The 144,179-nt window shown below is 45.7% G+C and overlaps 3 protein-coding genes across 3 annotated transcripts in view; all 3 read left to right on the top strand.

Moving 5' to 3' along the window:
- The window catches only part of LOC144612186 (histone-lysine N-methyltransferase PRDM9-like), a 32,147-nt gene extending 9,876 nt beyond the window's left edge, over window positions 1-22,271 (top strand). The window contains exons 2-6 of the mRNA XM_078431743.1: window positions 2,484-2,674; window positions 11,471-11,742; window positions 12,518-12,585; window positions 17,313-17,503; window positions 20,587-22,271. Coding sequence (XP_078287869.1) covers window positions 2,484-2,674; window positions 11,471-11,742; window positions 12,518-12,585; window positions 17,313-17,503; window positions 20,587-21,323 — 1,459 coding nt within the window. The 3' untranslated portion in view covers window positions 21,324-22,271. The remainder of the gene's footprint in view (window positions 1-2,483; window positions 2,675-11,470; window positions 11,743-12,517; window positions 12,586-17,312; window positions 17,504-20,586) is intronic.
- A 24,656-nt stretch (window positions 22,272-46,927) lies between these two features.
- On the top strand, window positions 46,928-59,614 carry LOC144612158 (uncharacterized). The gene is made up of 4 exons (XM_078431719.1): window positions 46,928-46,945; window positions 47,676-47,743; window positions 54,419-54,609; window positions 57,852-59,614. The coding sequence occupies exons 1-4, from the start codon at window positions 46,928-46,930 to the stop codon at window positions 58,778-58,780; spliced, it is 1,206 nt and encodes a 401-aa protein (XP_078287845.1). The 3' UTR covers window positions 58,781-59,614.
- Window positions 59,165-90,917, top strand: LOC144612157 (uncharacterized). The gene is made up of 5 exons (XM_078431718.1): window positions 59,165-59,407; window positions 78,539-78,646; window positions 81,440-81,533; window positions 81,754-81,873; window positions 89,312-90,917. The coding sequence occupies exons 1-5, from the start codon at window positions 59,165-59,167 to the stop codon at window positions 90,211-90,213; spliced, it is 1,467 nt and encodes a 488-aa protein (XP_078287844.1). The 3' UTR covers window positions 90,214-90,917.
- The last annotated feature ends 53,262 nt before the right edge of the window (window positions 90,918-144,179 follow it).

Here is a 144,179-nt window from a genome sequence, read left to right as displayed (position 1 = left end):
CCTCTTTAATAATTGACTCCAGTATCTTCCCCACCACCGATGTCAGGCTAACTGGTCTCTAATTCCCCATTTTTTCTCTCGCTCCTTTCTTGAAAAGTGGGATGACATTAGCTATCCTCCAATCCACAGGAACTGATCATGAATCTATTGAACATTGGGAAATGATCACCAATGCGTCCATGATTTCTAGAGCCACCTCCTTGAGTTCCCTGGGTTGCAGACCACCAGGCACTGGGGATTTATCAGCTTTCAATCCCATCAGTCCACCCAATACTATTTCTTGTCGAATGCAAATTACTTTCAGTTCCTCTGTCTCCCAAATCCTCTGTCCTCATGTACATCTGGGAGATTGTTTGGCTTCCTTATTGAAGACAGATCCGAAGTACCAGTTCAACACTTCTGCCATTTCCTTGTTACCCACAATAATTTCACCCGTTTCTGCCTTCAAGGGACCCACAGTTTGTCTTTGCTAATCTTTTTCTCTTAACATACCTAAAGAAGCTTTTACTTTCCTTCTTTATATTCCTGGCCAGCTTCCCCTCGTACTTCATCTTTTCAGCCTGTATTGCCCTTTTTGTTACCTTCTGTTGTCCTTTGAAAGTTCCCCAATCCTCTGGCTTCCTGCTACTCTTTGCTATGTTTTACATCTTTTCTTTTAGTTTTATTTCATCCCTAACTTCCCATGTTGCCTCTTACTCCCCGAGAATCTTTCTTCCTCTTTGGAATGAAATGATCCTGCATCTTCTAGATTATGCCCAGAAATTCCTGCCATTGCTGTTCCACCGACATTCCTGCATGGATCCTTTTCCAGTCGACGTTGGACAGCTTCTCTCTCATGCCTTCATAGTCTCCTTTGTTTAACTGCAACACTGACACTTCTTATTTAAACTTCTCCCTCTCAAATTGCAGATTAAAACTAATCATATTATGGTCACTACTTCCAAGCGGTTCCTTTACCTCGAGTTTCCTTATTAAATCTGGTTCATTGGACAACACTAAATCGAGAATTGCCTTCTCTCTGGTAGGCTCCGTTGAAGCTGCTCTAAGAATCCATCTCGGAGACACTCTACAAACTCCCTTTTTTGGGGTCCAGAACCAACCTGATTTACCCAGTCTACCTGCATATTGAAACCCCCATAACCACAATGGCATTACATTTGTTACATGCCAGTTTTAACTGCTGTTGCAATTTACACCCTACATCCAGGCTACTGTTTGGGGGCCTGCAGATAACTCCCATTAGTGTCTTCTTACCTTTACAATTCCTCAACTCTATCCACAGTGACTCTACATTGTCAGTCCCTATGTCACCCCTCGCAAGGGCCTGAATTTCATCCCTGACGAACAGAGTTACCCCACCTCCTCTGCCCACCTGCCTGTCCTTTCTATAGGACCCGTAAACCCTGAATATTCAGTTCCCAGTCCCGATCCTTCTGTGGCCATGTCTCTGTAATCCCCACAATGACATATCTACCAATCTCTTACTGAACCTCAAGCTCATCCACTTTATTTCTTATACTGGGCATTCATATATAATACTTTTAATCCATTACTCATCTCACCTTTCACACCGATTCCTATTACACTTGGCCATTCTCTCCTATCCCTTTGTGAGCTTTCTGTCCTGTTAATTCTGGTGTCTTAACTTTTCCTATACTCTCTTTCCCTTCAAATCCATCTTTGTCTATCCCATTTGACTCCCCCCACTATTTAGTTTAAAAGAGGGGTAAATGGGAAATACGGGACTCGGAGAAGGGAAATGTTCCATTTTACTCATTAATCCAGAAAGAATCAGCATTCTGTCTGGGCGATGCTTTCCTTGCCTAAACCAGCCTTTCTCCTTGGATCACTCCATGACCCACAACTCCTATCTCAAGCCTCGTGCTCTTGGAATGTCACCTGATGCTGCAAAACTTTGCATCAAATATTCAGCCCGTCATGTCTTGATCTGTGACTGGGAGACTGATGCCACAGTTTAAAATCAGGTATTGATGTTAAAATCTGTGGTATCTCCGTGAAGCCAATATTCCACGAGAAGAATAACTCAATTCACGCCACGCTGCATCACAGCTGCTCTGTCTTTGCCTCCCTGTAAATAACACAGCCAGGGTCAACAGTGTTTAATTGTTCCACAATGAAATTCTAACTTCCTGCAGCTTAACAAGTCTGTTAACGCAATAACATGCAGATAAATAGAAAGTAATCAACAATACAATGACAACAACAGTAATACAAGGTAAACATAAAAACACAAAGTACTGGAAATACTGCTCAGGTCAGGCCGCATCTGTGGGAAGAGAAACAAAGTTCAAGTTTCCTTCAGCAGTGTGCTGACAAAGGGTGTACAATATTTCAGGTTGAATTTGGGCCATGGCTGGGGACATCTCCCATTCAACAGAATTTGCTGATACACTTTACGTTCTGTGTTCACTTATAATTTTAAGTGACTGTTGTACCTTCTATCTGTGCTTGTTGTGTTGCAGATTTGTGAACTGTGCCAGAAAGGAGGAGGAACAGAACCTTGTTGCCTTCCAGCACTGGGGCAACATTTACTACAGGACTTGCAAGCCGGTTCCTCCTCACTGCGAGTTGCTGGTCTGGTACGGTGATGACTATGCCAAGGAGCTGAGAATCACATGGACCACAATGTGGATGTCAAACCAAGACCCAAAACGTGAGGATTCTGCACAAATCGGGGAACTGCAGGCCAACTTTAAATGTGTGGGAAGGAACTGATAGACACAAAATGCTGGAGTAACTCAGCGGGACAGGCAGCATCTCTGGAGAGAAGGAATGGGTGACATTTTGGGTCAAGACGGTTCTTCAGACTAGTTAGGGAAAAGGGAAACAAGAGATATGGAAGGTGATGTAGAGAAAAAGAACAATGAATGAAAGATATGCAAAAAAGTTACGATAATAAAGGAAGCAGGCCTCTGTTATCTGTTTGTTGGGTGAAAATGAGAAGCTGGTGCGACTTGGGTGGGGGAGGGATAGAGAGACAGGGAATGTCGGGGTTACTTGAAGTTAGAGAAATCAATATTCATACCAGTGGGGTTTAAGGTGCCCAAGCGAAATATGAGATGCTGTTCCTCCAATTTGCGTTTAACGTCACTCTGACAATGGAGGAGACCTAGGACAGAAAGGTCAGTGTGGGAATGGGAAGGAGAATTCAAGTGTTTAGCAAACAGGAGATCAGGTAGGTTCAGGCAGACTGCATGAAGGTGTTCAGTAAACTGATCGCCCAGTCTAGGTTTGGTCTCGCCGATGTATACAAGTCCACATCTTGATACAGGAAATATTGCAAAAGACTCTCGAATAAATGGGAAGGAAAGTTCAAGATGGGATAAGAGAGTAAGGTCAGGGCCAATGGTGATCGGTGTGAGAGGGGAGGTGAATACCAAAGTTAAAGTGTATTTGAAGTATAAAAAATAAAGTGGATGAGCTAGAGGCTCAGTTAGACATTGGCAAGTATGATGTTGTGGGAATTACAGAGACATGGCCTCCAGAGGACCAGGGCTGGGAGCTGAATATTCAGGGGTACACGACCTATCGAAAAGACTGACAGGTGGGCAGAGGGGGTGGGGTCGCTCTGTTGGTAGGGAATGATATTCAGTCCCTTGCAATGGGTGACATTGAATCAGGAGATGTAGAATCAGTATGGATAGAACTGAGGAATTGTAAGGGTAAAAAGACCCTAATGGGAGTTACATACAGGCCCCCAAACAGTAGCCTCGACATAGGGTGCAAGTTGAATCAAGATTTAAAATTGGCATGTCACAAATGTAATGCTACGGTGGTTATGGGAGATTTCAACATGCACGTAGACTGGGAAAATCAGGTTGGTACTGGACCCCAGGAAAGGGAGTTTGTGGAGTGCCTCCGAGATGGATTCTTAGAACAGCTTGTACTGGAGCCTACTAGGCAGAAGGCAATTCTGGATTTAGTGTTGTGTAATGAACCTGATCTGATAAGGAGACTCGAGGTAAAAGAGCCATTAGATGGCAGTGATCACAATATGATAAGTTTTAATCTACAAATTAAGAGGGAGAAGGGAAAATCAAAAGTGTCAATATTACAGTATAGCAAAGGGGATTATAGAGGCATGAGGCAGGAGCTGGCCAGATTTGACTGGAAGGAGACCCTAGCAGGGAAGACGGTGGAACAAGAATGGCAGGTATTCCTGGGAATAATGCAGAAGTTGCAGGATCAATTCATCCCAATGAGGCGGAAAGATTCTAAGGGGAGTAAGAGGCACCCATGGCTGACAAGGGAAGTCAAGGACAGCATAAAAAATAAAAGAGAAGTATAACATAGCAAAGAAGAGCGGGAAGCCAGAGGATTGGGACTCTTTTAAAGAGCAACAGAAGATAACTACAAAGGCAATACGGGGAGAAAAGATGAGGTACGAAGGTAAGCTAGCCAATAATATAAAGGAGGATAGTAAAAGCTTCTGAAGAAGGGTCTCGACCCGAAACGTCACCCATTCCTTCTCTCCCGAGATGCTGCCCGACCTGTTGAGTTACTCCAGCACTTTGTGAATAAATACCTTCGATTTTGTACCAGCATCTGCAGTTATTTTCTTATAGTAAAAGCTTCCTTAGGTACGTGAAGAGGAAAAAATAGTTAAGAAAAATGTGGGTCCCTTGAAGGCAGAAGCAGGTGAATTTATTATGGGGAACAAGGAAATGGCAGACGAGTTGAACTGGTACTTTGGATCTGTCTTCACTAAAGAAGATACAAACAATCTCCCAGACGTTCTAGTGGTCAGAGATCTTAGGCTGACGGAGGATCTGAAGGATATTCACATTAGGCAGGAAATGGTGTTGGGTAGACTGATGGGACTGAAGGCTGATAAATCCCCAGGGCCTGATGGTCTGCATCCCAGGGTACATAAGGAGGTGGCTCTAGAAATCGTGGACGCAATGGTGATCATTTTCCAATGTTCTTTAGATTCAGGGTTAGTTCCTGTGGATTGGAGGGTAGCTAATGTTATCCCACTTTTTAAGAAAGGAGGGAGAGAGAAAATAGGAAATTATAGGCCAGGTAGTCTGACATCAGTGGTGGGGAAGATGCTGGAGTCAAATACAAAAGACGAAATTGCGGAGCATTTGGGTAGCAGTAACAGGATCGTTCTGAGTCAGCATGGATTTACGAAGGGGAAGTAATGCTTGACTAATCTTCTGGAATTGTTTGAGGATGTAACTAGAAAAATGGACAAGGGAGAGCCGGTGGATGTAGTGTACCTTGACTTTCAGAAAGCCTTCGACGAGGTCCCACATAGGAGATTAGTGGGCAAAATTAGAGCACATGGTATTGGGGGTAGGGTACTGACATGGGTAGAAAATTGGTTGGCAGACAGAAAGCAAAGAGTGGGGATAAATGGGTCCCTTTCAGAATGGCAGACAGTGACTAGTGGGGTACCGCAAGGCTCGGTGCTGGGACTGCAGCTATTTACAATATACATTCATGACTTGGATGAAGGGATTAAAAGTAAAATTATCAAATTTGCAGATGACACAAAGCTGGGTGGCAGTGTGAACTGTGAGAAGGATGCTATGAGGATGCAGGGTGACATGCACAGGTTGTGTGAGTGGGCAGATGCATGGCAGATGCAGTTTAATTTGGACAAATGTGAGGTTATCCACAAGAGGAGTTGAGTATAGGAGCGAAGAGGTCCTTCTGCAGTTGTACAGGGCTCTAGTGAGACCACACCTGGAGTACTGTGTGCAGTTTTGGCCTGCAACCACAACAACCTGGCCGCGTGAGAAGACGGCAGGAGAAGGGAAAGACATTGTGGCCTTCCATCACAGTGAGGAGAGGACTGGAGGAGACTCACTGTGATGGATGTTTCTTTGATGGATGTTTCTTTTTTTGTGTGTTTTTGGGGTTGTGTAATTTTAATGCCTATTTAATGCTTTTATTGTTGGACTGTGGGTGACTGAATTTCGTCCAATATTGGATGACAAATAAAGCTATCTTGAATCTTGGTGGTAAGAATAGGAAGGCAGATTATTATCTGAATGGTGTCAAGTTAGGAAAAGGGGACGTACAACGAGATCTGGGTGTCCTAGTGTATCAGTCACTGAAAGGAAGCATGCAGGTACAGCAGGCAGTGAAGAAAGCCAATGGAATGTTGGCCTTCATAAGAAGAGGAGTTGAGTATAGGAGCAAAGAGGTCCTTCTGCAGTTGTACAGGGCTCTAGTGAGACCACACCTGGAGTACTGTGTGCAGTTTTGGTCTCCAAATTTGAGGAAGGATATTCTTGCTATTGAGGGCGTGCAGCATAGGTTCACTAGGTCAATTGCCGGAATGGCGGGACTATTATATGTTGAAAGACTGGAGTGACTAGGCCTGTATACACTAGAATTTAGAAGGATGAGAGGGGATCTTATTGAAACATACAAGATTATTAAAGGATTGGACACATTAGAGGCAGGAAATAGGTTCCCAATGTTGGGGGAGTCCAGAACCAGGGGCCACAGTTTAAGAATAAGGGGTAGGCCATTTGGAACGGAAATGAGCAAAGACTTTTTAAGTTAGAGAGGTGTAAATCTGTGGAATTATCTGCATCAGAAGGCAGTGGAGGCCAATTCTCTGGATGTTTTCAAGAGAGAGCTAGATAGAGATCTTCAAGATAGCGGAGTCAGGGGGTATGGGGAGAGGGCAGGAACGGGGTACTGTTTGAGAATGATCAGCCGTGAACACATTGAATGGTGGTGCTGGTTCGAAGGGCCGAATGGCCTACTGCACCTATTGTCTATAGTCTATTGAACAAAGAATACAGTAGATGAGGTTGGAGGAGGTGCAAGTGAACCTCTGCCTAACCTGAACGGACTGTTGGGGTGCCTGAGAGATTCGAGGAAGGAGGTATTGGGGCAGATGTTGCATTTTCTGCAAGGTAAGGTAACTGGGGAGGGGGTGGTTTGGGTGGGAAGGGACCAGTTAACCAGGTAGTTGCGGAGGGATCATTTTCTGCAGAAGGAGGAAAGGGGTGTAGATGGGAAGATGTGACTAGTGGTGGGATACCGTTGGAGGTGGCGAAAATGTTGGAGGATTATGTGTTGTATGCGAGGGGTGATGCGGTGAAAGGAAAGGAAGAGCGGGACTCTGTCTCTTGCGATTAGGGAGAGGGGAGGAAGGGCAGAGCTGTGGGGTACCGAAGAAACACGAGTGAGGGCCTCATCCATGATGGGAGAGGGGAACTCTCATTCCCTGAAGAATGAGTACACCTCAGATGTCCTGGTAGGGAACCCCTCATCTTGGGCGCAGATGCGGCGTAGACGGAGGAATTAGGAGTAGGAAATGGAGTCTTTGCAGGAAGCAGGGTGGGAAGAAGTGTAAACAAAGTAGTTGTGGGAGTCAGTGGGTTTGTAATAGAGGTCAGCCTGTGATGGAGACTGCTGAATGATGTCACAGGTGTCAGAAGCACAAAAACTGTGATGCACTGATTTTACTCAAAACATCCTTGGAGAACCTCACGCTGAATCACTGAGCATTTACAAAGATGCAGTCAGCCCCTTTGCCCTGCTGTCGTCCTCAGCAACTCCCAGCTCATCATGTTATTTGACATCTGCACTTTGGTTTTCATTTGCCCATTTTAACAAACCAGTTATCACACTGGGTTAGAAGAATTCTTAAAAACTTATTGATGTGTTAAAACTTACTGACTTGCTGGGATTACCAGCATTCATCTTGGATAGAACGTTTCCAGACTCATTTCAGTTTCAAATTAATTTTCCCGCTAATTCAGCATTTTTTTCCTTTCTATATGAAGATTGAATTTGACAACACAAATATTTGATTTCCCTTTTGTGAAATGCTCTCTTTTTTTGACATTTTTGATTAACCTTCTCTCTTATTCCACTACATGATTCCCTGAGCCAAATCTGTTCATCACAGTTGCACTCATGTAAAATTATATTAGTCCGGCCAACTCAACCTTGTCTTGCATTTGGTAAAATGCAGTTTAGATACAAACCATGCATTTACTTTTCTACATTGTATACTTTATTAAATCTCTTTTCTTTTTGCATAGTTATAGGGTGCAAGTTGCATCAGGAGTTAAAATTGGCAAGTAATAAAGGTACAGTAGCCTGGATATAGGGTGCAAGTTGCATCAGGAGTTAATATTTGCATGTAACAAAGGTAATGCTAGGGTGGTTAAAGAGATTTCAATATGCAGGCAGACTGGGAAAATCAGTATGATACAGGACCCCAAGAAAGGGAGTTTGTAGATTGCCTCCAAGATGGATTCTTTGAACAGCTTGTATTGGAGCTTACCAGGGAGAAGGCAATTCTGGATTTCGTGTTGACCATTGAACCAGATTTAATAAGGGAACTCAAGGTAAAGGAACCGCTTGGAGGTAGTGACTGTAATATAATTAGTTTTAATATGCAATTTGAGTGGGAGAAGGTTAAATCAGAAGTGTCAGTGTTGCAGTTGAACAAACGGGACTATGAAGGCATGAGAGAAGAGCTGGCCAAGGTGAAATAGAAAGGGATCCTAGCAGGAATGACGGTGGAACAGCAATGGCAGGTATTTCTGGGCATAATCCAGAAGATGCAGGATCATTTCATTCCAAAGGCGAAGATAGATTCTAACGGGAGTAGGAGGCAACCGTAGCTGACAAGGGAAGTTAGAGATGGAATAAAATGAAAAGAAAAGATGTATAAGATAGCAAAGAGTAGCGGGAAGCCAGAGGAGTGGGCAACTTTCAAAGGACAACAGAAGACTGCAAAAAGGGCAATACGGGCTGAAAAGATGAGGTAGGAAGTGAAGCTGGCCAAGAATATAAAGAAGGATAGTAAAAGCTTCTTTAGGTATGTTAAGAGAAAAAGATTAGTAAAGGCAAATGTGGGTCCCTTGAAGGCAGAAACGGGTGAAATGATTATGGGTAACAAGGAAATGGCGGAAGATTTGAACAGGTACTTTGGACCTGTCTTCACTAATGAAGGCACTAACAATCTTCCAGATGCACTAGTGGACAGAGTATCAAGGGAGTCATAGGAACTAAAAGAAATTTGCATTAGGCGAGAAATAGGATTGGGTAGACTGGTGGGACTGAAGGCTGATAAATCCCCAGGGCCTGATGGTCTGCATCCCAGGGTACTCAAGGAGGTGACTCTAGAAATCATGAATGCATTAGTGATTATTTTCCAATGTTCAATATATTCAGGATCAGTTCCTGTGGATTGGAGGGTAGCTAATGTTATCCCACTTTTCAAGAAAGTAGCGAGAGAGGAAACGGGGAATTATAGACCAGTTAACCTGACATCGGTGGCAGGGAAGATGCTGGAGTCAATTATTAAATAGGTAATAACGGCACATCTGGATAGTGCTAAAAGGATTGGTCCAAGTCAGCATGGATTTATGAAGGGGAAATCCTGCTTGACTAATCATCTGGAATTTTTTGAGGATGTGACAAGTAAAATGGATGAAGGAGAGCAAGTGGATGTAGTGTTTCTAAACTTTCAGAAAGCCGTTGTTTGATTAGGTACCACACGGGAGGTTGGTGAGCAAAATTAAATCACATGGCATTGGGGGTAGGGTATGGACATGGATAGAGAATTGGTTGGCAGACAGGAAGCAAAGAGTAGGAATAAACGGGTCCTTTTCAGAATGGCAGGCAGTGGAGAGTGGAGTGCCGCAAGGCTCAGTGCTGGGGCCGCAACTATTTACGATATAAGTGATTTGGATGATGGAAGTAGAAGTAACACTAGCACGTTTGCAGATGACACAAAGCTGGGTGGCAGTGGGAACTGTGAGGATAATGTTAGGAGGTTGCTAGGTGAATTGGACAGGTTGAGTGAGTGGGCAGATGCATGGCAGATGCAGTATAATGTAGATAACTGTGAGGTTATCCACTTTGGCGGCAAAAATAAGGAAGCAGATTATTATATCAATGGTGTCAGATTAGGTAAAGGGGAATTGCAACGAGACCTTGGTATCTTTGTACACCAGTCACTGAAAGTAAGCGTGCAGGTACAGCAGACTGTGGCCTTCATAACAACAGGATTTGAGTATAAGAGTAAAGAGGTCTTTATGCAGTTGTATAGGGCCCTGGTGAGACCACATTTGGAGTATTGTGTGCCGTTTTTGTCTCCTAATTTGAGGTAGGACGTCCTTCCTATTTAGGCAGTGCAGTGTAGGTTCACGAGGTTAATCCCTGGGATGGAGGGACTGTCATATGAGGAAAGATTGGAAAGACTATGGTTACATTCACTGGAGTTTAGAATGATGAGAGGGGATCTTATAGAGACATAAAATTATAAAGGGACTGGACAAGGCAGATGCAGGAAAAATGTTCCCAATCTTGGGGGAGTCCAGAACCAGGGGACACATTCTAAGAATAAAGGGGAGGCCATTTAAAACTGAGGTGAGAAGAAACTTTTTCACCCAGAGAGTTGTGAATTTGTAGAATTCTCTGCCACAGCAGGCAATGGAGGCCAATTCACTGAATGAATTTAAGAGTTCGGTAGAGCTCTTGGAGCTGGTGGATTCCAGAGATATGGGGAGAAGGCAGGTACAGGTTACTGATTGTGGATGATCAGCCATGAGCACTGTGAAGGGCCAAATGGCCTCCTCCTGCACCTATTTTAGATGTTTCTATGATGTTGGGAGAGTCCAAAACCAGGGACCACAGTTTAAGAATAAGGGGTAGGCCATTTAGAACCGAGATGAGGATAAACATTTTCACCCAGAGAGTTGTGAATTTGTGGAATTCTCTGCCTCAGAAGGCAGTGGAGGCCAATTCACTGGCTGCATTCAAAAGAGAGTTAGATAGAGCTCTTGGGGCTAGCGGAATCGAGGGATATGGGGAGAAGGCAGGAACAGGGAACTGATTGTGGATGATTAGCCATGATCACATTGAATGGTGGTGCTGGCTCGAAGGGCCGAATGGCTTACTCCTGCACCTATGTCAATGGTCTTAATTCATCTGCCTTGTTACAAATGCTTCATAAGTTCACATAATAGACTGTTACTTTTATCCTTCAAAACACTTCTCTTGGAGTTGACTCCATGCACTGCAGCACTGTTACCGTTAAACATACTCTGCATTACATCATGCTTGTTATTACTAAATGCAAAATTATATTCCATGGTCATGATTTTTCTCTTGATGTTTATAAATATCCATACAGTTCAACACGGCAGCCATTTTGAATTTAATAGCGGCATCTTACCCCGAAGATATTCATGGGGGACAAACATCACAAAGGGATTCTTCACAAATCGGCCACTATTAATCTCTCACATTTTCAATGCTTCCTCAGAAGAGTAATTTTGGAAAGAGTAATTTTTCCAAGATCTTCTGCACAACATCTACATCATGGTCGTATTATATTCTGAAATACTTTTAATAAGATAACATCTTTTGTGGATCAACAAGCATTTTCAGTACCAAGTGCAGCCATTTTCAATAACGCCAACACCCTGATCAGTTCTTAATTTTATATTTTCCGTTTTAGTTTGTGAAGCCTGTGAGACATTTTTTATTGAAGAATGCCCTGTGCATGGCCCACCAATCTTAATGAAGGACACTGTCATTGATTGCAATCGCCCCGATAGAGCTCATTTTACTCTACCAGAGGGCCTCAGCATTGCCACGTCCAAAATTCGTAAAGCCGATCTTGGCGTCTGGAATGAAGGGAAGGTTATTCCCAGGGGCATTTATTTTGGACCCTATGGAGGAGAAGTTTCAAATGAAGAAGAAGCTGCTATCAGTGGTTATTCATGGGCGGTAAGTGGTTCCAATAGTTCATCATGGAAAATGCTCAGCAGGTTTGATAACATTTGTTGAAGAAAGATCATCATCCTGAAATCTGAGCTGTGTTTTATCCTCCACGAATGCTGCCTGCCTTGCTGGGTATCTCCTGAATTCTCTGTTTTTATTACAATTTTTTTGTAGCTGAATTATTTTATATTCTAATCAAAGTCTTCAAGTTTCTTACCAATAAAGAAACAGTTTGAAGCTAACTGAAAATAATTTCTGTAACTTAGATTCTTAATTACATGTTTCCATTTTAATTTGGTTGTCAATGTGAATAGAGACTGAAGGGTCTGTGCTCTTTGTCTTTCTCTTCTGTTCCAGTGATTCCACTTCACTGCTCAGACTGGCATCCCTCTGCCTCACCCAATCTCTGAGCTGACTCAGTGCCCCATCTCCTTCCTGCTCTGCTGCCCCTCTTTCACCCTGATGTCCGACCTCCTTGTTTGAGAATACATTGAACGTTTCTGACTAATCAGAAATCATTAGCACAGTGACATTACCAAAATTAAAGAATCTATTACAACCCGACAAAGCTCCTTGAAATTGTGCAAAATGTTTATTATATTCTTGGGGTTTCTTTGCCATGTGATTTAATTCACAGGAATTTTCGAGTGCTCTGATATAAAAGTGTAATCAAGTAAAATAGGTGAAGTGGTAGTTAGTTGAAGGGAACTGGGAACTGTAAGCTTCACGTTTGTTTTCTTTATCAATGTGTTTTTTTTTTAACCAAATATCTCTTTTATAGATCAGTAAGGCAAACAATGACACTGAATACATTGATGCACAGGATGAATCTAAATCGAACTGGATGAGGTAAGGAAAGACAAATGCTTATAATAATAAGCAATAACTGGGTTATTTAAGAATGGAGACACAAGAGACTGCAGATGCTGGATTCTTGGAGTAAAAGCAAAGTGTGAGAGGAACTCTGGGTCAGGCAGCATCTGTGCAGGGAATCGACAGACAACGTTTCGGGTGGGACTGTTTTCAGACTGATGGAGTACAAGGGAATAAAGCTGGAAAAGAGAAGTGGGGTGGGACAAAGGTGGGCAAGTGAGGGGAAAGAAACATAGAAAATAGGTGCAGGAGGAGGCCATTTGGCCCTTTGAGCCGGCACCGCCATGCACTGTGATCATGGCTGATCATCCACAATCAGTAACCTGTGCCTGCCTTCTCCCCATATCCCTTGATTCCACTAGCCCCAAGAGCTCTATCTGACTCTTTTAAATCCATCCAGTGAATTGGCATCCACTGCCTTCTGTGTCGGAGAATTCCACAGATTCACAACTCTCAGGGTGAAAATGCTTCTTCTCACCTCAGTTTTAAATGGCCTCTCCTTTATTCTTAGATTGTAGTCCCTGGTTCTGGACATCCCCAACATTGGGAACATTTTTCCTGTATCTAACTTGTGCAGTCCTTTTATAATTTTATACGTCTCTATAAGATCCCCTCTCGTCTTTCTAAACTCCAGTGAATACAGGTCCAATCTTTCCAATCTTTCCTCATATGACAGTCCCGCCATCCCAGGGATTAACCTGGTGAATCTACGCTGCGCTGCCTCAATAGCAAGGACGTCCTTCCTCAAATTAGGAGACCAAAACTGCACATAATACTCCAGATGTGGTTTTACCAGGGCCCTACACAACTGCAGAAGGACCTCTTTGCTCCTATACTTAAATCTTCTCGTTATGAAGACCAACATGCCATTGGCTTTCTTCACTGCTTGCTGTACCTGCACACTTATGTTCAGTGCCTGGTGTACAACGACAACCAGGTCTCGCTGCACTTCCCCTTTACCTAGTCTGACACCATTGAGATAATAATCTGCCGCCTTGTTTTTGCCACCAAAGTGGATAACCTCATGCTTTGTGTCATCTGTAAACTTGCTAGTGTTACTTGTAATTCCATCATCCAAACCATTAATTTATATGGTGAATAGTTGCGGCCCCAACACTGAGCCTTGCGGCACTCCACTCGCAACTGCCTGCCATTCCGAAAAGGACCCGTTTATTCCTACTCTTTGCTTCCTGTCTGCCTTCCAATTCTCTATCCATGTCAGTACCCTACCCCCAATACTGTGTGCTCTAATTTTGCTCACCAACCTCCCGTGTGGGACCTTATCAAAAGCTTTCTGAAAGTCTACATCCACTGGCTCTCCTTCATCCATTTTACTTGTCACATCAAAGAATTCCAGAAGATTAGTCAAGCAAGATTTCCCCTTCATAAATCCATGCTGACTTGGACTTATCCTTTTACTGCCATTATTGTCAAATGTGCCGTTATTGCCTCTTTAATAATTGACTCAAGCATTTTCCCCACCACCGATGTCAGGCTAACTGGTCTACAATTCCCCGTTTTCTCTCCCGCTCCTTTCTTGAAAAGTGGGATAACATTAGCGACCCTCCAATCCACAGGAACTGATCGTGAATCTATTGAACATTGGAAAATGATCACCAATACGTCCACAATTTCTCGAGCCACCTCCTTGAATACCCTGGGATGCAGACCATCATGCCCTGGGGATTTATCAACCTTCAGTCCCATCAGTCTACGCAATACTATTTCTCGCCTAATGCAAATTTCTTTCAGTTCCTCTGTCTCCCTAAATCCTCTGTCCTCTAGTACATGTGGGAGATTGTTTACGTCTTCCTTAGTGAAGACAGATCTGAAGTACCTGTTCAACTCCTCCACCATCTCCTTGTTACCCACAATAATTTCACCCGTTTCTGCCTTCATCGGACCCACATTTGTCCCAACTAATCTCTTTCTCTTAACATACTGAAAGAAGCTTTTACTGTCCTTCTTTATATTCATGGCCAGCTTCCCCTCGTACTTCATCTTTTCAGCCCGTATTGCCCTTTTTGTTACCTTCTGTTATCCTTTGAAAGTTCCCCAAACCTTTGGCTTACTCCCCTTAGAATCTTTCTTCCTCTTTGGAAAGAAATGATCCTGCATCTTCTGGATTATGCCCAGAAATTCCTGCCATTGCTGTTCCACCGACATTCCTGCTAGGATCCTTTTCCATTCGACCTTGGCCAGCTCCTCTATCATGCCTTCATAGTCCCCGTTGTTCAACTGCAACACTGACATTTCTGATTTAACCTTCTCCCTCTCAAATTGCAGATTAAAACTATTCATATTATGGTCACTACCTCCAAGCGGTTCCTTTTCCTCGAGTTCCCTTATTAAATCTGGTTTGTTGGACAACACTGAATCCAGAATTGCCATCTCTCTGGTAGGCTGGAGTACAAACTGCTCTAAGAATCCATCTCGAAGGCACACTGCAAACTCCATTTCTTGGGGTCCAGAACCAACCTGATTTTCCCTGTCTCCCTGTGAACTGTGAACTGTGAGGAAGGTGCCATGAGGTTGCAGGGTGACTTGGACAGGTTGTGTGAGTGGGTGGATGCATGGCAGATGTAGTTTAATGTGGATAAGTGTGAGGTTATCCACGTTGGTGGTAAGAATAGGAAGGCAGAGTATTATCTGAATGGTGTCAAGTTAGGAAAAGGGGACGTACAACGAGATCTGGGTGGCCTAGTGCATCAGTCACTGAAAGGAAGCATGCAGGTACAGCAGGCAGTGAAGAAAGCCAATGGAATGTTGGCCTTCATAACAAGAGGAGTTGAGTATAGGAGCAAAGAGGTCCTTCTGCAGTTGTACAGGGCCCTAGTGAGACCGCACCTGGAGTACTGTGTGCAGTTTTGGTCTCCAAATTTGAGGAAGGATATTATTGCTATTTAATTGCTAGGTTAATTCCCGGAATGGCGGGACTGTCGTATGTTGAAAGACTGGATCGACTAGGCTTGTATACACGGGAATTTAGAAGGATGAGAGGAGGTCTTATCGAAACGTATAAGATTATTAAGGGGTTGGACACGTTAAAGGCAGGAAACATGGTCCCAATGTTGGGGGAGTCCAGAACAAGAGGCCACAGTTTAAGAATAAGGGGTAGGCCATTTAGAACTGAGATGAGGAAAAACATTTTCAGTCAGAGAGTTGTAAATCTGTGCAATTCTCTGCCTCAGAAGGCAGTGGAGGCCAATGCTCTGAATGCATTCAAGAGAGAGCTCGATAGAGCTCTTAAGGATAGCAGAGTCAGGGGGTATGGGGAGAAGGCAGGAACGGGGTACTGATTGAGAATAATCAGCCATGATCACATTGAATGGCGGTGCTGGCTCGAAGGGCCGAAAGACCTCATCCTGCACCTATTGTCTATTGTCTGCCTGCCTATTGAAATCTCCCATAACCACAAACCTTTGTTACATGCCAGTTTTAACACTTGCTGCAACTTAAACCCTATATCTACGCTATTGTTTGGGGGTCTGTAGATAACTCCCATTAGTGTCTTCTTACCTTTACAATTCCTCAACTCTATCCACAGTGACTCTATATCGTCAGACCCTATGTCATCTCTCACAAAGGACTCAATTTCATCCCTTCCCAACAGAGCAACCCCACCTCCTCTGCCCACCTGCCTGTCCTTTCTATAGGACGTATAACCCTGAATATTCAGTTCCCAGTCGCGATCCTACTGCAGCCATGTCTCTGTAATCCCCACAATATCATATCTACCAATCTCTAACTGAGCCTCAAGCTCATCCTCTTTACTTCTTATACTTTGCACATTCATATATAACACTTTTAATCCATTACTCATCTCACCTTTCACATCGATTCCTATTACACTTGGCCATTCTTTCCTATACTCTCTTTCCCTTCAACTCCATCTTTGTTTATCCCATTTGACATCCCCCTCCCCCCACTATTTAGTTTAAAAGAGGGGATGAATGGGAAATACATGACTCGGGGAAGGAAAATGGTCCATTTTACTCATTAATCCAGAAAGAATCAGCATTCTGTCTGGGCGATGCCTTCCTTGCCTAAACCAGCCTTTCTCCTTGGATCACTCCATGACCCACAACTCCTATCTCAAGCCTCGTGCTTTTGGAATGTCACCTGATGCTGCAAAACTTTGCATCAAATATTCAGCCTGTCATGTCTTGATCTGTGACTGGGAGACTGATGCCACAGTTTAAAATCAGGTCTTGATGTTAAAATCTGGGGTATCTCCGTGAAACCAATATTCCAAGAGAAGAATAACTCAATTCACACCACGCTGCATCACAGCTGCTCTGTCTTTGCCTCCCTGTAAATAACACAGCCAGGGTCAACAGTGTTTAATTGTTCCACAATGAAATTCTAACTTCCTGCAGCTTAACAAGTCTGTTAACGCAATAACATGCAGATAAATAAAAAGTAATCAATACAATACCAACAACAGTAATACCAGGTAGACATAAAAACAGAAAAGACTGGAAATACTGCGTAGGTCAGGCCGCATCTGTGGGAAGGGAAACAAAGTTCAAGTTTCCTTCAGCAGTGTGCTGACAAAGGGTGTACAATATTTCAGGTTGAATTTGGACCATGGCTGGGGACATCTCCCATTCAACAGACTTTGCTGATATACTTTACGTTCTGTGTTCACTTATAATTTTAAGTGACTGTTGTACCTTCTATCTGTGCTTGTTGTGTTGCAGATTTGTGAACTGTGCCAGAAAGGAGGAGGAACGGAACCTTGTTGCCTGCCAGCACCGGGGCAACATTTACTACAGGACCTGCAAGCCGGTTCCTCCTCACTGCGAGTTGCTGGTCTGGTACGGTGATGACTATGCCAAGGATCTGGGAATCACATGGACCACAATGTGGATGTCAAACCAAGACCCAAAACGTGAGGATTCTGCACAAATCGGGGAACTGCAGGCAACTTTAATTGTGTGGGAAGGAACTGCAGATGCTGCAGATAGACACAAAATGCTGGATTTACTCAGCGGTACAGGCAGCATCTCGTGAGAGAAGGGATGGGTGATGTTTTGGGTCGAGACCCTTCCGATTAGTTAGGGAAGAGGGAAACGAGAGATATTAAACAACGATGTAGAGAGATAAAGAACAATGAATGAAAGATATGTAAAAAAGTAAAAATAATAAAGGAAACCTACCATTTCTGGACTATCTCCGACATCTCCCTACCGTTTCTAGACCTCACCATCTCCATCACAGGAGACAGACTAGTGACTGACATCTACTATAAACCCACTGACTCGCACAGCTATCTGGACTACACTTCATCCCACCCTGTCTCCTGCAAAAAGTCTATCCCCTACTCCCAATTCCTCCGTCTACGCTGCATCTGCGCCCGGGATGAGGTGTTTCACACTAGGACATCAGAGATGTCCCACCCCATCAGCCAGAGTATCCAACAAATCATCCTCCAACATTTCCGTCACCTCCAACGGGACCCCACTACTGGTCACATCTTCCCATCCCCTCCCCTCTCTGCGTTCCACAGAGACCGTTCCCTCCGTAACTCCCTGGTCCACTCGTCCCTTCCTACCCAAACCACCCCTTCCCCAGGCATTTTCCCCTGCAACCGCAGGAGATGCAACACCTGTCCCTTTACCTCCCCCCTCAACTCCATCCAAGGACCGAAACAGTCTTTCCAGGTGAGACAGAGGTTCACCTGCACTTCCTCCAACCTCATCCATTGCATCCGCTGCTCGAAATGTCAATTTCTTTACATCGGCGAAACCGAACGCAGGCTCGGCGATCGTTTCGTTCAACACCTTCACTCAGTCCGCCTTAACCAACCTGATCTCCCGGTGGCTGAGCACTTCAACTTCCCCTTCCACTTCCAGTATGACCTTTCTGTCATGGGCCTCCTCCAGTGCCATAGTGAGGCCCACCGGAAATTGGAGGAACAGGACCTCATATTTGGCTTGAGCAGCTTGCAGCCCAGTGGAATGAACATTGACCTCAACTTTAGATAATTCCTCTGTCCCTCTCTTCCCCTTCCCCTTCCCAGTTCTTCCTCTATCTTCCTGTCTCCACTTATATCCTTCCTTTGTCCAGCCCCCCCTGACATCAGTCTGAAGATGGGTCTCGACCCGAAACGTCACCCATTCCTTCTCTCCTGAGATGCTGCCTAACCTGCTGAGTTACTTCAGAATTTTGTGAATAAGGGAAACAGGCCTTTGTTATCTGTTTGTTTATGTGAAAATAAGAAGCTGGTGCGACTTGGGTGGGGGAGGGATAGAGAAAAAGGGAATACCGGGGTTACTTGCAGTTAGAGAAATCAATATTCATACCACTGGGCTGCAAGCTGCCCAAGCAAAATATGAGATGATGTTCCTCCAATTTGCGTTTAACCTCACTCTGACAATGGCGGAGACCTAGGACAGAAAGGTCAGTGTGGGAATGGGTAGGAGAATTAAAGTGTTTAGCAACCAGGAGATCAGGTAGGTTCAGGCGGACTGCGTGAAGGTGTTCAGCAAAACGATGTTTGGTCTTGCCGATGTGTAAGAGTCCACATCTTGAACACAGTAGATGAGGTTGGAGGAGGTGCAAGTGAACCTCTGCCCAACCTGAAAGGACTTGGGGTGCCCGGACAGATTTGAAGGAGGAGGTATTGGGGCAGATGTTGCGTCTCCTGCAGGGGAAGGTACCTGGGGAGGGGGTGGTTTGGGTGGGAAGGGCCCAATTAACCAGGGAGTTGCGGAGGGAATGGTTTCTGTGGAAGGCGGAAAGGGGTGGAGATGGGAAGATGTGACTAGTGGTGGGATACCGTTGGAGGTGGCGAAAATGTCGGAGGATTATGTGTTGTATGTGAGGGCTGATGGGTTGAAAGGTAAGGACTAGCGGGACTCTGTCTCTGTTACGAATAGGGAGAGGGGGAGGAAGGCAGAGCTGTGGGGTACCGAGGAAACAGGAGTGAGGCCTCATCTCTGATGGGAGAGGGGAACCTCCATTCCCTAAAGAATGAGGACATGTCAGATGTCCTGGTAGGGAACCCCTCATCTTGATGTGGCGTAGACGGAGGAATTAGGAGTAGGGGATGGAGTCTTTGCAGGAAGCAGGGTGGGAAGAAGTGTAGACAAGGTAGTTGTGGACTGTCAGTGGGTTTGTAATAGATGTCAGCCTGTGATGGAGACTGAGATCAAGAAAGGCGAGGGTGGTGTCAAAGATGGTCCAAGTGAATTTGAGTGCAGGATGGAAATTGGTGGTGAAGTTAATGAAGTCCATGAGTTCTGGATGGGTGCAGGAGGTAGCACCGATGCACTTGTCAATGTGACGGAGATACAGGTCAGGGATAGGGCCAGTGTTAGCCTGGAACAGGGATTGTTCAACACAATCAAACTTTAACTAATTTACTGTAAAATAATTACGGATGTTTAAAGTGGCACGTCAGAAACTATGATCAAAAACAAAGCAGCAGTTGTGGTAAGGATGAGAAATTTGCAGAATAGTGAAGTGCAGAGAATTGTGCTGAATGATGTCGCAGGTGTCAGAAGCACAAAAACTTTGTGGATGCACTGATTTTATTCAAAACATCCTTGGAGCAACTTATGCTGAATCACTGAGCATTTACAAAGATGCAGTCAGCCCCTTTGCCCTGCTGTCGTCCTCAGCAACTCCCAGCTCATGATGTTATTTGACATCTGCACTTTGCTTTTCACTTGCCCATTTTAACAAACCAGTTATCACACTGGGTTAGAAGAATTCTTAAAAACTTACTGACGTGTACCTTGTTCCTTGGGGGATATCAAAGACAGAATCCATCCCCCTCGAGTCTTTATCAGAATCATCTGGTGATTGATAAATCCCTCCTCCCCACAATCTTTCACTAGTCACGCCTGTAAATTATTTCAATTAACATCTCCCAGCAGCTCCATTAACACTGAAGCATTTACTAATCTGTCTTCGAAATCAGAGCATGGATTTTTTGCTGAATGTGATCATTTCTGTTTCCTTCTCCAGCGGTAGACGGCGTGACCCAAGGAGACTGTCATCCCTGCCCTCACTGCACTCTAGCATTCACCACGGCGGAGAACCTTACAAGGCACTTAAGAAGGCATCCTGAAGCCTCCATACCAACGCCAGCTGGTCAACCTTCTACTCCCAGAGTGCACACAGATCCACAAAGTAAACGTGAGCAGAGTCCGTTCACACCATCTGACGGAAGGGCAATAGGGAAGTCAGGTGATATTCCAGGACAAATAACGGAGAGACAGCATGAATGTGCTGAATGTGGGAAGTGTTTCACGCGGGCAGGGAACCTCCACGAACACCAGCTGACCCACACCAGAGAGTGGCCGTACACATGTTCTGTCTGTGGGAAGGGCTTTGCATGGGCAGGGCACCTCCACCGACACCAGCGGACCCACACCGGAGAGAGGCCGTACACATGTTCTGTCTGTGGGAAGGGCTTTGCACACTCAGGGGACCTCCACCGACACCAGCGGACCCACACCGGAGAGAGGCCATTCACATGTTCTGTTTGTGGGAAGAGCTTTGTAAACTCAGGGCACCTCCACCGACACCAGCGGACCCACACCGGAGAGAGGCCATACACATGTTCTGACTGTGGGAAGAGCTTTTTTTATCTCTCTCAGCAGAAAGCTCACACCTGCCGTGAAACGTGCCCCGTGTGTGGGAATGTTTTTAAGGACACAGCTGCTTTCACTGTTCACTTGCGAGCCTGTGTTGAACGGTAAAAGTTCACCAATTGTCAGTGTTATAATTTCCTTTATATTATTTAATTTCTTTTATTTCAATTATTTCCTTTTGAACTACGTTAAGTAATTATGTTTTCAAACAGTATCAATATTGGTACTTGCTGTATTTCCCTCTTTTTGGTGATACTTTGTGTGGAGAAGTCTGGGGTAGAAGGGATGGGTCCGTGGTTCCCACTCCCTGTGTGAATTGGGGACCAGGGATGGGTATCATTGCCGCATGTCCGACCCTCTCTCGACTGCATCTTCCGACTGGGATAGACTGCCCCCACTGGGATAGGCAATAGACAATAGGTGCAGGAGTAGGCCATTCGGCCCTTCGAGCCAGCACCACCATTCAATGTGATCATGGCTGATCATTCTCAATCAGTACCCCGTTCGTGCCTTCTCCCCATACCCCCTGACTCCGCTATCCTTAAGAGCTCTATCTTAATTAGATTGTTATTGTGACTGTGGGATCGCTCGGATCGGGGCTGTCGTGATGCAGTCTGGTTATCGCACTGAGTTCATCAACACTGCGATTAATAAATTAACCACTTTTATTGTTGCCGCAAGTCAGGAGAACCGTTCTGTGCCGTGGGCTCATTGCTCCGGTTACTTTGATCAAACTGTTGGTCCCTGCAGGTTTCACTTTATTCCTGTGAGATTTCTTGAAGTGGTGATCACTAAAATGCTGACACTGGAGTTTGCAACGTTTGAAGTGTTGTTCGAAGTATAAGCAGAAGGTTAGTTTGTAAATTGAATCGTTAGATGCTGATTGATGTAATTTATTTAACGAATGTTTGAGACCTGAAATGTGTTTTAATTTGTTTCATTTTGCATTGTATTTAAAATATTTCTGTGTGAGGCGATTGACCAGCACCCGCGTTGTCCCGGATAAATCTGTTCATGTTATTGTCATGTTATTAAAGTAATTGTGTTGTGAATCAATGTGATTGAAGAGTATTTTTAATGGCGATGGTATCAACTCCTGGGAGCTCCGTGCATCATGTTCCCTGTTGTTGCTGATGGGAAGTGCAGCGGCTCAGTGGACGCACGGAGCTGGTCACTGTGTAATCCCCTCCTGCCTCATCACCAAACCTGCCCAGCGCTCGGCTCTCCACCCCTGCCGCTGCAGCGCCTGCACACATGCGCCGTCCAGTATTTATGCTCTTTGTTCAGCCAGCCGGCTTCACCCTCTGCAGCGCTGCATCAATACACACGCGGCTCATGCAAGCTGTTTCCCCAGTCTGTGTCCGATGCGCTTGTGACGTGGTCCCTGCTCCTCCGGCCGCCGTGAGGTTCACGCGGTGGGCGACGAGTGCGTGTGTGTGTGGGACCCTGGTGAGTGCGGGCGGGAGGGAGGGCGAGGGCAGCGTCAGGAAATGGAGGGGAGACTCAAGAAACTGCAGATGCTGGATTACAAATAAAATACACAGCGCCGGAGTAACTCAGCGGGTCAGGCAGCATCTGTGGGGGACATGGATAGGCGATGTTTCGGGTCGGGACCCGTCTTCCGACTCTAATGGAGGGGATTGGATTCAGCTGCCGTCAAGCTGACAAAGGTCATAAGTGATAGGAGCAGAATTAGGCCATTCAGCCCACGGATGTGTGGAACAAGCTGCCAGAGGAGGTAGTTGAGGCAGGGACTATCCCAACATTTAAACAGTTTAGTCTTGCACAGATAGGAAACTTCACTGGAATTAACTATTCTTTATTTTAGGCTTCAGAGATGGAGCGTGGAAACAGGCCCTTTGTCTCAACGAGTCCACGCTGACCAGCGATCACCATGTATCACCCCACACACAAGCACTATCCTACACCATGAGGGGCAATTTACTGCAGCCAATTAACCTACAAACCTGCACATTTTTGGAGTGTGGGAGGAAACCGGAGCACCCGGAGAAAACCCACGCGGTCACGGAGATAGCGCATAAACCCCGTACAGACAGCATCCGTAGTCAGGATCAAACCCGGGTCTCTTTTTTAAAATATATACAAAAGCTTTTATTCAGAAAACAAAACAAACATACAAAAGGGTAACACGATCAAAGGCTGCCGATATTGGCAGTTTACAAACAAACAAACATCAAACTAATACATTGCCAACTTTATCAATAATACACTCGACGTCCCGCGGCGACCAGCGTTCACGGAAGGCCTCCAGCGTCCCCGTGGACACCACGTGTTCCCTCTCAGGGACACGCGGGCACGGACGTTGGCCCGGAAGAGGGGCAGGCAGCCGACCCCGGTGCGGCCGTCGACTACCCGCTGCCTGGACCCGCAAATGGCCATCTTGGCCAGGCCCAGGAGCAGACCGACAGGGAGACCCCACCGTCCCTCCCGACCCTCCCCCCCTCTGTACCGGGTGCCCAAAAATCAGGAGCACAGGACTAAAATGGAGCCAAAACTTGGGGAGCAGCCCCTATAGAGACTCGAACACGGGCTGCAACCTCTCACACTGTAAGTACAAATGGTACACGGTCTCTTCCTCACCGCAGAAGTAAACCGTGAGGCAGCAACTCTACCGCCGAGCCACCGTGCCGCTCTATTCCCACAGTACCGTGCTGCCCATGTTCATTACAAAACACAACAGGTCAGTTCTTCCCACAATAACAGTACAGGAGGAAAGGGGGAGTGAGTAACATTACACAGAGAGAGGGGTAGTGAAAGTAACAGAAGGGGGAGTTCTGCAGTTGTACAGGGCCCTAGTGAGACCGCACCTGGAGTACTGTGTGCAGTTTTGGTCTCCAAATTTGAGGAAGGCCATTCTTGCTATTGAGGGCGTGCAGCGTAGGTTCACCAGGTTAATCCCCTGGAATGGCGGGACTGTCGTATGTTGAAAGACTAGGCTTGTATACTCTGGAATTTAGAAGGATGAGAGGGATCTTATTGAAACATATAAGATCGTTAAGGGATTAGTATGGCGAGTCTGGAGGCTTGTACTTTGTTAAAGAAGTTTATTGCGGCAGCAATATTCAATTACAAAGGATAACAAACGAGATTACAGACAACCATTAACTCAAACTGTTCACATCGAAGTTCTCTTCCCACTGCCACCACCTGACCTTGCTGGCCAATCAGCGGGTTCGACTCTCAGGACCAATCCCTATGGTCGCACCACCATGTGACCTTGCTGGCCAATCCGAGGGTTCGACTCTCAGGACCAATCCCTATGGTCACTACAATAGGCAGGAAGTTGTCATAAACAGGAAGTGCAGGTCAGAAAGGGAAGCCTCATGGTGTAGACAGTGTGATTCATCTGTGTGTAATCTGCTGCCATCCTTCGTCACAGAGTTTGTTAGACGCAATGTCTGTAAGTAATTATGTTTAGTGACATCATCTTTGTATGTTCCTATACTAAACGTATAATGTAACTAAACCCTATGTTATTTCTTTTTGTGCCAAACGTTACAGTTTCACATTTGAATTCAGTAAAGTATCAAACGACAGCTCGTCTCTACTGGTCTTTATTGGGTCAATTGTTTAGCTTGCTAGATAGCCGGATAGGGACATTCGGTGAGTCCAGTATAAAACCCCTTGCCTCGACTAAACCCCTCGCCTCAACTAAACCCCTCGCCTCGACTAAACCCCTCGCCTCGACTAAACCCCTCCTCGACTGTGAGATGTAAATGTGAGTGCTCACAATCACGATGCCAGAGACAAAGTCGTGGAAACAAGACAAGTTTATTCACGAGTCTGCAGAGCCGGGTGCCTCTCCAAACTGAGACACACCGAGACAAAGACAGTGCCTTCTCTTTATACAGTACAACTTCGTTGAATCTCCCTCCCTTTTGCTGAATCCCCCTCCCCTTCGGGCTCCTTCCAATCAGAGCGCTGAGGTGCACAATCTTCTGTACCGCCCCGGGTACCCCCCCCCCCCAGATCATACATTGTATGTGCATGGCAATTGGCAGTTCCCCGATCAGGGGCGTATTTGCAATATTCATTTACCTCATTGAGCAAGCGCAGTAGTTATCCACATGACCCTTAGTTACCTTCATGACCCATTTCAACCCATCCCTGCTGCTTAGACACTCTCCTAAATTTACGGCCCTTTGTCCAGCCTGCCTCTATCCCTGTACCACATTATCAGTGCCCCAACGAACTCGGTGGTAGTTCAATCACCCTGTCCCTGACGGTTTAATAGCCCTGTCCCTGGTTGAGTGGTAGTTCAACCATCCTGTCCCTGACGGTTTAATAGCCCTGTCCTTTTTTTAACGCTGCTATGGACAGGCTTTGCACTACTGTTCATTTTTTTTTTTTTATTGTAATATATTCATCTTCATCTTTTTTTCATTGAAGTGACTATATTTTATATTGATTGTTGTTTGCTGTGCCTTTTTAATTTTAACTTAATTTAATGCACTTTATTCCTCGGGATTGTGGGAAACGGTATTTCGATTTTCTGTCTGTGTAAACTAACTGAAAATTGACAATAATTTGACTTTGACTTTGACTTGACCTTGGTTGAGTGGTAGTTCAATCATCCTGTCCCTGGCGGTTTAATAGCCCTGTCCCTGGTAGAGTGGTAGTTCAATCGTCCTGTCCCTGGTGGTTTAATCATCCTGTTTCTCACAATCCATCCTTCTTCTTTTGCTACGCATTCCCTGATTAAACCCCATTTTCAAACTCCTTTGTCTCCAATTGATGTAGCATTCTCCTAATTTCCTTACTCTGGGAATCCAGAACCTTCCCTGGCTGCATTATCATGATTCTCTGCACCTCCCCTCTTGTCCCCATTGGCACTGCTACAGCCTGCATCTGACTTATGCTCCTAGTTATGAGCTCCCTAAGACAAGGTACACAACAGGGAATAAAGATCAGCCCAGCCAGTGCACATAAGATCACCTGTGCCACCGTTCTCCACCATGACCCTCCCAGGAGGGAATCCCACCATCCAATGCCCATAATTGAGTTCCAGTTTTGCACTGGAACATGCGCCAATTTCCGGATTCCTTCGGATATGTCCATTACTGCCTGTCCGTTATTGTCAATATTCAGGCAACAATTAGAGAGGTTGAATTTCCCACATACCCCTCCTTCTTCGGCTAGGAGGTAGTCTAGGGCCAATCGATTTTGGTATATTGCTGTTCTCATCTGCGTTTGCTGCTTTGCCAACATCTCTAGTGCGGCAGCCGTTCGATTAGTGATCACCTCCAATACAGCCTGTAAGCGTATTATCCGGTTTAGCATGTACACCGGGGTACGATATCCCCAGGAACCATCCTGAGCCCAGGTGGCTGGCCCATAATATGAAATGATTCAGGCCGGAGGCCACTCATCATCCTCCCAGGTTCCTATCTCCAACTCTCTTTTTTCCCTTTGTACATTATCAAACACTGGAGTGCCCAGCATTCGTCCTCCCCCGGCTGGCAATAAAAAGAATCCCGGCTGCACTAACCCAATGAAACACGCTCCACTCCATTTTCCCGGAAGTATTGAGTAGGCCTTATGTTCACAGATCCAGAGTAATCCCTCTGGAGCAGGTCCACTGACTGTGTCCCTCTCCCAGAGGTCCCGTAAAACTGGTAACCCCTGATATGGGTTGTTCCCTGTGCAGTTCCAGACTCGGCTTTCGTTGCCTGTTTTATCTCGGACTGGGGTAATGTTTGTACAATTTCCCCAGTCTTCTTTGGCCAGATACCATTTAGGTTCCTCAGGCCACCAGGTCCGTGTCTGGTTCACCCACAAGGTTAAGATGCATTGACAAGGACTAATGCCTACTTCTTCTCTCCCCTGAGTCTTTGGTCGAGCTATACATTCCGTCCCTATTGGAGCGTCAGTCAATAGCCATTCCTGGGGCCCCCGATCTCTCCCTTTCGTGATGTTCCACCCAAATAGGTCCCCCACTTCGATAGTTGATCCCCTCCAAGGCCATTGAGAACTCATAAGAGGTCCTCCACAAACCCAGCAGTCCTTGACATTTAGTGTCTGAGCAATCCTGGTAGCCAGGTCCACAAAGAGATTCCCTCCCAATTCATGAATTTCTGTATCTCTTCGTGCAAGGATACATGTACTTGAGGTCCCTTAGTTGGGGCTGGTGGGGCTGGTCGGGTTGTCCCTTTTGCTCGTAGCCAGTTTATTAGGATTTCCTTTTGCCTGTCTAGATGTTCCTTCCCCAACCGGGACCCCATCCCCCATTGTCCGGCTTTCCATAAGCAAAACCATCTCTCTCCTTTGGGGCAGATGCTACCTATCCTTGCCCCTGAGTATCCCAAATTCTGCACTAGGTAGTATTCTACCCCCCCCCTCCTTACAGCTGGTCTTGGCCCTAAAGGTATAACATGTGTCAGGTGCATCGGAATAATAGGTAAAAGACCTTATGATTTGCCCGCCATACCTGATGGGGCGGTAACATTTATCACAGCTGTCCATGCATTTACTTACAGTGGCAACCATCATGAGCACCAGTGCCACGCACTGCATTGTAATCTTCCAGTTCAATCGTTCTTTCTCAAAGATCAGAGTCAGTGGTTTCCTCCCTTGCCTTACTGTCCAGTCCTCCTCAGCTGGAGGTTCCACTGGTCCCTTTAATCGCGCTGCGTGTGTCCACCCTTTCTCTTTCGTCCGCACTGCCGTCTCCGTGGTCAACAATACCAAATACGGACCAGTCCAACGGGGTTGCAACTTCTCCTCCTTCCACGATTTCACAAGAACCCAGTCTCCCGCCTTCACAGAATGGATTGGAAAGTCGAGAGGGGGACTCTGTGCCAGCAGCCCCTTGGTTTTTAATTCTGTAATAGAACGAGATACTGCCAATAGATAGTTCCTTAAGAAAACATCACTTCCCTCTAAGGTGGGTATTCCTTCTATCTTTCCCAAATAAGGTAACCCAAACAACATTTTGTAGGGGGATACTGCTATATCCTTTCGAGGGGCGGTTCGAATTCTAAGCAAGGCTATCGGCAAGCACATAGTCCAAGGTAGTCTCCTCCATTAGTTTGGTAATTTGTGTCTTTAGGGTGCCATTCATCCTCTCCACCATTCCCGAACTCTGCGGGTGCCAGGGAGTATGCAACTTCCATTTTATCCCCAGGGCATCACAAATGAGCAAATGGGCTTTTGATGCGAAATGGGTTCCTCGATCTGAATCGAGAGATTCGATGATTCCATACCGCGGGATTATTTGTTCCAATAGAATTTTGGCTACCACCTGTGAAGTGGCATTTACTGTGGGAAATGCTTCCACCCAACGAGTAAAGTGATCCACTACCACTAGGAGGTATTTCCATTTCTGCACCCTAGGTAGTTCAGTAAAATCTACCTGTACTCTCTGGAATGGTCTGATGGCTAACTGTTGACCTCCTCCCGGTATTGCCCTCATCACTTTCTTATTTATCTTCTGACAGATGACACAGCTTGAGACTGCTTGTTTAGCCAGAGTATATATTCCCCTACAAGCATACGTACGTAAAAGGGTATCACATAATGCCTGAGCCCCCCAGTGTGGCTGGGAATGTAATCTCCCCAATAATTCTCTGATAATCTCCTTATTTAGCAGTTGCTTCCCATCCGGCGTCCACCACCGTCCATCTTTTGCTATTTTTGCTCCCAACTCATTCATCCTACCTATCTCGAATTCGGAAAACACGGGTATCTTCTCCATCCCTTCCCTGAGAGGTATCGGAGACATCATCTTTGCTGTCCCCTATAAAGCCTCCCATTTTGCCATTTCGTCCGCGGCTCTGTTTCCCCGGGCCTCTAGAGAATTTCCCTTCTGGTGTCCCGCCACATGTACTACTGCTATTTGCTCTGGCTTTGCTAATGATTCCAAGGTTTTTTCAATCAACTGTTCATGTGCTAACTCCTTTCCTCTCGCTGTTATCTTTCCCCTTTCCTTCCAAATCTTTCCAAAGGTATGCACCACCCCAAAAGCATATTTCGAATCATAGAAACATAGAAAATAGGTGCAGGAGTAGGCCATTCGGCCCTTCGAGCCTGCACCGCCATTCAATATGATCATGGCTGATCATCCAACTCAGTATCCCGTACCTGCCTTCTCTCCATACCCCCCTGATCCCTTTAGCTACAAGGGCCACATCTAACTCCCTCTTAAATATAGCCAATGAACTGGCCTCAACTACCTTCTGTGGCAGAGAATTCCACAGATTCTCCACTCGCTGTGTGAAAAAAAACGTTCTCATCTCGGTCCTAAAAGACTTCCCCCTTATCAGTATATATGGTGCCTTCTTGGACTTCGAGTAACTTCAATGCCCGCATCAGGGCATAGAGCTCACAGGACTGGGCTGACCAGCTCCCAGGTAATCGTCCAGCCTCTATTTCACTTAATGTATTCCCATCAATTATGGCGTATCCACTGTGTCTTTTCCCATCTATGCACCAAGATGACCCATCTATAAACCATCGACCTCCCTCAGCCAGAGGCTGCTCCCCCAGGTCCTCCCTACTCTTGGTCTCTAATTCTATTATTTCGCTACAATCATGTTCTGGATTTTCTGTCTCTTTTTCTTTTTCTTCGGGCGGGTACAAAAACTGAGATGGGTTGAAGTTTGTGTCCGTAATTAGGGTCAAATCATCCTTTTCCATCAGGATAGCTTCATACTTTAATATCCTTGAGTCTGTCAACCACCTCTGAGACTTCTGTGCCAATATTGTTCTCACCGTATGTGGGGTGGAGACCACCAAAACCCCCCCAAAGGTCAATTTCCTGCTCTCCTCTACTAGGACCGCTGTGGCTGCCACTGCCTGTATACATTCAGGCCATCCTCGTGACACTGGGTCCAATATTTTTGATACGAATGCCACAGGCTGCCGGCTTCCCCCCCTCCTCTGAGTCAATACCCCGAGGGCTATCCCATCCTCCACATTTACAAACAGATGGTAGGGCTGGCCTATTGATGGCAGGGCTAAAACAGGAGCGGTTATCAAGCTATTCTTTAGCTGATGGAAATCCTGTTGTTCTTTCGGGTCCCATTCCACCTTATCTTTCTCATCTCCTAGCTTGTTATACAAGAACCGGACTTGTCTGGCATAGTCATCGATCCAGAGTCTACAGTACCCAATTAGCCCCAGAAATTTTCTGATTTCCTTTTTATTCCGAGGCATCGGCAAGCCTGTGATTCCTGTGATTCTTTCAGGATTTATTCTTCGCTTTCCCCCACTAATTAGGTGGCCCAGGTACTTCACCTCTTGTTCCACAAACTGGAGTTTATTCCTCGATACCCTTAGTCCCTTCTCTCCCAGGAAATTTAGTAATATTATAGTGGTATCCCGCACCTCCCCTTCTCCCTCTCCAGAGATCAGGAGGTCATCCACATACTGCAGGAGCTGGATCCGGGGGACAGACGGGTATTCCTCTAACACCTGTTCCAAGATTTGACCGAACAGGTTTGGAGATTCAGTAAATCCCTGAGGAAGTACTTTCCAGCGATACTGTTGCTTTCTACCCGTTTCTGGGTTTTCCCATTCAAAAGCGAACAAGTCTCGGCTCCCCTCATCCAAGGGACAACTCCAGAATGCATCTTTTAGATCCACTACACTGAACCAATTGTGACTGGGGGGTATCCGTCCCATAATCGTGTTTGGGTTAGGGACCACCGGATACCTAGTCCGGACCACCTTATTTAGTTCTCGGAGGTCCTGTACAAGCTGGAATGTTCCGTCTGTCTTTCGTACGGGTAAGATAGGGGTATTATAAGGGGACATGCAACTTTCCAATATTCCCTCCTTCAATAGATTTTCAATGATTGGCTGGAGTCCCTTTCGGCCCTCGATGGAGATAGGGTATTGCCTGACTCGCACCACGTCATACCCTTAACCGGAGGGATATCCGGAGGGGTGGTATCCTCAGCCCCCCTCTATTTCCTTCCCTAGCCCAGACCTGATCATTGATCCTCTGTCCATCTTCTTCTTTTAGTTTATATAATTGGACCACTATCCGCCCTTCCACAGGTGCCGTTCCTATTGCCAACTGGATCTGCAGATCCCGTCCCATTAAGTTTACTCCAGCCTGTGGAACTAGAATCAAATCTTCCACCGCCTCCCTATTTTCGTATTTGACTTTTACTCCTTCTATCTCCGGGGCAGCCATCACTTTCCCTCCTACTCCAGAAATCTGCACATGCCCTTTCCCGGTCGCCATCCCTTCAGGCATTCTGGTCACACTTGATCTTTCAGCCCCCGAATCTACCATAAACACTGTGTCTTCTCCTTGGGGTCCGAGTTTTAAATTTACTAGGGGTTCCCGTTTGTGTCCTGTTAACCCCAAGGAGGGGAACCCCTGACCCCCCTATTCCTCTTCCATCAGGGCATACGACTGAACCTCTCTCCTTAGTTTAGGGCACTCTCTTTTGAAATGTCCTTCCCCATTGCAGTGATAATACCTAGAAGGTCCTGTTCTCTATGCCCCATCGCGTCCTATATCTCTTCTCTCGCTTCCCATTCTTCCCTTTATTCCTCTTCCTCTTCCTCTTCCCCTATAGGTCTCTTTCCGTCTTTCCCCTTCTCGGTCCTGCTCAACCACTTGCTTTACCGCCTGCATCATCATTTTGGCTTTCCCCTTCTGCCTTTCATATCATATCATATCATATATATACAGCGCGGAAACAGGCCTTTTCGGCCCACCAAGTCCGCGCCGCCCAGCGATCCCCGTACATTAACACTATCCTACACCCACTAGGGACAATTTTTTACATTTACCCAGCCAATTAACCTTCAAACCTCATCCCGCCGCACATATACTTTCTGTGCCTCTGTTAATAATAGATTTAATGGTTTCTCATTCCAATCCTCTATTTTTTCTAATTTCTTCCGGACATCGGGCAGGATTTGGTTACAAAATTCGCCCTCAAGAGTTGTTGCCCGGCGTCTGACTCCGGGTCAATCCCTGAATATTGCTGCATGTTCTTTCTTAACCTTCGTAGGAAGGTAGTGGGGGCCTCGTCCTTTGCCTGCTGGTTCTCAAATGCTCGCTCAAAATTTTGTCCCTTAGGCACGGCCTCCCTTATTCCTTTTATTATTATTTCCCGGAGTTCTCTCATGCTTTTCCGACCCTCTTCGGACTGCTTGTCCCAATTGGGCGAGGCAATCAGGTACTTCACGTTCCCCGCAACGGCTGGATGATGCCCGGATCACTCCCAAATTTTAATTCCAGCCTGTCTCATCATTTATCTTTCTGCAGAGTCGAACAGATTTCCCATAATGGACATCAGTTCGTCCCAGGTATATATATTTGGGCCCAAAAACTGGTCGAGTTGCTCTGCTAACCCCAAGGGATCTTCCAGCAAACCCTTCATATCCTTTTTTTAATTCCTAACCTCCGTACTGGTCAGGGGAAAGTTTACAAATACGAATCCCCCTCCTTGTCCGCCCATGGGGACCTCCCTCAAGGGATATGCAGTTGAAGTTTCACCCTTCCTTTCCTCTATTCGACGGGATCTACGGAGTTCTAGGGAAGGCAGATTCTCTGCCGCTCCCTGTCCTCCTCCACCTGACGTCTCCCCTCCGTCTTCCCTTGGTTGTTCGGGTATAGACCCGGAAAGGGGAGGCGGTGGGACCATGTATGGTGGTGGCAAATGTTCCAAGGGATCCCATTTGGGAACATTTGGTTCTTGTTTACCTGCCAATTCTAGTAAACGTACCTGAGGAACCCAACAGCCTACATAACAACTTTCCTCCAGATTGGGGAAAGCTTTTGAATTGACAAACACGTTTAATGCCTGCCGTACCCAATCCTCATCGGAGCCCAGTCGTGGCCACCAGACTGAACTCCCTTTTATTGGTTCCTTTGGCCAATCAAAATAACAGAATTTAATCATAGTCTCCTTATTTTTACACCCTGTGCCTCCTTCTCCCCAGAGTTGTAACATTCGCCCTAACGGACTATCGGGTGGAATGTGGGGACCCTCTTCCCTTGGTCCCTTTTCCTTGGCACATTTTTTATCCCCTGGGTCATTATTCTTAACACAAGAATTACCCATCCTCCCTGTCCGACCTCTCCCTTCCGACAGAACCCAATCGCCCGAATAATATTTAATAGTCAATTTTCTTACCCGGGTCCTGTGCACAGAAATTGCTCGATTGATCCCTTCCTTTCTCCGGATTCCCTCTTGTTTCCACGAGTCTCTTGTCCGGATATCACTCGCTCAAACCGCTGATGGCAAGCAAGGAGATCAGGGACTGCTGAAATCAGCAGGGTGCACCTTCCCTTCCTTCCACGCCTCCGCCAAGCGGCCGAAGTGGCGATCCCGGACGAGCCCCCAAGCTTGTGAGATGTAAACGTGAGTGCTCACAACCACAATCACTACTGGTCTTCATTGGGTCAATTGTTTAGCTTGCTAGATAGCCGTATAGGGACATTCGGCGAGTCCAGTATAAAACCCCTTGCCTCGACTAAACCCCTCCTCGACTGTGAGATGTAAATGTGAGTGCTCACAATCACGATGCCAGAGACAAAGTGGTGGAAATAAGACAAGTTTATTCACGAGTCTGCAGAGCCGGGTGCCTCTCCAAACCGAGACACACCGAGACAAAGACAGTGCCTTCTCTTTATACAGTACAACTTCGTTGAATCTCCCTCCCTTTTGCTGAATCCCCCTCCCCTTCGGGCTCCTTCCAATCAGAGCGCTGAGGTGCACAATCTTCTGTACCGCCCCGGGTACCCCCCCCCCCCCCCCCAGATCATACATTGTATGTGCATGGCAATTGGCAGTTCCCCGATCAGGGGCGTATTTGCAATATTCATTTACCTCATTGAGCAAGCGCAGTAGTTACCCACGTGACCCTTAGTTACCTTCATGACCCATTTCAACCCATCCCTGCTGCTTAGACACTCTCCTAAATTTACGGCCCTTTGCCCAGCCTGCCTCTATCCCTGTACCACATTATCAGTGCCCCAACGAATTCGGTGGTAGTTCAATCACCCTGTCCCTGACGGTTTAATTGCCCTGTCCCTGGTAGAGTGGTAGTTCAACCATCCTGTCCCTGATGGTTTAATAGCCCTGTCCTTGGTTGAGTGGTAGTTCAATCGTCCTGTCCCTGGCGGTTTAATAGCCCTGTCCCTGGTAGAGTGGTAGTTCAATCGTCCTGTCCCTGGTGGTTTAATCATCCTGTGTCTCACATCGACCAAGCCCCTCGCCTCGACCAAGCCCCTCGCCTCGACCAAACCCCTCGCCTCGACTAAACCCCACACCTCGACTAAACCCAGCCTCAACTAAACGTCACCTCACACCCAATCCTAGCCTCCACTAAACTTTACCTCAACCAAAGATACTAGAGGAACAAGGTTGACCAATCGACCATAAAAACCGTAGTACGTCATGACGCCATTTTAGTGGGCAGAAACTTGCAGAAATCATTTAAAAAGAAAAATAACAAAAATCTGTGAATTGATAGATGAGATATATTCTGCATTTTAATGGTATCATCACACACACACACACACTGTTCCCCCACAACACTGATTACACTGCGAGAGGCAGAGCGAGCGGGGGGGGGGGGGGGGGATAGCAGGAGCAGCAGCATTTTCCCCGTTCCCAGGCTCCCGAGAGGACATTTATCCGGCATCTTCTGCCCACTCTCCATGTCAAAGCTCCCTGGGATAAATAGCGGGAGAGAGGCGGCGATTAGGTGTGAGGTGGAGTTTAGTGGTGAGGTGGAGTTTAGTGGTGAGGTGGAGTTTAGTGGTGAGGTGGGAGGTTTAGTTGAGGTAAAGTTTAGTCTTGCTCAGTTTAGTGAGGTGAGATTCAGTGAGTTTTGCGCATTAATGAAATTTAGTTAATTGAGATTTAGTTGAGGTAAGGTTTAGACGAGGTGAGGTTTAGTTGAGGTAAATTTTAGTCGTGAGGTGGGAGGTTTAGTTGAGGTGAGGTGGGGTTTAGCCAAGGCGGTTTAGTGAGGTGAGGTTTAGTGAGGTAAAGTTTAGTGGAGGTGAGGGTTTTGTTGAGGTGTGGGGTTGAGTCAATGTGAGGTTTGGGTTGAGGTGAGGTTTAGTTGAGGTAAAGTTTAGTCTTGTGCAGTTTAGTGAGATGAGATTCAGTGAGTTTTGAGGTTTAGTGAAATTTAGTTAATTGAGATTTAGTTGAGGCGAGGTTTAGACGAGGTGAGGTTTAGTTGAGTTGAGGTGGGGTTTAGCCAAGGCGGTTTAGTGAGGTAGGGTTTAGTGAGGTTTGAGTTAAAGTTTAGTCGAGGGAAAAGTTTAGTCGAGGTGAGGTTTAGTCGAGGCGAGGTTTAAGAGTGAGAAGAAGATTAGTCGTGAGGTGTGAGGTTTAGTGGAGGTGAGGGGTTTAGGTGTGAGGTGAAATATAGTAGAGGATTTAGTCGAGGTGTCAGGTTTAGCCGAGGTGGGGTTTCGTCGAGGTGGGGTTTCGTCGAGGTGGGGTGTTGCCGAGGTGAGATTTAGTCGAGGTGAGGTGTGAAGTGAGTGGCTGAGCTCAGGAAGGGAGACCGAGGAGACAAGACCATGTCTGGGATGCAGGGCTCAGAGGTGAGACTCCAGGGAGCTTTGACTTGGAGAGTGGGCAGAAGATGCCAGATAAATGTCCTCTCGGGAGCTTGGGAATGGGGAAAATGCTGCTCCATCACAGATCATCACCACCCCCAGGAATTGGTGTCAATGAGGAATGGATGAGCTCCATGGTCTCTGAAGTGGATCACTGACATTAATATTGATCTGGGAGGCCATTCAGACCATCTCCCTCATCCTTCTAGTTGTCTGTCTCCATCTGGCAACTTTCCCCAGCTGTGAGGAAAAAATATTAACCTGAAATATTCACTCCGTTTCTACCTCCACAGATGCTGCCTGGCTTGCTGATTATTATCTCGGGCAATTTTTTTTTTTTACAATAGTGTTTTTGCAGGAGCCGCTGTGTGCTTCTCCTGACTTCAGTGTGGGGGAAGTCCATGATTGTCACTGTCTTCATTGCCAGAAATGTAGACACTGATGTCTGTTGGCTGGAAGCTGCAATCTTGAATCTTGACAGGCAACATTTTGGGTCTGGACCTTTCAGGCAGATCATGCCAGACCTGCACTATAAATGCAGTTTCCTCTCTTACTGTGATATGGTTTATTACTTCTTGGAATCAATAATGTGTTGATCTTCCTGGAATGTAATTAACAGCTGATTTCTTTCAACCGTAGAAAAAAAACTCACTATATTCTGAGTGAAGAAATATCGAATTTCTATCCTGAAGAAGTTACCCTTTAATTTTAAGTTGTGATTCTTTATCCTGGAATTGTCCTGTATTAAATTTTTTAAATGATATTTTCAAATCTGTTTTGGAATTAATATCTGATGATTACAGATTATGCACCAAAGTGAATCAGATACAATGTTTGTTTTTCCAGGATGCTGACAAGTTCAAAGACATTGCTGGCTATTTTTCCAAGGAAGAGTTTGAACAAATAAGTGACTGGGAGAAGCTCCGTTATAAGAACGTGAAGCGGAATTATGAAGCCATGCTTGCTGTTGGTTTGTACAAAATTTTGTCCACTTTTTTTTCCCTTTTTGCCCTTTTCTAATGATGCATGCTGACATGAATTTTTTTTCCCCACATGAAAACTAAATAGATCTGTGGTTTCTGAGACCAGGTCCTTGGTGAGATCCTTCCTTTTCACCATTTCACTCCACAGGTATACTTTGACAATATGTCTGAGGATATTGAACATTCCTGTTCTTTGATAACATAATTGCTGTTGGCTCTTCCTTGTGATCTTGGTCTCTGAAGTCATTGGCAGATTTTCCTTCAAGAAAGTGAGTTCACTTCAAGCATCCAGTCCAGACAGTGTTCATGGCTGAGTACGAAAAATCTGTGTCGAGTAACTACTTTGAGAATTCAGGAATATCCTCAACCTCTTGCATCTGTGGTCAAGGTTCCCACCTGATCCAACATTGGATCTATCGTTCCCATGTTTAAGAAGGCCACTGTGATCTACCTCACTGACTTCCTTCTGGTAGCACTCAGATTCACGGTAATAAAGTGCCTACAGAGGTTGGCTAGGGTGCAAATCCACTCTTGCCTCACAAATGTTAAACAGAGCTCTAGGGGATAGTGGAATCAAGGGATATGGGGAGAAGGCGGGCACAGGTTACTGATTGTAGATGATCAGCCATGATCACAATGAATGGCGGTGCTGGCTCGAAGGGCCAAATGGCCTCCTCCTGCATCTATTTTCTATGTTCTATGACTTGGATCCACTTCAGTTTGTGAACTGTCAAAGCTGGTCAAAAGTAGATGCCATCTCACTAGCTCTGCACTCTGCTGTAGACCACCGAGAATACATGTCAGGCAGCTATTCATCAACTACGGCTTGGCATTCAACACTATCATCCCCTCCAAATTACCAGTAAGGCCTAGTACCTGGTTCTCTGTGCCTTCCTTTGCAACTGGATGTGAGAGAGAGGGAAATTGGTTGAGTGGTGCTGCAACAATAACCTCTAGCTGAACTCTTAACAAACTTGTGCAGATGTACTGTAGAAAGTATCCTGACTGGTTGCATCATGGCCTGCTAAGGCAATCCAATGCAGAGGAATGCAAGAGGCTGCATGGTGTGGTGGACTCGACCCAGTCCATCACAGGCACACACCTCCCCACCATCAATAGCATCTACATGAGAACCCACCTCAAGAAGGCGGCATCGGTCATCAAGGTTCCCATTCATCCGGGCTGTTCTCTCATCTTGCTGCTACAATCAGGTAGGAGATACTGAAGCCTGAAGTCTCACCACCAGGATCAGGATCTGCTACTTTCTGACAACTGTATTCTTGAAACCATATGTGCAATCCTAATGCAACCGTGATTCTTATTGCACAACCATAGACTTTTCATAACAACGTAATTTGACTGATGTCTTGTAGAGTTGCACAGTCTTCTCGCAGCAGTCTTACATAATTTCTACATAATTAGTTTTATGTATATCCGTCTCTAAACCTGTTATGCTTCTACAAAGTAGCCTTTCATTGTATCTACATCGTACATGCATACAACAATAAACTTGACATAATTTGGAAAAATTGGGATCGGGATCAAACAAACCTGTGTCATCACTTGTGCATGCCAGAGACTGAGTTATTCCAACACTTTATCCTTGAAGTTCCTCTCTTAACATGTCACTGCTCCCTCAAGTACAGCACACTCCTGCAAAACATTTCCATAATGAGCCTTGGAAAATGGGAATATATTTCCATATGTCTGGAAAAACCCATTGGAGGAAAACACAGGCAGTGATTTCTGTTGTGTGAAGGAATGAGTAATTGAAGATACAGACTCCAATCTGAGACTAACTGTTTGGTCCACTGTGCAACAGTAATTCCTGCTCTCCTTAATGTCTCAGAGACAGGTACTACTTGCAACAGGCTCCACAAGTTTGTAGATGCTTAATCAAATGTGTCATTAATGACGCATCTATAAGTTTGCAGATGACACCGCTGTCTGGTCATGAACAATGAGGAGACAGAGTACAGGAAGGAGAAAGAGTACCTTGTAACTTAGTGTCAAATTAACAACATCCCCTTCAATGTCACAAGATGAAAAGCTAGTTCTCGACTTCAGGATAGAATACATGCCCCAATCATCATCAATAGTGCCAAAGTTCAAAGGATTCTTGGGCATAAGATTACCAACAATTCTTTGTGGACCAATCTCATTGAAACAACAGCCACTGTTCCCCACAGTTAACAGACTACTGAATGGTCTTTCGATAAGCTAGATACAGTCCCGATTCTCCAACCTCGTTCATTTTCTCTGGAACTGTTGCATGACAATACTGAGAAATATATTTTGCAGTCTGCCATCTTTCCCTTCACTCTACCTTTTCTACTTGTGATGTATTATGTGATTTGATTGGATAGCATGCAAGTTAAAGCTTTTCCCAGTATTGCAAACACGTGACAACAATAAACATAAATCAACTGCTCTCTTTGTAAAATTCTGCAAATTAATTGACAGGATTACGTAAACCATAGGCATTGGTTTCTCCCAGATGAACAAAGTGGCATCAAGGCTCCAGATCTTGCAGAATGCAGAAAATGCTTTATGGTTGCCCTTTGTGAAAATGTAACAGCATAATTAATTTGTGGGAATCCTTGATATGTGGCTGTTCAAGATGGAGGAGGACAACCTGGAAGGCCTTTTGACCTCTTCAGGAAATCAAAGAGTCTCAAAAATATCATGATCCCAACCTCATAAGCCATTCACTCATATAGACACCAGCAGCAGAATCTTTAGCTTACTCAAAGACCTAAAGAATCAGTTCTCTCAAAACTGACAGAGCTGGAATGGGAGTAGTGATCCTCTACACCAAGGGATTGCCAATAAACAAGGGATATCAATGTGGACATTGAAATATATCTCAACATCCCTGGAAGAGATCATCCACAACACCCAAGAAGCCTGGCACTCTTCATTCCAAAGTACACTGGTTTCTCCAACCTGAAATGCACTGTTTACTATCTCCATAATGCACTGGAGTCTTTGTGGTAAGACTTCTATAACAACATGTCCCAAACCTGCAGCCTCTACATCATAAAGGTTGAGGGCAATGGGTGCTTGGGAGCACCACAACCTCCACATTCTGCAGCATGTCACACACGGGGCACTTTAGAAAGAACAAGAAATGCCAGCTCTGCCTGTGATGCCCTCAATCTTTCAATTAATAAACAAATGTCTGAAAGATAATGTTTAGAATTAAATGTTGCGGTATCTGTTCCTGCCCTCATTTTTATGTGCACACACACTTTTTTAGTTAGTTTTTGAGATACAGTGCGGAAACAGGCCCTTTCGGCCCACTGGGTCCGCTCCGACCAGCGATCCCCGCATTAACACTATCCTATACACTTCTAGGAACAATTTATTTTTACATTTACCAAGCCAGTTAACCTACATACCTGTACATCTTTGGAGTGTGGGAGGAAACTGAAGATCTTGGAGAAAACCTACGCAGGTCACGGGGAGAACGTACAAATTCCGTACAGACACCACCTGTAGTCGGGATCGAACCCGAGTCTCCGGCGCTGCATTCGCTGTAAGGCAGCAACTTAACCGCTGTGCGCACTGGTCATTGGAAAATTTGAAAGGTCCCAAGGGAGCAACTCCTGCATGATACATTAATGCCTTGCAAATTTATTGACTTTGCAAGGCATTAATATATCAGGCAGGAGTTAATAATAATATATCAGGCAGGTTACGTGTGTCAAACCGTAAGATTTGTCTTATAATTTTTGATGAAATGAGTACACCCAGCAGACTTGTGATTAGTCCCAGATTATTGGCAGCAGGATATGTACAGTTTTGCTTTTAATGACTATTTCCTCCAGGAGAGATTCCTTACCAACATTCAAAAATTCCATCAGTGATTTCAAATTGAACTAACTTTACAATCAATACCAAAGCTTTATGTCATTCAGAAGATGGTGACCATGGATAGCACAACTCCAAAAACATTGGGGCACAGTTATGCTTTTTGATGTTGCAACTTGTCACAGTCCTGAAATCAGAAATTGGACAAAGGTCAATGTTCCCATTAATGAAGAGGTGGGTTGCCCTAGTTGTTCATTATTCAATCCATTTACTCAACCATGGCACAAAGTGTCACTGTGAGTACTGGCAGCTAGAATAAGCCATTACTTTAAACCTGGAGGAATGGAAAGAAGAATTCTGATTGATTTCACTTACCACAGGGACGAGTGGTCATTGCGATTTCTGACCTGGAAATATACACATTCTCATCCGTCATACTCTTCATGCTGGTTGATTTTTCTTTAACTGAAAAATAATTGTAAGGTTGTTTGCTGTCTTTGTCAAATAGACGTGACAATTGAATAATAGCATGAATACTCTGGAGGAAATAATGATAACATTGCAAAGTGATATTTCCACAGATATTTGCACTGTTAAGTTCAGTGAAGATAAATACTTGAAGTTGGCCATAACAGATGATGAGCATTTTTATTTTTCACAGGATTGGATGTACCAAAGCCAGAATTCTTGACAAATCGGAGGAGAAGACGTCAAACCCAAGTCTACGAATCTAGCGAATCAGATGAGGATTCGACACCTAAACTTCTGACAAAAAATGCAAAACGTAATTTAAATCTGTTTGAAATATTAAATGCAGTTTTTCAACTATAATTGATTCTAATCAATTTGGCCATTAGCCTATGGAATCTGGTGCAAGGGTGATTTTATTCTTATCTTTGGAGTGGTAGGATACTTGTTAAATTGGAAAAAAAATTCCCAATGTGTTATTTATGAAATGTAAATTTACTTTTCCTAATTTTTAATTTTGTGATATGTTGCTTACATTAATAACTCTAAAACATTAGATATATCCAGAATTGCCAAACTATTGAGATACAGTCTGTGCTTTTCCAAAGCAGCACTGATGTGGCACTTTTTTTCCTAAGGAGTCAGAATCTTTAGGCATCCTTTTAAGAATGCAAAAGGCAAGAATGCGAAAAGAAAGCCCGTCGTAAAGGTAAGAACAGAAATTATTCCCAGGATAAAGGACATGTGAGAATTAACAGAGTGGCTCTACATTGACATTTTATTTTCTACAAGATAGAAATGACTGCTTTTTAGACAAATCTTCGTCACTGCTGTTGGAGTCAGGTGCTAACATTCGCAAATAAGTTTTTATTGTTGAAAGAGGAACAATTGTTCCCACATTTTCCCATATTTGCTGACAATATCAAACTTCCTTTTAGAGTAGAGTATGAAAGACGAGAGTTCACTGAAATATTGCACACAAGGCAGTTACTGCTTTTATTAGTAGCTTATTTGAGTATCCCAGTTAATAATGCGATGGAAGAAATAATCGAGAAGAAGTAGAGCCAATCTATTTGTGTCCTTATGAATCACAGGTTGCACCAAAATGTCTCTTTACAGGTCATTACAGGAGAGGGCAAAAGAGATTTGGGAGGAGCCGCTGAGGAAACGAAGGAAGGCACAGTGTTGGTGAAAAGAATCAAAAGAGCAACAGGTAATTCTGTTTGTAAAAGTAAAACTCAAAATGAGTAACTCCTGTGCATTCCAGTAAATGATGGAAATGATATAATGACCATCTGACAACCACCATGTCATTTCAATTCATAGAACATGTTGCATATTATGTAACTAACTTCCATATTTTACAGTTCAACCACTTACCTGACTTGAAACAATGTAATTAGGTTATTTTTGGCTTTCTTTTTTCAGTTTTGGGATCTACAAGCGAGGAAACGACCAAACAGACAGACAAAATAATTTATAATTTACGAAATAAAAAGAGGATCATCTATACAGAAGAACAGGAGCTCCGTAATGACGATTACCTGTGTATGTCCAAAGGAACCAATTTATTTCTTCAAAGCAACCATATTTCATTAGGAGCATTGAAGTGATGGCATGGTGCATTGGTAGCCAGTACAATGGTGGAACTATGCGGGCTTTGGTTCAAGAGCACAAAATTGTGTTCACTCATGAAGACATTTTTTCTTTTAACATTAATCACTGGTACTTTCCGTAACATTTGATGTTAACTTCTGGAATTTTGTCAGACATTGGAATCTGACATTGATTCCCCGGTAAACTGACAGTGACTGTTTAAAGAAAGTGTGGTTCATGTCCAATTTATGTAGGCACATTCCTGGTAATTGTGGGCATCATAAAGGATGTGAATCAATGTGCGTTCCTGTCATTTAAACAATGAGTCCCAAAGGATTCTTTATTGCAAAGCTACCAGTTAATTCTGTCATGTTGCACAAGATATCCAGCATCATCTGTGGAAAGAGAAACACAACTAATGTTTGAGGAGGAAGACCCTTTGTTGGAACTTCAATGTGAGATGCTAACACTGTTTTTATTTCCATAATTCTTCTCTGACTTGCTGGGATTACCAGCATTCATCTTGGATAGAATGTTTCCAGACTCATTTCAGTTTCAAATTCATTTTCCCACGAATTCAGCATTGTTTTCCTTTCTATTTGAAGATTGAATTTGACAACACAAATATTTGATTTCCCTTTTGTGAAATGCTCTCTTTCTTTGACATTTTTGATTAACCTCTCTTATTCCACCATATGATTCACTGAGCCAAATCTGTTCATCACAGTTGCATTCATGTAAAATTATATTAGTCTGGCCAACTCAACCTTGTCTTGCATTTGGTAAAGTGCAGTTTAGATACAAACCATGCAATTACTTTTCTACATTGTATACTTTATTAAATCTCTTTTCTTTTTGCATAGTTATAGGGTGCAAGTTGCATCAGGAGTTAAAATTGGCAAGTAATAAAGGTTCAGTAGCCTGGATATAGGGTGCAAGTTGCATCAGGAGTTAATATTGGCATGTAACAAAGGTAATTAATCTAGGGTGGTTAAAGAGATTTCAATATGTAGGCAGACTGGGAAAATCAGTATGATACAGGACCCCAAGAAAGGGAGTTTGTAGATTGCCTCCAAGATGGATTCTTTGAACAGCTTGTATTGGAGCCGACCAGGGAGAAGGCAAGGGAAGTTAGAGATGGAATAAAACGAAAAGAAAAGATGTATAAGATAGCAAAGAGTAGCGGGAAGAGTGGGCAACTTTCAAAGGACAACAGAAGACGGCAAAAAGGGCAATACGGGCTGAAAAGATGAGGTAGGAAGCGAAGCTGGCCAAGAATATAAAGAAGGATAGTAAAAGCTTCTTTAGGTATGTTAAGAGAAAAAGATTAGTAAAGGCAAATGTGGGTCCCTTGAAGGCAGAAACGGGTGAAATGATTATCGGTAAGAAGGAAATGGCGGAAGATTTGAACAGGTACTTTGGACCTGTCTTCACTAATGAAGGCACTAACAATCTTCCAGATGCACTGGTGGACAGAGTATCAAGGGTGTCAGAGGAACTAAAAGAAATTTGCATTAGGCGAGAAATAGGATTGGGTAGACTGATGGGACTGAAGGCTGATAAATCCCCAGGGCCTGATGGTCTGCATCCCAGGGTACTCAAGGAGGTGGCTCTAGAAATCATGGACGCATTAGTGATTATTTTCCAATGTTCAATATATTCAGGATCAGTTCCTGTGGATTGGAGGGTAGCTAATGTTATCCCACTTTTCAAGAAAGGAGCGAGAGAGGAAACGGGGAATTATAGACCAGTTAACCTGACATCGGTGGTGGGGAAGATGCTGGAGTCAATTATTAAATAGGTAATAATGGCACATCTTGATAGTGGTAAAAGGATTGGTCCAAGTCAGCATGGATTTATGAAGGGGAAATCCTGCTTGACTAATCATCTGGAATTTTTTGAGGATGTGACAAGTAAAATGGATGAAGGAGAGCAAGTGGATGTAGTGTTTCTAGACTTTCAGAAAGCCGTTGTTTGATTAGGTACCACACGGGAGGTTGGTGAGCAAAATTAAAACTCATGGCATTGGGGGTAGGGTATGGACATGGATAGAGAATTGGTTGGCAGACAGGAAGCAAAGAGTAGGAATAAACGGGTCTTTTTCAGAATGGTAGGCAGTGGAGAGTGGAGTGCCGTAAGGCTCAGTGCTGGGGCCGCAACTATTTACAATATAAGTGATTTGGATGATGGAAGTAGAAGTAACACTAGCACGTTTGCGGATGACACAAAGCTGGGTGGCAGTGGGAACTGTGAGGATAATGTTAGGAGGTTGCTAGGTGAATTGGACAGGTTGAGTGAGTGGGCAGATGCATGGCAGATGCAGTATAATGTAGATAACTGTGAGGTTATCCACTTTGGCGGCAAAAATAGGGAAGCAGATTAATATATCAATGGTGTCAGATTAGGTAAAGGGGAATTGCAACGAGACCTTGGTATCCTTGTACATCAGTCACTGAAAGTAAGCGTGCAGGTACAGCAGGCTGTGAAGAAAGCTTATGGCATGTTGGCCTTCATAACGACAGGATTTGAGTATAAGAGTAAAGAGGTCTTTATGCAGTTGTATAGGGCCCTGGTGAGACCACATTTGGAGTATTGTGTGCCGTTTTTGTCTCCTAATTTGAGGTAGGACGTCCTTGCTATTTAGGCAGTGCAGTGTAGGTTCACGAGGTTAATCCCTGGGATGGAGGGACTGTCATATGAAGAAAGATTGGAAAGACTATGGTTATATTCACTGGAGTTTAGAATGATGAGAGGGGTGGCAGTGGGAACTGTGAGGATAATGTTAGAGACATAAATAGAGACATAAAATTATAAAGGGACTGGACAAGGCAGATGCTGGAAAAATGTTCCCAATGTTGGGGGGGACATTCTAAGAATAAATGGGAGGCCATTTAAAACTGAGGTGAGAAGAAACTTTTTCGCCCAGAGTTGTGAATTTGTAGAATTCTCTGCCACAGCAGGCAATGGAGGCCAATTCACTGAATGAATTTAAGAGTTCGGTAGAGCTCTTGGAGCTGGTGGAATCCAGAGATATGGGGAGAAGGCAGGTACAGGTTACTGATTGTGGATGATCAGCCATGAGCACTGTGAAGGGCCAAATGGCCTCCTCCTGTACCTATTTTAGATGTTTCTATGATGTTGGGGGAGTCCAAAACCAGGGACCACAGTTTAAGAATAAGGGGTAGGCCATTTAGAACCGAGATGAGGAAAAACATTTTCGCCCAGAGAGTTGTGAATTTGTGGAATTCTCTGCCTCAGAAGGCAGTGGAGGCCAATTCACTGGCTGCATTCAAAAGAGAGTTAGATAGAGCTCTTGGGGCTAGCGGAATCGAGGGATATGGGGAGAAGGCAGGAACAGGGAACTGATTGTGGATGATTAGCCATGATCACATTGAATGGTGGTGCTGGCTCGAAGGGCCGAATGGCTTGCTCCTGCACCTATGTCAATGGTCTTAATTCATCTGCCTTGTTACAAATGCTTCATAAGTTCACATAATAGACTTACTTTTATCCTTCAAAACACTTTTCTTGGAGTTGACTCCATGCACTACAGCACTGTTACCGTTAAACATACTTTGCATTACATCATGCTTGTTATTACTAAATGCAAAATTAGATTCCATGGTCATGATTTTTCTCTGGATGTTTATAAATATCCATACAGTTTAACACGGCAGCCATTTTGAATTTAATAGCGGCATCTTACCCCAAAGATTTTCATGGGGGACAAACATCACAAAGAGATTCTTCACAAATCGGCCACTATTAATCTTTCACATTTTCAATGCTTCCTCAGAAGAGTAATTTTGGAAAGAGTAATTTTCCCAAGATCTCCTGCACAACATCTACATCATGGTCGTATTATATTCTGAAATACTTTTAATAAGATAACATCTTTTGTGGATCAACAAGCATTTTCAGTACCAAGTGCAGCCATTTTCAATAACGCCAACACCCTGATCAGTTCTTAATTTTATATTTTCCGTTTTAGTTTGTGAAGCCTGTGAGACATTTTTTATTGAAGAATGCCCTGTGCATGGCCCACCAATCTTCATGAAGGACACTGTCATTGATTACAATCGCCCCGATAGAGCTCATTTAACTCTACCAAAGGGCCTCAGCATTGCCACGTCCAAAATTCGTAAAGCCGATCTTGGCGTCTGGAATGAAGGGAAGGTTATTCCCAGGGGCATTAATTTTGGACCCTATGAAGGAGAAGTTTCAAATGAAAAAGAAGCTGCTATCAGTGGTTATTCATGGGCGGTAAGTGGTTCCAATAGTTCATCATGGAAAATGCTCAGCAGGTTTGATAACATTTGTTGAAGAAAGATCATCATCCTGAAATGTGAGCTGTGTTTTATCCTCTACGAATGCTGCCTGCCTTGCTGGGTATCTCCTGAATTCTCTGTTTTTATTACAATTTTTTTGTAGCTGAATTATTTTATATTCTAATCAAAGTCATCAAGTTTCTTACCAATAAAGAGACAGTTTGAAGCTAACTGAAAATAATTTTTGTAACTTAGATTCTTAATTACATGTTTCCATTTTAATTTGGTTGTCAATGTGAGTAGAGACTGAAGGGTCTGTGCTCTTTGTCTTTCTCTTCTGTTCCAGTGATTCCCACTTCACTGCTCAGACTGGCATCCCTCTGCCTCACCCAATCTCTGAGCTGACTCAGTGCCGCATCTCCTTCCTGTTCTGCTGCCCCTCTTTCACCCTGATGTCCGACCTCCTTGTTTGAGAATACATTGAACGTTTCTGACTAATCAGAAATCATTAGCACAGTGACATTACCAAAATTAAAGAACCTATTACAACCCGACAAAGCTCCTTGAAATTGTGCAAAATGTTTATTATATTCTTGGGGTTTCTTTGCCATGTGATTTAATTCGCAGGAATTTTCGAGTGATCTGATATAAAAATATCAAGTAAAATAGGTGAAGTGGTAGTTAGTTGAAGGGAACTGGGAACTGTAAGCTTCACGTTTGTTTTCTTTATCAATGTGGTTTTTTAAACTAAATATCTCTTTTATAGATCAGTAAGGCAAACAATGACACTGAATACATTGATGCACAGGATGAATCTAAATCGAACTGGATGAGGTAAGGAAAGACTAATGCTTATCATAATAATAAGCAAGAACTGGGTTATTTCAGAAAGGAGACACAAGAGTCTGCAGATGCTGGAATCTTGGAGTAAAAGCAAAGTGTGAGAGGAACTCAGTGGGTCAGGCAGCATCTGTGCAGGGAATCGCCAGACAACGTTTCGGGTGGGACTTTTTTTCAGACTGATGGAGTACAAGGGAATAAAGCTGGAAAAGAGAGGTGTGGGTGGGACAAAGGTGGGCAAGTGAGGGGAAAGAAACATAGAAAATAGGTGCAGGAGGAGGCCCTTTGAGCCGGCACCGCCATGCACTGTGATCATGGCTGATCATCCACAATCAGTAACCTGTGCCTGCCTTCTCCCCATATCCCTTGATTCCACTAGCCCCAAGAGCTCTATCTGACTCTTTTAAATTCATCCAGTGAATTGGCCTCCACTGCCTTCTGTGTCGGAGAATTCCACAAATTCACAACTCTCAGGGTGAAAATGCTTCTTCTCACCTCAGTTTTAAATGGCCTCTCCTTTATTTTAAAGATTGTAATCCCTGGTTCTGGACACCACCAACATTGGGAACATTTTTCCTGCATCTAACTTGTACAGTCCTTTTATAATTTATACATCTCTATAAGATCCCCTCTAATCTTTCTAAACTCCAGTGAATACAGGTCCAATCTTTCCAATCTTTCCCCATATGACAGTCCCGCCATCCCAGGGATTAACCTGGTGAATCTACGCTGCGCTGCCTCAATAGCAAGGACATCCTTCCTCAAATTAGGAGACCAAAACTGCACATAATACTCCAGATGTGGTTTTACCAGAGCCCTAAACAACTGCAGAAGGATCTCTGCTCCTATACTTAAATCTTCTCGTTATGAAGACCAACATGCCATTGGCTTTCATCACTGCTTGCTGTACCTGCACACTTACTTTCAGTGCCTGGTGTACAAAGACACCCAGGTCTCGCTGCACTTCCCCTTTACCTAATCTGATACCATTGAGATAATAATCTGCCTCCTTGTTTTTGCCACTATGCTTTGTGTCATCTGTAAACTTGCTAGTGTTACTTGTAATTCCAACATCCAAACCATTAATTTATATGATGAATAGTTGCGGCCCCAACACTGAGCCTTGCGGCACTCCACTCGCAACTGCCTGCCATTCCGAAAAGGACCCGTTTATTCCTACTCTTTGCTTCCTGTCTGCCTTCCAATTCTCTATCCATGTCAGTACCCTACCCCCAATACTGTGTGCTCTAATTTTGCTCACCAACCTCCCGTGTGGGACCTTATCAAAAGCTTTCTGAAAGTCTACGTACACTACATCCACTGGCTCTCCTTCATCCATTTTACTTGTCACGTCAAAGAATTCCAGAAGATTAGTCAAGCAAGATTTCCCCTTCATAAATCCATGCTGACTTGGACTTATCCATTTACTGCCATTATTGTCAAATGTGCCGTTATTGCCTCTTTAATAATTGACTCAAGCGTTTTCCCCACAACCGATGACAGGCTAACTGGTCTATAATTCCCCGTTTTCTCTCCCGCTCCTTTCTTGAAAAGTGGGATAACATTAGCGACCCTCCAATCCACAGGAACTGATCGTGAATCTATTGAACATTGGAAAATGATCACCAATACATCCACGATTTCTCGAGCCACCTCCTTGAATACCCTGGGATGCAGACCATCATGCCCTGGGGATTTATCAACCTTCAGTCCCATCAGTCTACGCAATACTATTTCTCGCCTAATGCAAATTTCTTTCAGTTCCTCTGTCTCCCTAGATCCTCTGTCCTCTAGTACATGTGGGAGATTGTTTACGTCTTCCTTAGTGAAGACAGATCCGAAGTACCTGTTCAACACTTCCACCATTTCCTTGTTACCCACAATAATTTCACCCGTTTCTGCCTTCAACGGACCCACATTTGTCCCAACTAATCTCTTTCTCTTAACATACTGAAAGAAGCTTTTACTGTCCTTCTTTATATTCATGGCCAGCTTCCCCTCGTACTTCATCTTTTCAGCCTGTATTGCCTTTTCCTTTTCCTCGAGTTCCCTTATTAAATCTGGTTTGTTGGACAACACTGAATCCAGAATTGCCATCTCTCTGGTAGGCTGGAGTACAAACTGCTCTAAGAATCCATCTCGAAGGCACACTGCAAACTCCCTTTCTTGGGGTCCAGAACCAACCTGATTTTCCCTGTCTCCCTGTGAACTGTGAGGAAGATGCTATGAGTTGCAGGGTGACTTGGACAGGTTGCGTGAGTGGGCGGATGCATGGCAGACGTAGTTTAATGTGGATAAGTGTGAGGTTATCCACGTTGGTGGTAAGAATAGGAAGGGAGAGTATTATCTGAATGGTGTCAAGTTAGGAAAAGGGGACCTACAACGAGATCTGGGTGTCCTAGTGCATCAGTCACTGAAAGGAAGCATGCAGGTACAGCAGGCAGTGAAGAAAGCCAAGGAATGTTGGCCTGCATAACAAGAGGAGTTGAGTATAGGAGCAAAGAGGTCCTTCTGCAGTTGTACAGGGCCCTGGTGAGACCGCACCTGGAGTACTGGGTGCAGTTTTGGTCTCCAAATTTGAGGAAGGATATTCTTGCTATTGAGGGCGTGCAGCGAGATTTACTAGGTTAATTCCCGGAATGGCGGGACTGTCGTATGTTGAAAGACTGGATCGACTAGGCTTGTATACACTGGAATTTAGAAGGATGAGAGGAGGTCTTATCGAAACGTATAAGATTATTAAGGGGTTGGACACGTTAGAGGCAGGAAACATGTTCCCAATGTTGGGGGAGTCCAGAACAAGGGGCCACAGTTTAAGAATAAGGGGTAGGCCATTTAGAACTGAGATGAGGAAAAACATTTTCAGTCAGAGAGTTGTAAATCTGTGAAATTCTCTGCCTCAGAAGGCAGTGGAGGCCAATGCTCTGAATGCATTCAAGAGAGAGCTAGATAGAGCTCTTAAGGATAGCGGAGTCAGGGGGTATGGGGGAAGGCAGGAACGGGGTACTGATTGAGAATGATCAGCCATGATCACATTGAATGGCGGTGCTGGCTCGAAGGGCAGACTAGCCTCATCCTGCACCTATTGTCTATTGTCTGCCTGCATATTGAAATCTCCCATAACCACAAACCTTTGTTACATGCCAGTTTTAACTCCTGCTGCAACTTAAACCCTATATCTACGCTATTGTTTGGGGGTGTGCACATAACTCCCATACCTTTACAATTCCTCAACTCTATCCACAGTGACTCTATATCGTCAGACCCTATGTCATCTCTCACAAAGGACTGAATTTCATCCCTTCCCAACAGAGCTACCCCACCTCCTCTGCCCACCTGCCTGTCCTTTCTATAGGACGTATAACCCTGAATATTCAGTTCCCAGTCGCGATCCTACTGCAGCCATGTCTCTATAATCCCCACAATGTCATATCTACCAATCTCTAACTGAGCCTCAAGCTCAACCTCTTTACTTCTTATACTTTGCACATTCATATATAACACTTTTAATCCATTACTCATCTCACCTTTCACATCGATTCCTATTACACTTGGCCATTCTCTCCTATCCTTTCGTGAGCTTTCTGTCCCGTTTATTCTGGGGTCTTAACTTTTCCTATACTCTCTTTCCCTTCAACTCCATCTTTGTTTATCCCATTTGACATCCCCCTCCCCCCACTATTTAGTTTAAAAGAGGGGATGAATGGGAAATACATGACGGGGAAGGAAAATGGTCCATTTTACTCATTAATCCAGAAAGATTCAGCATTCTGTCTGGGCGATGCTTTCCTTGCCTAAACCAGCCTTTCTCCTTGGATCACTCCATGACCCACAACTCCTATCTCAAGCCTCGTGCTCTTGGAATGTCACCTGATGCTGCAAAACTTTGCATCAAATATTCAGCCTGTCATGTCTTGATCTGTGACTGGGAGACTGATGCCACAGTTTAAAATCAGGTCTTGATGTTAAAATCTGTGGTATCTCCGTGAAACCAATATTCCAAGAGAAGAATAACTCAATTCACGCCACGCTGCATCACAGCTGCTCTGTCTTTGCCTCCCTGTAAATAACACAGCCAGGGTCAACAGTGTTTAATTGTTCCACAATGAAATTCTAACTTCCTGCAGTTTAACAAGTCTGTTAACGCAATATAGCAAAGGGGATTACAGAGGCATGAGGCGGGAGCTGGCCAAAATTGATTGGAAGGAGGCCCTAGCAGGGAAGACGGTAGAACAGCAATGGCAGGTATTCCTGGGAATAATGCAGAGGTTGCAGGATCAATTTATTCCAAAGAGGTGGAAAGACTCTAAGGGGAGTAAGAGACACCTGTGGCTGACAAGGGAAGTCAGGGACAGCATAAAAATTAAGGAGAGGAAGTATAACATAGCAAAGAAGAGTGGGAAGACAGAGGATTGGGACTCTTAAAGAGCAACAAAAGTTAACTAAAAAGGCAATACGAGGAGAAAAGATGAGGTACGAGGGTAAACTAGCCAATAATATAAAGGAGGATAGCAAAAGTTTTTTTAGGTACGTGAAGAGGAAAAAAATAGTCAAGGCAAATGTGGGTCCCTTGAAGACAGAAGCAGGGGAATTTATTATGGGGAACAAAGAAATGGCAGACGAGTTAAACCGTTACTTTGGATCTGTCTTCACTGAGGAAGATACACACAATCTCCCAAATGTTCTAGGGGCTGGAGAACCGAGGGTGATGGAGGAACTGAAGGAAATCCACATTAGGCAGGAAATGGTTTTGGGTAGACTGATGGGACTGAAGGCTGATAAATCCCCAGGGCCTGATGGTCTGCATCCCAGAGTACTTAAGGAGGTGGCTCTAGAAATAGTGGAAGCATTGGAGATCATTTTTCAATGTTCTATAGATTCAGGATCAGTTCCTGTGGATTGGAGAATAGCAAATGTTATCCCACTTTTTAAGAAAGGAGGGAGAGAGAAAACGGGTAATTATAGACCAGTTAGTCTGACATCAGTGGTGGGGAAAATGCTGGAGTCAATTATAAAAGACGAAATTGCTGAGCATTTGGATAGCAGTAACGGGATCGTTCCGAGTCAGCATGGATTTACGAAGGGGAAATCATGCTTGACAAATCTACTGGAATTTTTTGAGGATGTAACTAGGAAAATTGACAAGGGAGAGTCAGTGGATGTGGTGTACCTCGACTTTCAGAAAGCCTTCGACAAGGTCCCACATAGGAGATTAGTGGGCAAAATTAGGGCACATGGTATTGGGGGTAGGGTACTGACATGGATAGAAAATTGGTTAACAGACAGAAAGCAAAGAGTGGGGATAAATGGGTCCCTTTCGGAATGGCAGGCAGTGACCAGTGGGGTACCGCAAGGTTCGGTGCTGGGACCCCAGCTATTTACGATATACATTAATGACTTAGACGAAGGGATTAAAAGTACCATTAGCAAATTTGCAGATGATACTAAGTTGGGGGGTAGTGTGAATTGTGAGGAAGATGCAATAAGGCTGCAGGGTGACCTGGACAGGTTGTGTGAGTGGGCGGATACATGGCAGATGCAGTTTAATGTAGATAAGTGTGAGGTTATTCACTTTGGAAGTAAGAATAGAAAGGCAGATTATTATCTGAATGGTGTCAAGTTAGGAGGAGGGGGGGTTCAACGAGATCTGGGTGTCCTAGTGCATCAGTCAATGAAAGGAAGCATGCAGGTTCAGCAGGCAGTGAAGAAAGCCAATGGAATGTTGGCCTTCGTAACAAGAGGAGTTGAGTATAGGAGCAAAGAGGTCCTTCTACAGTTGTACCGGGCCCTGGTGAGACCGCACCTGGAGTACTGTGTGCAGTTTTGGTCTCCAAATTTGAGGAAGGATGTTCTTGCTATGGAGGGCGTGCAGCGTAGGTTCACTAGGTTAATTCCCGGAATGGCGGGACTGTCGTATGTTGAAAGGCTGGAGCGATTGGGCTTGTATACACTGGAATTTAGAAGGATGAGGGGGGATCTTATTGAAACATATAAGATAATTAGGGGATTGGACACATTAGGGGCAGATAACATGTTCCCAATGTTGGGGGAGTCCAGAACAAGGGGCCACAGTTTGAGAATAAGGGGTAGGCCATTTAGAACGGAGATGAGGAAGAACTTTTTCAGTCAGAGGGTGGTGAAGGTGTGGAATTCTCTGCCTCAGAAGGCAGTGGAGGCCAGTTCGTTGGATGCTTTCAAGAGAGAGCTGGATAGAGCTCTTAAGGATAGCGGAGTGAGGGGGTATGGGGAGAAGGCAGGAACGGGGTACTGATTGATAGTGATCAGCCATGATCGCATTGAATGGCGGTGCTGGCTCGAAGGGCTGAATGGCCTACTCCTGCACCTATTGTCTATTGTCTATTGTCTATAACATGCAGATAAATAGAAAGTAATCAATACAATACCAACAACAGTAATACCAGGTAGACATAAAAACAGAAAGGACTGGAAATACTGCATTGGTCTGGCCGCTTCTGTGGGAAGAGAAACAAAGTTCAAGTTTCCTTCAGCAGTGTGCTGACAAAGGGTGTACAATATTTCAGGTTGAATTTGGACCATGGCTGGGGACATCTCCCATTCAACAGACTTTGCTGATATACTTTACGTTCTGTGTTCACTTATAATTTTAAGTGACTGTTGTACCTTCTATCTGTGCTTGTTGTGTTGCAGATTTGTGAACTGTGCCAGAAAGGGGAAGGAACAGAACCTTGTTGCCTTCCAGCACCGGGGCAACATTTACTACAGGACTTGCAAGCCGGTTCCTCCTCACTGCGAGTTGCTGGTCTGGTACGGTGATGACTATGCCAAGGAGCTGGGAATCACATGGACCACAATGTGGATGTCAAACCAAGACCCAAAACGTGAGGATTCTGCACAAATCGGGGAACTGCAGGCAACTTTAATTGTGTGGGAAGGAACTGCAGATGCTGCAGATAGACACAAAATGCTGGATTTACTCAGCGGGACAGGCAGCATCTCGTGAGAGAAGGGATGGGTGATGTTTTGGGTCGAGACCCTTCCGATTAGTTAGCGAAGAGGGAAACGAGAGATATTAAACAACGATGTAGAGAGATAAAGAACAATAAATGAAAGATATGCAAAAAAATTAAAATAATAAAGGAAACCTACCATTTCTGGACTATCTCCGACATCTCCCTACCGTTTCTGGACCTCCCATCTCCATCACAGGAGACAGACTAGTGACTGACATCTACTATAAACCCACTGACTCGCACAGCGATCTGGACTACACTTCTTCCCACCCTGTCTCCTGCAAAAAGTCTATCCCCTACTCCCAATTCCTCCGTCTACGCCGCATCTGCGCCCGGGATGAGGTGTTTCACACTAGGGCATCAGAGATGTCCTCATTCTTCAGGAAACGGGGCTTCCCCTCTTCCATTATAGATGAGGCACTCTCTAGGGCCTCTTCTGTATCCCGCAGCTCCGCTCTTGCTCCCCCTCACCCCATTCGAAACAAGGACAGAATCCCCCTCGTTCTCACCTTCCACCCTATCAGCCAGAGTATCCAACAAATCATCCTCCAACATTTCTGTCACCTCCAACGGGACCCCACTACTGGCCACATCTTCCCATCCCATCCCCTTTCTGTGTTCCGCAGAGACCATTCCCTCCGTAACTCCCTGGTCCACTCGTCCCTTCCTACCCAAACCACCCCATCCCCAGGCGTTTTCCTCTGCAACCGCAGGAGATGCAACACCTGTCCCTTTACCTCCCCCCTCAACTCCATCCAAGGACCGAAACAGTCTTTCCAGGTGAGGCAGAGGTTCACCTGCACTTCCTCCAACCACATCCATTGCATCCGCTGCTCTAAATGTCAATTTCTTTACATCGGCGAAACCGAACGCAGGCTCGGCGATCGTTTCGTTCAACACCTTCACTCAGTCCGCCTTAACCAACCTGATCTCCCGGTGGCTGAGCACTTCAACTTCCCCTCCCACTTCCAGTGTGACCTTTCTGTCATGGGCATCCTCCAGTGCCATAGTGAGGCCCACCGGAAATTGGAGGAACAGGAACTCATATTTGGCTTGGGCAGCTTGCAGCCCAGTGGTATGAACATTGACCTCAACTTTAGATAGTTCCTCTGTCACTCTCTTCCCCTTCCCCTTCCCAGTTCTTCCTCTATCTTCCTGTCTCCACTTATATTCTTCCTTTGTCCAGCCCCCCTGACATCAGTCTGAAGAAGGGTCTCGACCCGAAACGTCACCCATTCCTTCTCTCCTGAGATGCTGCCTGACCTGCTGAGTTACTTCAGCATTTTGTGAATAAGGGAAACAGGCCTTTGTTATCTGTTTATGTGAAAATAAGAAGCTGGTGCGACTTGTGTGGGGGACGGATAGAGAGAAAGGGAATACCGGGTTTACTTGAAGTTCGAGAAATCAATATTCATACCACTGGGCTGCAAGCTGCCCAAGCAAAATATGAGATGCTGTTCCTCCAATTTGCGTTTAACCTCACTCTGACAATGGCAGAAACCTAGGACAGAAAGGTCAGTGTGGGAATGGGTAGGAGAATTAAAGTGTTTAGCAACCAGGAGATCAGGTAGGTTCAGGGGGACTGCTTGAAGGTGTTCAGCAAAACGATCGCCATAATCCGTCTATGTTTGGTCTTGCCGATGTATAAGAGTCCACATCTTGAACACAGTAGATGAGGTTGGAGGAGGTGCAAGTGAACCTCTGCCCAACCTGAAAGGACTGTTGGGGTGCCTGAACAGATTTGAAGGAGGAGGTATTGGGGCAGATGTTGCATCTCCTGCAGGGGAAGGTACCTGGGGAGGGGGTGGTTTGGGTGGGAAGGGCCCAATTAACCAGGGAGTTGCGGAGGGAACGGTTTCTGTGGAAGGCGGAAAGGGGTGGAGATGGGAAGACGTGACTAGTGGTGGGATACCGTTGGAGGTGGCGAAAATGTCGGAAGATTATGTGTTGTATGTGAGGGCTGATGGGGGTGAAAGGTAAGGACTAGCGGGACTCTGTCTCTGTTACGAATAGGGAGAGGGGGAGGAAGGCAGAGCTGTGGGGTACCGAGGAAACAGGAGTGAGGCCTCATCTCTGATGGGAGAGGGGAACCTCCATTCCCTAAAGAATGAGGACATGTCAGATGTCCTGGTAGGGAACCCCTCATCTTGATGTGGCATAGACGGAGGAATTAGGAGTAGGGGATGGAGTCTTTGCAGGAAGCAGGGTGGGAAGAAATGTAGACAAGGTAGTTGTGGACTGTCAGTGGGTTTGTAATAGATGTCAGCCTGTGATGGAGACTGAGATCAAGAAAGGCGAGGGTGGTGTCAAAGATGGTCCAAGTGAATTTGAGTGCAGGATGGAAATTGGTGGTGAAGTTAATGAAGTCCATGAGTTCTGGATGGGTGCAGGAGGTAGTACCGATGCACTTGTCAATGTGACGGAGATCGAGGTCAGGGATAGGGCCAGTGTACGCCTGGAACAGGGATTGTTCAACGTAATCAAACTTTAACTAATTTACTGTAAAATAATTACGGGTGTTTAAAGTGGCACGTCAGAAACTATGATCAAAAAAAAAGCAGCAGTTGTAGCAAGGATGAGAAATTTGCAGAATAGTGAAGTGCAGAGAATTGTGCTGAATGATGTCGCATTCAGGTGTCAGAAGCACAAAAACTTTGTGGATGCACTGATTTTATTCAAAACATCCTTGGAGCAACTCACGCTGAATCACTGAGCATTTACAAAGATGCAGTCAGCCCCTTTGCCCTGCTGTCGTCCTCAGCAACTCCCAGCTCATGATGTTATCTGACATCTGCACTTTGCTTTTCACTTGCCCATTTTAACAAGCCAGTTATCACACTGGGTTCGAAGAATTCTTAAAAACTTACTGACGTGTACCTTGTTCCTTGGGGGATATCAAAGACAGAATCCATCCCCCTGGAGTATTTATCAGAATCATCTGGTGATTGATAAATCCCTCCTCCCCACAATCTTTCACTAGTCACGCCTGTAAATTATTTCAATTAACATCTCCGAGCAGCTCCATTAACACTGAAGCATTTACTAATCTGTCTTCCAAATCAGAGCGTGGATTTTTTGCTGAAAGTGATCATTTCTGTTTCCTTCTCCAGCGGTAGACGGCGTGACCCAAGGAGACTGTCATCCCTGCCCTCACTGCACTATAGCATTCACCACGGCGGAGTACCTTACAAGGCACTTAAGAAGGCATCCTGAAGCCTCCAGACCAACGCCAGCTGGTCAACCTTCTTCCCCCAGAGTGGACACAGATCCACAAAGTAAACGTGAGCAGAGTCCGTTCACACCATCTGACGGAAGGAGGGCAAAAGGGAAGTCAGGTGATATTCCAGGACGAATAACGGAGAGACGGCATGAATGTGCAGAATGTGGGAAGTGTTTCACGCGGGCAGCGACTCTCCACCGACACCAGCGGACCCACACCGGAGAGAGGCCGTACACATGTTCTGTCTGTGGGAAGGGCTTTGCACAGGCAGGGAACCTCCATCTGCACCAGCGGACCCACACCGGAGAGAGGCCATACACATGTTCTGTCTGTGGGAAGGGCTTTGCACGGACAGGGCACCTCCATCTACACCAGCGGACCCACACCAGAGAGAGGCCATACACATGTTCTGTCTGTGGGAAGGGCTTTGCACAGGCTGGGAACTTCCATCTACACCAGCGGACCCACACCGGAGAGAGGCCATACGCATGTTCTGTCTGTGGGAAGGGCTTTGCACAGGCTGGGAACCTCCATCTACACCAGCGGACCCACACCGGAGAGAGGCCATACACATGTTCTGTCTGTGGGAAGGGCTTTGCACAGGCTGGGAACCTCCATCTACACCAGCGGACCCACACCGGAGAGAGGCCGTTCACATGTTCTGTCTGTGGGAAGGGCTTTGCACGGGCAGGGAACCTCCATGTACACCAGCGGACCCACACCGGAGAGAGGCCGTACACATGTTCTGTCTGTGGGAAGAGCTTTTTTTATCTCTTTCAGCAGAAAGCTCACACCTGCCGTGAAACGTGCCCCGTGTGAGGGAATGTTTTTAAGGACACAGCAGCTTTCACTGTTCACCTGAGAGCCTGTGCAGAACAGTAAAAGGTCACCAATTGTCAGTGTTATCATTTCCTTTATATTATTTTATTTTATATTATTTCAATTATTTCCTTTTGAATTACGTTGAGTAATTATTTCTGTTTCCAGTCAGTATCAATATTGGCACTTGCTGTATTTCCCTCTTTATGGTGATACTTTGTGTGGAGAAGTCTGGGGTATAAGGGATGGGTCCGTGGTTCCCACTCCCTGTGTGAATTGGGGACCAGGGACGGGTATCATTGCCGCATGTCCGACCCTCTCCAGACTGCATCTTCCGACTGGGATAGACTGCCCCCACTGGGATATTCTGACTGTGCTGTTGTGATGCAGTCTGGTTCTCGCACTGAGATCATCAACATGGCGATTGATACATCAGCCAATTTTATTGTTGCCGCAAGTCAGGAGAACCGTTCTGTGCCGTGGGCTCATTGCTCCGGTTGCTTTGATCAAACTGCTGGTCCCTGCAGGTTTCACTTTATTCCTGTGAGATTTCTTGAAGCGGTGATCAGTAAAATGCTGACACTGGAGTCTGAACGTTTAAAGTGTTGTTCGAAGTATAAGCAGAAGGTGAGTTTGTAAATTGAATCGTTGGTTGTGTTGGTTGATGTAATTTATTTAACGGAGGTTTGAGACACGAAATGTGTTTTAATTTGTATTATTCTGTGTTGTATTTAAAATATTTCTGTGTGAGGCGATTGACCAGCACCCGCGTTGTCCCGGCTAAATCTGTTCATGTTATTCTCATGTTATTAAAGTAATTGTGTTGTGAATCAATGTGATTGGAGTATTTTTAATGGCGGTTGCATCAACTCCTGGGAGCTCCGTGCATCATGTTCCCTGTTGTTGCTGATGGGAAGTGCAGCGGCTCAGTGGACGCACGGCGCTGGTCACTGTGTAATCCCCTCCTGCCTCATCACCAAACCTTCCCAGCGCTCGGCTCTCCACCCCTGCCGCTGCAGCGCCTGCACACATGCGCCGTCCAGTATTTATGCTCTTTGTTCAGCCGGCCGGCTTCACCCTCTGCAGCGCTGCATCAATACACGCGCGGCTCATGCAAGCTGTTTCCCCAGTCTGTGTCCGATGCGCTTGTGACGTGGTCCCTGCTCCTCCGGCCGCCGTGAGGTTCCCGCGGTGGGCGACGAGTGCGTGTGTGTGTGGGACCCCGGTGAGTGCGGGCGGGAGGGAGGGCGAGGGCAGCGTCAGGAAATGGAGGGAAGACACAAGGAACTGCAGATGCTGGATTACAAATAAAATACACAGCGCCGGAGTAACTCAGCGGGTCAGGCAGCATCTGTGGAGGACATGGAAAGGCGATGTTTCGGGTCGGGACCCGTCTTCCGACTCTAATGGAGGGGATTGGATTCAGCTGCCGTCAAGCTGACAAAGGTCATAAGTGATAGGAGCAGAATTAGGCCATTCAGCCCATGGATGTGTGGAACAAGCTGCCAGAGGAGGTAGTTGAGGCAGGGACTATCCCAACATTTGAACAGTTTAGTCTTGCACTGATAGGAAACTTCACTGGAATTAAGTATTCTTTATTTTAGGCTTTAGAGATGGAGCGTGGAAACAGGCCCTTTGTCTCAACGAGTCCACGCTGACCAGCGATCACCATGTATCACCCCACACACAAGCACTATCCTACACCATGAGGGACAATTTACTGCAGCCAATTAACCTACAAACTTGCACGTTTTTGGAGTGTGGGAGGAAACCCACGCGGTCACGGAGAGAGCGTATAAACCCCGTACAGACAGCACCTGTAGTCAGGATCAAACCCGGGTCTCTTTTTTAAAATATATACAAAAGCTTTTATTCAGAAAACAAAACAAACATACAAAAGGGTAACACGATCAAAGGCTGCCGATATTGGCAGTTTACAAACAAACAAACATCAAACTAATACATTGCCAACTTTATCAATAATACACTCGACGTCCTTGGCGACCAGCGTTCACGGAAGGCCTCCAGCGGCCCGTGGACACCACGTGTTCCCTCTCCAGGGACACGCGGGCACGGACGTTGGCCCGGAAGAGGGGCAGGCAGCCGACCCCGGTGCGGCCGTCGATTACCCGCTGCCTGACAGGGAGACCCCACCGTCCCTCCCGACCCAACCCCCTTCTGTCCCGGGTGCCCAAAAATCAGGAGCACAGGACTGAAATGGAGCCAAAACTTGGGGAGCAGCCCTTTTAGACACTCGAACACGGGCTGCAACCTCTCACACTGTAAGTACAAATGGTACACGGTCTCTTCCTCACCGCAGAAGTAAGCTGTGAGGCAGCAACTCTACCGCCACGTCACCGTGCCGCTCTATTCCCACAGTACCGTGCTGCCCATGTTCATCACAAGACACAACAGGTCAGTTCTTTCCACAATAACAGTACAGGAGAGGGGGAGTGAGTAACATTACACAGAGAGAGGGAGAGTAACAGTGCACAGAGAGAGGGGTAGTGAAAGTAACAGTACACAGAGAGAGGGGGATTGAGACTAACAGGAGAAGGGGGAGTTCTGCAGTTGTACAGGGCCCTAGTGAGACCGCACCTGGAGTACTGTGTGCAGTTTTGGTCTCCAAATTTGAGGAAGGACATTCTTGCTATTGAGGGCGTGCAGCGTAGGTTCACCAGGTTAATCCCCCAGAATGGCGGGACTGTCGTATGTTGAAAGACTAGGCTTGTATACTCTGGAATTTAGAAGGATGAGAGGGATCTTATTGAAACATATAAGATCGTTAAGGGATTAGTATGGCGAGTCTGGAGGCTTGTACTTTGTTAAAGAAGTTTATTGCGGCAGCAATATTCAATTACAAAGGATAACAAACCAGATTACAAACAACCATTAACTCAAACTGTTCACATCGAAGTTCTCTTCCCACTGCCTGGTTTTTGGGCTCCAAAACCACCACCTAACCTAGCTGGCCAATCAGCGGGTTACGACTCTCAGGACCAATCACTATGTGACCTTGTGACCTTGCTGGCCAATCCGAGGGTTCGACTGTCAGGACCAATCCCTATGGTCGCTACAATAGACAGGAAGTTGTCATTAACAGGAAGTGCAGGTCAGAAAGGGATAACCTCATGGTGTCGACAGTGTGATTCATCTGTGTGTAATCTGCTGCCATCCTTCGTCACAGAGTTTGTTAGACGCAATGTCTGTAAGTAATTATGTTTAGTGACATCATCTTTATATGTTCCTATACTAAACGTATAATGTAACTAAACCCTATGTTATTTCTTTTTGTGCCTAAACGTTACAGTTTCACATTTGAATTCAGTAAAGCATCAAACGACAGCTCGTCTCTACTGGTCTTTATTGGGTCAATTGTTTAGCTTGCTAGATAGCCGGATAGGGACATTCGGCGAGTCCAGTATAAAACCCCTTGCCTCGACTAAACCCCTCGCCTCGACTAAACCCCTCGCCTCCACTAAACCCCACACCTCGACTAAACTATGGCTCACCCTCAAAAATCATCAGTAAACTTCAATACATTCAAAACTCCGCTGCCCGTCTACTCACCCACTCCCCGATCCGTGACCATATCACCCCCGTCCTTTACAAACTCCACTGGCTCCCCATCCCCCAGAGAATCCAGTACAAAATCCTCCTCATGACCTACAAAGCCCTCCATAACCTGGCCCCATCCTACCTGACTGACCTCCTCCACAGACACACTCCCACCTGCATCCTCCGCTCTGCTGCTGCCAACCTCCTGTCTCCCCCCATCCGGACCAAACTCAGATCCTGGGGGGACAGGGCTTTCTCCATTGCTGCTCCCACCCTCTGGAACTCGCTACCCCAAACCGTCAGAGACTCCTCACTAACCACATTCAAAACATCACTGAAGTCTCACCTGTTCAGCACTGCCTTCAACCACTGACCGTCACCTCACCTTCTGTCTCCTTTTTCTGTTCGTTTACTTATTTATCTATTTATTTTCTTCTCTATGTTCTAGTAACCCCTGTAAAGCGTCTTTGAGTGTTTGAAAAGCGCTATATAAATGTAATGCATTATTATTATTATTATTATTAAACCCAGCCTCAACTAAACGTCACCTCACACCCAATCCTAGCCTCCACTGAACTTTACCTCAACCAAAGATACTAGAGGAACAAGGTTGACCAATCGACCATAAAAACCGTAGTACGTCATGACGCCATTTTAGTGGGCAGAAACTTGCCGAAATCATTTTAAAAGAAAAATAACAAAAATCTGTGAATTGATAGATGAGACATACTCTGCATTTTAATGGTATCACACACACTGTTCCCCCACAACACTGATTGCACTGCGAGAGGCAGAGCGAGCCGGGGGGGGGAGGGGAATAGCAGGAGCAGCAGCATTTTCCCCGTTCCCAGGCTCCCGAGAGAACATTTATCCGGCATCTTCTGCCCACTCTCCATGTCAAAGCTCCCTGGGATAAATAGCGGGAGCGGGAGAGAGGCGGCGATTAGTCGAGGCGGGGATTAGGTGTGAGGTGGAGTTTAGTTGTGAGGTGGAGTTTAGTGGTGAGGTGGAGTTTAGTGGTGTGGTGGAATTTAGTGGTGAGGTGGGAGGTTTAGTTGAGGTAAAGTTTAGTCTTGCTCAGTTTAGTGAGGTGAGATTCAGTGAGTTTTGCGCATTAATGAAATTTAGTTAATTGAGATTTAGTTGAGGTAAGGTTTAGACGAGGTGAGGTTTAGTTGAGGTAAATTTGAGGTCGTGAGGTGGGAGGTTTAGTTGAGGTGAGGTGGGGTTTAGCCAAGGCGGTTTAGTGAGGTGAGGTTTAGTGAGGTAAAGTTTAGTGGAGGTGAGGGTTTTGTTAAGGTTAGGGGTTGAGTCAAGGTGAGGTTTGGGTTGAGGTGAGGTTTAGTTGAGGTAAAGTTTAGTCTTGTGCAGTTTAGTGAGGTGAGATTCAGTGAGTTTTGAGGTTTAGTGAAATTTAGTTAATTGAGATTTAGTTGAGGCGAGGTTTAGACAAGGTGAGGTTTAGTTGAGGTGAGGTGGGATTTAGCCAAGGCGGTTTAGTGAGGTAGGGTTTAGTGAGGTTTGAGGTAAAGTTTAGTCAAGGCAAAGGTTTAGTCGAGGTGAGGTTTAAGAGTGAGAAGAAGATTAATCGTGAGGTGTGAGATTTAGTGGAGGTGAGGGGTTTAGGTGCGAGGTGAAATATAGTAGTGGGGTGTGTTTAGTTGAGGGGCGACATTTTGTGAGGTAAAGTTTAGTCAAGGCGAGGATTTAGTCGAGGTGTCAGGTTTAGCCGAGGTGGGGTTTAGCCAAGGTGGGGTTTCGTCGAGGTGGGGTTTAGTCGAGGTGGGGTGTTGCCGAGGTGAGATTTAGTCGAGGTGAGGTGTGAAGTGAGTGGCTGAGCTCAGGAAGGGAGGTGCTGCTGAAGGAGACAAGACCATGTCTGGGATGCAGGGCTCAGATGTGAGACTCCAGGGAGCTTTGACATGGAGAGTGAGCAGAAGATGCCGGATAAATGTCCTCTCGGGAGCCTGGGAACGGGGAAAATGCTGCTGCTCCTTCACAGATCATCACAACCCCAGGAATTGGTGTCAATGAGGAGTGGATGAACTCCCTGGGCTCTGAAGTGGATCACTGACATTAATATTAATAATAATAATAATAATAATGCATTTTATTTATATAGCGCTTTTCATATACTCAAAGACGCTTTACAGAGATTTTGAGAACATAGGGAAATGAATAAATAGATAAATAAGTAAATAAATAAATGAACAGAGAAAGGAGACAGAAGGTGATGTGACCTTCAGTGGTTGAAGGCAGTACTGAACAGGTGAGACTTCAGCGATGTTTTGAATGTGGTGAGTGTGGAGGAGTCTCTAACGGTTTGGGGTAGTGAGTTCCATAGGGTGGGAGCAGCGATGGAGAAAGCCCTGTCCCCCCAGGATTTGAGTTTGGTCCGGATGTGAGGGGATAGGAGATTGGCAGCGGCGGAGGGTGCAGGTGGGAGTGTGCCTGTGGAGGAGGTCGGTCAGGTAGGATGGGGCCAGGTTATGGAGGGCTTTGTTGGTTATGAGGAGGATTTTGTACTGGATTCTCTGGGGGATGGGGAGCCAGTGGAGTTTATAAAGGACGGGGGTGATATGGTCACGGATCGAGGTGTGTGTGAGTAGACGGGCAGCGGAGTTTTGAATGTATTGAAGTTTATTGATGATTTTTGAGGGTGCGCCATAGAGGAGGCTGTTGCAGTAGTCCAGACGGGAGGTGATGAAGGCGTGGATGAGGGTTTCTGCAGCTGTGGAGGAGAGGGATGGACGGAGACGGGCAATGTTTTTGAGGTGGAAGAAGGCTGTCTTTGTGATGTGTTTGATGTGTTTGTCGAAGGAGAGGGTTTGATCAAGGATGATTCCAAGATTCCGGATGTGAGGGGAGGTGGATACTGGGAGACCATCAATGTTGAGGATGAAGTTTTGGGTGGATTTGGTGAGCGTTTTTGGACCAGTGATGATGATTTCAGATTTGTTGCAATTGAGTTTGAGGAAGTTTGATTGAAGCCAAGATTTTATTTCAGTGATGCAGTTTGTCAGTGTAGAGTGTGTGGTGGGGGAGATTGACTTGGTGGAGATGAGGAGCTGGATATCATCGGCGAAGCAGTGGAAGTTGAGACCATGACCGCGGATTAATTGACCAAGGGGGAACAGGTAGAGGATGAAGAGGAGGGGGCCAAGGACTGAGCCTTGGGGGACACCTTGGGGGAGGGGAGCGGTAGGGGATTTACAGTTGTTAATGGAGATGAACTGGTGTCTGTCAGAGAGGTAAGATTTGAACCAGGATAGGGCTGTGCCGGTGATGTTAAGGGAGGTTTCAATAGACAATAGACAATAGACAATAGGTGCAGGAGTAGGCCATTCAGCCCTTCGAGCCAGCACCGCCATTCAATGCGATCATGGCTGATCACTCTCAATCAGTACCCCGTTCCTGCCTTCTCCCCATACCCCCTCACTCCGCTATCCTTAAGAGCTCTATCCAGCTCTCTCTTGAAAGCATCCAACGAACTGGCCTCCACTGCCTTCTGAGGCAGAGAATTCCACACCTTCACCACCCTCTGACTGAAAAAGTTCTTCCTCATCTCCGTTCTAAATGGCCTACCCCTTATTCTTAAACTGTGGCCCCTTGTTCTGGACTCCCCCAACATTGGGAACATGTTATCTGCGTCTAATGTGTCCAATCCCCTAATTATCTTATATGTTTCAATAAGATCCCCCCTCATCCTTCTAAATTCCAGTGTATACAAGCCCAATCGCTCCAGCCTTTCAACATACGACAGTCCCGCCATTCCGGGAATTAACCTAGTGAAGCTACGCTGCACACCCTCCATAGCAAGAATATCCTTCCTCAAATTTGGAGACCAAAACTGCACACAGTACTCCACAAGTGCGGTCTCACCAGGGCCCGGTACAACTGTAGAAGGACCTCTTTGCTCCTATACTCAACTCCTCTTGTTACGAAGGCCAACATACCATTGGCTTTCTTCACTGCCTGCTGTACCTGCATGCTTCCTTTCATTGACTGATGCACTAGGACACCCAGATCTCGTTGAACTCCCCCTCCTCCTAACTTGACACCATTCAGATAATAATCTGCCTTTCTATTCTTACTTCCAAAGTGAAAAACCTCACACTTATCTACATTAAATTGCATCTGCCATGTATCCGCCCACTCACACAACCTGTCCAAGTCACCCTGCAGCCTTATTGCATCTTCCTCACAATTCACACTACCCCCCAACTTAGTATCATCTGCAAATTTGCTAATGGTACTTTTAATCCCTTCGTCTAAGTCATTAATGTATATCGTAAATAGCTGGGGTCCCAGCACCGAACCTTGCGGTACCCCACTGGTCACTGCCTGCCATTCCGAAAGGGACCCATTTATCCCCACTCTTTGCTTTCTGTCTGTCAACCAATTTTCTATCCATGTCAGTACCCTACCCCCAATACCATGTGCCCTAATTTTGCCCACTAATCTCCTATGTGGGACCTTGTCGAAGGCTTTCAAGTCGGGTGAGGGGAATGGAGTGATTTATGGTGTCAAAGGCGGCGCTGAGGTCAAGTAGGATGAGGATGTTGAGGTTGCCAGCGTCGGAGGAGAGGAGAATGTCGTTTGTGATTTTGAGGAGCGCAGTTTCAGTACAGTGGTTTGAGCGGAATCCGGATTGGAAAGTTTCATACAGGTTATTGGTAGAGAGGTGGTATTTGAGTTGGGAAGCTACAGCACGTTCCAAAACTTTGGACAGAAAGGGTAGGTTGGAGATTGGTCTGAAGTTGTTTGGGGTGTCAGGGTTTAGACCAGGTTTTTTCAGAATGGGGGTGACAGCAGTGATTTTGAGGGATGGCGGGACGATGCCAGTGGACAGGGAGGAGTTTATTGTTGCAGTGATAAGTGGAGAGAGAGCAGGAAGGCAGGCCTTGACAAAGCTGGAGGGGATGGGGTCCAGAGAGCAGGTGGCAGTTTTTATTCCTGTGAAGAGGTCAGAGAGGTCGGTGGTGGAGATTGGGGAGAACTGAGGCAGGGGCTGACAGGATAAGGGGGGGCAGGTGGTTTGAGGGGGAGCAGGTGCGTTGGTGGTTAAGGTGCTGTAGATGTTGTCTATTTTGCTTTGGAAGAATGAAAGGAAAGTGGTGCATTTGTCAACTGTGAATGATTGGGAGATGGTGTCCAGGGGGCTGAGGAGTTTGTTTATTGTAGAGAAGAGTGTTTTTGGGTTTCCGGAGCCAGAGTGAATTATTTGAGAGTAGTAGGTGGAGTGGGCGCGGGAGAGGGCATCTTTATAGTGCTGTATGTGGTCTTTGAAGGCTTGGGAGTGAATTGTGAGACCTGTTTTGTTGCGGAGTCTTTCAAGTTGGCGGGCATGAGTTTTCATCACGCGGAGTTCAGGGGTAAACCAGGGAGCAGAGTGGGTGAAGGAAACTGTTTTGGTTTTTATAGGTGCAAGCTGGTCGAGGCAGGAGGAGAGAGTGCGGTTGTAGTAGTCAGTGAGGTCAGAGGGGCTGTGGAGGTCAACGAAGGGAGAGGCGGACATTATTTCAGAGAGGGAGGATGAGAGCGAGGTAGGTGAAACAGAGTTCAGCTTGTGGAAGTTGATTTTGCGTTTTTGCTTTGGAGCTGGGGTGGGAATGTTGACAGACATGGTGATGGCTAAGTGATCAGAGAGGGTGGGGTCGGAGCCAGAGAGGTGATGTAGATTTAGTCCAGTGGAGCAGACAAGGTCCAGAATGTGCCCACGGTTATGGGTGGGAAAATTGACGTGTTGAGTGAGGTTAAAGCAGTTGAGTATTTCAGTGAAGTCAGCGGTTATTGTGGAGTCAGTGGAGGCCATATGGATGTTGAAATCACCGAGGAGGAGGATTGAGGGGGAGAGAGAACAGAACTGGGTCAGAAAGTCAGAGAAGTCAGAAAGGAATGATGGGTGTGGTTTGGGAGGGCGGTAGACAACTGCCATGACTAATTTTGTGTGGCCAGAGAGTTTGAAAGCCAGGTGTTCAAATGAAGGAGCAGATGAAATGGAGATGAGGTTGATCTTGAAGTCCTGTCGGTGAATTACGGTAATCCCACCACCTCGGCCTTCCGAGCGTGGTTTATTGATGTAGGAGTATCCGTTGGGTGTAGTGAGGTTGAGTGGGAGGTAATCCAGAGGTTGTTGCCAGGTTTCTGTCAGACAGAGGAAGTCCAGTTTATTTTCCAGGATGAAGTCATTCAGAATGAGGCTTTTATTGTTGAGGGACCGGATGTTGAGCAGAGTGAGCTTCATGTTGCTTTGTGTGGTGTGGATGGACACGGGTGATTTAGCCAGGGCTTGCAGACAGGGGGCATGCTCGTGTACGTTGTTGTGATGATGTAATGGACGAGTGGAAGTCCGATCAGCTGACCAGAGTGCAGGGATGGAGTGACCGGTCTGGGAGTAGACAAACTTGTGACCGGAGCCTCTGTGGATGTATTTGGGTCGTCGTAGAAGTCCGTGGTTGATGATGGCAGAGATGCATGGCGGAGTGGAGTGGTTGTTGAGCTGGAGCAGCCTCGCAGCGAAGTACTTCAGTGCCATGCCAGGCAGGAGCGAAGGAGCATAGAGCCCAGAGAGATCAAAACGTCACAGCAGGCACAACAGGCTGATCCAGAGCAAGGCCTATGAGGATCGAGGAAGCTGAGCAGCCTAAGGGTTAATAGGGAGCTGAGGACGTGCAGGCAGAGGAGGTAGCCAGGCAAGCAGGCAAGCCAGGCAGCTGTTAGCGTTAGCGGTAGCGTTAGCAATTAGCGAGTTGGTGACTGCAGCGCTAGCTGTCAGGTAACCCACAGGGGAGCAGTCCAAGCCAGCAGAGACAGGAGCACAGACAGGAGTGAGAGGTCCAAGGGTGCAGAGTCCAAGGGTGCGGAGGCTGCGGTGGAAGAGCTGGGCAGATGATGCCAGGTGGTCAAGCAGAAGAATTTGTTTAAGCAGAGGGATTTTTGCAAGCTGAGAAAATCTTTTCAAAAACGGCAAAATTAATACAAAAAGAGAAGTGGTGAGAAGCGGCGAACAAACAACGCCAGCGTCCTCTCACGTCACTTCCGGTTGATCTGGGAGGCCATTCAGACCATCTCCCTCATCCTTCTAGTTGTCTGTCTCCATCTGGCAACTTTCCCCAGCTGTGAGGAAAGAATATTAACCTGAAATATTCACTCCGTTTCTACCTCCACAGATGCTGCCTGACTTGCTGATTATTATCTCGGGCAATTTTTTATTTTTTTACAATAGTGGTTTTGCAGCAGCCACTGTGTGCTGCTCCTGACTTCAGTGTGGGGGAAGTCCAGGATTGTCACTGTCTTCATTGCCAGAAATGTACACTGATGTCTGTTGGCTGGAAGCTGCAATCTTGAATCTTGACAGGCAACATTTTGGGTCTGGACCTTTCAGGCAGATCACGCCAGACCTGCACTATAAATGCAGTTTCCTCTCTTACTGTGATATGGTTTATTACTTCTTGGAATCAATAATGTGTTGATCTTCCTGGAATGTAATTAACAGCTGATTTCTTTCAACCGTAGAAAAAAACTCACTATATTCTTTTTTTAAATTTATTTAAATTTTTTTTAAAGCATATGTACAAATAATAATAAACGACAAACTGGTTATAGAATTCTTACATAGCTTCAATTTTTAAATTTTTTAAGAAAAAATAAAGATGAAAAGAGATTGAAAAAAATGACTATAAACTAATAGAGACAAAGCAAAGAAAAAAGAGAATTACAAATATAAAGATTATGGGGATAGATCCGGGAGATGACGAGTATAGTTGTACATCCAACCCTAAACTCAAGTTTTAACTTTAGTTTTAAATTTTAGTTTTGTGTCAAACCCATTTACTTTTTTAAAAATTCAATAATTGGAGACCATATTTTAAAAAATAGATCTGGTTTGTCAATTAAGGCAAACCTTATTTTTTCCAAATGCAAGGTCTCGGTCATTTCCGTAATCCACATTTTAATTGTGGGGGTTACTGTTTTTTCCCAAAATTTAAGTATTAATTTTTTTGCAGTTATTAAACTGTAGTCAAGAAAGCGTCTCTGACTTAGAGTAAAGTTTGTAATGTGTTCTGATAATCCTAAAATTATTAATTTTGGATCTAAATCCAGTTGGTTATCGATAACTTTGGAAATGTTTTTTAAAATATCGATCCAAATTTTTTTGCATATTTGTACAAGTCACAAAAGTGTGAGTTAAATTGGCTTCTTGAAATTGACATTTATCACAAATAGGGGAGATACTTGGGAAGATCCTGTTTAATTTTGTCTTCGAATAATGTAGTCTGTGTAATATTTTAAGTTGTATTAATGAGTGTCTAGTGTTTAACGAGCATTGATGTATGTGTTGTAAACTTTCGTCCCATATGTCTTGCGGTATGGGTTGAGCCAATTCGTCCTCCCATGCTCGTCTATATGATTCTGATGACGGAATGTCGGTATCTAAAAGAGTATTATAAATATAAGATATTAATTTATTTGTATTGTAGTGACGGTTCAAGCATTCATCAAGAATTCCTGGGCCTCTAAATCTATATTCTTGCGTATGTGATTTTACATAATCTCTGAGTTGTAAATATCTAAAAAAAATCTTAGCATGTAAACCATACTTCTGTTGTAATTCCTGAAAAGATAGAAAAGTTCCCTTATTATAGAGGTCTCCCAGCATTTTAATTCCATAACTTTTCCATTGAATGAATCCTCTATCTGAGACAGACGGTTTGAAAGAAGGGTTATTTGCAATGGGTAGGAAGAAAGATAAATTACTCAATTTTAAAGTGAGTTTTAATTGTTTCCAAATACGGATAACACTACGTATAATCGGGTTTCCTCCATATGTTTTTTATTCAAATTTATTGGGGCGAACAGGATCGCACCAATGTCAAATGGTAAGCAATCCTCCTTCTCCAACTTTACCAATCTGGTTGCCGATCAATGTCGTCCAGCCAGAAGGTTATATTTTTAATATTAACCGCCCAATAATAAAATAGGAAGTTTGGTAAAGCGAATCCTCCATTAGTTTTAGACTTGCATAAATGTCTTTTATTTATTCTATGGGTCTTATAATCCCAAATAAAATTAGTAATAATTGAATCCATTTTTTTGGAAGGTGTATCGGGATTGCTTGAAATAAGTATAGTAGCTGTGGGAGGAAGATCATCTTTATAGCATTAATTCGACCAGCTAATGAAATAGGGAGTGTTTTCCAAAATTGGATATTTCTATGTAATTTAGTAACTAAAGAAGGGAAATTTGATTTAAATATAGAAGTATATTTCCTAGTCACGTAGATTCCAAGGTATTTGAACTTTTCATAGGCAATTTTAAAAGGGAATTGTTGAAGTATAGCCGGATTTTGTTCTGTAATTGGCATGATTTCGCTTTTGTACCAATTAATTCTATATCCGGAGAATGAGCCAAATTGAGTTATGAGATTTAGTAAATTCGGAATGCTGATTTCAGGGTTTGTGATGTATAATAGTACATCATCCACATATAAGGAAATTTTGTTAATTGTATGTTTAGTGTTATAGCCGTGAATGTCTGGGTGTGATCTGATACTCTCGGCGAGTGGTTCTATAACGAGGGCAAATAAAAGCGGAGATAGTGGACATCCTTGTCTACAACCTCTGGATAAGTGAAATTTTGGTGACAACATTTGGTTTGTCAGTATTCTAGCTGTTGGAGTTTTATATAAAAGTTTCACCCATGAGCAAAAATTTTAACCGAGTTGGATCAAATGCTTGATCCAATGCTTTTTCAGCGTCTAGTGAAATGATTGCTAAGTCTTCGTTTAATATTCTGTTTGAGTATATTATATTGAACAAGCGTCTTAAGTTATAGAAAGAATATCGTTTAGATATAAAGCCTGATTGGTCAGGGTGTGTTAATTTATCAATAACTAAACTTAATCTATGGGCTAAAATTTTAGCTAATATCTTCTGATCAGTATTTAAAAGAGATATGGCTCTATACGAACCAGGATCTTCAGAATCCTTATCTCTTTTAGGGATAAGTATTATTGTTGATTCAGTCAAAGTTTGTGGTAATATCTGTTGTTTAAAGGCGTAACTATATACGGTTTGTAAGCGTGGGGAGATCAAGTCACTAAATTTTTTATAAAATTCATTATTTAAGCCATCAGGACCAGGGGTCTTCCCATTTTTCAAGGACTTAATGACCTCTTCAATGTCATTCGTAGTTATTTCTGTGCCCAGTAAATTTCTCTCATTGTCATTTAAACCAGAGAGGTTACATTTCTGCAAAAAAAGTTTTGCATATTCGCAGGGCTATCTATTATGTTTGATGAGTATATTGTCTGATAAAATTGTAAAAATCTCTCGTTAATGTCCTTGGGTAATTTAAGCAAGTCTCCGTTATCTGATCCGATTTTATGAATTGTGGATTTGTCTTCTAGTTTATGGAGTTGACGAGCTAGCAATTTCTGTATCTTATCTCCAAATTCAAAATATATTTGTTTAGTTTGCTGAAAAAGCCTTAAGATTTGAGCTGAAAGTATATGATTTAACCTATATTTAAGAGCAGCAATTTTATTATGTATTGTAATAGAAGGAGCGATCGTGTTTATTGTGTCTAGCTGTTTTATCTGTCTTTCTAGCTCATGTTGTTCAGCTCGGTTCTTCTTGTTTTGGGAAGCCTGAAAGGCAATAATACACCCTCTCACAAACGCTTTGAATGTTTCCCAGAGCAGGGAAGCAGATGTTTCAGGGAGGTCATTTGTCTGAAAAAAGGTTTTAATCTGCGAGTTGAGATAGTCGTAACATGCTGTTTCGTTTAAGATTTGTGGGTTGAATCTCCAATTAGTCTGTTTCTCCGTTACTCCTTGTAGTTTTACCCTAAATGTTAGAGGGGAATGATCGGATATAATAATGTTATGATATTTTGAATTATACGTATAAGGAATGAGTTTGGAGTCCACTAAGAAGTAGTCAATTCTTGAGTATGTTTTGTGCACGTTCTCCAAACGTCTTTTATATTTGCACTGTTTATATATGAATTTAATAATTCACATGACTTGGATTTTATTTTCCTTTGAGTTGACGATCTATCCAAATAAGGATCTAATGTACAATTTAAATCTCCTCCAATTAACAAATTGTATTGTCCAAATTCTGGAATAGTATTCAATATTTTCTTAAAAAATAGCAGTTTGTCAAAGTTTGGTGCATAGATATTCACCAATATCAGTTTTGTAGAATACAGTTCACCCACTAATATGACATATCTACCTTCAGTATCAACAATAGAAGAGGTATGTTTGAATGGTATACCCTTACGGATTAAAATGGCTACCCCTCTTGATTTAAAGGAGAATGATGAATGAAATAATTTGTCAATCCATTTGCCTTTCAGTCTATTATGTGCTATGTTTTTGAGATGGGTTTCCTGAAGAAACATTTTTCAGCATTAATTGATTTTAGATGTGAAAGTACCTTACCTCTTTTGATTGGTTCATTAATGCCCTTGACATTCCAGCGACAAAATGTAATACCTTTACCCCCAGATTTCGTAGTAGTATCTTGCATCTTAAAGATTAAATGGTCTATGATAAAGTAAATGGTTTGTCACACAAACCATAGCATTCTTCTTGAGTGGAGGGTGGGTGGTCTTTTGTGGTATTCGGAGTATCACCCGAAAGTATCTCCCAAAATGATATAAATACTTAATAATAACATAGTGAAAAAAATTAGAAGATAAGAACGTAGAGAGTTAAAAGAGTGCAGGAAAAGAAAAGAAACATCTAAAACTACAATTAGTGCAGTTAGTGAAAGCCACCCAATGGTGGCAAAAAATTCAAGGACTTCCGTAGCTTGTGACAAAATTGATACTAGCTCCGGTTTAAAAAAAAAAAAATTTTTAGGAGCAAGGGGAAATAAACAGGACAGGCCCAAAGGAATTTAATCCAAAATAGGCTAGGTGTATTAGTTAAATGTTAAAAGTAAAATTTACATGAGTCAAGTGTTACTTGTACTTCTTATTGGTAGTGATTAATAATATTTTTTTATTAATAGTAGTTAGTAAAGATTAATAGTCATATAGCTTGTTCACTGGTCTTGGAAATTTAAATTATAACGCCTTATAGTCCAATCAGTTCTCTGCCAGTGATTACAGCCATGGAGCGGTATTCATCCCTTCAGTGAGTTTTCAATCTCTCGGGCGAATACGAATGCTTTATTGTGATCAGTATAAAAGGTTTCTGTCTGCTTGTAGGTGACTCGCAGTTTGGCCGGGTACAACATTCCGAATCTGAGCCATGGGATCTTCCTCAAAATTGATCTTGTCTCGTTAAAAAGTGCTCTTTTCTTAACCACCTCAGCAGGATAATCTCTAAAAATACGGATATTATCGCCTTGGAATGATAAGTTTCTGTTGGTAGCGATTCTCGACAAAATATCTTCTAAGACGTGAGGGTAGTGTACCTTTAATATCAAATGCCTTGGGGGAGCACCAGCAGCTGGCCGAGCTCTGTGCTCTGTGGGCTCGATCCAGCAAAGGTTTTGTGTCCAGTTTCAAAACATTCCGTAGGAGTTCAGCAGTGAAATCACAAAGGTTTTTATCTTTCTCTTGGCCTTCTTTAACTCCGACAATCCTTGGGTTCTGACGTTTAGAGCGACCCTCTAAGTCAATGCATTTTTCGGTTACTTTCGCTAGTAGATCAGATAGGGGTTGAGTCTCCGTTAATACCCTTTTTGTTGTTTCAGCGCTTGTCTCAGCTAGAACTTCCAACTCGCGTATAGCCTCGTCATGTTGATGTACCGTAGTAGTAATATGCTCCAACTTACTGGTAAAGTCGGAATCCAGTTTTTGTAGTTTAGAGTTTACTTCCACCATATCATATCATATCATATCATATATATACAGCCGGAAACAGGCCTTTTCGGCCCTCCAAGTCCGTGCCGCCCAGCGATCCCCGTACATTAACACTATCCTACACCCACTAGGGACAATTTTTACATTTACCCAGCCAATTAACCTACATACCTGTACGTCTTTGGAGTGTGGGAGGAGACCAAAGATCTCGGAGAAAACCCACGCAGGTCATGGGGAGAACGTACAAACTCCTTACAGTGCAGCACCCATAGTCAGGATCGAACCTGAGTCTCCGGCGCTGCATTCGCTGTAAAGCAGCAACTCTACCGCTGCGCTACTGTGTTCGTTCATACTATCACATATTTCTTTCTTCACTGATAGTAACTTCTCACTGATGATAGTTGATATTTCTCCCTTCAATCCTTTCAACGATATTAATTCATCTTTCATTTCCTGAAAATCATCCTTCATACTTGAAAGCTCCTCACCGACTATGGTTCGAAATTCCTCCAATCCAATTTTTTTAGGCTGTGGCTTCCGGGGCTGTTTGGAAATTTCTTCTTGGGTCGGCACTGGAATTGAGGCTGAGGCTGATGCTTCTGAGTGAAGAAATATCTAATTTCTATCCTGAAGAAGTTACCCTTTAATTTTAAGTTGTGATTCTTTATCCTCTAATTGTCCTGTATTAAATTTAAAAAATGATATTTTCAAATCTGTTTTGGAATTAATATCTGATGATTACAGATTATGCACCAAAGTGTATCAGATACAATGTTTGTTTTTCCAGGATGCTGACAAGTTCAAAGACATTGCTGGCTATTTTTCCAAGGAAGAGTTTGAAGAAATAAGTGACTGGGAGAAGCTCCGTTATAAGAATGTGAAGCGGAATTATGAAGCCATGCTTGCTGTTGGTTTGTACAAAATTTTGTCCACTTTTTTCCCCCTTTTTGCTCTTTTCTAATGATGCATGCTGACATGAATTTTTTTTCCCCACATGAAAACTAAATAGATCTGTGGTTTCTGAGACCAGGTCCTTGGTGAGATCCTTCCTTTTCACCATTTCACTCCACAGGTATACTTTGACAATATGTCTGAGGATATTGAACATTCCTGTTCTTTGATAACATAATTGCTGTTGGCTTCTTCCTTGTGATCTTGGTCTCTGAAGTCATTGGCAGATTTTCCATCAAGAAAGTGAGTTCACATCAAGCATCCAGTCCAGACAGTGTTCATGGCTGAGTACGAAAAACCTGTGTCGAGTAACTACTTTGAGAATTCAGGAATATCCTCAACCTCTTGCATCTGTGCTCAAGGTTCCCACCTGATCCAACATTGGATCTATTGTTCCCATGTTTAAGAAGGCCACTGTGATCTACCTCACTGACTTCCATCTGGTAGCACTTAGATTCACGGTAATAAAGTGCCTACAGAGGTTGGCTAGGGTGCAAATCCACTCTTGCCTCACAAATGTTAGACAGAGCTCTAGGGGATAGTGGAATCAAGGGATATGGGGAGAAGGCAGGCACAGGTTACTGATTGTAGATGATCAGCCATGATCACAATGAATGGCGGTGCTGGCTCGAAGGGCCAGATGGCCTCCTCCTGCATCTATTTTCTATGTTCTATGACTTGGATCCACTTCACTTTGTGAACTGTCAAAGCTGGTCAACAGTAGATGCTATCTCACTGGCTCTGCACTCTGCTGTAGACCATCGAGAATACATGTCAGACAGCTATTCATCAACTACAGCTTGGCATTCAACACTATCATCCACTCCAAATTACCAGTAAGGCCCAGTACCTGGTTCTCTGTGCCTTCCTTTGCAACTGGATGTGAGAGAGAGGGAAATTGGTTGAGTGGTGCTGCAACAATAACCTCTAGCTGAACTCTTAACAAACTTGTGCAGATGTACTGTAGAAAGTATCCTGACTGGTTGCATCATGGCCTGCTAAGGCAATCCAATGCAGAGGAATGCAAGAGGCTGCATGGTGTGGTGGACTCGACCCAGTCCATCACAGGCACACACCTCCCCACCATCAATAGCATCTACATGAGAACCCACCTCAAGAAGGCGGCATCGGTCATCAAGGTTCCCATTCATCCGGGCTGTTCTCTCATCTTGCTGCTACAATCAGGCAGGAGACACTGAAGCCTGAAGTCTCACCACCAGGATCAGGATCTGCTACTTTCTGACAACTATATTCTTGAAACCATATGTGCAATCCTAATGCAACCGTGATTCCTATTGCACAACCATAGACTTTTCATAACAACGTAATTTGACTGATGTCTTGTAGAGTTGCACAGTCACTCGCAGCAGTCTTACAGAATTTCTACATAATTAGTTTTATGTATATCCGTCTCTAAACCTGTTATGCTTCTGCAAAGTAGCCTTTCATTGTATCTACATCGTACATGCATACAACAATAAACTTGACATAATTTGGAAAAATTGGGATCGGGATCAAACAAACCTGTGTCATCACTTGTGCATGCCAGAGACTGAGTTATTCCAACACTTTGTGTTTTATCCTTGAAGTTCCTCTCTTAACATGTCACTGCTCCCTCAAGTACAGCACACCCCTGCAAAACATTTCCATAATGAGCCTTGGAAAATGGGAATATATTTCCATCTGTCTGGAAAAACCCATTGGAGGAAAACACAGGCAGTGATTTCTGTTGTGTGAAGGAGTGAGTAATTGAAGATACAGACTCCAATCTGAAACTAACTGTTTGGTCCACTGTGCAACAGTAATTCCTGCTCTCCTTAATGTCCCAGAGACAGGTACTACTTGCAACAGGCTCCACAAGTTTGTAGATGCTTAATCAAATGTGTCATTAATGACGCATCTATAAGTTTGCAGATGACACCGCTGTCTGGTCATGAACAATGAGGAGACAGAGTACCTTGTAACTTAGTGTCAAATTAACAACATCCCTTCAATGTCACAAGATGAAAAGCTAGTTCTCGACTTCAGGATAGAATACATGCCCCAATCATCATCAATAGTGCCAAAGTTCAAAGGATTCTTGGGCGTAAGATTACCAACAATTCTTTGTGGACCAATCTCATTGAAACAACAGCCACTGTTCCCCACAGTTAACAGACTACTGAATGGTCCTTCGATAAGCTAGATACAGTCCCGATTCTCCAACCTAGTTCATTTTCTCTGGAACTGTTGCATGACAATACTGAGAAATATATTTTGCAGTCTGCCATCTTTCCCTTCACTCTACCTTTTCTACTTGTGATGTATTATGTGATTTGATTGGATAGCATGCAAGTTAAAGCTTTTCCCAGTATTGCAAACACGTGACAACAATAAACATAAACCAACTGCTCTCTTTGTAAAATTCTGCAAATTAATTGACAGGATTACCGAAACCATAGGCATTGGTTTCTCCCAGATGAACAGAGTGGCATCAAGGCTCCAGATCTTGCAGAATGCACAAAATGCTTTATGGCTGCCCTTTATGAAAATGTAACAGCATAATTAATTTGTGGGAATCCTTGATCTGTGGCTGTTCAAGATGGAGGAGGACCACCTGGAAGGCCTTTTGACCTCTTCAGGAAATCAAAGAGTCTCAAAAATATCATGATCCCAACCTCATAAGCCATTCACTCATATAGACATCAGCAGCAGAATCTTTAGGTTACTCCAAGACCTACAGAATCAGTTCTCTCAAAACTGACAGAATTGCCAATAAACAAGGGATATCAATGTGAACATTGAAATTATCTCAACATCCCTGGAAGAGATCATCCACAACACTCAAGAAGCCTGGCACTCTTCATTCCAATGTACACTGGTTTCTCCAACCTGAAATGCACTGTTTACTATCTCCATAATGCACTGGAGTCTTTGTGGTAAGACTTCTATAACAACATGTCCCAAACCTGCAGCCTCTACATCATAAAGGTTGAGGGCAATGGGTGCTTGGGAGCACCACAACCTCCACATTCTGCACCATGTCACACAAGGGGCAATTTGGAAAGAACAAGAAATGCCAGCTCTGCCTGTGATGCCCTCATTCTTTCAATTAATAAACAAATGTCTGAAAGATAATGTTTAGAATTAAATGTTGCGGTATCTGTTCCTGCCCTCATTTTTATGTGCACACACACTTTTTTAGTTAGTTTTTGAGATACAGTGTGGAAACAGGCCCTTTCGGCCCACTGGGTCTGCGCCGACCAGCGATTCCCGCATTAACACTATCCGATACACTTCTAGGAACAATTTCTTTTTACATTTACCAAGCCAATTAACCTACATACCTGTGCATCTTTGGAGTGTGGGAGGAAACTGAAGATCTTGGAGAAAACCTACGCAGGTCACGGGGAGAACGTACAAATTCCGTACAGACACCACCTGTAGTCGGGAACGAACCCGAGTCTCCGGCGCTGCATTCGCTGTAAGGCAGCAACTTAACCGCTGTGCCCACTGGTCATTGGAAAATTTGAAAGGTCCCAAGGGAGAAACTCCTGCCTGATATATTAATGCCTTGCAAATTTATTGACTTTGCAAGGCATTAATATATCATGCAGGAGTTAATAATAATATATCAGGCAGGTTACGTGTGTCAAACCGTAAGATTTGTCTTATAACTTTTGATGAAATGAGTACACCCAGCAGACTTGTGATTAGTCCCAGATTATTGGCAGCAGGATATGAACAGTTTTGCTTTTAATGACTATTTCCTCCAGGAGAGGTTCCTTACCAACATTCAAAAATTCCATCAGTAATTTCAAATTCAACTAACTTTACAATCAATACCAAAGCTTTATGTCATTCAGAAGGTGGTGACCATGGATAGCACAACCCCATAGACATTGGGGCACAGTTATGCTTTTTGATGTTGCAACTTGTCACAGTCCTGAAATCAGAAATTGGACAAAGGTCAATGTTCCCATTAATGAAGAGGTGGGTTGCCCTAGTTGTTCATTATTCAATCCATTTACTCAACCATGGCACAAAGTGTCACTGAGTACAGGCAGTTAGAATAAGCCATTACTTTAAACCTGGAGGAATGGAAAGAAGAATTCTGATTGATTTCACTTACCACAGGGACGAGTGGTCATTGCGATTTCTGATCTGGAAATATGCACATTCTCATCCGTCATACTCTTCATGCTGGTTGATTTTTCTTTAACTCTGAAAAATAATTGTAAGGTTGTTTGCTGTCTTTGTCAAATAGACGTGACAATTGAATAATAGCATGAATACTCTGGAGGAAATAATGATAACATTGCAAAGTGATATTTCCACAGATATTTGCACTGTTAAGTTCAGTGAAGATAAATACTTGAAGTTGGCCAAAACAGATGATGAGCATTTTTATTTTTCACAGGATTGGATGTACCAAAGCCAGAATTCATGACAAATCGGAGGAGAAGGCGTCAAACCCATGTCTACGAATCTAGCGAATCAGATGAGGATTCGATAACTAAACTTCTGACAAAAAATGCAAAACGTAATTTAAATCTGTTTAAAATATTAAATGCAGTTTTTCAACTATAATTGATTCTAATCAATTTGGCCATTAGCCTATGGAATCTGGTGAAAGGGTGATTTTATTCTTATATTTGGAGTGGTAGGATACTTGTTAAATTGGAAATGTTTTTCCCAATGTGTTATTTATGAAATGTAAATTTACTTTTCCTAATTTTTAATTTTGTGATATGTTGCTTCCATTTTTAACTCTAAAACATTAGATATATCCAGAATTGCCAAACTATTGAGATACAGTCTGTGCTTTTCCAAAGCAGCACTGATGTGGCACTTTTTTTCCTAAGGAGTCAGAATCTTTAGGCATCCTTTTAAGAATGCAAAAGGCAAGAATACGAAAAGAAAGCCCGTCGTAAAGGTAAGAACAGAAATTATTCCCAGGATAAAGGACACGTGAGAATTAACAGAGTGGCTCTACATTGGCATTTTATTTTCTACAAGATAGAAATTACTGCTTTTTAGACAAATCTTCGTCACTGCTGTTGGAGTCAGGTGCTAACATTCGCAAATAAGTTTTTATTGTTGAAAGAGGAACAATTGTTCCCACATTTTCCCATATTTGCTGACAATATCAAACTTCCTTTTAGAGTAGAGTATGAAAGACGAGAGTTCACTGAAATATTGCACACAAGGCAGTTACTGCTTTTATTAGTAGCTTATTTGAGTATCCAAGTTAATAATGCGATGGAAGAAATAATCGAGAAGAAGTAGAGCTAATCTATTTGTGTCCTTATGAATCACAGGTTGCACCAAAATGTCTCTTTACAGGTCATTACAGGGGAGGGCAAAAGAGATTTGGGAGGAGCCGCTGAGGAAACGAAGGAAGGCGCAGTGTTGGTGAAAAGAATCAAAAGAGCAACAGGTAATTCTGTTTGTAAAAGTAAAACTCAAAATGAGTAACTCCTGTGCATTCCAGTAAATGATGGAGATGATATAATGACCATCTGACTACCACCATGTCATTTCAATTCAATTCATAGAACATGTTGCATATTATGTAACTAACTTCCATATTTTACAGTTCAACCACTTACCTGACTTGAAACAATGTAATTAGGTTATTTTTGGCTTTCTTTTTTCAGTTTTGGGATCTACAAGCGAGGAAACGACCAAACAGACAGACAAAATAATTTATAATTTACGAAATACAGAGAGGATCATCTATACAAAAGAACAGGAGCTCCGTAATGACGATTACCTGTGTATGTCCAAAGGAACCAATTTATTTCTTCAAAGCAACCATATTTCATTAGGAGCATTGAAGTGATGGCATGGTGCATTGGTAGCCAGTGCAATGGTGGAACAATGCGGGCTTTGGTTCAAGAGCACAAAATTGTGTTCACTCATGAAGAAATTTTTTCTTTTAACATTAATCACTGGTACTTTCCGTAACATTTGATGTTAACTTCTGGAATTTTGTCAGACATTGGAATCTGACATTGATTACCCGGTAAACTGACAGTGACTGTTTAAAGAAATTGTGGTTCATGTCCAATTTATGTAGGCACTTTCCTGGTAACTGTGGGCATCATAAAGGATGTGAATGTAAGAGTATTGCTTTGTGTATTATTAATGTAGGGCTATGTGCAGTATGACCAACTGACGTTACCAAAAATATTAATCAAACTTGTGATACATTGTGGGAAGAACAATGAATTGTTAATCTTTCTTTATCTTCTTGTCTTTTAACTTTTCCTGCTATGTCATTTTGTGGGTATCTATGTCATTTTGTGAGTTATTTTGCCATCTACCTTCTTGTCAACAATAATCTTGGAAACATTGCAGGTGCCTTGCTCTAAGATGTCTTTGAAGATGTCTATTTGCCAATTGTCATAACTTTCCATCTAATTTCCTAATCTAAGCAATCTGACCTTAATATATCAGTAAATGGCTTAATATATTTCTCTATGTTCTGTTTTCACTTCATCACTCATAAGATCAATGTACGTTCCTGTCATTTAAACAAGGAGTCCCAAAGGATTCTTTATTGCAAAGCTACCAGTTAATTCTGTCATGTTGCACAAGATATCCAGCATCATCTGTGGAAAGAGAAACACAACTAATGTTTGAGGAGGAAGACCCTTTGTTGGAACTTCAATGTGAGATGCTAACACTGTTTTTATTTCCATAATTCTTCTCTGACTTGCTGGGATTACCAGCATTCATCTTGGATAGAACGTTTCCAGACTAATTTCAGTTTCAAATTCATTTTCCCACAAATTCAGCATTTTTTTCCTTTCTATATGAAGATTGAATTTGACAACACAAATATTTGATTTCCCTTTTGTGAAATGCTCTCTTTCTTTGACATTTTTGATTAACCTTCTCTCTTATTCCACCACATGATTCCCTGAGCCAAATCTGTTCATCACAGTTGCACTCATGTAAAATTATATTAGTCCGGCCAACTCAACCTTGTCTTGCATTTGGTAAAGTGCAGTTTAGATACAAACCATGCAATTACTTTTCTACATTGTATACTTTATTAAATCTCTTTTCTTTTTGCATAGTTATAGGGTGCAAGTTGCATCAGGAGTTAAAATTGGCAAGTAATAAAGGTACAGTAGCCTGGATATAGGGTGCAAGTTGCATCAGGAGTTAATATTGGCATGTAACAAAGGTAATGCTAGGGTGGTTGAAGAGATTTCAATATGCAGGCAGACTGGGAAAATCAGTATGATACAGGACCCCAAGAAAGGGAGTTTGTAGATTGCCTCCAAGATGGATTCTTTGAACAGCTTGTATTGGAGCCTACCAGGGAGAAGGCAATTCTGGATTTTGTGTTGTCCATTGAACCAGATTTAATAAGGGAACTCAAGGTAAAGGAACCGCTTGGAGGTAGTGACTGTAATATAATTAGTTTTAATATGCAATTTGAGCGGGAGAAGGTTAAATCAGAAGTGTCGGTGTTGCCGTTGAACAAAGGGGACTATGAAGGCATGAGAGAAGAGCTGGCCAAGGTGAAATAGAAAGGGATCCTAGCAGGAATGACGGTGGAACAGCAATGGCAGGAATTTCTGGGCATAATCCAGAAGATGCAGGATCATTTCATTCCAAAGGCGAAGATAGATTCTAACGGGAGTAGGAGGCAACCGTAGCTGACAAGGGAAGTTAGAGATGGAATAAAACGAAAAGAAAAGATGTATAAGATAGCTAAGAGTAGCGGGAAGCCAGAGGAGTGGGCAACTTTCAAAGGACAACAGAAGATGGCAAAAAGGGCAATACGGGCTGAAAAGATGAGGTAGGAAGCGAAGCTGGCCAAGAATATAAAGAAGGATAGTAAAAGCTTCTTTAGGTATGTTAAGAGAAAAAAATTAGTAAAGGCAAATGTGGGTCCCTTGAAGGCAAACACGGGTGAAATTATTATGGGTAACAAGGAAATGGCTGAAGATTTGAACAGGTACTTTGGACCTGTCTTCACTAATGAAGGCACTAACAATCTTCCAGATGCACTAGTGGACAGAGTATCAAGGGAGTCAGAGGAACTAAAAGAAATTTGCATTAGGCGAGAAATAGGATTGGGTAGACTGATGGGACTGAAGGCTGATAAATCCCCAGGGCCTGATGGTCTGCATCCCAGGGTACTCAAGGAGGTGGCTCTAGAAATCATGGACGCATTAGTGATTATTTTCCAATGTTCAATATATTCAGGATCAGTTCCTGTGGATTGGAGGGTAGCTAATGTTATCCCACTTTTCAAGAAAGGAGCGAGAGAGGAAACGGGGAATTATAGACCAGTTAACCTGACATCGGTGGCAGGGAAGATGCTGGAGTCAATTATTAAATAGGTAATAACGGCACATCTGGATAGTGGTAAAAGGATTGGTCCAAGTCAGCATGGATTTATGAAGGGGAAATCCTGCTTGACTAATCATCTGGAATTTTTTGAGGATGTGACAAGTAAAATGGATGAAGGAGAGCAAGTGGATGTAGTGTTTCTAGACTTTCAGAAAGCCGTTGTTTGATTAGGTACCACACGGGAGGTTGGTGAGCAAAATTAAATCACATGGCATTGGGGGTGGGGTATGGACATGGATAGAGAATTAGTTGGCAGACAGGAAGCAAAGAGTAGGAATAAACGGGTCCTTTTCAGAATGGCAGGCAGTGGAGAGTGGAGTGCCGCAAAGCTCAGTGCTGGGGCCGCAACTATTTACAATACAAGTGATTTGGATGATGGAAGTAGAAGTAACACTAGCACGTTTGCGGATGACACAAAGCTGAGTGGCAGTGGGAACTGTGAGGATAATGTTAGGAGGTTGCTAGGTGAATTGGACAGGTTGAGTGAGTGGGCAGATGCATGGCAGATGCAGTATAATGTAGATAACTGTGAGGTTATCCACTTTGGCGGCAAAAGTAAGGAAGCAGATTATTATATCAATGGCGTCAGATTAGGTAAAGGGGAATTGCAACGAGACCTTGGTATCCTTGTACACCAGTAACTGAAAGTAAGCGTGCAGGTACAGCAGGCTGTGAAGAAAGCTTATGGCATGTTGGCCTTCATAACAACAGGATTTGAGTATAAGAGTAAAGAGGTCTTTATGCAGTTGTATAGGGCCCTGGTGAGACCACATTTGGAGTATTGTGTGCCGTTTTTGTCTCCTAATTTGAGGTAGGACGTCCTTGCTATTTAGGCAGTGCAGTGTAGGTTCACGAGGTTAATCCCTGGGATGGAGGGACTGTCATATGAGGAAAGATTGGAAAAACTATGGTTATATTCACTGGAGTTTAGAATGATGAGAGGGGATCTTATAGAGACATAAAATTATAAAGGGACTGGACAAGGCAGATGCAGGAAAAATGTTCCCAATGTTGGGGGAGTCCAGAACCAGGGGACACATTCTAAGAATAAAGGGGAGGTCATTTAAAACTGAGATGAGAAGAAACTTTTTCACCCAGAGAGTTGTGAATTTGTAGAATTCTCTGCCACAGCAGGCAATGGAGGCCAATTCACTGAATGAATTTAAGAGTTCGGTAGCTAGTGGAATCCAGAGATATGGGGAGAAGGCAGGTACAGGTTAATGATTGTGGATGATCAGCCATGAGCACTGTGAAGGGCCAAATGGCTCGAAGGGCCAAATGGCCTCCACCTATTTTAGATGTTTCTATGATGTTGGGGGAGTCCAAAACCAGGGACCACAGTTTAAGAATAAGGGGTAGACCATTTAGAACCGAGATGAGGAAAAACATTTTCACCCATAGAGTTGTGAATTTGTGGAATTCACTGCCTCAAAAGGCAGTGGAGGCCAATTCACTGGCTGCATTCAAAAGAGAGTTAGATAGAGCTCTTGGGGCTAGCGGAATCGAAGGATATGGGGAGAAGGCAGGAACAGGGAACTGATTGTGGATGATTAGCCATGATCACATTGAATGGTGGTGCTGGCTCGAAGGGCCGAATGGCTTACTCCTGCACCTATGTCAATGGTCTTAATTCATCTGCCTTGTTACAAATGCTTCATAAGTTCACATAATAGACTGTTACTTTTATCCTTCAAAACACTTCTCTTGGAGTTGACTCCATGCACAACAGCACCGTTACCTTTAAACATACTCTGCATTACATCATGCTTGGTATTACAATAGACAATAGACAATAGGTGCAGGAGTAGGCCATTCAGCCCTTCGAGCCAGCACCGCCATTCAATGCGATCATGGCTGATCACTCTCAATCAGTACCCCGTTCCTGCCTTCTCCCCATACCCCCTAACTCCGCTATCCTTAAGAGCTCTATCCAGCTCTCTCTTGAAAGCATCCAACGAACTGGCCTCCACTGCCTTCTGAGGCAGAGAATTCCACACCTTCACCACCCTCTGACTGAAAAAGTTCTTCCTCATCTCCGTTCTAAATGGCCTACCCCTTATTCTTAAACTGTGGCCCCTTGTTCTGGACTCCCCCAACATTGGGAACATGTTATCTGCCTCTAATGTGTCCAATCCCCTAATTATCTTATATGTTTCAATAAGATCCCCCCTCATCCTTCTAAATTCCAGTGTATACAAGCCCAATCGCTCCAGCCTTTCAACATACGACAGTCCCGCCATTCCGGGAATTAACCTAGTGAACCTACGCTGCACGCCCTCCATAGCAAGAACATCCTTCCTCAAATTTGGAGACCAAAACTGCACACAGTACTCCAGGTGCGGTCTCACCAGGGCCCGGTACAACTGTAGAAGGACCTCTTTGCTCCTATACTCAACTCCTCTTGTTACGAAGGCCAACATTCCATTGGCTTTCTTCACTGCCTGCTGTACCTGCATGCTTCCTTTCATTGACTGATGCACTAGGACACCCAGATCTCGTTGAACTCCCCCTCCTCCTAACTTGACACCATTCAGATAATAATCTGCCTTTCTATTCTTGCTTCCAAAGTGAATAACCTCACACTTATCTACATTAAACTGCATCTGCCATGTATCCGCCCACTCACACAACCTGTCCAAGTCCCCCTGCAGCCTTATTGCATCTTCCTCACAATTCACACTACCCCCCAACTTAGTATCATCTGCAAATTTGCTAATGGTACCTTTAATCCCTTCGTCTAAGTCATTAATGTATATCGTAAATAGCTGGGGTCCCAGCACCGAACCTTGCGGTACCCCACTGGTAACTGCCTGCCATTCCGAAAGGGACCCATTTATCCCCACTCTTTGCTTTCTGTCTGTCAACCAATTTTCTATCCATGTCAGTACCCCACCCCAAATACCATGTGCCCTAATTTTGCCCACTAATCTCCTATGTGGGACCTTGTCGAAGGCTTTCTGAAAGTCGAGGTACACCACATCCACTGACTCTCCCTTGTCAATTTTCCTAGTTACATCCTCAAAAAATTCCAGTAGATTTGTCAAGCATGGTCATGATTTTGCTCTTGATGTTAATAAATATTCATACAGTTCAACACGGCAGCCATTTTTAATTAAATAGCGGCTAGAGAGAAAGGGAATGCCGGGGTTACTTGAAGTTAGAGAAATCAATATTCATACCACTGGGCTGCAAGCTTCCCAAGCAAAATATGCGATGCTGTTCCTCCAATTTGCGTTTAACAATGGCAGAGACCTAGGACAGAAAGGTCGGTGTGGGAATGGGTAGGAGAATTAAAGTGTTTAGCAACCAGGACATCAGGTAGGTTCAGGCGGACTGCGTGAAGGTGTTCAGCAAAACGATGTTTGGTCTTGCCGATGTATAAGAGTCCACATCTTGAACACAGTAGATGAGGTTGGAGGAGGTGCAAGTGAACCTCTGCCCAACCTGAAAGGACTGTTGGGGTGCCTGGACAGATTTGAAGGAGGAGGTATTGGGGCAGATGTTGCATCTCCTGCAGGGGAAGGTACCTGGGGAGGGGGTGGTTTGGGTGGGAAGGGCCCAATTAACCAGGGAGTTGCGGAGGGAACGGTTTCTGTGGAAGGCGGAAAGGGGTGGAGATGGGAAGACGTGACTAGTGGTGGGATACCGTTGGAGGTGGCGAAAATGTCGGAGGATTATGTGTTGTATGCGAGGGCTGATGGGGTAAAAGGTAAGGACTAGCGGGACTCTGTCTCTGTTACGAATAGGGAGAGGGGAGGAAGGCAGAGCTGTGGGGTACCGAGGAAACACGAGTGAGGTCCTCATCTATGATGGGAGAGGGGAACCTCCATTCCCTAAAGAATGAGGACATGTCAGATGTCCTGGTAGGGAACCCCTCATCTTGATGTGGCGTAGACGGAGGAATTAGGAGTAGGGGATGGAGTCTTTGCAGGAAGCAGGGTGGGAAGAAGTGTAGACAAGGTAGTTGCGGACTGTCAGTGGGTTTGTAATAGATGTCAGCCTGTGATGGAGACTGAGATCAAGAAAGGCGAGGGTGGTGTCAAAGATGGTCCAAGTGAATTTGAGTGCAGGATGGAAATTGGTGGTGAAGTTAATGAAGTCCATGAGTTCTGGATGGGTGCAGGAGGTAGTACCGATGCACTTGTCAATGTGACGGAGATCGAGGTCAGGGATAGGGCCAGTGTTCGCCTGGAACAGGGATTGTTCAACACAATCAAACTTTAACTAATTTACTGTAAAATAATTACGGGTGTTTAAAGTGGCACGTCAGAACTATGATCAAAAACAAAGCAGCAGTTGTAGTAAGGATGAGAAATTTGCAGAATAGTGAAGTGCAGAGAATTGTGCTGAATGATGTCGCATTCAGGTGTTAGAAGCACAAAAACTTTGTGGATGCACTGATTTTATTCAAAACATCCTTGGAGCAACTCACGCTGAATCACTGAGCATTTACAAAGATGCAGTCAGCCCCTTTGCCCTGCTGTCGTCCTCAGCAACTCCCAGCTCATGATGTGATTTGACATCTGCACTTTGCTTTTCACTTGCCCATTTTAACAAGCCAGTTATCACACTGGGTTAGAAGAATTCTTAAAAACTTACTGACGTGTACCTTGTTCCTTGGGGGATATCAAAGACAGAATCCATCCCCCTCGAGTCTTTAACAGAATCATCTGGTGATTGATAACTCCCTCCTCCCCACAATCTTTCACTAGTCACGCCTGTAAATTATTTCAATTAACATCTCCGAGCAGCTCCATTAACACTGAAGCATTTACTAATCTGTCTTCCAAATCAGAGCGTGGATTTTTTGCTGAAAGTGATCATTTCTGTTTCCTTCTCCAGCGGTAGACGGCGTAACCCAAGGAGACTGTCATCCCTGCCCTCACTGCACTATAGCATTCACCACGGCGAAGTACCTTACAAGGCACTTAAGAAGGCATCCTGTAGCCTCCAGACCAACGCCGGCTGGTCAACCTTCTTCCCCCAGAGTGGACACCGATCCACAAAGTAAACGTGAGCAGAGTCCGCTCACACCATCTGACGGAAGGAAGGCAATAGGGAAGTCATGTGATATTCCAGGACGAATAACGGAGAGACGGCATGAATGTGCAGAATGTGGGAAGTGTTTCACGCGGGCAGGGAAGCTCCACCGACACCAGCGGACCCACACCGGAGAGAGGCCGTACACATGTTCTGTCTGTGGGAAGGGCTTTGCATGGGCAGGGCACCTCCACCGACACCAGCGGACCCACACCGGAGAAAGGCCGTACACATGTTCTGTCTGTGGGAAGGGCTTTGCACTGGCAGGGAACCTCCACCAACACCAGCGGACCCACACCGGAGAGAGGCCGTACACATGTTCTGTCTGTGGGAAGAGCTTTGTACAGGCAGGGCACCTTCACCAGCGGACCCACACCGGAGAGAGGCCGCACACATGTTCTGTCTGTGGGAAGGGCTTTGCACAGGCAGCGCACCTCCACCAACACCAGCGGACCCACACCGGAGAGAGGCCGTACACATGTTCTGTCTGTGGGAAGAGCTTTGTACACTCAGGGAGCCTCCACCGACACCAGCGGACCCACACCGGAGAGAGGCCGTACACATGTTCTGTCTGTGGGAAGAGCTTTTCTTATCTCAATCAGCAGAAAGCTCACACCTGCATTGAAACGTGCCCCGTGTGTGGGAATGTTTTTAAGGACACAGCAGCTTTCACTGTTCACCTGAGAGCCTGTGTAGAACAGTAAAAGGTCACCAATTGTCAGTGTTATCATTTTCTTTATATTATTTTATTTAATATTATTTCAATTATTTCCTTTTGAATTACGTTGAGTAATTATTTATGTTTCCAGTCAGTATCAATATTGGCACTTGCTGTATTTCCCTCTTTATGGTGATACTTTGTGTGGAGAAGTCTGGGGTATAAGGGATGGGTCCGTGATTCCCACTCCTTGTGTGAATTGGGGACCAGGGACAGGTATCATTGCCGCATGTCCGAGCCTCTCCAGACTGCATCTTCCGACTGGGATAGACTGCCCCCACTGGGATATTCTGACTGAGCTGTTGTGATGCAGTCTGGTTCTCGCACTGAGTTCATCAACATGGTGATTGATACATCAGCCACTTTTATTGATGCCGCAAGTCAGGAGAACCGTTCTGTGCCGTGGGCTCATTGCTCCGGTTACTTTGATCAAACTGCTGGTCCCTGCAGGTTTCACTTTATTCCTGTGAGATTTCTTGAAGCGGTGATCAGTAAAATGCTGACACTGGAGTTTGAAAGTTTGAAGTGTTGTTCGAAGTATAAGCAGAAGGTGAGTTTGTAAATTGAATCGTTGGTTGTGTTGGTTGATGTAATTTATTTAACGGAGGTTCGAGACCCGAAATGTGTTTTAATTTGTATTATTCTGCGTTGTATGTAAAATATTTCTGTGTGAGGCGATTGACCAGCACCTGCGTTGTCCCGGCTAAATCTGTTCATGTTATTCTCATGTTATTAAAGTAATTGTGTTGTGAATCAATGTGATTGGAGTATTTTTAATGGCGGTTGCACCAACTCCTGGGAGCTCCGTGCATCATGTTCCCTGTTGTTGCTGATGGGAAGTGCAGCGGCTCAGTGGACGCACGGCGCTGGTCACTGTGTAATCCCCTCCTGCCTCATCACCAAACCTTCCCAGCACTCGGCTCTCCACCCCTGCCGCTGCAGCGCCTGCACACATGCACCGTCCAGTATTTATGCTCTTTGTTCAGCCGGCCGGCTTCACCCTCTGCAGCGCTGCATCAATACACACGCGGCTCATGCAAGCTGTTTCCCCAGTCTGTGTCCGATGCGCTTCTGACGTGGTCCCTGCTCCTCCGGCCGCCGTGAGGTTCCCGCGGTGGGCGACGAGTGCGTGTGTGTGTGGGACCCCGGTGAGTGCGGGCGGGAGGGAGGGCGAGGGCAGCGTCAGGAAATGGAGGGGAGACACAAGGAACTGCAGATGCTGGATTGCAAATAAAATACACAGCGCCGGAGTAACTCAGTGGGTCAGGCAGCATCTGTGGGGGACATGGATAGGCAATGTTTCGGGTCTGGACCCGTCTTCCGACTCTAATGGAGGGGATTGGATTCAGCTGCCGTCAAGCTGACGAAGATCATAAATGATAGGAGCAGAATTAGGCCATTCAGCCCACGGATGGAACAAGCTGTCAGAGGAGGTAGTTGAGGCAGGGACTATCCCAACATTTAAACAGTATAGTCTTGCACTGATAGGAAACTTCACTGGAATTAAGACATCTTTATTTTAGGCTTTAGAGATGGAGCGTGGAAACAGGCCCTTTATCTCAACGAGCCCACGCTGACCAGCGATCACCATGTATCACCCCACACACAATCACTATCCTACACCATGAGGGACAATTTACTGCAGCCAATTAACCTACAAACCTGCACGTTTTTGGAGTGTGGGAGGAAACCGGAGCACCCGGAGAAAACCCACGCGGTCACGGAGATAGCGTATAAACCCCGTACAGACAGCATCCGTAGTCAGGATCAAACCCGGGTCTCTTTTTTAAAATATATACAAAAGCTTTTATTCAGAAAACAAAACAAACATACAAAAGGGTAACACGATCAAAGGCTGCCGATATTGGCAGTTTACAAACAAACAAACATCAAACGAATACATCGCCAACTTTATCAATAATACACTCAACGTCCCGCGGCGACCAGCGTTCACGGAAGGCCTCCAGCGGCCCCATGGACACCACGTTTTCCCTCTCCAGGGACACGCGGGCACGGACGTTGGCCCGGAAGAGGGGCAGGCAGCCGACCCCGGTGCGGCCGTCGACTACCCGCTGCCTGGACCCGCAAATGGCCATCTTGGCCAGGCCCAGGAGCAGACCGACAGGGAGACCCCACTGTCCCTCCCGACCCAACCCCCTTCTGTACCGGGTGCCCAAAAATCAGGAGCACAGGACTAAAATGGAGCCAAAACTTGGGGAGCAGCCCCTTTAGACACTCGAACACGGGCTGCAACCTCTCATACTGTAAGTACAAATGGTACACGGTCTCTTCCTCGCCGCAGAAGTAAGCTGTGAGGCAGCAACTCTACTGCCGCGCCACCGTGCCGCTCTATTCCCACAGTACCCATGTTCATCACAAGACACAACAGGTCAGTTCTTCCCACAATAACAGTACAGGAGGAGAGGGGGAGTGAGTAACAGTACACAGAGGGAAAGTAACAGTACACAGAGAGAGGGGTAGTGAAAGTAACAGTACCCAGAGAGAGGGGGATTGAGAGTAACAGGAGAAGGGGGAGTTCTGCAGTTGTACAGGGCCCTAGTGAGACCACACCTGGAGTACTGTGTGCAGTTTTGGTCCCCAAATTTGAGGAAGGACATTCTTGCTATTGAGGGCATGCAGCGTAGGTTCACCAGGTTAATCCCCCGGAATGGCGGGACTGTCGTATGTTGAAAGACTAGGCTTGTATACTCTGGAATTTAGAAGGATGAGAGGGATCTTAGTGAAACATATAAGATCGTTAAGGGATTAGTATGGCGAGTCTGGAGGCTTGTACTTTGTTAAAGAAGTTTATTGCAGCAGCAATATTCAATTACAAAGGATAACAAACGAGATTACAGACAACCATTAACTCAAACTGTTCACATCGAAGTTCTCTTCCCACTGCCTGGTTTTTGGGCTCCAAAACCACTACCTGACCTAGCTGGCCAATCAGCGGGTTCGACTCTCAGGACCAATCCCTATGGTCGCACCACCATGTGACCTTGCTGGCCAATCCGAGGGTTCGACTGTCAGGACCAATCCCTATGGTCGCTACAATAGACAGGATGTTGTCATAAACAGGAAGTGCAGGTCAGAAAGGGATAACCTCATGGTGGAGACTGTGATTCATCTGTGTGTAATCTGCTGCCATCCTTCGTCACAGAGTTTGTTAGACGCAATGTCTGTAAGTAATTATGTTTAGTGACATCATCTTTATATGTTCCTATACTAAACGTATAATGTAACTAAACCCTATGTTATTTCTTTTTGTGCCTAAACGTTACAGTTTCACATTTGAATTCAGTAAAGCATCAAACGACAGCTCGTCTCTACTGGTCTTTATTGGGTCAATTGTTTAGCTTGCTAGATAGCCGGATAGGGACATTCGGCGAGTCCAGTATAAAACCCCTTGCCTCGACTAAACCCCTCGCCTCGACTAAACCCCTCCTCGACTGTGAGATGTAAATGTGAGTGTGTAGCGACCATAGAGAATGGTCCAGGTCGTCGAACCCTCGGATTGGCCAGCGAGGTCACGTGTGAACGCGACCATGGGGATTGGTCCAGGGAGCGACATCGCTGATTGGCCAGCGATGTCATGTGCGCGTTTGGTGCCCGAAATAGGAGTTCGGCGAAGTCTTCGAAGAAGACAGTAAGTTTTTGATGGTTGCCCTTTACCTTGTTGTTTAACTCTGTATTCGAATATTGCGGCTGCAATAAACGTCCTTTACAACCAACAAGTTTTCGGACTCGCCATATTGGTGACCCCGACGTGATCTGGACGATCACCGACTAAGCAGGAACCCGACGCCTCGTTGACGATGACCGCGCCGGGCACACCGGAGTTAAGCGCGGAAAGCGTTCACCTTCCGTTGTTTTGGACGCACGCACCGCAAGCTTGGTTTATCCACACCGAAGCTCAATTTCACATAAAGAAGATATCGGACGAATCCACGATGTACTACTACCTCGTCAGCGCTCTATCGCCGGACACATCCAAGCGTGTGATGCGGTTCATCGTAAATCCACCTGCGGAAAGCAAGTACGAGGCCATGAAGAAAGTATTACTGCGAATCTTCGGGTTTAATAAGCATGGTGGTGCGGCAAGACTTCTGCACCTACCGGATCTTGGAGACCAACTGCCTTTCGTCCTCATGTCCGAAATGATGATGCTAGCCGGTGAGCATACGGATTGCCCTATGTTCGAACAGGCATTCCGCGAGAGACTTCCTGAGGATGTCCGACTGCTGCTCACGGATTGTTCTTTTAAGGACCCCGAAACATATGCAGCGAGAGCGGACGCGCTCATAACGGCAAAAAACAAGGCAAGCGGTTCGATCAACAAGGTCTCGACATCAGTGACCACGCCACAGCGACGGCAAGATGGCGCCACGTCTCCCGCCAATTCTCCGAAAGCCCGCCAAAAAGATCCGCACAAGCGCGGCTGGTGCTATTATCACCTACGATGGGGTAGCGAATCCCGCAACTGCCGCTTGCCTTGTACCTTCGCGGGAAATGCCTCGGCCGATCGTACATAGGGGCAGTTACGATTGGCCAGAACCGGCGCCTCTATGTCCATGATCGATTCACGGACACAGCATTTTTGGTGGACACGGGAGCCATCGTCAGCATAGTGCCGCCGACCGACCTCGAAACCAGATCGGGTAAGACAGGTCCCACCCTCATCGCGGTTAATGGCAGCCCAATTCGCACTTTCGGTATACGGAAGATGTCCCTTGTGTTAGGCCTCCGCACGTACGATTGGCCATTCATCATAGCCGACGTCAAACAAGCGATCCTGGGCGCAGATTTTCTCTGGGCTTTTTCACTGGTTCCTGATGTCCGCGGTAACGACCTCCGACCCTCCGCCGAAGATGAGCACGTCGCTCCGACAATCGCCTCCTCGCCCAGCCCTACTGTCCAGGCCGTCGTCGCGGCCCCCGACTCGTATGCTGAGATTCTGGCAGAGTTTCCAGAGCTGCTCATTCAACGTTTTGACACGCCTTCGGCCAAGCACGGCGTGGTCCATCACATCCGCACCGAAGGCCCTCCCGTTTTCGCTCGGGCCATGAGACTACCGCCAGACAAACTGGTGGTGGCACGGGCGGAGTTCAGGAAGATGGAGGAAATGGGAATTGTCCGTCAGTCTGACAGCCCGTGGGCCTCGCCGTTACATATGGTCTCCAAGGCATCTGGGAGGTGGAGACCATGTGGCGATTATCGGCGTCTCAATGCTGTCACCACGGCTGATCGCTACCCCATACCGCACCTACAGGACTTTTCATCTGGGCTGGAAGGAGCGGTGGTGTTTTCCAAAATCGATTTGGTGCGAGGATACCACCAGATCCCGGTGCGACCGGAGGACATACAGAAAACTGCAACGATTACTCCGTTCGGGTTGTTTGAATGGTTGCGTATGCCTTTCGCTTTAAAGAACGCGGCACAGGCTTTCCAACGACTGATGGACCGCGTGGGCCGGGGTTTACCCTTTTTGTTTATTTATTTAGACGACATCCTGGTCGCCAGCCCCTCAGTGCAGGAACACCAGGCCCACTTGCGGACCGTGTTTCAGCGGCTCCAAGACCACGGGCTAATTATCCAACCCTCCAAATGTCAATTCGGCCTTCCTGCTCTTGATTTTCTAGGGCACAGAATTACCCCTGCCGGCGCCTCCCCTTTGCCCGAGAAGGTGGAGGCTATCCGGGCATTTCCCAGGCCCACCACAGTAAAAGTGCTACAGGAGTTCGTAGGCATGGTCAATTTCTACCATAGGTTCGTTCCGGCAGCTGCGCGAGTCATGCGCCCGCTTTTCCAATGCCTGGCAGGGAATCCGGTAGAGTTGATATGGTCCCCGACCGCAGAGGCGGCTTTTACAGCAGCTAAGGCAGCCTTGGCAGACGCCACCATGTTGGTCCATCCGAGCCCCTCCGCCCCCACGGCCCTGACGGTTGACGCCTCTGACGTGGCGGTGGGCGGGGTTCTGGAGCAGCAGGTCGGTGGCCGTTGGCAGCCTTTAACGTTTTTCAGCCGGCAACTAAATTCGGCCGAGCTGAAGTATAGCGCATTTGACCGAGAGCTTCTGGCTCTCTATTTAGCTGTTCGTCATTTCAGGTACTTCCTCGAGGGCCGCCCATTTGTGGCCTTTATGGACCACAAACCATTAACATTTGCTTTTTTGAAATTGTCTGACCCATGGTCGGCCCGCCAGCAGCGGCACCTGACTGCTATCTCCGAATTTACCACCGATGTCCGTCATGTCGCGGGTAAGCTTAATGCCGTTGCTGACGCCCTGTCTAGACCCGCTTTCCCCCCTATTTCGGCGGTGGACTGCGAAGTGGATCCCCAGGAGCTTGCGAAGGCACAGCTTCTAGCGGATACCGTTTCGGCATACCGGTCCACCACTTCGGGATTGAAGTTGGCCCAGGTAGCTTGTGGGTCGGAAGGCACAAAAGTCTGGTGCGATGTTTCTCTTCCCCGTCCCAGGCCGGTAGTACCGCCCTCCCTTCAGCGCCGGGTTTTCGATGCCATTCATGGGCTGGCGCACCCGTCCATCCGCTCCACCTCTGCCTTGGTAGCAGCTCGGTTTGTCTGGCATGGCCTACGGAAACAGGTAGCGGGTTGGGCACGTTCCTGCGTTCCCTGTCAGACCGCTAAAGTCCAGCGCCATGTCCAGCCCCCCGTACAGGATTTCGAGGTCCCGGCTGTTCGTTTTTTCCACATCCACGTGGATTTGGTCGGTCCTTTGCCTTCCTCCCGGGGCTACACCCACCTCCTCACGGTGGTGGATCGGTTCACCCGGTGGCCAGAGGCTTTCCCATTGTCTGATATTTCGTCAGCGTCTTGTGCTAGGACTTTGGCCCTTCATTGGGTAGCTCGTTTCGGGGTCCCGGCAGTTATTACCACTGACAGAGGCCCACAATTCACTTCGTCCCTCTGGGCCGCGCTCGCAGAACTGTACGGGTCCAAGTTACAACCCACTACTGCATATCACCCCCAGGCAAATGGACTCGTAGAAAGGTTCCACCGCCAACTTAAGGCGTCCCTCAGTGCAAGGCTTGAAGGCCCGGACTGGGTAGACCAGCTCCCTTGGGTTCTTTTGGGCATCCGGACTGCTCCTAAGCTAGATCTCGGTGCGTCATCCGCTCGACACTTCGAGTACCCGGAGACCTGTTTCCGGACCCTTCAGACCAGCTGCCTACAGTCCCATCAGTGTTAGCATCTCTCCGGGAACGGGTGGGCTCCCTGGCTCCAGTTCCGACTTCACGTCATGGGTGTCCCATGGTACATGAACCGCCTTCCCTGAAGGACTGTGAGTTCGTTTTTCTGCGAAAAGATTCCCATCGCGCCCCGTTGCAGAGGGTCTATCAAGGGCCGTTCCGGGTTTTGCGTAAGGGAACAGTTACCTTCACCTTAGACATGTGCGGCAAGAGTGAGCTCGTCTCGGTGTCCCGGCTCAAACCTGCACATTTGGATCCGGATCAACCAGTCCTGGTCGGTCAAACCCCTAGGAGAGGCCGACCTCCGTTAGTTCCGCTCAGTCCAGGACCCCCCGTTCCGACAGTCCCTCCAGGACCCCCCGTTCCGACAGTTCCTCCAGGACCCCCCGTTCCGGCAGTTCCTCCAGGACCCCCCGTTCCGGTAGTTCCTCCAGGACCTCCCGTTCCGGCGGTTCCGCCAAGTCCGGAACCCCCGGCTCCTGTGGTTCAGGCTGTCCCTCTCCGTACTCGTTATGGTCGCGAAATCCGGCTCCCTGCTAGGTTCCGCACCTCGGGTTCTGGGGGGGGGTCATGTAGCGACCATAGAGAATGGTCCAGGTCGTCGAACCCTCGGATTGGCCAGCGAGGTCACGTGTGAACGCGACCATGGGGATTGGTCCAGGGAGCGACATCGCTGATTGGCCAGCGATGTCATGTGCGCGTTTGGCGCCCGAAATAGGAGTTCGGCGAAGTCTTCGAAGAAGACAGTAAGTTTTTGATGGTTGTCCTTTACCTTGTTGTTTAACTCTGTATTCGAATATTGCGGCTGCAATAAACTTCCTTTACAACCAACAAGTTTTCGGACTCGCCATAAGTGCTCACAATCACGATGCCAGAGACAAAGTCGTGGAAACAAGACAAGTTTATTCACGAGTCTGCAGAGCCGGGTGCCTCTCCAAACCGAGACACACCGAGACAAAGACAGTGCCTTCTCCCTCCCTTTTGCTGAATCCCCCTCCCCTTCGGGCTCCTTCCAATCAGAGCGCTGAGGTGCACAATCTTCTGTACCGCCCCGGGTACCCCCCCCAGATCATACATTGTATGTGCATGGCAATTGGCAGTTCCCCGATCGGGGGCGTATTTGCAATATTCATTTACCTCATTGAGCAAGCGCAGCAGTTATCCACATGACCCTTAGTTACCTTCATGACCCATTTCAACCCATCCCTGCTGCTTAGACACTCTCCTAAATTTACGGCCCTTTGTCCAGCCTGCCTCTATCCCTGTACCACATTATCAGTGCCCCAACGGACTCGGTGGTAGTTCAATCACCCTGTCCCTGACGGTTTAATAGCCCTGTCCCTGGTTGAGTGGTAGTTCAACCATACTGTCCCTGACGGTTCAATAGCCCTGTCCTTGGTTGAGTGGTACTTCAATCATTCTGTCCCTGGCGGTTTAATAGCCCTGTCCTTGGTAGAGTAGTAGTTCAACCATCCTGTCCCTGGTGGTTTAATCATCCTGTTTCACACAATCCATCCTTTTTCTTTTACAATAGACAATAGACAATAGACAATAGGTGCAGGAGTAGGCCATTCAGCCCTTCGAGCCAGCACCGCCATTCAATGCGATCATGGCTGATCACTCTCAATCAGTACCCCGTTCCTGCCTTCTCCCCATACCCCCTCACTCCGCTATCCTTAAGAGCTCTATCCAGCTCTCTCTTGAAAGCATCCAACGAACTGGCCTCCACTGCCTTCTGAGGCAGAGAATTCCACACCTTCACCACTCTCTGACTGAAAAAGTTCTTCTTCATCTCCGTTCTAAATGGCCTACCCCTTATTCTTAAACTGTGGCCCCTTGTTCTGGACTCCCCCAACATTGGGAACATGTTATCTGCCTCTAATGTGTCCAATCCCCTAATTATCTTATATGTTTCAATAAGATCCCCCCTCATCCTTCTAAATTCCAGTATATACAAGCCCAATCGCTCCAGCCTTTCAACATACGACAGTCCCGCCATTCCGGGAATTAACCTAGTGAACCTACGCTGCACGCCCTCCATAGCAAGAATATCCTTCCTCAAATTTGGAGACCAAAACTGCACACAGTACTCCAGGTGCAGTCTCACCAGGGCCCGGTACAACTGAACTCCCCCTCCTCCTAACTTGACACCATTCAGATAATAATCTGCCTTTCTATTCTTACTTCCAAAGTGAATAACCTCACACTTATCTACATTAAACTGCATCTGCCATGTATCCGCCCACTCACACAACCTGTCCAAGTCACCCTGCAGCCTTATTGCATCTTCCTCACAATTCACACTACCCCCCAACTTAGTATCATCTGCAAATTTGCTAATGGTACTTTTAATCCCTTCGTCTAAGTCATTAATGTATATCGTAAATAGCTGGGGTCCCAGCACCGAACCTTGCAGTACCCCACTGGTCACTGCCTGCCATTCCGAAAGGGACCCATTTATCCCCACTCTTTGCTTTCTGTCTGTCAACCAATTTTCTATCCATGTCAGTACCCTACCCCCAATACCATGTGCCCTAATTTTGCCCACTAATCTCCTATGTGGGACCTTGTCGAAGGCTTTCTGAAAGTCGAGGTACACCACATCCACTGACTCTCCCTTGTCAATTTTCCTAGTTACATCCTCAAAAAATTCCAGTAGATTTGTCAAGCATGATTTCCCCTTCGTAAATCCATGCTGATTCGGAATGATCCCGTTACTGCTATCCAAATGCTCAGCAATTTCGTCTTTTATAATTGACTCCAGCATCTTCCCCACCACTGATGTCAGACTAACTGGTCTATAATTACCCGTTTTCTCTCTCCCTCCTTTCTTAAAAAGTGGGATAACATTTGCTATCCTCCAATCCACAGGAACTGATCCTGAATCTATAGAACATTGAAAAATGATCTCCAATGCTTCCACTATTTCTAGAGCCACCTCCTTAAGTACTCTGGGATGCAGACCATCAGGCCCTGGGGATTTATCAGCCTTCAGTCCCATCAGTCTACCCAAAACCATTTCCTGCCTAATGTGGATTTCCTTCAGTTCCTCCATCACCCTAGGTTCTCCGGCCCCTAGAACATTTGGGAGATTGTGTGTATCGTCCTCAGTGAAGACAGATCCAAAGTAACGGTTTAACTCGTCTGCCATTTCTTTGTTCCCCATAATAAATTCCCCTGCTTCTGTCTTCAAGGGACCCACATTTGCCTTGACTATTTTTTTCCTCTTCACGTACCTAAAAAAACTTTTGCTATCCTCCTTTATATTATTGGCTAGTTTACCCTCGTACCTCATCTTTTCTCCCCGTATTGCCTTTTTAGTTAACTTTTGTTGCTCTTTAAAAGAGTCCCAATCCTCTGTCTTCCCACTCTTCTTTGCTATGTTATACTTCCTCTCCTTAATTTTTATGCTGTCCCTGACTTCCCTTGTCAGCCACAGGTGTCTCTTACTCCCCTTAGAGTCTTTCCACCTCTTTGGAATAAATTGATCCTGCAACCTCTGCATTATTCCCAGGAATACCTGCCATTGCTGTTCTACCGTCTTCCCTGCTAGGGCCTCCTTCCAGTCAATTTTGGCCAGCTCCTGCCTCATGCCTCTGTAATCCCCTTTGATATACTGTAATACCGACACTTCCGATTTTCCCTTCTGCCTTTCCATTTGCAGAGTAAAACTTATCATGTTGTGATCACTGCCTCCTAATGGCTCTTTTACCTCTAGTCCCCTTATCAGATCAGGATCATTACACAACACTAAATCCAGAATTGCCTTCTCCCTGGTAGGCTCCAGTACAAGCTGTTCTAAGAATCCATCTCGAAGGCACTCTACAAACTCTCTTTCCTGGGGTCCATTTCCAACCTGATTTTCCCAGTCTACCTGCATGTTGAAATCTCCCATAACCACCGTAGCATTACATTTTTGACACGCCAATTTTATCTCCTGATTCAACTTGCACCCTATGTCGAGGCTACTGTTTGGGGGCCTATAGATAACTCCCATTAGGGTCTTTTTACCCTTACAATTTCTCATTTCTATCCATACTGATTCAACATCTCCTGATTCTATGTCACCCCTTGCAAGGGAATGAATATCATTCCTTACCATCAGAGCAACCCCACCCCCTCTGCCCACCTGTCTGTCTTTTCTATACGTTGTGTACCCCTGAATATTCAGTTCCCAGCCCTGGTCCTCTTGTAGCCATGTCTCAGTGATCCCTACAACATCATACTTGCCCATGACTAACTGAGCCTCAAGCTCATCCACTTTATTTTTTATACTACGCGCATTTAAGTACAACACTTTAACTTCTGTATTTACCTCCCCTCTCACATCGTTCACAATTGGCCCTGCCCTTAATTTCTTTTCCCCTCTAGAATTTCTGTTCCCATTCTTCCGAGAGTCTTTTGCAATATCTCCTGTATTCCCTTTTACCTCATCTTCATATTCACAATTTGTTAACCCCTCCCCCCCACTACTTAGTTTAAAGCCACAGGTGTCACACTAGCAAAGCTGCCTGCCAGAATGTTTGTCCCCCTGCTGTTAAGATGCAACCCGTCCCTTTTGTACAAGTCACCCCTAGCCCAGAAGAGATCCCAGTGGTCCAGAAATCTAAATCCCTGCTCTCTGCACCAGCCCCTCAGCCATAAATTCATACCCTCTATCTCTCTGCTCCTGGCCTCACCAGCACGAGGTACCGGTAGCAGTCCAGAGATAACCACCTTCGACGTCCTACTTCTCAGTGTTTTTCCCAACTCTCTAAACTCCCGCTGTAGCACCTCCTTCCTCTTCCGCCCAACGTCATTCGTGCCCTGATTAAACCCCATTTTCAAACTCCTTTGTCTCCAATTGATGTAGCATTCTCCTAATTTCCTTACTCTGGGAATCCAGAACCTTCCCTGGCTGCATTATCATGATTCTCTGCACCTCCCCTCTTGTCCCCATTGGCACTGCTACAGCCTGCATCTGACTTATGCTCCTAGTTATGAGCTCCCTAAGACAAGGTACACAACAGGGAATAAAGATCAGCCCAGCCAGTGCACATAAGATCACCTGTGCCACCGTTCTCCACCATGACCCTCCCAGGAGGGAATCCCACCATCCAATGCCCATAATTGAGTTCCAGTTTTGCACTGGAACATGCGCCAATTTCCGGATACCTTCGGATATGTCCATTACTGCCTGTCCGTTATTGTCAATATTCAGGCAACAATTAGAGAGGTTGAATTTCCCACATACCCCTCCTTCTTCGACTAGGAGGTAGTCTAGGGCCAATCGATTTTGGTATATTGCTGTTCTCATCTGCATTTGCTGCTTTGCCAACATCTATAGTGCGGCAGCTGTTCGATTAGTGATCACCTCCAATACAGCCTGTAAGCGTATTATCCGGTTTAGCATGTACACCGGGGTACGATATCCCCAGGAACCATCCTGAGCCAGGTGGCTGGCCCATAATATGAAATGATTCAGGCCGGAGGCCACTCATCATCCTCCCAGGTTCCTATCTCCAACTCTCTTTTTTCCCTTTGTAGGTCATCAAACACTGGAGTGCCCAGCATTCGTCTTCCCCCGGCTGGCAATAAAAAGAATCCCGGCTGCACTAACCCAATGAAACACGTTCCACTCCATTTTCCCGGAAGTATTGAGTAGGCCTTATGTCCACAGATCCAGAGTAATCCCTCTGGAGCAGGTCCACTGACCGTGTCCCTCTCCCAGAGGTCCCGTAAAACTGGTAACCCCTGATATGGGTTGTTCCCTGTGCAGTTCCAGACTCGGCTTTCGTTGCCTGTTTTATCTCTGACTGGGGTGATGTTTGTACAATTTCCCCAGTCTTCTTTGGCCAGATACTATTTAGGTTCCTCAGGCCACCAGGTCCGTGTCTGGTTCACCCACAAGGTTAAGATGCATTGACAAGGACTAATGCCTACTTCTTCTCTCCCCTGAGTCTTTGGTCGAGCTATACATTCCGTCCCTATTGGAGCGTCAGTCAATAGCCATTCCTGGGGCCCCCGATCTCTCCCTTTCGTGATGTTCCACCCAAATAGGACCCCCACTTCGACAGTTGATCCCCTCCAAGGCCATTGAGAACTCATAAGAGGTCCTCCACAAACCCAGCAGTCCTTGACATTTAGCGTCTGAGCAATCCTGGTAGCCAGGTCCACAAAGAGATTCCCTCCCAATTCAGGAATTTCTATCTGCTTCTGTATCTCTTCATACAAGGATACATGTACTTGAGGTCCCTTAGTTGGGGCTGGTGGGGCTGGTCGGGTTGTCCCTTTTGCTCATAGCCATTTTATTAGGATTTCCTTTTGCCTGTCTAGATGTTCCTTCCCCAACCGGGACCCCATCCCCCATTGTCCGGCTTTCCATAAGCAAAACCATCTCTCTCCTTTGGGGCAGATGCTACCTATCCTTGTCCCTGAGTATCCCAAATTCTGCACTAGGTAGTATTCTACCCCCCCTCCTTACAGCTGGTCTTGGCCCTAAAGGTATAACATGCGTCAGGCGCATCGGAATAATAGGTAAAAGACCTTATGATTTGTCCGCCATACCTGATGGGGCTGTAACATTTATGACAGCTGTCCATGCATTTACTTATAGTGGCAACCATCATGAGCACCAGTGCCACGCACTGCATTGTAATCTTCTAGTTCAATCGTTCTTTCTCAAAGATCAGAGTCAGTGGTTTCCTCCCTTGCCTTACTGTCCAGTCCTCCTCAGCCGGAGGTTCCACTGGTCCCTTTATTCGCGCTGCGTGTGTCCACCCTTTCTCTTTCGTCCGCACTGCCATCTCCGTGGTCAACAATACCAAATACGGACCAGTCCAACGGGGTTGCAACTTCTCCTCCTTCCACGATTTCACAAGAACCCAGTCTCCCGCCTTCACAGAATGGATTGGAAAGTCGAGAGGGGGACTCTGTGCCAGCAGCCCCATGGTTTTTAATTCTGTAATAGAACGAGATACTGCCAGTACATAGTTCCTTAAGAAAACATCACTTCCCTCTAAGGTGGGTATTCCTTCTATCTTTCCCAAATAAGGTAACCCAAACAACATTTCGTAGGGGGATTCTGCTATATCCTTTCGTGGGGCGGTTCGAATTCTAAGCAAGGCTATCGGCAAGCACATAGTCCAAGGTAGTCTAGTCTCCTCCATTAGTTTGGTAATTTGTGTCTTTAGGGTGCCATTCATACTCTCCACCATTCCCGAACTCTGCGGGTGCCAGGGAGTATGCAACTTCCATTTTATCCCCAGGGCATCACAAATGAGCAAATGGGCTTTTGATGCGAAATGGGTTCCTCGATCTGAATCGAGAGATTCGATGATTCCATACCGCGGGATTATTTGTTCCAATAGAATTTTGGCTACCACCTGTGAAGTGGCATTTACTGTGGGAAATGCTTCCACCCAACGAGTAAAGTGATCCACTACCACTAGGAGGTATTTACATTTCTGCACCCCAGGGAGTTCAGTAAAATCTACCTGTACTCTCTGGAATGGTCTGATGGCTAACTGTTGACCTCCTCCCGGTATTGCCCTCATCACTTTCTTATTTATCTTCTGACAGATGACACAGCTTGAGACTGCTTGTTTAGCCAGAGAATATATTCCCCTACAAGCATACATACGTAAAAGGGTATCACATAATGCCTGAGCCCCCCAGTGTGACTGGGAATGTAATCTCCCCAATAATTCTCTGATAACCTCCTTATGTAGCAGTTGCTTCCCATCCGGCGTCCACCACCGTCCATCTTTTGCTATTTTTGCTCCCAACTCATTCATCCTACCTATCTCGAATTCGGAAAACACGGGTATCTTCTCCATCCTTTCCCTGAGAGGTATCAGAGACATCATCTTTACTGTCCCCTGTAAAGCCGCCCATTTTGCCATTTCGTCCGGGCCTCTAGAGAATTTCCCTTCTGGTGTCCCGCCACATGTACTACTGCTATTTGCTCTGGCTTTGCTAATGATTCCAAGGTTTTTTCAATCAACTGTTCATGTGCTAACTCCTTTCCTCTTGCTATTATCATTCCCCTTTCCTTCCAAATCTTTCCAAAGTATGCACCACCCCAAAAGCATATTTCGAATCAGTATATATGGTGCCTTCTTGGCCTTCGAGTAACTCCAATGCCCGCATCAGGGCATAGAGCTCACAGGACTGGGCTGACCAGCTCCCAGGTAATCGTCCAGCCTCTATTTCACTTAATGTATTCCCGTCAATTATGGCGTATCCACTGTGTCTTTTCCCATCTATGCACCGAGATGACCCATCTATAAACCATCGACCTCCCTCAGCCAGAGGCTGTTCCCCCAGGTCCTCCCTACTCTTGGTCTCTAATTCTATTATTTCGCTACAATCATGTTCTGGCTTCTCTGTCTCTTTTTCTTTTTCTTCGGGCGGGTACAAAAACTGAGATGGGTTCAAGTTTTTGTCCGTAATTAGGGTCAAATCATCCTTTTCCATCAGGATAGCTTCATACTTTAATATCCTTGAGTCTGTCAACCACCTCTGAGACTTCTGTGCCAATATTGTTCTCACCGTATGTGGGGTGGAGACCACCAAAACCCCCCCAAAGGTCAATTTCCTGCTCTCCTCTACTAGGACCGCTGTGGCTGCCACTGCCTGTATACAGACAGGCCATCCTCGTGACACTGGGTCCAATGTTTTTGATAAGAATGCCACAGGCTGCCGGCTTCCCCCCCTCCTCTGAGTCAATACCCCGAGGGCTATCCCATCCTCCACATTTACAAACAGATGGTAGGGCTGGCCTATTGATGGCAGGGCTAAAGCAGGAGCGGTTATCAAGCTATTCCTTAGCTGATGGAAATCCTGTTGTTCTTTCGGGTCCCATTCCACCTTATCTTTCTCATCTCCTAGCCTGTTATGCAAGAAGCGGACTTGTCTGGCATAGTCATCGATCCAGAGTCTACAGTACCCAATTAGCCCCAGAAATTTTCTGATTTCCTTTTTATTCCGAGGCATCGGCAAGCCTGTGATTCCTGCGATTCTTTCAGGATTTATTCTTTGCTTTCCCCCACTAATTAGGTGGCCCAGGTACTTCACCTCTTGTTCCACAAACTGGAGTTTATTCCTCGATACCCTTAGTCCCTTCTCTCCCAGGAAATTTAGTAATATTATAGTGGCATCCCGCACCTCCCCTTCTCCCTCTCCAGAGATCAGGAGGTCATCCACATACTGCAGGAGCTGGATCCGGGGGACACACGGGTATTCCTCTAACACCTGTTCCAAGATTTGACCGAACAGGTTTGGAGATTCAGTAAATCCCTGAGGAAGTACTTTCCAGCGATACTGTTGCTTTCTACCCGTTCCTGGGTTTTCCCATTCAAAAGCGAACAAGTCTCGGCTCCCCTCATCCAAGGGACAACTCCAGAATGCATCTTTTAGATCCACGACACTGAACCAATTGTGACTGGGGGGTATCCGTCCCATAATCGTGTTTGGGTTAGGGACCACCGGATACCTAGTCCGGACCACCTTATTTAGTTCTCGGAGGTCCTGTACAAGCCGGAATGTTCCGTCTGTCTTTCGTACGGGTAAGATAGGGGTATTATAAGGGGACATGCAACTTTCCAATACTCCCTCCTTCAATAGATTTTCAATGATTGGCTGGAGTCCCTTTCGGCCCTCGATGGAGATAGGGTATTGCCTGACTCGCACCACGTCATACCCTTCCCGGAGGGATATCCGGAGGGGTGGTATCCTCAGCCCCCCTCTATTTCCTTCCCTAGCCCAGACCTGATCATTGATCCTCTGTTCATCTTCTTCTTTTAGTTTATATAATTGGACCACTATCCGCCCTTCCACAGGTGCCGTTCCTATTCCCAACTGGATCTGCAGATCCCGTCCCATTAAGTTTACTCCAGCCTGTGGAACTAGAATCAAATCTTCCACCGCCTCCCTATTTTCGTATTTGACTTTTACTCCTTCTATCTCTGGGGCCGCCATCACTTTCCCTCCTACTCCAGAAATCTGCACATGCCCTTTCCCGGTCGCCATCCCTTCAGGTATTCTGGTCACACTTGATCTTTCAGCCCCCGAATCTACCATAAACACTGTGTCTTCTCCTTGGGGTCCGAGTTTTAAATTTACTAGGGGTTCCCGTTTGTGTCCTGTTAACCCCAAGGAGGGGAACCCCTGACCCCCCTATTCCTCTTCCATCAGGACATACGACTGAACCTCTCTCCTTAGTTTAGGGCACTCTCTTTTGAAATGTCCTTCCCCATTGCAGTGATAACACCTAGAAGGTCCTGTTCTCCATGCCCCATCGCGTCCTATATCGCTTCTCTCGCTTCCCATTCTTCCCCTTATTCCTCTTCCTCTTCCCCTATAGGTCTCTTTCCGTCTATCCCCTTCTCGGTCCTGCTCAACCACTTGCTTTACCGCCTGCATCATCATTTTGGCTTTCCCCTTCTGCCTTTCCTCATCCCGCCGCACATATACTTTCTGTGCCTCTGTTAATAATAGATTTAATGGTTTCTCATTCCAATCCTCTATTTTTTCTAATTTCTTCCGGACATCGGGCCAGGATTTGGTTACAAAATTCGCCCTCAAGAGTTGTTGCCCGGCGTCTGACTCCGGGTCAATCCCTGAATATTGCTGCATGTTCTTTCTTAACCTTCGTAGGAAGGTAGTGGGGGCCTCGTCCTTTGCCTGCTGGTTCTCAAATGCTCGCTCAAAATTTTGTCCCTTAGGCACGGCCTCCCTTATTCCTTTTATTATTATTTCCCGGAGTTCTCTCATGCTTTTCCGACCCTCTTCGGACTGCTTGTCCCAATTGGGCGAGGCAATCAGGTACTTCACGTTCCCCGCTACAGCTGGATGATGCCCGGATCGTTCCCAAATTTTAATTCCGGCCTGTCTAATCATTTGGCTTTCTGCAGAGTCGAACAGATTTCCCATAATGGACATCAGTTCGTCCCAGGTATATATATTTGGGCCCAAAAACTGGTCGAGTTGCTCTGTTAACTCCAAGGGATCTTCCAGCAAACCCTTCATATCCTTTTTTAAATTCCTAACCTCCGTACTGGTCAGGGGAACGTTTACAAATCCGAATCCCCCTCCTTGTCCGCCCATGGGGACCTCCCTCAAGGGATATGCAGTTGAAGTTTCACCCTTCCTTTCCTCTATTCCACGGGATCTACGGAGTTCTAGGGAAGGCAGATTCTCTGCCGCTTCCTGTCCTCCTCCACCTGACGTCTCCCCTCCGTCTTCCCTTGGTTGTTCGGGTATAGACCCGGAAAGGGGAGGCGGTGGGACCACGTATGGTGGTGGCAAATGTTCCAAGGGATCCCATTTGGGAACATTTGGTTCTTGTTTACCTGCCAATTCTAGTAAACGTACCTGAGGAACCCAACAGCCTACATAACAACTTTCCTCCAGATTGGGGAAAGCTTTTGAATTGACAAACACGTTTAATGCCTGCCGTACCCAATCCTCATTGGAGCCCAGTCGTGGCCACCAGACTGAACTCCCTTTTATTGGTTCCTTTGGCCAATCAAAATAACAGAATTTAATCATAGTCTCCTTATTTTTACCCCCTGTGCCTCCTTCTCCCCAGAGTTGTAACATTCGCCCCAACGGACTATCGGGCGGAATGTGGGGACCCTCTTCCCTTGGTCCCTTTTCCTTGGCACATTTTTTATCCCCAGGGTCATTATTCTTAACACAAGAATTACCCATCCTCCCTGTCCGACCTCTCCCGTCCGACAGAACCCAATCGCCCGAGTAATACTTAATAGTCAATTTTCTTACCCGGGTCCTGTGCACAGAAATTGCTCGATTGATCCCTTCCTTTCTCCGGATTCCCTCTTGTTTCCACGAGTCTCTTGTCCGGATATCACTCGCTCAAACTGCTGATGGCAAGCAAGGAGATCAGGGACTGCTGAAATCAGCAGGGTGCACCTTCCCTTCATTCCGCGCCTCCGCCAAGCGGCCGAAGTGGCGATCTCGGACGAGGCCCCAAGCTTGTGAGATGTAAACGTGAGTGCTCACAATCACGATGCCAGAGACAAAGTCGTGGAAACAAGACAAGTTTATTCACGAGTCTGCAGAGCCGGGTGCCTCTCCAAACCGAGACACACCGAGACAAAGACAGTGCCTTCTCTTTATACAGTACAACTTCGTTGAATCTCCCTCCCTTTTGCTGAATCCCCCTCCCCTTCGGGCTCCTTCCAATCAGAGCGCTGAGGTGCACAATCTTCTGTACCGCCCCGGGTACCCCCCCCAGATCATACATTGTATGTGCATGGCAATTGGCAGTTCCCCGATCAGGGGCGTATTTGCAATATTCATTTACCTCATTGAGCAAGCGCAGTAGTTATCCACATGACCCTTAGTTACCTTCATGACCCATTTCAACCCATCCCTGCAGCTTAGACACTCTCCTAAATTTACAGCCCTTTGTCCAGCCTGCCTCTATCCCTGTACCACATTATCAGTGCCCCAACGAACTCGGTGGTAGTTCAATCACCCTGTCCCTGACGGTTTAATAGCCCTGTCCCTGGTTGAGTGGTAGTTCAACCATCCTGTCCCTGACGGTTTAATAGCCCTGTCCTTGGTTGAGTGGTAGTTCAACCATCCTGTCCCTGGTGGTTTAATAGCCCTGTCCCTGGTTGAGTGGTAGTTCAACCATCCTGTCCCTGGCGGTTTAATAGCCCTGTCCCTGGTAGAGTGGTAGTTCAATCGTCCTGTCCCTGGTGGTTTAATCCTGTTTCTCACATCGACCAAGCCCCTCGCCTCGACCAAACCCCTCGCCTCGACCAAACCCCTCGCCTCGACCAAACCCCACACCTCGACTAAACCCAGCCTCGACTAAACGTCACCTCACACCCAATCCTAGCCTCCACTGAACTTTAACTCAGCAAAGATACTAGAGGAACAAGGTTGACCAATCGACCATAAAAACCGTAGTACGTCATGACGCCATTTTAGTGGGCAGAAACTTGCAGAAATCATTTTAAAAGAAACATAACAAAAATCTGTGAATTGATAGATGAGACATATTCTGCATTTTAATGGTATCATCACACACACTGTTCCCCCACAACACTGATTACACTGCGAGAGGCAGAGCGAGCGGGGGGGGGGGGGGGGGGGGGGGGGGGATGGCGGGAGCAGCAGCATTTTCCCCGTTCCCAGGCTCCCGAGAGGACATTTATCCGGCATCTTCTGCCCACTCTCCATGTCAAAGCTCCCTGGGATAAATAGCGGGAGCGGGAGAGAGGCGGCGATTAGTCGAGGCGGCGATTAGTCGAGGCGGCGATTAGGTGTGAGGTGGAGTTTAGTGGTGAGGTGGTGTTTAGTGGTGTGGTGGAGTTTAGTGGTGAGGTGGGAGGTTTAGTTGAGGTAAAGTTTAGTCTTGCTCAGTTTAGTGAGGTGACATTCAGTGAGTTTTGCACATTAATGAAATTTAGTTAATTGAGATTTAGTTGAGGTAAGGTTTAGACGAGGTGAGGTTTAGTTGAGGTGAATTTTAGTCGTGAGGTGGGAGGTTTAGTTGAGGTGAGGTGGGGTTTAGCCAAGGTGGTTTAGTGAGGTGAGGTTTAGTGAGGTAAAGTTTAGTGGAGATGAGGGTTTTGTTAAGGTGTGGGGTTGAGTCAAGGTGAGGTTTGGGTTGAGGTGAGGTTTAGTTGAGGTAAAGTTTAGTCGTGAGGCGGGAGGTTGAGTTGAGGTAAAGTTTAGTCTTGTGCAGTTTAGTGAGGTGAGATTCAGTGAGTTTTGAGGTTTAGTGAAATTTAGTTAATTGAGATTTAGTTGAGGCGAGGTTTAGACAAGGTGAGGTTTAGTTGAGGTGAGGTGGGGTTTAGCCAAGGCGGTTTAGTGAGTAGGGTTTAGTGAGGTTTGAGTTAAAGTTTAGTCGAGGCAAAGGTTTAGTCGAGGTGAGGTTTAGTCGAGGCGAGGTTTAAGAGTGAGAAGAAGATTAGTCGTGAGGTGTGAGGTTTAGTGGAGGTGAGGGGTTTAGGTGTGAGGTGAAATATAGTAGTGAGCTGTGTTTAGTTGAGGGGCGACATTTAGTGAGGTAAAGTTTATTAAAGGCGAGGATTTAGTCGAGGCGTCAGGTTTAGCCGAGGTGGGGTTTCGTCGAGGTGGGGTTTCGTCGAGGTGGGGTGTTGCCGAGGTGAGATTTAGTCGAGGTGAGGTGTGAAGTGAGTGGCTGAGCTCAGGAAGGGAGACCGAGGTGCTGCTGAAGGAGACGAGACCATTTCTGGGATGCAGGGCTCAGAGGTGAGACTCCAGGGAGCTTTGTCATGGAGAGTGGGCAGAAGATGCCGGATAAATGTCCTCTCGGGAGCCTGGGAAAGGGGAAAATGCTGCTGCTCCTTCTCAGATCATCACAACCCCAGGAATTGGTGTCAATGAGGAGTGGATGAGCTCCCTGGGCTCTGAAGTGGATCACTGACATTAATATTGATCTGGGAGGCCATTCAGACCATCTCCCTCATCCTTCTAGTTGTCTGTCTCCATCTGGCAACTTTCCCCAGCTGTGAGGAAAGAATATTAACCTGAAATATTCACTCCGTTTCTACCTCCACAGATGCTGCCTGGCTTGCTGATTATTATCTCGGGCAATTTTTTTTTTTTACAATAGTGTTTTTGCAGGAGCCACTGTGTGCTTCTCCTGACTTCAGTGTGGGGGAAGTCCATGATTGTCACTGTCTTCATTGCCAGAAATGTAGACACTGATGTCTGTTGGCTGGAAGTTGCGATCTTGAATCTTGACAGGCAACATTTTGGGTCTGGACCTTTCAGGCAGATCACGCCAGACCTGCACTATAAATGCAGTTTCCTCTCTTACTGTGATATGGTTTATTACTTCTTGGAATCAATAATATGTTGATCTTCCTGGAATGTAATTAACAGCTGATTTCTTTCAACCGTAGAAAAAAACTCACTATATTCTGAGTGAAGAAATATCTAATTTCTACCCTGAAGAAGTTACCCTTTAATTTTAAGTTGTGATTCTTTATCCTGGAATTGTCCTGTATTAAATTTTTTAAATGATATTTTCAAATCTGTTTTGGAATTAATATCTGATGATTACAGATTATGCTCCAAAGTGAATCAGATACAATGTTTGTTTTTCCAGGATGCTGACAAGTTCAAAGACATTGCTGGCTATTTTTCCAAGGAAGAGTTTGAAGAAATAAGTGATTGGGAGAAGCTCCGTTATAAGAACGTGAAGCGGAATTATGAAGCCATGCTTGCTGTTGGTTTGTACAAAATTTTGTCCACTTTTTTTTCCCTTTTTGCCCTTTTCTAATGATGCATGCTGACATGAATTTTTTTTCCCCACATGAAAACTAAATAGATCTGTAGTTTCTGAGACCGGGTCCTCGGTGAGATCCTTCCTTTTCACCATTTCACTCCACAGGTATACTTTGACAATATGTCTGAGGCTATTGAACATTCCTGTTCTTTGATAACATAATTGCTGTTGGCTCTTCTTTGTGATCTTGGTGTCTGAAGTCATTGGCAGATTTTCCTTCAAGAAAGTGAGTTCACTTCAAGCATCCAGTCCAGACAGTGTTCATGGCTGAGTACGAAAAACCTGTGTCGAGTAACTACTTTGAGAATTCAGGAATATCCTCAACCTCTTGCATCTGTGCTCAAGGTTCCCACCTGATCCAACATTGGATCTGTCGTTCCCATGTTTAAGAAGGCCACTGTGATCTACCTCACTGACTTCCATCTGTTTGGCTAGCTTGCAAATCCACTCTTGCCTCACAAATGTTAGACAGAGCTCTAGGGGATAGTGGAATCAAGGGATATGGGGAGAAGGCAGGCACAGGTTACTGATTGTAGATGATCAGCCATGATCACAATGAATGGCGGTGCTGGCTCGAAGGGCCAAATGGCCTCCTGCATCTATTTTCTATGTTCTATGACTTGGATCCACTTCACTTTGTGAACTGTCAAAGTTGGTCAAAAGTAGATGCCATCTCACTAGCTCTGCACTCTGCTGTAGACCACCGAGAATACATGTCAGGCAGCTATTCATCAACTACGGCTTGGCATTCAACACTATCATCCCCTCCAAATTACCAGTACGGCCCAGTACCTGGTTCTCTGTGCCTTCCTTTGCAACTGGATGTGAGAGAGAGGGAAATTGGTTGAGTGGTGCTGCAACAATAACCTCTAGCTGAACTCTTAACAAACTTGTGCAGATGTACTGTAGAAGGTATCCTGACTGGTTGCATCATGGCCTGCTAAGGCAATCCAATGCAGAGGAATGCAAGAGGCTGCATGGTGTGGTGGACTCGACCCAGTCCATCACAGGCACACACCTCCCCACCATCAATAGCATCTACATGAGAACCCACCTCAAGAAGGCGACATCGGTCATCAAGGTTCCCATTCATCCTGGCTGTTCTCTCATCTTGCTGCTACAATCAGGTAGGAGATACTGAAGCCTGAAGTCTCACCACCAGGATCAAGATCTGCTACTTTCTGACAACTATATTCTTGAAACCATATGTGCAATCCTAATGCAACCGTGATTCCCATTGCACAACCATAGACTTTTCATAACAACGTAATTTGACTGATGTCTTGTAGAGTTGCACAGTCTTCTCGCAGCAGTCTTACAGAATTTCTACATAATTAGTTTTATGTATATCCGTCTCTAAACCTGTTATGCTTCTGCAAAGTAGCCTTTCATTGTATCTACATCGTACATGCATACAACAATAAACTTGACATAATTTGGAAAAATTGGGATCGGGATCAAACAAACCTGTGTCATCACTTGTGCATGTCAGAGACTGAGTTATTCCAACACTTTGTGTTTTATCCTTGAAGTTCCTCTCTTAACATGTCACTGCTCCCTCAAGTACAGCACACCCCTGCAAAACATTTCCATAATGAGCCATGGAAAACACAATTCTTTGTGGACCAATCTCATTGAAACAACAGCCACTGTTCCCCACAGTTAACAGACTACTGAATGGTCCTTCGATAAGCTAGATACAGTCCCGATTCTCCAACCTAGTTCATTTTCTCTGGAGCTGTTGCATGACAATACTGAGAAATATATTTTGCAGTCTGCCATCTTTTCCTTCACTCTACCTTTTCTACTTGTGATGTATTATGTGATTTGATTGGATAGCATGCAGGTTAAAGCTTTTCCCAGTATTGCAAACACGTGACAACAATAAACATAAACCAACTGCTCTCTTTGTAAAATTCTGCAAATTAATTGACAGGATTACGTAAACCATAGGCATTGATTTCTCCCAGATGAACAAAGTGGCATCAAGGCTCCAGATCTTGCAGAATGCAGAAAATGCTTTATGGCTGCCCTTTGTGAAAATGTAACAGCATAATTAATTTGTGGGAATCCTTGATATGTGGCTGTTCAAGATGGAGGAGGACAACCTGGAAGGCCTTTTGACCTCTTCAGGAAATCAAAGAGTCTCAAAAATATCATGATCCCAACCTCATAAGCCATTCACTCATATAGACATCAGCAGCAGAATCTTTAGCTTACTCAAAGACCGACAGAATCAGTTCTCTCAAAACTGACAGAGCTGGAATGGGAGTAGTGATCCTCTACACCAAGGGATTGCCAATAAACAAGGGATATCAATGTGCACATTGAAATATATCTCAACATCCCTGGAAGAGATCATCCACAACACTCAAGAAGCCTGGCACTCTTCATTCCAAAGTACACTGGTTTCTCCAACCTGAACTACTATCTCCATAATGCACTGGAGTCTTTGTGGTAAGACTTCTATAACAACATGTCCCAAACCTGCAGCCTCTACATCATAAAGGTTGAGGGCAATGGGTGCTTGGGAGCACCACAACCTCCACATTCTGCACCATGTCACACAAGGGGCAATTTGGAAAGAACAAGAAATGCCAGCTCTGCCTGTGATGCCCTCAATCTTTCAATTAATAAACAAATGTCTGAAAGATAATGTTTAGAATTAAATGTTGCGGTATCTGTTCCTGCCCTCATTTTTATGTGCACACACACTTTTTTAGTTCGTTTTTGAGATACATTGTGGAAACAGGCCCTTTCAGCCCACTGGGTCCGCGCCGACCAGCGATCCCCGTATTAACACTATCCTATACACTTCTAGGAACAATTTATTTTTACATTTACCAAGCCAGTTAAGCTACATACCTGTACATCTTTGGAGGTCACGGGGAGAACGTACAAATTCCGTACAGACACCACCTGTAGTCGGGATCGAACCTGAGTCTCCGGCGCTGCATTCGCTGTAAGGCAGCAACTTAACCGCTGTGCCCACTGGTCATTGGAAAATTTGAAAGGTCCCAAGGGAGAAACTCCTGCCTGATATATTAATGCCTTGCAAATTTATTGACTTTGCAAGGCATTAATATATCAGGCAGGAGTTAATAATAATATATCAGGCAGGTTACGTGTGTCAAACCGTAAGATTTGTCTTATAACTTTTGATGAAATGAGTACACCCAGCAGACTTGTGATTACTCCCAGATTATTGGCAGCAGGATATGTACAGTTTTGCTTTTAATGACTATTTCCTCCAGGAGAGGTTCCTTACCAACATTCAAAAATTCCATCATTGATTTCAAATTGAACTAACTTTACAATCAATACCAAAGCTTTATGTCATTCAGAAGATGGTGACCATGGATAGCACAACTCCATAGACATTGGGGCACAGTTATGCTTTTTGATGTTGCAACTTGTCACAGTCCTGAAATCAGAAATTGGACAAAGGTCAATGTTCCCATTAATGAAGAGGTGGGTTGCCCTAGTTGTTCATTATTCAATCCATTTACTCAACCATGGCACAAAGTGTCACTGTGAGTACAGGCAGCTAGAATAAGCCATTACTTTAAACCTGGAGGAATGGAAAGAAGAATTCTGATTGGTTTCACTTACTACAGGGACGAGTGGTCATTGCGATTTCTGACCTGGAAATATACACATTGTCATCCGTCATACTCTTCATGCTGGTTGATTTTTCTTTAACTCTGAAAAATAATTGTAAGGTTGTTTGCTGTCTTTGTCAAATAGATGTGACAATTGAATAATAGCATGAATACTCTGGAGGAAATAATGATAACATTGCAAAGTGATATTTCCACAGATATTTGCACTGTTAAGTTCAGTGAAGATAAATACTTGAAGTTGGCCATAACAGATGAACATTTTTATTTTTCACAGGATTGGATGTACCAAAGCCAGAATTCATGACAAATCGGAGGAGAAGGCGTCAAACCCAAGTCTACGAATCTAGCGAATCAGATGAGGATTCGACACCTAAACTTCTGACAAAAAATGCAAAACGTAATTTAAATCTGTTTGAAATATTAGAAACATAGAAACATAGAAAATAGGTGCAGGAGTAGGCCATTCGGCCCTTCGAGCCTGCACCGCCATTCAATATGATCATGGCTGATCATTCAGCTCAGTAGCCTGTACCTGCTTTCTCTCCATACCCCCTCATCCCTTTAGCATAAAGGGCCACATCTAACTCCCTCTTAAATATAGCCAATGAACTGGCCTCAACTACCTTCTGTGGCAGAGAATTCCACAGACTCACCACTCTCTGTGTGAAGAAATGTTTTCTCATCTCGGTCCTAAAAGACTTCCCCCTTATCCTTAAGCTGTGACCCCTGGTTCTGGACTCCCCCAACATCGGGAACAATCTTCCCGCATCTAGCCTCTCCAACCCCTTAAGAATTTTATATGTTTCTATAAGATCCCCCCTCAGTCTTCTAAATTCCAGCGAGTACAAGCCCAGTCTATCTAGTCTTTCCTCATATGTAAGTCCCGCCATCCCAGGGATCAATCTGGTGAACCTTCTCTGTACTCCCTCTAAGGCAAGAACGTCTTTCCTCAGGTTAGGAGACCAAAACTGCACATTAAATGCAGTTTTTCAACTATAATTGATTCTAATCAATTTGGCCATGAGCCTATGGAATCTGGTGTAAGGGTGATTTTATTCTTATCTTTGGAGTGGTAGGATACTTGTTAAATTGGAAATGTTTTTCCCAATGTGTTATTTATGAAATGTAAATTTACTTTTCCTAATTTTTAATTTTGTGATATGTTGCTTCCATTTTTAACTCTAAAACATTAGATATATCCAGAATTGCCAAACTATTGAGATACAATCTGTGCTTTTCCAAAGCAGCACTGATGTGGCACTTTTTTTCCTAAGGAGTCAGAATCTTTAGGCATCCTTTTAAGAATGCAAAAGCAAGAATACGAAAAGAAAGCCCGTCGTAAAGGTAAGAAAAGAAATTATTCCCAGGATAAAGGACATGTGAGAATTAACAGAGTGGCTCTACATTGGCATTTTATTTTCTACAAGATAGAAATAACTGCTTTTTAGACAAATCTTCGTCACTGCTGTTGGAGTCAGGTGCTAACATTCGCAAATAAGTTTTTATTGTTGAAAGAGGAACAATTGTTCCCACATTTTCCCATATTTGCTGACAATATCGAACTTCCTTTTAGAGTAGAGTATAAAAGACGAGAGTTCACTGAAATATTGCACACAAGGCAGTTACTGCTTTTATTAGTAGCTTATTTGAGTTTCCAAGTTAATAATGCGATGGAAGAAATAATCGAGAAGAAGTAGAGCCAATCTATTTGTGTCCTTATGAATCACAGGTTGCATCAAAATGTCTCTTTACAGGTCATTACAGGGGAGGGCAAAAGAGATTTGGGAGGAGCCGCTGAGGAAACGAAGGAAGGCACAGTGTTGGTGAAAAGAATCAAAAGAGCAACAGGTAATTCTGTTTGTAACATGATAAGTTTTACTCTACAAATGGAAAGGCAGAAGGGAAAATCGGAAGTGTCAGTATTACAGTATAGCAAAGGGGATTACAGAGGCATGAGGCAGGAGCTGGCCAAAATTGATTGGAAGGAGGCCCTAGCAGGGAAGACGGTAGAACAGCAATGGCAGGTATTCCTGGGAATAATGCAGAGGTTGCAGGATCAATTTATTCCAAAGAGGTGGAAAGACTCTAAGGGGAGTAAGAGACACCTGTGGCTGACAAGGGAAGTCAGGGACAGCATCAAAATTAAGGAGAGGAAGTATAACATAGCAAAGAAGAGTGGGAAGACAGAGGATTGGGACTCTTTTAAAGAGCAACAAAAGTTAACTAAAAAGGCAATACGGGGAGAAAAGATGAGGTACGAGGGTAAACTAGCCAATAATATAAAGGAGGATAGCAAAAGTTTTTTTAGGTACGTGAAGAGGAAAAAAATAGTCAAGGCAAATGTGGGTCCCTTGAAGACAGAAGCAGGGGAATTTATTATGGGGAACAAAGAAATGGCAGACGAGTTAAACCGTTACTTTGGATCTGTCTTCACTGAGGACGATACACACAATCTCCCAAATGTTCTAGGGGCTGGAGAACCTAGGGTGATGGAGGAACTGAAGGAAATCCACATTAGGCAGGAAATGGTTTTGGGTAGACTGATGGGACTGAAGGCTGATAAATCCCCAGGGCCTGATGGTCTGCATCCCAGAGTACTTAAGGAGGTGGCTCTAGAAATAGTGGAAGCATTGGAGATCATTTTTCAATGTTCTATAGATTCAGGATCAGTTCCTGTGGATTGGAGGATAGCAAATGTTATCCCACTTTTTAAGAAAGGAGGGAGAGAGAAAACGGGTAATTATAGACCAGTTAGTCTGACATCAGTGGTGGGGAAGATGCTGGAGTCAATTATAAAAGACGAAATTGCTGAGCATTTGGATAGCAGTAACGGAATCATTCCGAGTCAGCATGGATTTACGAAGGGGAAATCATGCTTGACAAATCTACTGGAATTTTTTGAGGATGTAACTAGGAAAATTGACAAGGGAGAGTCAGTGGATGTGGTGTACCTCGACTTTCAGAAAGCCTTCGACAAGGTCCCACATAGGAGATTAGTGGGCAAAATTAGGGCACACGGTATTGGGGGTAGGGTACTGACATGGATAGAAAATTGGTTGACAGACAGAAAGCAAAGAGTGGGGATAAATGGGTCCCTTTCGGAATGGCAGGCAGTGACCAGTGGGGTACCGCAAGGTTCGGTGCTGGGACCCCAGCTATTTACGATATACATTAATGACTTAGACGAAGGGATTAAAAGTACCATTAGCAAATTTGCAGATGATACTAAGTTGGGGGGTAGTGTGAATTGTGAGGAAGATGCAATAAGGCTGCAGGGTGACTTGGACAGGTTGTGTGAGTGGGCGGATACATGGCAGATGCAGTTTAATGTAGATAAGTGTGAGGTTATTCACTTTGGAAGTAAGAATAGAAAGGCAGATTATTATCTGAATGGTGTCAAGTTAGGAGGAGGGGGAGTTCAACGAGATCTGGGTGTCCTAGTGCATCAGTCAATGAAAGGAAGCATGCAGGTACAGCAGGCAGTGAAGAAAGCCAATGGAATGTTGGCCTTCGTAACAAGAGGAGTTGAGTATAGGAGCATAGAGGTCCTTCTACAGTTGTACCGGGCCCTGGTGAGACCGCACCTGGAGTACTGTGTGCAGTTTTGGTCTCCAAATTTGAGGAAGGTTATTCTTGCTATGGAGGGCGTGCAGCGTAGGTTCACTAGGTTAATTCCCGGAATGGCGGGACTGTCGTATGTTGAAAGGCTGGAGCGATTGGGCTTGTATACACTGGAATTTAGAAGGATGAGGGGGGATCTTATTGAAACATATAAGATAATTAGGGGATTGGACACATTAGAGGCAGATAACATGTTCCCAATGTTGGGGGAGTCCAGAACAAGGGGCCACAGTTTAAGAATAAGGGGTAGGCCATTTAGAACGGAGATGAGGAAGAACTTTTTCAGTCAGAGGGTGGTGAAGGTGTGGAATTCTCTGCCTCAGAAGGCAGTGGAGGCCAGTTCGTTGGATGCTTTCAAGAGAGAGCTGGATAGAGCTCTTAAGGATAGCGGAGTGAGGGGGTATGGGGAGAAGGCAGGAACGGGGTACTGATTGAGAGTGATCAGCCATGATCACATTGAATGGCGGTGCTGGCTCGAAGGGCTGAATGGCCTACTCCTGCACCTATTATCTATTGTCTATTGTCTATTGTCTAAAAGTAAAACTCAAAATGAGTAACTCCTGTGCATTCCAGTAAATGATGGAGATGATATAATGACCGTCTGACTACCACCATGTCATTTCAATTCAACTCATAGAACATGTTGCATATTATGTAACTAACTTCCATATTTTACAGTTCAACCACTTACCTGACTTGAAACAATGTAATTAGGTTATTTTTGGCTTTCTTTTTTCAGTTTTGGGATCAACAAGCGAGGAAACGACCAAACAGACAGACAAAATAATTTATAATTTACGAAATAAAGAGAGGATCATCTATACAAAAGAACAGGAGCTCCGTAATGACGATTACCTGTGTATGTCCAAAGGAACCAATTTATTTCTTCAAAGCAACCATATTTCATTAGGAGCATTGAAGTGATGGCATGGTGCATTGGTAGCCAGTGCAATGGTGGAACAATGCGGGCTTTGGTTCAAGAGCACAAAATTGTGTTCACTCATGAAGAAATTTTTTCTTTTAACATTAATCACTGGTACTTTCCGTAACATTTGATGTTAACTTCTGGAATTTTGTCTGACATTGATTCCCCGGTAAACTGACAGTGACTGTTTAAAGAAAGTGTGGTTCATGTCCAATTTATGTAGGCACTTTCCTGGTAACTGGGGGCATCATAAAGGATGTGACTGTAAGAGTATTGCTTTGTGTATTATTAATGTAGGGCTATGTGCAGTATGACCAACTGACGTTACCAAAAATATTAATCAAACTGTTGTGATACATTGTGGGAAGAACAATGAATTGTTAATCTTTCTTTATCTTCTTGTCTTTTAACTTTTCCTGCTATGTCATGTTGTGGGTATCTATGTCATTTTGTGAGTTATTTTGCCATCTACCTTCTTGTCAACAATAATCTTGGAAACATTGCAGGTGCCTTGCTCTAAGATGTCTTTGAAGATGTCTATTTGCCAACTGTCATAACTTTCCATCTAATCTCCTAATCTAAGCAATCTGACCTTAAAATATCAGTAAATGGCTTAATATAATTCTCTATGTTCTGTTTTCACTTCATCACTCATAAGATCAATGTACGTCATTTAAACAAGGAGTCCCAAAGGATTCTTTATTGCAAAGCTACCAGTTAATTCTGTCATGTTGCACAAGATATCCAGCATCATCTGTGGAAAGAGAAACACAAATAATGTTTGAGGAGGAAGACCCTTTGTTGGAACTTCAATGTGAGATGCTAACACTGTTTTTATTTCCATAATTCTTCTCTGACTTGCTGGGATTACCAGCATTCATCTTAGATAGAACGTTTCCAGACTCATTTCAGTTTCAAATTCATTTTCCCACGAATTCAGCATTTTTTTCCTTTCCATATGAAGATTGAATTTGACAACACAAATATTTGATTTCCCTTTTGTGAAATGCTCTCTTTCTTTGACATTTTTGATTAACCTTCTCTCTTATTCCATCACATGATTCCCTGAGCCAAATCTGTTCATCACAGTTGCACTCATGTAAAATTATATTAGTCCAGCCAACTCACCTTGTCTTGCATTTGGTAAAGTGCAGTTTAGATACAAACCATGCAATTACTTTTCTACATTGTATACTTTATTAAATCTCTTTTCTTTTTGCATAGTTATAGGGTGCAAGTTGCATCAGGAGTTAAAATTGGCAAGTAATAAAGGTACAGTAGCCTGGATATAGGGTGCAAGTTGCATCAGGAGTTAATATTGGCATGTAACAAAGGTAATGCTAGGGTGGTTAAAGAGATTTCAATATGCAGGCAGACTGGGAAAATCAGTATGATGCAGGACCCTAAGAAAGGGAGTTTGTAGATTGCTTCCAAGATGGATTCTTTGAACAGCTTGTATTGGAGCTTACCAGGGAGAAGGCAATTCTGGATTTTGTGTTGTCCATTGAACCAGATTTAATAAGGGAACTCAAGGTAAAGGAACCGCTTGGAGGTAGTGACTGTAATATAATTAGTTTTAATATGCAATTTGAGCGGGAGAAGGTTAAATCAGAAGTGTCGGTGTTGCCGTTGAACAAAGGGGACTATGAAGGCATGAGAGAAGAGCTGGCCAAGGTGAAATAGAAAGGGATCCTAGCAGGAATGACGGTGGAACAGCAATGGCAGGAATTTCTGGGCATAATCCAGAAGATGCAGGATCATTTCATTCCAAAGGCGAAGATAGATTCTAACGGGAGTAGGAGGCAACCGTAGCTGACAAGGGAAGTTAGAGATGGAATAAAACGAAAAGAAAAGATGTATAAGATAGCAAAGAGTAGTGGGAAGCCAGAGGAGTGGGCAACTTTCAAAGGACAACAGAAGACGGCAAAAAGGGCAATACGGGCTGAAAAGATGAGGTAGGAAGCGAAGCTGGCCAAGAATATAAAGAAGGATAGTAAAAGCTTCTTTAGGTATGTTAAGAGAAAAATATTAGTAAAGGCAAATGTGGGTCCCTTGAAGGCAGAAACGGGTGAAATGATTATGGGTAACAAGGAAATGGCGGAAGATTTGAACAGGTACTTTGGACCTGTCTTCTCTAATGAAGGCACTAACAATCTTCCAGATGCACTAGTGGACAGAGTATCAAGGGAGTCAGAGGAACTAAAAGAAATTTGCATTAGGCGAGAAATAGGATTGGGTAGACTGATGGGACTGAAGGCTGATAAATCCCCAGGGCCTGATGGTCTGCATCCCAGGGTACTCAAGGAGGTGGCTCTAGAAATCATGGACGCATTAGTGATTAATTTCCAATGTTCAATATATTCAGGATCAGTTCCTGTGGATTGGAGGGTAGCTAATGTTATCCCACTTTTCAAGAAAGGAGCGAGAGAGGAAACGGGGAATTATAGACCAGTTAACCTGACATCGGTGATGGGGAAGATGCTGGAGTCAATTATTAAATAGGTAATAACGGCACATCTGGATAGTGGTAAAAGGATTGGTCCAAGTCAGCATGGATTTATGAAGGGGAAATCCTGCTTGACTAATCATCTGGAATTTTTTGAGGATCTGACAAGTAAAATGGATGAAGGAGAGCAAGTGGATGTAGTGTTTCTAGACTTTCAGAAAGCCGTTGTTTGATTAGGTACCACACGGGAGGTTGGTGAGCAAAATTAAATCACATGGCATTGGGGGTAGGGTATGGACATGGACAGAGAATTGGTTGGCAGACAGGAAGCAAAGAGTAGGAATAAATGGGTCCTTTTCAGAATGGTAGGCAGTGGTGAGGAGTGCCGCAAGGCTCAGTGCTGGGGCCGCAACTATTTACGATATAAGTGATTTGGATGATGGAAGTAGAAGTAACACTAGCACATTTGCGGATGACACAAAGCTGGGTGGCAGTGGGAACTGTGAGGATAATGTTAGGAGGTTGCTAGGTGAATTGGACAGGTTGAGTGAGTGGGCAGATGCATGGCAGATGCAGTATAATGTAGATAACTGTGAGGTTATCCACTTTGGCGGCAAAAATAAGGAAGCAGATTATTATATCAATGGTGTCAGATTAGGTAAAGGGGAATTGCAACGAGACCTTGGTATCCTTGTACACCAGTCACTGAAAGTAAGCGTGCAGGTACAGCATGCTGTGAAGAAAGCTTATGGCATGTTGGCCTTCATAACAACAGGATTTGAGTATAAGAGTAAAGAGGTCTTTATGCAGTTGTATAGGGCCCTGGTGAGACCACATTTGGAGTATTGTGTGCCGTTTTTGTCTCCTAATTTGAGGTAGGACGTCCTTGCTATTTAGGCAGTGCAGTGTAGGTTCACGAGGTTAATCCCTGGGGTGGAGGGACTGTCATATGAGGAAAGATTGGAAAGACTATGGTTATATTCACTGGAGTTTAGAATGATGAGAGGGGATCTTATAGAGACATAAAATTATAAAGGGACTGGACAAGGCAGATGCAGGAAAAAATTTCCCAATGTTGGGGGAGTCCAGAACCAGGGGACACATTCTAAGAATAAAGGGGAGGCCATTTAAAACTGAGGTGAGAAGAAACTTTTTCACCCAGAGAGTTGTGAATTTGTAGAATTCTCTGCCACAGCAGGCAATGGAGGCCAATTTACTGAATGAATTTAAGAGTTCGGTAGAGCTAGTGGAATCCAGAGATATGGGGAGAAGGCAGGTACAGGTTAATGATTGTGGATGATCAGCCATGAGCACTGTGAAGGGCCAAATGGCTCGAAGGGCCAAATGGCCTCCACCTATTTTAGATGTTTCTATGATGTTGGGGGAGTCCAAAACCAGGGACCACAGTTTAAGAATAAGGGGTAGACCATTTAGAACCGAGATGAGGAAAAACATTTTCACCCATAGAGTTGTGAATTTGTGGAATTCTCTGCCTCAAAAGGCAGTGGAGGCCAATTCACTGGCTGCATTCAAAAGAGAGTTAGATAGAGCTCTTGGGGCTTGCGGAATCGAGGGATATGGGGAGAAGGCAGGAACAGGGAACTGATTGTGGATGATTAGCCATGATCTCATTGAATGGTGGTGCTGGCTCGAAGGGCCGAATGGCTTACTCCTGCACCTATGTCAATGGTCTTAATTCATCTGCCTTGTTACAAATGCTTCATAAGTTCACATAATAGACTGTTACTTTTATCCTTCAAAACACTTTTCTTGGAGTTGACTCCATGCACAACAGCACTGTTACCTTAAACATACTCTGCATTACATCATGCTTGGTATTACTAAATGCAAAATTATATTCCATGGTCATGATTTTTCTCTTGATGTTTATAAATATTCATACAGTTCAACACGGCAGCCATTTTTAATTAAATAGCGGCTAGAGAGAAAGGGAATGCCGGGGTTACTTGAAGTTAGAGAAATCAATATTCATACCACTGGGCTGCAAGCTTCCCAAGCAAAATATGCGATGCTGTTCCTCCAATTTGCGTTTAACCTCACTCTGACAATGGCGGAGACCTAGGACAGAAAGGTCAGTGTGGGAATGGGTAGGATAATTAAAGTGTTTAGCAACCAGGAGATCAGGTAGGTTCAGGCGGACTGCGTGAAGGTGTTCAGCAAAACGATGTTTGGTCTTGCCGATGTATAAGAGTCCACATCTTGAACACAGTAGATGAGGTTGGAGGAGGTGCAAGTGAACCTCTGCCCAACCTGAAAGGACTGTTGGGGTGCCTGGACAGATTTGAAGGAGGAGGTATTGGGGCAGATGTTGCATCTCCTGCAGGGGAAGGTAGCTGGGGAGGGGGTGGTTTGGGTGGGAAGGGCCCAATTAACCAGGGAGTTGCGGAGGGAACGGTTTCTGTGGAAGGCGGAAAGGGGTGGAGATGGGAAGACGTGACTAGTGGTGGGATACCGTTGGAGGTGACGAAAATGTCGGAGGATTATGTGTTCTATGCGAGGGCTGATGGGGTGAAAGGTAAGGACTAGCGGGACTCTGTCTCTGTTACGAATAGGGAGAGGGGAGGAAGGCAGAGCTGTGGGGTACCGAGGAAACACGAGTGATGTCCTCATCTATGATGGGAGAGGGGAACCTCCATTCCCTAAAGAATGAGGACATGTCAGATGTCCTGGTAGGGAACCCCTCATCTTGATGTGGCGTAGACGGAGGAATTAGGAGTAGGGGATGGAGTCTTTGCAGGAAGCAGGGTGGGAAGAAGTGTAGACAAGATAGTTGTGGACTGTCAGTGGGTTTGTAATAAATGTCAGCCTGTGATGGAGACTGAGATCAAGAAAGGCGAGGGTGGTGTCAAAGATGGTCCAAGTGAATTTGAGTGCAGGATGGAAATTGGTGGTGAAGTTAATGAAGTCCATGAGTTCAGGATGGGTGCAGGAGGTAGTACCGATGCACTTGTCAATGTGACGGAGATAGAGGTCAGGGATAGGGCCAGTGTACGCCTGGAACAGGGATTGTTCAACACAATCAAACTTTAACTAATTTACTGTAAAATAATTACGGGTGTTTAAAGTGGCACGTCAGAACTATGATCAAAAACAAAGCAGCAGTCGTAGTAAGGATGAGAAATTTGCAGAATAGTGAAGTGCAGAGAATTGTGCTGAATGATGTCGCAGGTGTCAGAAGCACAAAAACTTTGTGGATGCACTGATTTTATTCAAAACATCCTTGGAGCAACTCACGCTGAATCACTGAGCATTTACAAAGATGCAGTCAGCCCCTTTTCTCTGCTGTCGTCCTCAGCAACTCCCAGCTCATGATGTTATTTGACATCTGCACTTTGCTTTTCACTTGCCCATTTTAACAAGCCAGTTATCACACTGGTTTAGAAGAATTCTTAAAAACTTACTGACGTGTACCTTGTTCCTTGGGGGATATCAAAGACAGAATCCATCCCCCTCGAGTCTTTAACAGAATCATCTGGTGATTGATAACTCCCTCCTCCCCACAATCTTTCACTAGTCACGCCTGTAAATTATTTCAATTAACATCTCCGAGCAGCTCCATTAACACTGAAGCATTTACTAATCTGTCTTCCAAATCAGAGTGTGGATTTTTTGCTGAAAGTGATCATTTCTGTTTCCTTCTCCAGCGGTAGACGGCGTGACCCAAGGAGACTGTCATCCCTGCCCTCACTGCACTATAGCATTCACCACGGCGGAGTACCTTACAAGGCACTTAAGAAGGCATCCTGAAGCCTCCAGACCAACGCCAGCTGGTCAACCTTATTCCCCCAGAGTGGACACTGATCCACAAAGTAAACGTGAGCAGAGTCCGCTCACACCATCTGACGGAAGGAGGGCAATAGGGAAGTCAGGTGATATTCCAGGACGAATAATGGAGAGACGGCATGAATGTGCAGAATGTGGGAAGTGTTTCACGCGGGCAGGGAGCCTCCACCAACACCAGCTGACCCACACCGGAGAGAGGCCGTACACATGTTCTGTCTGTGGAAAGAGCTTTGCATACTCAGGGGACCTCCGGAAACACCAGGGGACCCACACCGGAGAGAGGCCGTACACATGTTCTGTCTGTGGGAAGAGCTTTGCACGGGCAGGGACTCTCCATCTACACCAGCGGACCCACACCGGAGAGAGGCCGTACACATGTTCTGTCTGTGGGAAGAGCTTTTTTAATTTCTCTCAGCAGAAAGCTCACGCCTGCTGTGAAACGTGCCCCGTGTGTGGGAATGTTTTTAAGGACACAGCAGCTTTCACTGTTCACCTGAGAGCCTGTGTAGAATAGTAAAAGGTCACCAATTGTCAGTGTTATCATTTCCTTTATATTATTTTATTTTATATTATTTCAATTATTTCCTTTTGAATTACGTTGAGTAATTATTTATGTTTCCAGTCAGTATCAATATTGGCACTTGCTGTATTTCCCTCTTTATGGTGATACTTTGTGTGGAGAAGTCTGGGGTGTCAGGGATGGGTCTGTGGTTCCCACTCCCTGTGTGAATTGGGGACCAGGGACAGGTATCATTGCCGCATGTCCGACCCTCTCCAGACTGCATCTTCCGACTGGGATAGACTGCCCCCACTGGGATATTCTGACTGTGCTGTTGTGATGCAGTCTGGTTCTCGCACTGAGTTCATCAACATGGCGATTGATACATCAGCCACTTTTATTGTTGCCGCAAGTCAGGAGAACCGTTCGGTGCCGTGGGCTCATTGCTCCGGTTACTTTGATCAAACTGCTGGTCCCTGCAGGTTTCACTTTATTCCTGTGAGATTTCTTGAAGCGGTGATCAGTGAAATGCTGACACTGGAGTTTGAACGTTTTAAGTGTTGTTCGAAGTATAAGGAGAAAGTGAGTTTGTAAATTGAATCGTTGGTTGATGTAATTTATTTAACGGAGGTTTGAGTCCCGAAATGTGTTTTAATTTGTATTATTCTGCGTTGTATTTAAAATATTTCTGTGTGAGGCGATTGACCAGCACCCGCGTTGTCCCGGCTAAATCTGTTCATGTTATTCTCATGTTATTAAAGTAATTGTGTTGTGAATCAATGTGATTGGAGTATTTTTAATGGCGGTTGCATCAACTCCTGGGAGCTCCGTGCATCATGTTCCCTGTTGTTGCTGATGGGAAGTGCAGCGGCTCAGTGGACGCACGGCGCTGGTCACTGTGTGATCCCCTCCTGCCTCATCACCAAACCTTCCCAGCGCTCGGCTCTCCACCCCTGCCGCTGCAGCGTCTGCACACATGCACCGTCCAGTATTTATGCTCTTTGTTCAGCCGGCCGGCTTCACCCTCTGCAGCGCTGCATCAATACACACGCGGCTCATGCAAGCTGTTTCCCCAGTCTGTGTCCGATGCGCTTGTGACGTGGTCCCTGCTCCTCCGGCCGCCGTGAGGTTCCCGCGGTGGGCGACGAGTGCGTGCGTGTGTGGGACCCCGGTGAGTGCGGGCGGGAGGGAGGGCGAGGGCAGCGTCAGGTAATGGAGGGAAGACACAAGGAACTGCCGATGCTGGATTACAAATAAAATACACAACGCCGGAGTAACTCAGCGGGTCAGGCAGCGTCTGTGGGGGACATGGAAAGGCGATGTTTCGGGTCGGGACCCGTCTTCCGACTCTAATGGAGGGGATTGGATTCAGCTGCCGTCAAGCTGACGATGGTCATAAGTGATAGGAGCAGAATTAGGCCATTCAGCCCACGGATGTGTGGAACAAGCTGCCAGAGGAGGTAGTTGAGGCAGGGACTATCCCAACATTTAAACAGTTTAATCTTGCACTGATAGGAAACTTCACTGGAATGAAGTAATCTTTATTTTAGGCTTTAGAGATGGAGCGTGGAAACAGGCCCTTTGTCTCAACGAGTCCACGCTGACCAGTGATCACCATGTATCACCCCACACACAATCACTATCCTACACCATGAGGGGCAATTTACTGCAGCCAATTAACCTACAAACCTGCAGGTTTTTGGAGTGTGGGAGGAAACCAGGGCACCCGGAGAAAACCCACGCGGTCACGGAGTTAGCGTATAAACCCCGTACAGACAGCACCTGTAGTCAGGATCAAACCCTGGTCTCTTTTTTAAAATATATACAAAAGCTTTTATTCAGAAAACAAAACAAACATACAAAAGGGTAACACGATCAAAGGCTGCCGATATTGGCAGTTTACAAACAAACATCAAACTAATACATCGCCAACTTTATCAATAATACACTAGATGTCCCGCGGCGACCAGCGTTCATGGAAGGCCTCCAGCAGCCCCGTGGACACCACGTGTTCCCTCTCCAGGGACACGCGGGCACGGACGTTGGCCCGGAAGAGGGACGGGCAGCCGACCCCGGTGCGGCCGTCGACTACCCGCTGCCTGGACCCGCAAATGGCCATCTGGGCCAGGCCCAGGAGCAGACCGACAGGGAGACCCCACCGTCCCTCCCGACCCTCCCCCCCTCTGTACCTGGTGCCCAAAAATCAGGAGCACAGGACTAAAATGGAGCCGAAACTTGGGGAACAGCCCCTTCAGACACTCGAACAGGGGCTGCAACCTCTCACACTGTAAGTACAAATGGTACACGGTCTCTTCCTCACCGCAGAAGTAAGCTGTGAGGCAACAACTCTACCGCCGAGCTCTATTCCCACAGTACCGTGCTGCCCATGTTCATTACAAGACACAATAGTACTGACACTTCCAATTTACCCTTCTCCCACTCAATTTGTAGAGTAAAACTTATCATATTGTGATCACTGCATCCTAAAGGCTCTTTTACCTCGAGTCCCCTTATCAGATCAGGTTCATTACACAACACTAAATCCAGAATTGCCTTCTCCCTAGTAGGCTCCAATACAAGCTGTTCTAAGAATCCATCTCGGAGACACTCCACAAACTCTCTTTCCTGGGGTCCAGTACCAACCTGATTTTCCCAGTCTACCTGTATGTTGAAATCTCCCATAACCACCGTAGCATTACATTTGCGACATGCCAATTTTAGCTCCTCATTCAACTTGCACCCTATGTCGAGGCTATTGTTTGGGGGCCTGTAGATAACTCCCATTAGGGTCTTTTTACCCTTACAATTCCTAATTTCTACCCATACTGATTCTACATTTCCTGATTCTATGTCACCCCTTGCAAGGGAGTGAATATCATTCCTCACCAACGGAGCGACCCCACCCCCTCTGCCCACCTGTCTGTCTTTTCTATACGTTGTGTACCCCTGAATATTCAGTTCCCAGCCCTGGTCCTCTTGTAGCCATGTCTCAGTGATTCCCACAACATCATACTTGCCAATGTCTAACTGAGCCTCAAGCTCATTCACTTTATTTTTTATACTTCGCTCATTTAAATACAACACTTTTATTTCCGTATTCACCTCCCCTCTCACACCGGTCACAATTGGCCCTGATCTTACTCTCTTATCCCTTCGAGAACTTCCCTCCCCATTCATTCGAGAGTCCTTTGCAATTTCTCCTGTATTTGCTTCCACTTTAACTCCATCTCCATATTCCCAGTTTGTCAACCCCTCCCCCCCCCCCCCCCCCCCCCACTACTTGTTAAAACGGTGACAGTTTGAGATGTGGCCGAATAGCGGCATGTCAAAGCGGTGCTAAATCAATATTTTGCTGTAAATATAGACATTTGTAATCAATGGAGCAGAGAAAAAGGATGTTCATCCGCACATATCTATGTCAGGGTATGTTTCATCATGGTTTGTACAGTGTGAGGGGGCACTAACAGTCAATCAATAGTCAATAGTCATTTATTTGTCACATACACATAAATGTGCAGTGAAATGAAAAATTACCAGCAGTTCAACAATAAGACCAATAAGAATAATCAATAAAAATGCAATAACACATACAATCATAAACTAACACCACACAAAAGAAACATCTGTCACAGTGAGTCTCCTCCAGTCCCCTCCTCACTGTGATGGAAGGCCAGAATGTATTTTCTCTTTCCCTGCTGTCTTCACCCGCGGTCCGGCTGTTGGAGTTGCCACATCGCGGCGGTCGGGGCTCCCAACACTGAAGTGCCGCGCCGGGCGGTGAAAGGTCCGCGGCGGGCCGACCCAAGCCCCGCAATTCTGGGCGGGCGAGGACGCTGTCGTTGCCGCTGCCGGAGCTCCCGATGTCGGCCCCCACCCGGGGGGCAGCGGGCTTCCGACGTCCAGGCGGCCCGCGCCGGAGCCTCCGGAGACGAGTCGCAGCCGCTCCCGCAACATCCTAAGGCAGTCAGCGCCGCAGGTGGTGAGTCCGGGCCGTGGGCTCTGCAAACCAGAGCCCAGGTGGACCCAGGTGGACCCAGCCGGAGGCCGCCAGCTCCAGGTGCATGGCCGGTGGTGGGCCGCAGCGGGAACGGAGACACGACACAGAAAACAAGGTCGGGTCTCCGTTCAGGAGAGACACTTTTACACTTCCCACCCCCACAGTGAGGAAAGAAAATGGCAGACTGGCATTTTTGTTAGGGGTGGAATTCTCTGTTACAGAAGGCAGTGACGGTCAATTCTCTAGGTGAATTTAAAATAGAGTAAGAGAGAGCTCTAGGGGCTAGTGGAATCAAGGGATATGGGGAGAAGGCAGGCACGGGTTACTGATTGTGGATGATCAGCTGTGATCACAATGAATGGCGGTGCGTACAGGCTCGAAGGGCCAAATGGCCTCCTCCTGCACCTATTTTCTATGTTTCTATGTTTCTATGTAAAATGCAACCCCTCTCATTTATCTGCTTTAAATTCTATCTGCCGGTCTTTTCCCCATTGCTCCTGTGGACAACGATCTTGTTGTTATCTTAGATAACCACTCTCACCACCAATATTGCACCAATTTTAATTTGCTTTGTTTTGCAAGGGAAAGGTTCAAATTCCTACCTACCTTCCCACGTAGACCTCTACCTGTGCCCTAAAAGGAGTAACTCTGGCCCAAGATTCCTCAATCAGCATGACAAGCTTATGTTAACCCCCCCCCCGCCCCCACGCCTACTCTTGAATATCTTCCAATATGTATACGATTTATATGACGTGTCCGAAGAAGAGCCCTAACCCGAAACATTGTCTGTCCATTCCATCATCAGATGCTGCCTGACAGAACCCCAACACTTCGCTCTTTGCTTAAATTCCCAGCACCTGATCTCCTATGTTTCCTCTCTGCACACCAATGTGGTAGGGGGAGCGCTGCAGCCTCCCAGCTTGGTGGAGCCAGTTTCTATCCTTAGCTCAGCTGCAGCCTATTTGCTGTTTGCATGTTCCCTGCGAGACTCGTGGTTTTCACTCTGAGTCTCCTCTTTCCTCAAACTGGTAAAAGACGTGGTTTGGTAGGTTAATCGGCCACTGTAAGTTGTCCCGAACTGCGGGCCAACTGGCGAAGAATCAAAAGGGAGTTGAATGTAACGTGTGATTGAGAATAAGATTTAGAGCTGAAGGGAAATACTGAGAGATGATTGGAACTGATGGGTTCCTGCAGCAGAAGCTGGCATGATCCATTGGTCACCCCCGGCATCTTTTAAATATAATGTGGGAGATTAGGGAAAGCGAGATGGGTGAATAATGCGTGTGTTCATTTGGGTGACCTTTCCACTAGTTAGAGAGTATAACTTGCAATGCTTTGTGATCCAATGAGAAAGTTCTGCCAGGTAGAGTGGTGAATGTGCCGACAGTGAGTGTGGTGGATTCAGAACCAATCTGGCCATTGAGACAGGCATGTGAATTGGCAAACATAGAAACAAAGAATAGTTGCAGGAGTCGGCCCTTCGGCCCTTCGAGCCAGTACCGCAAATTAATATGCTCATGCCTGATCATCTGAAATCAGTACCCCGTTCCTGCTTTTTTCCTACATACCTTGATTCACTTAGCTCGAAGAGCTAAATCTAACTCTCTCTTGAAAACATCCAGTGAACTGGCCTCCACCGTCTTCTGTAGCAGAGAATTCCACAGATTCGCAACTCTGGGTGATTTTCTTTCCTCAAGGCACAGAAGGATATGGACCGATCATGGGCGGTTGCGATTAATGCAGATGGTCAAAAGAGTGGAATGACAAATTACATGGCAATCTATATCCCAAAACTGAAATATATATTTCACCACCAATTTCATCCTGCTCTTAACATAGAAAATAGAAACATAGAAAATAGGTGCAGGAGGAGGCCGTTTGGCCCATTGAACCAGCACCTCCATTCATTGTGATCATGGCTGATCATCCACTCCAAAGACGGACTTCATACATTTCACCACCAATTTCCATCCTGCTCTTAAATATACTTGGACCACCTCCGACATCTCCCTACCATTTCTGGATCTCACCATTTCCATCACAGGAGACAGACTAGTGACTGACATCGACTACAAACACACTGACTCCCACAGCTATCTGGACTAAACTTCTTTCCACCCTGTCTCCTGCAAACAGTCTACCCCTACTCCCGATTCCTCTGTCTATGCCGCATCTAGCCCAGGATGAGGGGTTTCACACTAGGACATCAGAGATATCCCCATTCTTCAGGAAACGGGGCTTCCCCTCTTCCATTATAGATGAGACTCTCAGTAGGGCTTCCTCCATATCCCGCCGCCCCGCTCTTGCTCCCCCTCCCCCCATTCGTAACAAGGACAGATTCCCCCTTGTCCTCACCTTCCACCCCACCAGCCAGCGTATCCAACAAATCATCCTCCAACATTTCCGTCACCTCCAACGGGATCCCACTACTGGCCACATCTTCCCATCACCTCTCCTTTCTGCATTCCGTTCCCTGCGTAACTCCCTGGTCCACTCGTCCCTTCCTACCCACACCACCCCCTCCCCAGGCACTTTCCCCAGCAACCGCAGGAGATGCAACACCTGTCCTTTTACCTTCCCACTCGACTCCATCTAAGGACCCAAACACTCTTTCCAGGTGAGGCAGAGGTTCACCTGCACCTGCTCCAACCTCATCTATTGTATCCGCTGTTCCAGATGTCAAGTTCTCTACATTGGCGGGACCAAGCACAGGCTCGGCGATCGTTTCGCTCAACACCTTCGCTCAGTCCGCCTTAACCAACCTGATCTCCCTGTGGCTGAGCACTTCAACCCCCACTCCCATTTCCAGTCTGAACTTTCTGTCATGGGCCTCCTCCAGTGCATTAGTGAGGCCCACCTGAAATTGGAGGAACAGCACCTCATATTTCGCTTGGGCAGCTTATAGCCCAGTGGTATGAACATCGACTTCTCCAACTTTAGATACTTCCTCTGTCCCTCTCTTCCCCTCCCCTTCCCAGTTCTCCCTCTGTCTTCCTGTCTCCTATAGCCTTTCTTTGTCCCGTGCCCCTGACATTAGTCTGACGAAAGATCTGGACCCTAAACGCCACTCATTCCCTCTCTACTGGATGTTGCCTGACCTGCTGAGTTACTCCAGCATCTGCAGTTATTTTCCTAGAGCCTAAAAAGCTCGTTTGTTCGCTTGTTCCTGAACTACAGCCAAAACGCTACACGATAGCGCGACAATTTTACGCCCAACTTACTAAACTTCGTCCTATGGAAGAAGTTTTATGAAAATCGGTGTTATATTGTCAAAGTAATTAACGTTTAAAAATCCGCGCATGCGCAGTTGCGTTCCCCACTGACGTAGGGTGACCGCCGCATCCGCGGGAGCGCAAAACAAACGCTTCCGCGCCTGCGCAGTTGGGGCCGTTGAGCAGGGCTAGACCACCTGTCTCTTGGGGCGGGTTTGTGGGCGGAGGGGGGTGGGGAGAGTGGGGGGGGGGGGGAGGACGGAAGGGGAGGAGGGTGGTGGAGGGAGTGGGAGGAGAAGGGGGGGAATGGAGAGTGAGAGGGGAGGGGGAGCGGGGGAGGAGGGAGTGTAGGAGGAGAGGGTGCTGCACCAATACAGGAGAGGCAACATTAAGGGAAGGGGGAGGGGGAGAGGGGGAGTGGGTGAGTGGGGGAAGGGGGAGAGGGAGAGGGGGGAAGGGGGAGAGGGAGAGGGGGAAGGGGGTGGGGTGGGAGGGATGGAGGAGGGAGCGAGGGGGGAGGGAAGGGGAGGGGTCGAAGGGAGAGGGGGAGGGAGGGGGAGAGTGGAGTGTGGGAGGAGATGCTGCGCCAAAGCCGGAGTGGTTTGAGACAAACGGGTCCACTTGGTGTGGTGTAAACATAAAATTCGAAAGGTGTGCCTTTTGTCATTTCAGTGTCTGGGAACGTAACGTTTTGGAGAGGAGGTGACTCCCCCGACATGTCCTTATGTCACCCTGGGTGTGATTGTGGCCATTGTCACTCTGTTTGTGGGTGTTCATGTGTGGACCAGGCACAGGTCCCAGTGAGGTACGGGGAGAATTGGTGCCGAGAACAGAACCGAGGTCCCGATGTCTGAAACCAGTAACTACTCGGCCCTTCGGCCCAACTCTCCCATGCCGACCGACATGCTCCATCTTCATCAGTCATAGGGACACACAGCATGGAAACAGTCACTTTGCCCACAATGCCACGACGTGCAGCGGCGGCGGCGGCGGCTGCAGTGTCTTCGCCCGCCCCGGATCGCGGGGCTGGGGTCGGCCCGCTGCGGATCTTTCACCGTCCGGCGCGGCCTGGAACGTGGCAACTTCAGCAGCCTGACCGCGGGAGAAGACGGCAGGGGAAGGGAAAAGACATTCTGGCCAGGTGACTGGAGGAGACTCACTGTGATGGATGTTTCTTTGTTTTGTGTTGGTTTGTGATTGTGTGTGTAATTGCTTATTTTAATTGCGCTTATTGTTGGACTGTGGGTGACAAAATCTCGTCCAAAAGACTTGTTTTTTTGTGTGACATTAAATGTTATTCTGATTCTGATGATTAAGAAGCCCCATCTACATCAGTGGTAGAGGCACACAGCGTGGAAATATGCACTTCAGCCCAACTTACCCATGCAGATCAACATGCCACAACGACACCGGTCATAGAGTCATAGAGAGTGGAAACAGGCCCTCCAGCCCAGCCTGTCCATGCCGACCAACATGCCCCATCTATACCACTCATGCTGGCCATGATATTAATGAAGGGTCTTGACCCAAAATGCCACCCATTCCTCTACAGAGACGATGCCTGTCTTGCTGAGTTACTGCAGCTTTTTGTGTCTGGCTTCAAACTAATCCCTTCTGCCTCTATCTCTCCGAATCTCCGCTGACTGACACCTGCTGTCTTTGGAATGTGGGAGGAAACCGGAACACCTGGAGAAAACCCAAGCAGTCACAGTGAGAACGTGCAAACTCCATACAGACAGCACCCATAGTCAGGATTGAATCATGGCCTTTGGCGCTATGAAGCAGCAAATCTACCGCCGCGCCAACATGTCACCCCTTCTACAGGTGTACAGTAGAGAGCAGATATACTGTATTGCATCACGGCTTGGTTCGGCAACTCGAACGCCGAGGAACAAAGGCGACTAGAGAGAGTGGTGGACACTGCCCGGTCCATCACGGGTACTGACATCTCCACCATCGAAGGGATCTAAATGGATCACTGCCTCAAACAAGGCAGCCAGCATCATTAGAGACCCACGCCACCCTGGCCACACTCTCATTTCATTCCTGCCATCGGGAAGAAGGTACAGGAGCCTGCAGACCTTGACCTCCAGGTTCAGGAACAGCTTCCCAACAACCACCAGGCCATTGAACTCTGAAAGCACTAACTAAACTACAGACTACAAACTGCTGGTCGGACTGAAGATTTCGAGCTTTATTTTGCATTCATATTGGTTTATTTTTGATGTTTTAAATATTTTGTTTCTCAAATTATCTCGGAATAGGGTGTTTACAGACATAGAAACATAGAAAATAGGTGCAAAAGGAGGCTATTTGGCTCTTCGAGCCATTCGTTGTGATCATGGCTGATCATCCACAATCCGTAACCTGTGCCTGCAGTCTCCCCATATCCCTTGATTCCGCTCGTCCCTGGAGCTCAATCTAACTTTCTTTTAAATTCATCCAGTGAATTAACATCCACTGCCTTCTGTGGCAGGGAATTCCACACCTCAGTTTTAAATGAACTCCCCTTTATTCTAAGACTTTGGCTGCTGGTTCTGGACTCCCACGACATTGGGATCATGTTTCCTGCATTTAGCTTGTCCAGTCCTTTTATAATTTTATACGTTTCCATAAGATCCCCTCTCATCCTTCTAAATTCCACTGAATACAAGGCCTGTCTTCCCAATCTTTCCTCATATGACCATCCCGCCATCCCGGGATTAACCTCGGTAACCAAAGCTGCATTGCCTCAATAGCAAGGATGTCCTTCCTCAAATTAGGAGACCAAAACTGGACACTATAGTCCAGATGTGGTCTCGCCAAAGCCCTATACAACTGCAGAAGGACCTCTTTACTCCTATACTAAAATCATCATGTTATGAAGGTCAATATGCCATCAGCTTTCTTCACTGCCTGCTGTACCTGCATGTTTACCTTCAGGGACTGGTATCACAAGGACTCCCAGGTCGAGTTGCACTTCACTTTTACCTAATCTGACATAATTGAGATAATAATCTGCCTCCTTGTTTTTGCCGCCAGTGGATAACCTCACTTTTATTTAAATTATACTGCATCTGCCATGCATCTGCCCACTCACTCAGCCTGTCCAAGTCACCCTGCAACCTCCTAACATCCTCTTCGCCGCTCACACTACCACACAGCTTCAACAGTTCAACAGTTCAACAGTTCAACAGTTCAACAGAGCTTTATTTGTCATTCGGTACCAGGGTACCGAACAAAACTACATAGCAGTCACACACAAAAAAGAACACAAGACACATGACCCCAACACAAACGTCCATCATAGTGACTCCAAACACCCCCTCACTGTGATGGAGGCAACAAAACTTCCACTCTCTTCCCCACGCCCACGGACAGACAGCTCGTCCCCGACCGACCCGCAAAGTCCCCGCAAGGGGATGGGAGTCCCCGCGGTCGAGTCGCACCGGGCGCTGAGACGTCTCGCGGCCGAACCGGGCGATGGAAGGCCCCGCGGCCGAGCCGTGCGCAGCTAAGTCCCGCGGTCGAGCCTCACCGGGCGATGGAAGACCCCGCGGCCAAGCCGCACCGGGCGATGTTAAGTCCAGCTGCCGAGCCGCACCAGCGATGAAAAGTCCCGCGGCCGAGCCGCGCCGGGCGATGTTAGGCCCCGCGGCCCGGGCACTGTTAAGTCCCAGCGGCCGAGCCGCACCAGCGATGTTAGGCCCCGCGGCCCGAGCCGCACCGGGCGATGTTAGGCCCCGCGGCCGAGCCGCACCAGCAATGTTAGGCCCCGCGGCCGAGCCGCACTGGGCACTGTTAAGTCCAGCGGCCGAGCCGCACCAGCGATGTTAGGCCCCGCGGCTGAGCCGCACCGGGCACTGTTAAGTCCAGCGGCCGAGCCGCACCAGCGATGTTAGGCCCCGCGGCCGAGCCGCACCGGGCGATGGAAGGCCCCGCGGCCAAGCCGCACCGGGCACTGTTAAGTCCAGCGGCCGAGCCGCACCGGGCGCTGTTAAGTCCAGCGGCCGAGCCGCGCCGGGCGATGGAAGGCCCCGCGGCCGAGCCGCACCCCGCGGCCGAGCCGCACCCCGCGCCGTGAGGAAGAGACCTAAAAGAGAAAGGTTTCCCCCACTCCCCCACCCACACCACCAGCCCCCACCCACACAACCAAAAAAAACTAAAAACCATCCCAACACCGACACACAACAAAAAAAAAGGAAAAATGACGAACAGACTGCTAGCGAGCCGCAGCCGTTAGGCGCCGCCACTTCCGCAACTTTGTGTCATCTGCAAATTTGCTACTGTTGCTTTTAATTCCATCATCCAAATCGTTAATATATATTGTAAATAGTTACGGCTCCAATACCGTGCCTTGCCGGTCTCCAATCGCCACTGCCTGCCATTCTGAAAAGGACCCGTTTATTTCTATTCATTGCTTCCTGTCTGCCAACCAATTCTATATCCATGTCAATACCCTACCCCGAATACCATGTGCTCTAATTTTGCCCATTAATCTTTTGTGTGGGATCTTATCAAGGGCTTTCTGAAAGTCCAGATACACTACATCCACTGGCTCTTCTTCATCCATTTTACATGTCACATCCTCAATAAATTCCAGAAGATTAGTCAAGCAGGATTTCCCCTTCATAAATCCATGCTGACTTGATCCCATCCTTTTACTGCTATCCAAATACACCGTTATTACTTCTTTAAGAATTGACTCCAGCATCTTCCCCAACAATAATTCCCCGTTTTCTCTCTCGCTCCTTTCTTGAAAAGTTGGATAACATTAGCCACCCTCCAATTCACAGGAGCTGATCCTGAATCTACGGAATACTGGAAAATGATCACCAATGCGTCCACATTTCTAGAGACATCTCTGAGTACCCTGGGATGAAGACCATCAGGCCTTGTTAAACTGCAGTACATCTGGCAATTAAGTAAGGAGGGAGTGCGTGCGGGTTCACTCTAGTCCCCCTCCCACCCCTCCCTCACCTCCCCTCCCTCCCCCCTCACCCCTTCTCCCTCTCCCTCTCCCTCTCCCCCTACCCCCTCTCCCCCACTTCCCCCTGGGGTTACCTCTCCTGCATTGGTGCAGCACCCTCTCCTCCACACTCCCTCCTCCCCACTACCCAGTTGCCTCCCCCCACTCCCACTCCCCGTCTCCCCTCCCTCCTCCCCCACTCCCCTTTCCCCCCACTCCCCTCTCCCCCTCTCCACCCCCCTCTCCTCCCCCACCCCCTCCCTCACTCCCTCCGTCCCTCATCCCCACCCTCCTCCCCTCCCTCTCCCCTCCCATTCCCCACCCACTCCATCCCCTTAACCCCCTTTTCCTCCCTCCACCTCCTCCCTTTTTCCCTAAGAGAAAGATTTAATCTTTAAAATGTGAATAACTTTACAAATATAACACCAATGTCAATGAAAATTCTTCCATCAGCACCGAAGGGATGACGGTGAGTAAGTTGGACTTAAAATTGTCGCGCTATCGTGCACCATTTTGGCTGTAGTTCAGGAACAATCAAACAAACAAACGAGAGTTTTAGTATGTAGATGGAGCGGCCTATACTTACAGAGGCAGACCACATGGTGGTGGTCTCGGCCATACATTGGGACGGACTGTAATTACAAGGAGCACCACTCGGTGGGAAGGTCGGCCAAGCTTTGGGACCACCTGTAGTTACGGAGGTGGACCATTGGGTGGGAGTGTCTGCCACAAATCTGTAAACCCCATCTGCGACCCATTCCTTCTCTCCAGAGATGTTGCCTGTCCAGCTGAGTTACTCCAGCATTTTGTGTCTATCTTCGACCCCACCTACGCTATTCCCACTTCCCTGATTTAGCTTACATCCTTTTCAACCTTCCCTCAGTACTGACAAGAGTCCAGGACATGCATGTCCCTTTTGCAGTTAAGGACAAGTTAGGTGGGCGTACGAAGACTTGGATGTAGAGGGAATTTGAGGCTCTTGTCAAGAGTAAGAAGGAGGCATGGGACCGGTATAGGCAGTTGGATCAAGTGTATCCGTGGAGGAGTTTCGGAGATAAGGAGAAAGTTAAGAATGGAAACCAGAATGGGCCAAAAGGGGACAGGGGATAGCTCTAGCAGATAGCATTAAAGATTTGGAAGATTTAGTTTAGATTAGTTTAGAGATACAGCACGGAAACAGGCCCTGCGGCCCACCAATGATACAACTCACATCGGTGCCAACCAGCGATGCCCACACACTTACACTATCCTACACACACTAGGGTAAACCCACGGAGGTCACGGAAACGGGCAAACTCCGTACATACAGTACCCGTAGTCAGGATCGAAGCTGGGTCTCTGGTGCCGTGAAGTAGCAACTCTACCGCTGCTCCACCGTTTAAATCACATGGAATTCAAGGAGAGGTAGCTGAAATGATAGAAAATTGGTTTTTGATGGAAGAAAGCAGAGGGTGATGGTGGAAAGTTGATTGAGAAGGTTGGGAGAGAAGGTATATAGCAATATTAGCAAGATGGCGGATGACAATAAACTGAGTGGTATTATAGCTAGTCAAGTCAAGTCAAGTCAAGTCAATTTTATTTGTATAGCACATTTAAAAACAACCCACGTTGACCAAAGTGCTGTACATCTGATTAGGTACTAATTTTCTTTTTTTAATGAAACATACAGTAGCACGCAAACAGTTCACAGCGCCTCCTCAATGAGCCTCAAACGTTAGGGAGTAGAAATAGGTTTTGAGCCGGGACTTAAAGGAGTCGATGGAGGGGGCAGTTCCGATGGGGAGAGGGATGCTGTTCCACAGTCTAGGAGCTGCAACCGCAAAAGCGCGGTCACCCCTGAGCTTAAGCCGAGACCGCGGGATAGTGAGTAGCCCCAAGTCGGTCGACCTGAGGGACCTGGAGTTAGAGAGGGGGGTTAGAAGATTTTTGATGTAGGGGGGGGGGGGGGGTGTCCATTTAGGGCTTTATACGTGAATAGGAGGAGCTTGAAGTTGATTCTGTACCGTACAGGGAGCCAGTGGAGAGAGGCCAGAATCGGGGTGATGTGGTCCCTTTTACGGGTACCCGTCAGGAGTCTCGCTGCGGCGTTTTGGACCAGTTGCAGGCGGGACAGGGATGATTGGCTGATCCCAGTGTATAGTGAGTTGCAGTAGTCTAGGCGGGAGGAAATGAAAGCGTGAATGATTTTTTCTGTGTCGTCGAATTGGAGGAAAGATTTGATTTTAGCTATGGTTCGAAGTTGGAAGAAGCTGGCTTTTACCACAGCGTTGACTTGCTTATCAAATTTTAACAGAGAAACATAGCAGGAGGCCATTTCGCCCTTCGAACCGGCACCGCCATTCATTGTGATCATGGCTGATCATCTACAATCAGTAACCTGTGCCTGCCTTCTCCCCACATCCCTTGATTCCACTAGTCCCTAGAGTATCTATCTAACATGGTCGTCTAAATTGCAGCAGGGTCTTGATCTGACGGGCAGGTTGGTTGAGGTTGACTGTGGAACGGTTCATTTAATGTAATACAGGGAAATGTGAGGAGCAGCATTGTGGGAGGTCTAACATAGGCAGGACCCACGCAGTGGCTAATTAAAAAAATATTGATTAAGAACCACTTTCACTCAGACGGTGGTGGGAGTATGGGACGAGCTTCCGGGCGTACGATCCATGCAGGTTCCATTCGACGTAGTTGCTCCATATCCCGCCAAACATTTCCTATTCGTTACCTGTCCTAGTGTTTGTAATTGCAGAGGCGAACCACTCGGTGGGAGTGTCCGGCACACATTGGTACCGCCTGAAATTACACTGGCGGACCACGGGTGGGAGTGCCGGCCACACATTGGGAATACCTGTAATTACATTGGCGGACCACGGGTGGGAATGGCGGCCACACATTGGTACCGCCTGAAATTACACTGGCGGACCACGGGTGGGAATAGCGGCCACACATTGGAAAGGCATGCAATTACATTGGCGAATCACGGGGTGGGAGTGTCGCCCATACATTATGGTTGCTCAAACAGTGATACACTAATAATGATCAATTCTTGCTAATCAGATGCCGCTGTTTCGCCAAGATCTCTCCCTGGGTAATTTAAAGCGGAGATCGACAGGTTCCCGATTACTAAGGCTGTAAAAGTTAACGAGGAGAAGTCAGGAGAATGAGAGGGAAAGATGTACCAGCTGAGTAAATGGTTTAATTCTGCTCCTTTTACTTATGAATTTGTGAAGCCTTTCCTATCCATTCATCTGTCCAAATGTCTTTTAAATTTAGTTTTAGTTTGTTTAACTTTTATTAACAAGGGAAGAGAAAGAGGAGAATGTGGTTGAGAGGGAAAGATAGGTCAGCCAAGATTGAATGGTGGAGTTGATTCGGTGGGCGTAAGGGCCCAATTCTTCTCCTTTGACTTGTTTAAACCTCTTACCTTAGTAGCGGCGGCGGCAGTGCAGGAGATGTGGGATGGTGGTTTGGGGGGAAGGGTTGTGGCCAGGCGGAGGGGAGGGGGAGGTCCCCTCCTCTCCAGGGGACGGGGAGGCGGAGACGGCCGTCCTCCCCCAAAACTAAACTAAACTGTTCAGGACAGAACTGAACAAAACCGATCGCAGCTCAAGCCAACCCAGCTCAAGCCAACCCAACCCTACTCAACCTAATCCGACCCAACTGAACCCAATCCAACTGCACCCAACTCAACTCAACTAAACACACTTAGCAACCTGACGGAACGGGTATATTAACATTCTCTTCAGCTGATCTCTGAATTTACTCTGGGTAACTGTATAAATAAATGTGTTGGTGCAGCAACTAAGCAGCATAAGCATATTCCCCGCTTCCTCTAGAATAAACACCGGATCATTGTATCCGGAGTAAGTATAAGTTCTCGTGATCCGAAAGTACAAATAATGCACTATGTTCGTCAGCCACAGCAATATGAAGTTGCCGGAAATGCTGAATAGTAAAATGATCGACTTCCTGCGGTTCTCCATCTCGGGGTCAGGACCTTTACCGGGGAGCATGTCATTCCGCAATGACTTGCGGACTCTGCCGGCGACGACGATGCGTTTGACAGTCAGGAAATTCAGGAACAATATAAACGCGAACGGTAGCAGGGGTGTGTTGACGCGATTAAAGTATGAGTAAGTTCGCCACCACGGCGAGGTATAAAAGCTTGGAATTATCCGGCAATACCACGGGAGGTTGTCCTCGATATAAAGCGGTTCGTAAATGAAATACCAGCCGAAATTCTTCAAACAGCTCAAAGCTACAACCGTGGCGACGACGGGTACTGCCGTTTCTTTGGTACAGTACTTGCGTTTAAAGTTGCGACAACAAATGGCCACGAAGCGATCGAAGGTGAAGGCGACGGTGAGCCAGACGGAAGCGTCGGTA

Source organism: Rhinoraja longicauda, chromosome 43, assembly GCF_053455715.1.
Source record: "Rhinoraja longicauda isolate Sanriku21f chromosome 43, sRhiLon1.1, whole genome shotgun sequence".
Lineage (NCBI taxonomy): Eukaryota > Metazoa > Chordata > Chondrichthyes > Rajiformes > Arhynchobatidae > Rhinoraja > Rhinoraja longicauda.
Note: the sequence above shows the minus strand (reverse complement) of the source record. Positions and strands in the feature narration are given on the sequence as shown.

Coding starts and splice junctions, on each gene's coding strand:
- LOC144612158 (XM_078431719.1), top strand. Junction 47,744..54,418: donor TCTAAATCGAACTGGATGAG/GTAAGGAAAGAC, acceptor GTTGTGTTGCAG/ATTTGTGAACTGTGCCAGAA. Junction 54,610..57,851: donor GTCAAACCAAGACCCAAAAC/GTGAGGATTCTG, acceptor TTCCTTCTCCAG/CGGTAGACGGCGTGACCCAA.
- LOC144612157 (XM_078431718.1), top strand. CDS start 59,165: ATGCAGTCTGGTTCTCGCACTGAGATCATCAACATGGCGATTGATACA. Junction 59,408..78,538: donor GTTCGAAGTATAAGCAGAAG/GTGAGTTTGTAA, acceptor ATTAATTGACAG/GATTACCGAAACCATAGGCA. Junction 78,647..81,439: donor TGGCTGCCCTTTATGAAAAT/GTAACAGCATAA, acceptor GTCTCTTTACAG/GTCATTACAGGGGAGGGCAA.